The 121,896-nt window shown below is 39.4% G+C and overlaps 5 protein-coding genes and 1 long non-coding RNA gene across 22 annotated transcripts; 1 reads left to right on the top strand and 5 right to left on the bottom strand.

Annotated features, from left to right (window-relative positions):
* Positions 1-205: 205 nt before the first annotated feature.
* Positions 206-4,222, bottom strand: LOC146514619 (glutamine synthetase-like). Its single transcript, XM_085168454.1, has 4 exons — positions 4,058-4,222; positions 3,312-3,439; positions 1,897-2,096; positions 206-802 (listed from the first exon to the last, which is right to left on the bottom strand). Exons 1-4 carry the CDS (start codon positions 4,170-4,172, stop codon positions 496-498), a joined length of 750 nt encoding a protein of 249 aa, XP_085024580.1. The 5' UTR covers positions 4,173-4,222; the 3' UTR covers positions 206-495.
* Positions 4,223-12,175: 7,953 nt separating this feature from the next.
* On the bottom strand, positions 12,176-37,248 carry LOC146514618 (apical endosomal glycoprotein-like). The gene is made up of 29 exons (XM_085166206.1): positions 36,804-37,248; positions 35,679-35,771; positions 35,010-35,168; positions 34,750-34,875; positions 34,311-34,544; positions 34,059-34,184; positions 27,914-28,069; positions 27,662-27,765; positions 26,964-27,119; positions 23,078-23,168; positions 22,858-22,971; positions 22,369-22,461; positions 22,137-22,274; positions 21,907-22,046; positions 21,238-21,346; positions 21,031-21,135; positions 20,434-20,568; positions 20,189-20,316; positions 19,284-19,500; positions 19,052-19,189; positions 18,857-18,984; positions 17,216-17,306; positions 16,444-16,602; positions 16,217-16,342; positions 16,007-16,128; positions 15,788-15,893; positions 15,060-15,229; positions 14,858-14,921; positions 12,176-13,163 (listed from the first exon to the last, which is right to left on the bottom strand). Exons 1-28 carry the CDS (start codon positions 36,853-36,855, stop codon positions 14,865-14,867), a joined length of 3,573 nt encoding a protein of 1,190 aa, XP_085022332.1. The 5' UTR covers positions 36,856-37,248; the 3' UTR covers positions 12,176-13,163; positions 14,858-14,864.
* LOC146514615 (uncharacterized) lies at positions 28,311-64,124 on the top strand. Its single transcript, XR_014875074.1, has 2 exons — positions 28,311-29,387; positions 63,517-64,124. It is a non-coding gene; the product is annotated as an uncharacterized LOC146514615 (long non-coding RNA).
* Positions 39,827-44,178, bottom strand: LOC146514617 (14 kDa phosphohistidine phosphatase-like). The gene is made up of 3 exons (XM_085168280.1): positions 43,765-44,178; positions 40,313-40,440; positions 39,827-40,185 (listed from the first exon to the last, which is right to left on the bottom strand). Exons 1-3 carry the CDS (start codon positions 43,928-43,930, stop codon positions 40,093-40,095), a joined length of 387 nt encoding a protein of 128 aa, XP_085024406.1. The 5' UTR covers positions 43,931-44,178; the 3' UTR covers positions 39,827-40,092.
* entpd2b (ectonucleoside triphosphate diphosphohydrolase 2b) lies at positions 45,262-59,187 on the bottom strand. 2 transcript variants are annotated; one of them, XM_085168279.1, is made up of 9 exons: positions 58,816-59,052; positions 56,185-56,302; positions 54,513-54,663; positions 52,251-52,410; positions 51,745-51,972; positions 50,701-50,970; positions 46,901-47,020; positions 46,682-46,816; positions 45,262-46,573 (listed from the first exon to the last, which is right to left on the bottom strand). In XM_085168279.1, exons 1-9 carry the CDS (start codon positions 58,927-58,929, stop codon positions 46,355-46,357), a joined length of 1,515 nt encoding a protein of 504 aa, XP_085024405.1. In that variant the 5' UTR covers positions 58,930-59,052; the 3' UTR covers positions 45,262-46,354. The 2 variants fall into 2 exon arrangements, with proteins under 2 accessions (XP_085024405.1, XP_085024404.1); XM_085168278.1 differs by lacking the exons at positions 45,262-46,573; positions 46,682-46,816; positions 46,901-47,020 and adding an exon at positions 56,670-56,793 and having other exon boundaries at positions 50,496-50,970; positions 58,816-59,187.
* A 5,064-nt stretch (positions 64,125-69,188) lies between the features above and the next one.
* Positions 69,189-110,414, bottom strand: grin1a (glutamate receptor, ionotropic, N-methyl D-aspartate 1a). Of its 16 annotated transcripts, none has more exons than XM_085166196.1 (22): positions 109,371-110,410; positions 104,278-104,412; positions 102,994-103,170; positions 97,565-97,627; positions 96,712-96,809; positions 95,123-95,244; positions 93,937-94,111; positions 92,868-93,012; positions 88,483-88,569; positions 87,992-88,136; positions 87,537-87,667; positions 85,079-85,243; positions 83,546-83,664; positions 83,046-83,158; positions 81,566-81,714; positions 81,279-81,436; positions 80,562-80,723; positions 80,125-80,234; positions 79,612-79,757; positions 75,218-75,244; positions 74,348-74,458; positions 69,189-71,041 (listed from the first exon to the last, which is right to left on the bottom strand). In XM_085166196.1, the coding sequence occupies exons 1-22, from the start codon at positions 109,617-109,619 to the stop codon at positions 70,973-70,975; spliced, it is 2,856 nt and encodes a 951-aa protein (XP_085022322.1). In that variant the 5' UTR covers positions 109,620-110,410; the 3' UTR covers positions 69,189-70,972. The 16 variants fall into 16 exon arrangements, 15 of the variants coding, with proteins under 15 accessions (XP_085022322.1, XP_085022323.1, XP_085022316.1 ...); XM_085166197.1 differs by having other exon boundaries at positions 87,537-87,664; positions 88,001-88,136; positions 109,371-110,407; XM_085166190.1 differs by having other exon boundaries at positions 69,189-74,458; positions 109,371-110,414.
* Positions 110,415-121,896: the final 11,482 nt, after the last annotated feature.

Raw genomic sequence — 121,896 nt, 5'->3', positions numbered from 1 at the left:
AAAACAAGATAGGGCAAGCTTGGAGATCCCATATGAGCCCAAAAGTAGCAGACTGGATGATACATATGATGCCAGCTGAGGTTTAGGTACTCAGCAAGAGTGCTAACAACAAATTCACTAATATGTAAGGACATTTCTACAACAGTCATACCAATGACAAGTGAAGTATATGGAGACTTTCTGACATAAATAGATAAGAAGGCAATCATAGCACCATTATCTTTATTTCACTTCCTCAGCGGTTACAGATGGAGCAAAAGTTTAAAGTAGCAGTTAATAAGAATTTAGGGAGCATAGTGAGCAGTAATCGTTTGCAGCAGTATAGAGGCTCAGAGGAAAAACATACATCTACTTCCAGGCTTCTTCATCTTGTTGTGAATCCTTTTACTCCCGGTCAAGTTAACTCACAGACAGGTCTGTGTTGCTTTATACATTTTATATATATTATCTATGTTATACAAATTATATAATTTTAAAAAAGGCAGCACTTTTCTACTACTTGGCTCCTTTTTCTTCTTCTTCCAAAAGGCAGGTTATGGCGATGGCCTTCGTCACTGCATACGGGTCACAGTTTGCTGCGGGACGGCGGTCCTCAAAGTACCCTTTCTTCTCTTGCCCCACCTGCCGTGGGATGCGGATGCTGGCACCTCGGTTGGCCACTCCAGCAGAGAAGTCGTGGATGCTGGAGGTTTCGTGGAGACCTGTGAGACGCCTGATGTTGTCCTTGCCTTCATGAGGGTCGTACACACGAATGTGCTCAGGGTGCTTTTTCCCCAGCTTATCAATAGCCTTCTCAATGTACCTAACATCAAAGAAACATGTATTTTTACTGAGGTTTCCTCTTATTACTCTGTTTTAGAAGATAATTCATCAGGCAGTATGTTGAGCATCAGTGAACAGTTGTTTAAGCATGATTAGTAAAGATTAAGACAGCATCACTCTTTTCTTCATATTTGCTTCTAAGAAGACATTATTGTAATTTTTAAGGTTAAGGTCTTGAGCAACAGTTTTCCAGGTTTTCTGAAGGTCTTTCAAAGTTTTTCTCTGGATATTGACTGCTTTTTAAAATCATTTTGTAGTCCAGTCCTTGTATTTGATCATTTTCAGAGAATGTTTTTTTTGGTTTTTTGTTAAGCCACTGAAGACTTTTATCTATGAATCTCACTTAAGGCAGCACGGTGGCACAGTGGTTAGCACTGTTGCTGCACAGCAAGAAGGTCCTGAGTTCAATTCCACCATCAGGCTGGGGTCTTTCTGTGTGGAGTTTGCATGTTCTCCCCGTGTTTGTGTGGGTTCCCTCCGGGTACTCCGGCTTCCTCCCACCGTCCAAAGACATGCACCTTGTGGGGATAGGTTAATTGGTTAATCCAAATTGCCACTAGGTGTGAATGTGAGTGCGAATGGTTGTCTGTCCCTGTGTGTTAGCCCTGCGACAGACTGGCGACCTGTCGAGGGTGTACCCTGCCTCTCGCCCTATGACAGCTGGGATAGGCTCCAGCGCCCCCCGCGACCCTGAAATGGATAAGCGGAAGCGAATGGATGGATGGATGGATCTCACTTAAGGGAATAACTTATCTACACCACAACTTAGGAAAGAACCAATTTAAAATTGTATCTTTGGGTAATTTGTTACTAGCAGTAAGCCACTTAAAAAAACACATAATTTCTTCCCGTTTCTTGAGTCGAATTTATTGCATACATAGAGTATCCAATAAAGTATCTGGTGAGGGGATATAGTGCTGCATGTTATTTAATTTAAAGAAATACTTAAAATAAAAAATAAGAAGAAAATACAAGCTGTTTTTAAGCTTTTCAAATGTGCCACTGGTACTCCTTTTTGTAGTACAATGAAGAGCTTTTTTATGTGTATCTTTTGAAAGTCTGGAGTTTACTTACTGCAGTCCTCCTTCTTCCCTCATCTCCTTGGTGCTGACATTTGTGTGGCAACCAGTCCCGTTCCAGTTGCCCTTCATGGGTTTGGGGTCCAGCGTTGCTACAACCCCGAAATCTTCACAGACACGGTGCAAAAGGAAACGTGAGACCCACAAATGGTCCCCCATCTCGATGCCCTCACAGGGGCCCACCTGGTACTCCCACTGAAGCCAGAGAAAAAGAAAGATGCAGAGAAAAGAGGGAAATGTTTGAGGTGAAAACATTAACACTGTTAATAAATGATACGTTTAGCTAACTGCAATTTGATAGTTTTTTGACTGTTAGAAAACAAAGAAATTATAATGAGTAACATTTGCTAATGCCCTAGTATTTGCTTGGAAATCACTTGTGAATTATATTTATGTTTCATATTTATCTGTGTATTATATTTCAGTTTTTTGAGCTCATCAGTGTTTTCTCCGTTATTGAGCTCATTTTTCTCTGAAGAATTTTGTTTTGTAATATTGTTTTTTATATTTTTTAGGTAGGTTGTTTTTAATGTTTTGGCTGCTGTACCAGAGTATTTCCCCAAGTTCTGGGATAAATAGCTTGTCTCATAAATATGTCATATGTTTGTAATATATAACAATATTTAGTCATCGTATTGTATCAAATTAACATTGTCGGAATTAACTGTAAGTCATAACTAATGTTTGTATGTGGTCATTAAATACTGTTGAGTCATCCACTTTATTTGGACAGCTAATAAATTGTAAATAAAGTTGTAGCTGACTTTATAGTACTTGTTTTAAATTGCAGTTCAGTAGGGAGGTTGTGCTGTTTTGCCTTTTGTTACTTTCTCTTTTACTATCATTTTATTTTCTGTTTTAAACTAGCTGGTTAAGTTCAGGAATTGTGGTTCTATGTTGAGTTTGGGGTGAGACTGTTTTCTTTATTGTGTGGCATCACTGGATTGTAGCAGCGTGAGTATTTCATAGAAAGTCATGTTATGCGTGGTATGTTGGGGAGGTGTACCCATCTACCACACTCAATGTCACAAAACTTATCTCGTCGACGCAAAAAGAAAAATGCAATGGGAACAAAAGAAATGTGATGCAACCTTTTCTGGGTGTTATAAAAAAGAAACAAGAAACTAAAAATCCAACTGGCAGAAATCCAAAGCAGGAGAACTAGAAAGTTTTTAATTATTTCATGTTTTTCTGAATAAAACAACTCTGTGATGCCCTATAATGAAAATGCTCATTGAGTAGTAATAAAAGATTTATTACAAACCAAAACTTAAGATCGCAGAAAAGTTAATGGCATAAAGAAACACAAAATACACTGTAACCAGTGATTAATAAATATTACATACATTTTATTGGCTATGTTTATTATAAAGTGCTACTGCCATGTATTGGAATAGTACTTTCACTTACCTGAGATAGCATAACTTCAGCATTAGTACCGTAGATTTTGATCCCAGCATAGAGGCAGGCCTTGTAGTGGCACTCCACAATGTCTCTTCCATAAGCACTGTTGGCCCCCACCCCACAGTAGTAAGGACCTGATGACACATGATGACACAAATGAAAATCCACAATATCAAGATACACTGTATGAAAACTGTACGACGGCTATAAACATTTAGGTTCTGAGCCTATAAAAAGTGCATTTGTGATGCTTGTTTTCAGACAAAAATTACAAACATTTACAATATGAAGTGTCTGAGAAATGATTTGTCTACTTCTTTTCTAACTTTACAGAAATCCTTTGTATAGCACTGACCACTGTGCTAACTTGAATAAAATAATGATAACATGTGGGAAAGAGAAGTGTGGTGCTCAGAGAATCTGAATGGATTTACAAGCTCCTTAAGAATGTGAAAGCCTTTGTTAAAGTTTAGAAACGTATCAGCTGTGCTAGTCTACTTTTGGTTTTGTTCCTTTTGTCTGATTTCATACCCTGTCATTCTTGGAAAGTGTCTGTTTTGTTTCTGAGAAATTCTGTCATTACCTCTGCTTCTCTGACCTTAAATGTAAATGTGTATCATTTTGTGGGATATTGCTTCACTCCACACTCCCCGTGACCCAGATAATAGCACAAGGATTTACCACAAGCTGGCAATTGGTTTGTCACTGCAGTATTTGTATAAAAAACAGTAAAAAAATGACAGCTCGGTCACCTTGGGGTGCTGGGAATCCATTTGGAGGCCAGCAAAATGGATGTCCATCTGTTCCCAGAAGTGTGTACTCCTGTTCCATACCGAACCAAATACGGTGCTCTTTGACCTTTTCCATCACTTTGTTGCAGCTTGCTCTGTGGTTAGTTTCTAAAATAAAAGTCAGAGCAGTCTATTATTGTGATCTTAGACGATGTTAAGGGAAAAAAGCATGGACTGAAAAAAATGTACTTCAGGACCTCACAGAGAACCAGTTTATTGGGGTCAAGGTTGATTGGATCCCTGAACATGCAGACCGGGATGAGGTACATGTCACTGTTGGAGCCTTCGGCCTGGTAGGTGCTTGAGCCATCAAAGTTCCACTCAGGTATTTCTAAAAATAGAGACTTCTTATTACTCCTCTGATTAGGCGTCAGTGTTCACATTCTTTTTTAAAGTGAAACCTGATTAACTTGATAACTACGTTAATAGAGATGTCAAGTTTTAGACTAAGTGCCTCTCACCCATAAAGGTTAGAGCTTATTAAAAATGCCATTCACCTTCTATGCTTTTTGGTTCTGTGTCTAGAGTCCTCGTCTTGTTCCGAAGTGTCTCTCCAGTGCCATCAATCCAGATGTAGGTGACCTGGCATTTCTGTCCTTGAGGCAGGCTCATGTACTGCTGCCGCACAGTTTTGTTGAGATGAGAGCTGGATGACACTGATGCCATTTTCACCTTCAATTGCAAAAGTGGATAATTATAGTAACAGATGACATTTTTTGACTTTATGGTACCTTCAATTTCCATGTTGTGCTTTTTTCCTTCCCATAACAAACCTACAACTATAAGGTTTTTTCAAAGTTATTAAAACGAACCAGCGGCATTACTTCATTTATGCCTTGGGTAGCTGTCAAGTCTCACAAGATTAATTTTCCACATCTAGTTATAGTTCCACATGAGTTTGACATTCCTGATTTCTAGCAATCAGTGTCAGAATGTAAATATAGTGCTATAAGGTATTTAACAAGACACCAAGAAGATAACCAGGGCTTGAAACACATTCACAGACACCCTCTGCAAAATAAAATAAAACTTAAAGTATTTGAAAATAATATAACGTAATCAGTGATGCTCATAATCATACGGTATCTAATCCTAAATAGAAAATTGGACATTATTTCACTTATATGCTACTCATAAGTAGGTCAAACACATTTGAACTTTATCTAATGTATTACAGTTATAATTTGACTAAACTGACTTATATATATATATTTTAGGTTCTGTCTGTGCTGCATTCATCAACAGATAAAGTTGTTGATGTAGAGTGAGTAGTCTTAACAATTTCATATACAAGTAGCTGCTTTGTTTTACTTTACCTTCATTCCTTTTGTTTCCCTACATTTATTTGTATGATGTTAATTACATTTATTGATGTTTTATTACATTCTTGTCTTAAGAATGTAACTTTTAATGAAATATGTCTTAATAAAGTTTTTAGTAAGTAACTATTTGTGATAAAAAAAAAATGTTTCATTGTTATACTTTCAGATACTAACAGGGCAACTTTAAACATGAAGATTAAGAAAAATTAAGATCTATTTCTTCCCTTTTTTAGTTCTCATATCTTAATAACTGGAAAACAGTGGCATACTATTCTCAGATTTAAATGAAGCAAATTAAACAAACAAAAACAAAGAATTATTTGAACTTACTCTTTTACAGTCGGTTTCAGGTGAAGAAGTGTGTAGCTTCCGAGTCAAGTCTGAGAATGAGGTGCCTAAACCTGTTTGTGGTATTTAGCCAGAACGCAAGCTAGGCTGCTGATGACACCTGTACGTCTTCCTGACGTAATACGGCATTTAAATACTTTGTGTAGGCTTGTCCATGTAAGCAGCAAACACATACACGATAATGATTTGATCAGTCCACAACAAATCCTGCAAGGCTGTAAGCACCTTCAGTACAATCTTTGACAGTATTCCTGCTTCTCTTCTATGTAGAAACAAACCAAATGGTAAACATATTACATTTATACTGTACACACCTCATGTACAAAGCACTGACCTATAAGATCCAAATATGTGCCCCTATCCAGCCAAACGAAAACAGTGCACAGGTATAGCTCAGGGTATCACAAACTCCCATGGAAAACAGTAACAAACATCCACCTGATGAAAGGCCATCTGCTGATAGTGACTGACTGCTGTTTGCTGAGCTGAGGGTCTTGCAGCTCACTGAACACAATTAGAGACCAGAAGCTGCTGCTGGCTTCAGTTTCCGTCAGGTTGGCTGTTCTGAGATCAGGCAGGGGGGCAGAAATTCAGCAACTCTAACAGAAAAAGAATTAGTCACATGGGATCCATTGAGGATGTATTGAAGTGTGTGAGATGTAGATGCAGAAGAGGCCAAGAGCATAAATAAGAAAAGAGATTGTAGAGCTCACCAGCCACAAGCAAGCAAATTGGTCAGTTGGCATTATTGTAAGACAACGTTTACTTTACTTGATATTGGGTCTGAAAAAGTAGGACTTGTCTCTGATATTTGATGACTACAGCAACCTATTGCTCTGATAGTCTTTCTGTGAGAAAGAAAGGTTTAGTCATAAGTGATTTTTTCTCTTTGCCTGTTACTGTATCTAACAAATAATAATAATAAATAAAACAGCTTAAACAAAAATTATTTTTGATTTGCTTCCTATTTGTATTACCTTACTTTATTTATAAATATTTCTGTCATGCCAGAGATGGAGCTCTGGGGATGGCAGCATTAGTCTGTGAGTCAGTAGTGAAATACAGCATAAAATCTTAGATTAGTTACTGTTAATGTCTGTATGGTATACTCCTGGTACTCAGAGGATGAGTACTGCAGTACCTAAGTCAGTTCAAAATATCTTGACAGACGTGAAAAACATTCCCATCAGCTTTCTCTATGTGAACATCAGCATGTTTGAGATGTTGCTGCGAAGGTTGCAGCAGGTTTCGGTTTGTCTTCACCTTAAGACTCAAGTTCAGCCAGAGAGTCATGCACAAAAGGAAAGTAATAATTGCGACCTTGGTCAAATATGATAATCCCCAAAACGGGACATACAGGTTAGACATCTAGCTGTTAGATACAAAATGTGACGCCACCTTAAAATAGACATGTTTTTTGGGTGAGTAATTTAGGCGTGTGCTCAAAACTCATCAGGCTGAGTGGATGTACACTTCACTTTGTCCAGTATTTGTTGAGCCCCATTAAACATAGACAACCAAAAACATTTTTAAGGCTTAACATGAAGCAAACTGCAGCCAACATGAACCCAAACAAACCAGGTAAACTCGTCAGTCAGTGTCACAAAATGAAGATGAAGCCACCTGAACAGCCAGTCGTTTCCTTTAATGACAACACTCTACTTACAGACAGGTTGAGCTGATACTATTAAACTACACAACAGAACTTTTGGGCTCAGAGTCAAAGCACAAACTTCATGTGCAGCATTCTTTTGCATGGTTTTGTTCTTTGTTGTAGGAAAACTGCAGCTTTACAATTGGAGTACCAACCTTTCAGGAACCAGAGATGATGTGCAAAAGACAAAAACGCTACACCCTGCTTTTAAAAAGTGTCTTTCTATGGCTCAGCCACAGGTCTACAGTATATTAGCCAGATGTCATGTGTCTCGTGTTATTTCAGTGACACCTAACACTTGTCAATCCCATCTCATGAATTTTGGCCATATCTGGATCACCAAACATCTGTAAATTATCCATAAGTAGCAACAGTAACATTAGGCTCAAATGTGCCCACTTTCAGAAAGGTGTGGAGTTAGCTTTTAGTGTGACATTATGAGTAAGTCCTTATTACATAAGCTGTAGCTGGAAAATAATGACATCAATTTCAACAAAGGACACTAACTTAATGCTAAATAGCTGCCTAATAATTAAATTAACAAAAGGAAAGAATGGAGCCAGTGCTTTCAGGCTGAAATATCTCAATTAGGGTTTGAGTAAAATAAAATCTATCCTGTCTCCACAATCAAACTGACATTATAGTTTGAAAGTCAAATCTTGACTTTAAATCAACATCTCAGTTTATTCAACACTTTGCCATCTATAGTGCATTTATACTCTTTAACAAGCAGCAGCTTTGAATGCCTCTCAGGTAACACACACATTTCATTTTATTTGACACACAGTGCACACATACATGAAATGGTTTGTCTTGTTTGAATTAAAATGAAAGTACCTTGACTTCACTGGAAACACTTATTGCACAGGATATGCAAGAACTAGATTTACTGCCTCCAACAACCAATAAAGTTGTTGTCTACGTGGAGATTTTCCAGGGTAATAAGTTGTTCCCCAGATTTAAAGGAATAGCCTATAATACAAAATGACAATATTTTCCCTGTTTCTTAGGTGCTACAGCACATGGGTGCTGTATTCACTTTTTATGATATGGGTTAGAGTTAGGGGCTATAGACGAATTAATGTGTAACAGAACATAGAACGTGTAGATCTGCGCAAATGATGCAACCAGTTACATCCATTTCTTTTCTGAGTTATATCTAATTACTAAATGATTCTTTGCAAGGTTACATTTACACTTTTTACACTAAATCACTTTGTCTAAGGTAAGTTTACTTTTGTGCAGCTTTTAGTATAAAGCTCATAGCTTCTTAGCCTTGATTTGGTATTTGACAGTACTGTAGGAGACAATTCATGCTTCAGCAAACTAGGAAAAATACATATTTAAACAGTTAATCTTACACACATAAAAATACAAATATTATAACCAAAACAAACAAACAAACAAACAAACAAAAATGGTATTCAAAGCACCTTGAAAGGCATAGCTCAAATACAAATGAATGATAGAGGAAACTAATACTGGCAATACCTTAAGTTTGACCTTATAAATCTCTTAGCAGTTTGGACTTTTGCTTCTTGACTTGCATCAGAAAGACGCTGCCAGCTGCGCTTCCAAATGGTAAGACATGGTTGAAATGCCCAGTAAAATTAAAAGCGAGAAGACCCAGATCAGGCTTGCGGGCCAGGTCACGCTCAGAAGTCCCTACTCTTCAATAAGTGTCCTCATATGTCAAACTTGTCTCTTTTTTAGGCCTTTCTCACAATGCGGCCGCACTTCCTCAGGTCCCTCATTCCTCTATTTGTCCTGACCGATTGGATGCTTGCCCTCCAGGCTCCCTGACAAACACGAGCACTGAAAGGAAATACAGATAGTTTGAATGGAAACCTCATTAAACTTAGACAATCCAAGAAAAACGGGTGTTGTGGGGCATCTACAACATGCCGCACAACACTTCAATTCTGTTCAGTTAAATTTTATATATACAACAACAGTTGCTTGAAGGCACTAAATTTTAAAAGATAAATGCTCTACAATATTAAAAAGAAACAAAGAAAACCCCAATAATCACATGACACCCACATGTGCAAGCATGTGATTGATTTAAGTAACAGATTTAAAAATATCATTAAAAACAAAGGGTTTTTAATGATCTTGTATGTGTTTTTTTTTTTTATTGTGATTGATTGTCTATCTATTGCAGGTTCGAAATGGTGACAGAAATGTTCTTTCTGACCCAAAATGACTTTACATCATTCGTTACAGATATGGTCGACAGATTACAGTCAACCAAGACTGGTGGTTGTGAATGTTTCACCAGCTACTGTGTGTGTGAACATTTAACACATTATAGCTTTAGTTTGGTAAGTCATTTACAAGTTCTGCAAAGCCTTTCTTTTCTCTGATCTCCCCCCGCCCCTCAACAGCCATTTACTAAAAACTATCAGAGACTGCAGGTGGTTAACACAACTGATTGATTACCGCCATTCATACACATAAACACACTCACACACACCTGGAGCTCATCAGAGGTCGGTCAGCTCGTTTGCGAGGCTTGGCGCTCTGTCTCCGGTACTGCATCCAGCCGCAGACCAGGTCGTGCGCGATCATCACGTACAGCAGGAAGATGAGCACGGCGGGATCCATTCAGCCGCCGTATGACACGCGGCTGGCGCGAATGAAGCCGGGGTAAACGAGAAGCGGGGACTGCACGAGGCTGCGGGTGTATGATCTTGTGCAGGATGGTAACTGAGAGATGGATGACTAAGATCCAGAAGAGGGCTGGTGCCCAAGTTGCCCTGTGTCCACTTTAGGCAGTCAAATCGCAAGACACGAACGGCTACCGCAGTGGTCCCTCGGATTACATCCATGAAAGCACAACATCCTCCAAAACCACCCCGAACATCCGAGTGAAGCGGTGGTTTCTGTGCGTCTCACGGTCAACATCTGAAAGCCGCGGTGACAACTGCAAAGAGGGGACCTCGGAGGATGTTGCCGTAGAGACGCGACCGTTGCTAAGGGCATGCTGTCGTCATCCCATCTGAACGAAGCATCTGCACCCAAGAACACATTATTGCTTAGGCTGTTATTTATCCTTTGACACACGGGTCATGCAGCAATTAAGTCTTTTTTTTTAGTATATATTATTCACCTTATATAAATATTTAAGCCACACAAGTATGTGTAATTTTCTTGCTTTCACTTCAACAGTAAGCAATCTGAATATAGAAACCATAAAATATTTGCTACTTTGAAATTAAATGAATGACGAGTCTCTGAAGTGCCACATTCTGTATCTTGTGCACAAAACATATTTACCCCGTGAAAAGTTTTTATGTGGTGAGGACATGATAAGAACCCACCAGGTAATTACAGTGTACACAAAGGATTAAAAAAATTATAAAAATTGGCAACTTGACCTCAGAGTCTCAGTAATTTCTGCAATAATTTTCAGCAAATAGGTTTTTATTTCAAACACCACATAAACAGTTTCATAACCTCCCATATATACACTCACTGGCCACTTTATTAGGTACACTTTGGGAGTATCATGTTGAACTCCCTTTTGCCTAAGTTCTTCATGGCATAGTTTCAACAAGGTTATGAAAACATTTCTGAGATATTTAGGCCCATATTGACATTATGGCATCAACGGTTGTTGCAGATTTTTGGGCAGCACATAATGCAAAACCTCCCATTCTCCAACTGCTTTATTAGATTGAGATCTGATGTCTCTGGATACCATTTGAATACAGTAAACTCATTGTCATCTTCAAAAAAAACCAGTTAGAGATATTTTTAATTTTGTGACATGTTGTGTTATCCTGTGGATGCAGTCATCAAGTACACTGTGGTCATTAAGGCATGGACATGGTCAACAAGAATACGCTCAAAGCGTGGAAGAATATATCTCCGACATCATGCTGAACCATTAATACAAGGCAGGTTGGATCCATGCTTTCACATGTTTACACCAAATTCTCACCCTACCGTTCCAGTATTTCAGCAGACAGCAAGACTCATCACTCAGGCAACATTTTTCAAATCCTTTGTTTAATTTTGGTGAGCCCATGTAAACTGTAGCCTCTGTCTCCTGTCTTTAGCTGTCAGGTGTGCCACTTGGTGTGATCTCCTGCCGCCGTAGCCCATCTGCCCTAAGGTTTGATGTGTTGTGTGTTCAGAGATGCTTTACTGCATACCTTGGTTGCCTTCCTATTAGCTTGAAGCAGTATGGTTACTTTCCTCTGACCCTTGACATTAACAAAAAATTTTCACCAAGAGAATTTCTCTCTCTGTGTGTGTCTGTCTCTCTCTCACACATATTCACACATACACACACATATATATACATACTCTATTTATATATAAATATTCTATTTCAAGGAATAAATATACTGTTATCAAAAATTGTGTTTATTAAAACTTGTATTTCAACTGTTACTCTGTTCGCTAACAATTCAGGTGCTAATATTTAGCTCCACATATTTAGGTAGACATTTTTTAGATATGTTTTACTCATAATTTTAGCTAGGTTTCACAGTCTTTTTCAGTTGTTTAGCAAGCTATTTCATAAGCTTGTACATACAACCTGCCAACAACTATTTACCTACACTTTTAGAAGCTAACAATGTTGTCAGTTAGCTGTACTTTTGGCTAGCTATTCAGATGACTGATTTACTCTTTTATATTTTCTACTGCTCATTGATTAATTTATAATTAACAGGTAACTCACTACTAAAATCTTTAAAAAAATTATAGTTTTTTTTTTTTTTAAATATGATTTCAGAAAAAATCTTTAGACCTACCTCCTGCATACACCAGAAGTACTATCTGGGATCAGAAAAAAACAAAAACAAAAAACAAAAACTGGTCTTGCAGTAGTCATCATTTTTATTACCAGAGGTCAATCACAGCTTGTTTTAAAACAGAGTAAAATGAACCCTTCAATACATCTAAAACATTGCATTACTCTAACAATCTTTACAAACACTAGCGCACCTCAGCGTCCACTTAAATGCAACTTTCTCAAGGCTGTAACCTGCGTGTTTACAGTCTTTTCTCCTTTGTCCACAACTTTCCTTCTTTTTGAACAACAAATTAAGAGTTTGTCCCTAATATGAGTTGGACTCCACTTACATATTGCAACTCAAGGGTTTTGATAAACTCTCATAGTTTCAAACTCCAGTGGCCCATTTATTCTGTTATAAACATGTAGTCTCTAGGCTGAAGCTGGGAAAAAACAAAAAACAAAAACAAAACAAACTTCTTATGAACTGACAAAGTTATATTACTTTTCCATATGCTTAGTATTTATTCCCACAACTAGCAAATTATTTTGCTAGTTGTTTTTTTTAGAGTGCCCATTTTAGAAGATAAAAAGGGGGCTTAAACTACTGAAATTTTTCTGCTGCTTGCACTTAAAACTGTTCGAGGTTTCTCAGACACCTAAAAGGATCTACTTACAGCCATTTCTGTCATTCATGGGCTGTGCCCAGTCTTGATTTAGAGAAAGTTCATTTTCATCCAAAACACATTAGACCTTCTCCTTTTGTCTTCTTTCCATCCACAGCCAGAGTCACATCTGAGGCATCTTCACCAATTAGGCTTAGCTTGGTTGGTCAGTGTGTGAGCTATGCTTGCATATTGTGTGTGTGATGTATGGGTGACACAAGTAGTTCTCCTGCTGTGATATCACCTTTTTTCAACAAAACCACCTTTGGGTGGCAGAACCTTTGTACCTTGAGTCTCATTCCACCTCCATTTCTCTGGTGTTACAAGAGACCTGCAAAAACATAAAAAGGTCAGACTGTTGTGAAGTGAAAATGTCAATTTTGGATAAACTGCTACATGAAAGAACTTCTACTTTTCTGTTATTTTGACCATTAATTTCATGATTTATTAACATATTTATGAAATTTAAACATGAAATAAAGCAGCCTATAATTTTTTATGTTCATGTACAGCCTCTGAAGCCAAAACCCAGTGAATCAGCACTTTGGTAAGAAAATGTATGAATGAGAGATTCAACAGGTGGCGACAGATAGGACTTCAGCAGGTACCATGTTACTTTGTCTCTGGTGTTTAAGTGCTAGTTTATATGAAGTATTCTGGAGTTTATTTCTACCATCTGGTGGCAGAAAAGTCTATAAAGCTGCCTCTTATAGGGATTGGAAATCAAACAGCAAATGTCATATTAAATACTCAGAGACTGTCACGGCTGGGCAGCAGTCGGCTGGTGGAATGAAAGAGGACCCAAGATGCAGATGGCAGTGGAGATTTATTTAAGGTGAAAGACTGTGAAATCAGTATTTTAAATTAGGTTATCTTATACCCATAGTCAAGGTAGACGAATTATGTTAAACAGCTGTAGAACATAAATATATTCCTTAGTCTAGGATGTGTGCAAAATATGTAACTTAGTTTCCTTATATTTTTAGGTTAAAGAACATGACCCCCTTTGTAGTATATTCTTATAGTATGTTAGACCAAATGTCTCAGTATATTTTGGTAGTAGGATAGACAAAAGTTCAAGTATATCTTTGGGGATTAAAAGAATGTGACCATCCTTTGGGTTCTGTTAGACAGGTGGGCGCCACCATTTATCTGCTGTGAATGTTTTACACTGTTTTCTTGTCATGTCAGACTGCTTAAATCATTTTCTGAGAAGGTTGCGTGCGAAGGACCTTGGTCCAGTAATAGCAAAAGCAGACAACATTCTGTGCCCCCACCCTTGTAGGAGGTAGAAAGACAGGGAGCCCGAGGTCATAACTTAGGCGCCATGACAGATAAGAGAGTGTGAATGTTTAGGTTTACGACCAGGTGGGGGCCAGTGGAAAGTATAAAAAGCTGTGTAACACATCACCATTTTGAGACTTGCTGTGACCCTCTCATGCATCTCTCCCCATCCGGATGGTTGTTTATGCTCATTGTGTGAAAATTGTATGGAAATAAAGGATTGTTGATTGAGCATTTATACACCGAGTATTGTCCTTCCTTCAGCCCAAAGATTCAAAGAACTGGGAGAATTCAACAAGACCCAAGGTGAGGACAGAACTAAACATAAACCTAAACTGGTGAAACTAACAAACAGAGGACGCAAAGCGGGGAACAGAGGACGCAAAGCGGGGAACAGAGGACCATGGAGACATACCAAAATGATGCAGAGAAATGCAGACAACGAGACGAGGAGCACAGGTAGACACGCAGTATAAATACACCAGGTAATCAGGAAATGGCACACAGGAGGGGACACAGCTGGAACTAATGGGCATAACGAGACACAAACCTACAAAGTAAAACAGGAAACTCACAATACCAACTCGGGGACACGAACAGAACACAGAGGAAGGACACAGGTAGGGATGATAGAAACACTAAACACACAACTCAAACCATAAGAACAAATGCAAAACAGCAGAAACTGGAAAATAATAACAATAAACTCAAAACACTGGGTCAACGACCCAGGACCATGACAGAGACATTATTGAAACCAGCTGCCATCTGGGTTTTGGGTCTGCGGAACTGTAACATGGTCCTGCTGAAGTGAACTCTAATTAATTATTAGTGATTAATTAAGACACATTAAGGTAAAAATCAGCATTTTTGATCATATGGGCAATGCTTTTGTCCTCTTGCTTTTTGTGTTCTTAAGGGTCTGAATGTCAGATTTACTCACTGTGCGGACTGTGTCATAAGACTCATTAGTGAAACCAGCAACAAATGAGGAAGGTGATGTCTGTCGTGTTCGCAGGTAGAAAACCAGCAGGCCGACCAACGTGCCGATGAGCAGAAGGACCACAATCACAGACGCCGCGATACCTCCTGCATTGTCTCGGTTTGGGGAGGCTGCAGCACAGATGGGAAACATTTAGTATTTGTCTCATTAATGTAGTGAAGCCAAACTTTACATTGTAGTTAGAAATTCAGTCAAATGGTTGAATGGTTAAAAAAATTAAAGTGCTGAAAAGCTGAATATTATTAAAAGCATATTAGTTCTAAATTCACTTTGTCAGTTTGGAAATTTTATTTTATTTAAAAAAACCCATCTTAACAGTGACTGCTGCTCATGAAAAATAAAGTACAGCCTCTTTTAATTAAAAGGTTTTACATGTCAGGGCATTAAAACAAAAACCTGTTTTTTTTAGCAGATATTATTTATTATTATTATCTTAGGTATTTATTCATTTTATTGACCAAAAATAAGCCAAAATGCAGAAGCAATGTGCAGAAATGTCACAAAAAAACATTTACTGCTGTCTGCAGGGGTGGTGGACACTCAATGAAAACTGCCTCTTTTTAAATTTCTCAGCACTGAATCTGAGCATGCACATTGTGCAGAAACATTAAAAACCTCTAATACAGTCTGTAATAGTTTGAATAGAAATCTGGGAGTTCTGCTCATACATTTTATTGGATCTGTGACTTTGTTAGCGCAGTTGATCCCGATGGTGTATTCGATGTCATCCAGAGCTACCACACCTGCTGTACCTTTGACGCCTTCAAAAACAATCTGTTTACAGGAAAAGTAAGATGACAGCAGAGATTGCAGTAGGTCGTATATGCTTACATACAACAACAAGTCACTAAGTGTATTCAGCCATTTGTTATAAATGTGAGCCTGACCTGGTATTCCTCAGTAGATGTGATGTCAATGTCAAAACGTTTCCACAGTCCAACAAGTTCGGTCTCAGCCAGCGGGTTGAAACGACCTTCGGAGAGTCTCCATACTTTTAGCTGGCAGTCCGCTGAAGTCATTCATAAAAAAGGTTAAAAATATTTACAGGTAGATGCATTCAAAACTGACATAAATTGAATATGTTATTTCTTTCTTACACGACTGGCTTTTATAGAGCCAGAACTTCAGGCAGGTGCCTTTAGTAGGGGGCAGGTGAGGGCTCAGCAGTAGAGCGTTTTGACTCACTTCTGTCCGATTGCTGCTTGGAAAGAACAGGAAGTGACCTTGCAGAAAAGAAAAGAAGGGTGTTTTGAAAAAGAAGATAATAAGTGTGACTTTGCAGCATCTGCCAGCTGTCTAGTTGTCTGTTTCTCTCTGGTTTTACCTTTTTCTGTGCCCAAAGTGTGGTCGTCAAGTGGGATTGGGTAGTGATGTTCCATCTCTGCACTCGTCAGCTCCCAATCCAGTTTGTCTATGGTCATGTTCTGAGTGTTGCTCCAGCTGCACATGCCTCTCTCCATACCACACTTGGAACCTGGGGAATCTAACAAAATAAATATTACACTATAATTGTGCAATATTGAGTAGGATAACATATTATAGAGGAGGTAGTCATGTACTCGGAGTAGTTTTTGAAAACTAACGTAAGGCCTTTATTTTAGTGGGTTAAAGACATAAAAATACACCAGTGCAAATTGGCTTACACCTTCTCTAGGTGGTACTGTAGGTAATTGTGGTTTCACTCACCACAGGAGTGCAACACTAAATGCATGCATTATTTTCTTTGTCTTGTGGCCAGTGGTGAGTAAAAGACTTCTCTAGTCTTTAAGAGCATCATCCAGCCTCAGATAAACTTAAAAAAAAAAAACCTGTTCTAACTCAGCATAGTGTAACCACAGAGTAGTACAGACACACTGAAGCCACAATTTCAAATATACAGCACAAAATGGAAGACAAAAATATGTCTAAAGAATGTAATATTTAAAAATATTACATTCTTTCATTTATTCATTCATTTTTACTGTTATCTTAAAGTCTTAGCGGGATCCTTGATTAAAGCCCATGAGGAAAAGTATCTAGATACATAGAGCTGCGTGCTGCTTTTACTGCAGTCTTAAAATCTGTAGTGATTTCAATCTTGATGAGGCATGTCAAACCTTGATTTTCACAGGGATAATGTGCAAGAAAGATGTCATCGATTGCAATGCAAGAGTCTTTCCCTCCAGCGCCGACAACCTCAAATTCCAACTGCAGAAGAAAATTACCACAAAATAAGCTTGCTTTGAACAGCGGGCACAAAGTCCTTAGATCAAAAGCTACTGTGCAAAAGTCTTGAGGCACCACTCGTTTCTTTGTTTTTTGCTATGAAAACCTGAAGTAGTTGCATGAAGATTCACTGTACAACACAAAAACAGAATTTGTAGAATTCTAATTGAAAGCCATTATTTGATATTTTTTATTTATGTAATCTCTTTAAGTAGTTTTCAGGGATAGTTCTCCAGGCATCTTGAAGGAAATTAAAAGTTATTTCTTGGATTGGCTATCTGCCTTTGTTTTTCTCCAAATTCTCTGTCAAAATGATCCCACATTGCTTCAGAAATGCTGAGGTCCTGGTTTTAGGGAGGTTGAACCATGATTGATAGTGTTCCACTGTGTGTTTTTCTATCCAGATTGTCATTGTCACGGGTCTGTGACCCATCGTTTCTGTGTTTGGACTTTTGATTTTGGTTTATTTAATATTCTGAGGTTAAGATTCTGTTCCTTGTTTTGGTTATTATAGTTGTTAGCCTTCTGTTTAACATTTGTATTCTTAGGTCACCTTAGTTTTCTTATCTAGTCTTTACATTTCTGTTGTCAAGCCTCCCGTCTGTTCCATGCCCCATGTATAGTCATAATTCTGTAGTTATATATTTTCAATGTGTGTCTCGCTCTCTCTGTTTAGTCAGTCATTCCCGTTTGTTCCCGTCTTGCCAGTTAGATTATAATCCAGCCGTGTTCCCCAGGTGTTTCCTCTCTGCCCTGATTCCTTCATGTATATATATTGTCTGTGTCTTTTTGTGCTCCTTGTGATGATCTCCCTCTTGCTGTGTGTCCCGTTTGTTCAGTGCCTGCAGTGTATGTTTCTAGGAGAACCGGTCAGTTAAGTTACTTAGATTTAGTTATTTGTATTTTCCAGAAATAAAGCTGTTAAGTTCAGTCCTACATTTGGGTCCTAACCTGCCTGCCACACACAGCGTCATGACACAGATATGCTTTTACTGCATTGACAGTGTGTTTGGGATCATTAGCATGCTGAAAAATGAAGCTGTTGCCAATAAGATAATGATTTTTTTCCTATTAATTCATTTCATAGCTCACAGATACACCTGCTGTAGATACTTATCTGGTTTCCCTCAGATTTTTTTTAAGTGCATAGTGTACACCATGCCAAAGTTGCCAAGTTTTCAGCTAATGGCCTTATGGGAATCACTTTGTTGGTATAAAATGACTATTTTATGCCTTTCAAACTGTGTTGTGTGTTATTCAGCTAAAGAAAGTGGAACAAATGATGTGTCTAGAAATGCAAACTAAAATTGGTTCTTTGCTGATGGGATGACGGTGAGATGGCTCGAAACTTTTGCACAGTATAGAGAGAGTGGAGAGTGTGAGTGACTCAGGCAGACTACTGAAAATTGAATTCACACATGTTCATATTTTTAGATAAATGAGTTTATTAAATGAGTAGTTTATTTTATGGGAAGGATAAATTAATCACATTAAAAGTGGCTTAAAAAGTCTGTATCTGCCTTCACACTTACCTGCCAGTCCTCAAGGGAGCTCGAAATGTTGCCATAGCCATGACGCCACACATCTCCTTGATTCAGGTTGCTTGTAAATATCTTGACCCTCTCTCCCTTCACTGGCTTCATATACACTGTAAGAGAACCTATGGGACACACTCCATTAGTTTAACTTTGTGTGTGTCTGTGTTTTCCTCTGTGAAGCTGGCCCACCTGGATTCACTCCTCCCATGTGATACCAGAAATTTAGACACTCAGTACGGGTAGTTCCTTGGCGAACAGATGAAGTGAGGACTGCGGTGCTACCTGAGGGAAGGATGCTTGCTCCAGTGTTAACAACCATGTAGAAACCTGGATAGAGACCATACAGCGTATGAACACAATTCTCAATTTCTCAGTCTCCTGCATGTATATTCTAATGTTAAACAGCAGGGGTGTTTCTCACCCTGTTCAGTCTCCAGGGTGTGATCAAATTTGGGCCCATTTGATGTGGCTGTGTATCCGCTACGGTGGAGCCACTGATCTTTACTAGAGCTGGTGTACCCACACTGTTGGCCTTCAAAGGAACACATCCTTGGGTTGGTACAGGGACCCTCCAAGAATGCCACATCATCAATGGCAATGAGTCCATCATAGCCAGAGCGAACGGCTTCAAACATCAGCTGTTGATGAATTGGAAGAGAAGGAAGATGTTATTAACTATTCCTATTAAAAAGCCAAGTTAATGTGTACAGGTGATTTTAAAACAACAAATACTGGACAATGTCATTGACAGAAACTTGATATCTATGTTTCAGATGAAACATAAGCATAAATAAGCAGACAGAAGTAAATTAATAAAAACATGCACAAGCAACAAAAAATACAAACATAAGACAGAAAGCTGGCATAAGTGGGAATAGCATCATGGTAAAAATGATAAAGAAAAATTGTGGGTCGTTATACATATTTAAGATCTTTGGAGGTGAAGAGAGGTTCAGCTGTTAAAAAATTGACCAAAATAATTTCTGCACTTCACTTGTACTCAGTGATGAGTTAAAGGGAGATGTGGTCTTTATTCTTCATAAAAGCAAAAAGCGTCAGTGCTGCATTTTAAACCAGTGGCAGGCAGGATAGGTCTACCCGTGAAGGGCATCTACTTCCTTACAGCTGCAATGATGTTTTGTTTTAGCACAAGTGGGCAAAGTTTCTCCAAAAACTCAAACCATTTGTTTAAAATCACTTTCACTTTGTGTCAGCTGGGATAGGCTACAGTACCCCATGACCCTCAGTTGGATAAGTGCTGAAGAAAAAAGGATGGATTTCCTTGTTTTAGTAATTTCACTGGTGCTGTGTGCATTTATTACATACATGAAATTTTGAGATCTGGTACGGTACTGGGCATTGTGCTTCATGCCAAACATTTCCACGAGCTCCACTGTGGGTCCACAGGACCATCTCAAAACCTTTGTTATCTATTAGCTTCACATTCAGAGTACCTGGAAGAAAAATATCAGAGATTTCTAGTTAAAGGTTTGTTTTTCTTTTTTTTACTGAAGAAACAATCTTTCATTCTAAATTTACATATTACATTCTTTTAGTCAAATTATCATCACCTGCATTTGGCCCATAGACTTTGTAGAAGAAGTAAAGGCAGTAATCTTTAGGACCCGGTGACTGTGGAAAGGAAATTAAGCGTCCAAACAAACCGTGCAGGTATGGACTCCTCATGTCCATGACAAGGCTTCTGCCTGAACATCAACAGACAGACAGGTCAGCATCAGACACTGATACAGTATAATACCAATCACATAATGCTTAGCAAAATTAGTATCTTCACTTTCAAACTTGTATTATATTTATGGCAACTATTCAAAAAAAAAAAATTACATTAAATTAATACAAAGTACTTTTACTGTGCTTTCCATCATTTATCAACAGGGACTGAAAGGAGTTTATAGCAAAGAAACATCTCTCAGCTTTGTGACAAGAATAACATCCTAAATGTCAGCTGAAAAAAATCAATTAACAAGGACCAATCATTACTGACAGCAGTTAAGAGCATTACACCTGCGCCAAACCACACTGAGGGTTCTCTAATAGAGAGAGTGAGTCTGTGGAAAGGATTCAAAAGTATGTACATCTGAGATGCTCCCTGATTAAAAGCCTGTATAAAATGCTAGATTAATTTATTTGAAATCAAATGAGCTTACCAACACTGATAGTATGGTCCATCCCACTGAGCATTGTCCAGTCAAAGTTGTCGCTGCTGTCCTGATACCATCCACACAATCCTTCTTCAAAGTTACATGACAATCCTGGGCAAACACACACAAAACTGGTTGGTTTAAGCAAGTACTAGAAAAACTTTAAACTGAGCATCATAAATTATGTAAATTATAAGTAGATATTAAAGTTACCTGTTGGAGACCATGGATAATAGTCAACATGACAGTCACTAAATTGGACATTTTTCACTTTAATCTTGGAGCACTGACAAAGTTTCTTAGCGTGAGCTTCAAAAGCAAGCTGGTGAAGATAAAACAAAGCGGTCTAATGAATTAAATAATATTTTAACTGTTTCATTGTTTGATTTTGTGTTACAGAAAAACAAATAGCATAGCATTAGCTCAGTCAAGCCACAAAGTGAAACTCAACATCAATTGTGTCAGATCAGCTGATCTCAAATCCCTGAGCAGATGGTTCAGCTTATACTTCCTCTGAAGGTGCCATTGGCAGATTTCCTATAGAGTGTGTTGTTTAAACCTCCCAAAACTCTTTTCTTTTGACTATAGTTTTCAGACTGAAGTTAAAAATATAATAATATAGCTCATGTCATATGTACTGTTAGAGCGATGGACGCTCATGTTAAACAAGGTAAAGATTTTAAATAATGAGGTCATGTTTAATCTCGGGCTTTGTATGATGACCTCACTGAAAGCTGATATCATTAAAGTGGCACAGAAGGCCCACCCAGCTACCATTCAAATTTTCTGTTTATGAGAGTCAGCCAATGAGAAGAGGAGTTGTATCTCTGTAGTTGAGCAAAATGATAAATACCTGAGCAGCAAGACTAAAGTTAAGCTGACCTGGAATCGATTTTTCCTAAATCCAATGAGTATGTCAGCGTGTTGCCAATCCTCTGCCTCTGGTCCAGTCTTCCCATTAAACTCCCACAATTTAGGCCCCGTGCCCATTGAGCTGTCAATCACTCTGACGGACAGATCACCTGCAGCAGAAAGATGTAACTGGGGTTATTTACAGCGTACCAAGTTTGTGTTCTGGAAAAAATAAAAAGATTTGCAGGGCAACAACTTACCAATATAACTGGGTTTCCCAGTTAGTGCATAATCAAAGCTCATGCTACAAACGGGACCAGTGGGGCCTAGGAGGGGGGTCCGTGTTTGGGCTTCAGTCAGCTGCTGGCCTGGAGCTTTGGCTACATACAGAAACTCCTCTGACAGATGAAAATAGACCCACGGGAATAAATTGTACTATGAAATTAGCACTAAACAAATAAATAAATGAATACCAGAAAGAGCTGTCTGTACCCTGGGCTGTGGAATTTTGATATAGTACCCAACCTTGACCCCCAAGACTGGTGTCAGTCCACCCAGAGCTGCCCTGAGAGTAAGAGAAATCACCTGCAGAAGAGGTTTTTGAAGAAACAGCAGTTAACAGCAGTGATTAAAAATGCAACCATAATCAGCAATAATCTTGTATATTACATGTTCCATGCACGAGACATTACTTGTAAAGTTTAGGAGCAACCAAAGCAATAAACACAACCTACTTAATTTCTTTTTGAAAATTAGCAATGAAATTGTGTAAAATACAAGTTAATTATTTACCAGCAGATTATTTTAAGTATATTAACCTTCTTCTTGAAATAAAATAGCTATTATTAATAGAGTTGGGTTAAGTTTAGGAACACCCTGCTGGATTCGGCATCACTTCATTTCATAAAATCAAAAGTCTTTTAAAACTTTGCAGACCATTTTAAAAAAGTCAAACCGAATAAACAGGATGAATGCACTCACCACATTTAGCTTCATCCTCTGCTCCTTCACAGTCAATATGAAAATCACACAACTTATCCGGTTCAGCACATGGATTTTTAGGGTGATCAGGGAATGTTTCAACAGAACTAGTATCTATGGAAGAGAAGAACATGAGCAAGAGTCATTCAACGACAGAAGATGTTTATACTTATTCCCTGCAGATGTTTTTCCTCAAAGTTAAGACAATTAAGAAGCTTACTGGTTGATAAGCGGCATTCGGGAGACAAAACAATGCTGTCAATCGCGATACCTCCATATGTAAAGTTTCTGATTGCTGCCATAATCAGGATCTATAGGGAGAAAATAATTCAAAAGAGCAGATTAGCTATTTTATATTTCAACTAAAATTCTCACCAGTTACACTATAAAAGAGGTAAAAAACCAAAACAAAACCCAACAACAACTAAATCGTTTATTTCCAAGCTGCTGGATTTTTGAATTTTGTGAGTACAAAAATACTAAATTACATTTAGTAGTCATGTAAACTCAAATTAAAAGAGATGTTTTCTTTTCTTTTATTCTTCATTTGTCGCCTGTAAACTGTTCTTTTCTTTCTATTGAGTATTACATTCAGATCTCAAATGTTTTTTATTTTAAAGTCGGAAAATTTTGATTTTTGATTATTTATGCGCATATAGAAGCTGTACGCTAGAGCTGAGAAACTTTGGTTTAACGCGATCTATAAAATGTTGTTGTTTGCTTTTTAGGCGATGTTATATTCATTTTAAATGTTTACATTTAAATGTTATTTTTTAAATATAATATATTATGATATATTTCTTATATATATTAATATAACAATAATAAATAAATAAATAAATAAATAAATAAATCAAATTCAAAAATTCAAATTCAAATTTTATTTGTCACATACACAGTCATACACAGTACGATATGCAGTGAAATGCTTAGACAACTGCTCGTGACCTAAAGAAAAAAAAGAAAAGGCTATGAATAAGATAGGAAATAAATATGAAAATTAAAAAGGGGTCAATTTAACTAGGAAGGAATAAAATAAAATGTAAAAATTAAAGTTAAAAATGAAATAACTGTACAACACAAATTAGAATGAAGGGTAAATTTAACTGGGAAAGAATAAGATAAAATATATAAATTAAAGTTGAAAATAAAATAACTGTACAACAAAATACACAATACACAGTAATATATAAGAATGTATGAAGAAATATAAATATATATATACACAATAACAGCAGCTGTTCTAGTATTAAATGGAAATTAGGGGATATAATGTCCAGTGTTGTGCAATCCACATTATTTAGTGTCTTGTGCAGTGCAAATATGCTTAAAGTGATTTAAGTGATGAAGTGAAAACAATGTCCAGAATGTCCAGTGTGTGTAAGAACCATATGTGTGGGTCAGTACTGTGTGGTGGTGTGATTGAGAGACCGTATCGCCTGCGGGAAGAAGCTCCTCCTCAGTCTCTCTGTGTTGGTCTTCAGGGAGCGGAATCGCTTTCCTGACCTCAACAGAGAGAACAGTCTGTTGTTGGGATGGCTGAGGTCCTTCACGATCTTCCTGGCCTTGGTCCAGCACCGCCTGCTGTAGATTGAGTTCAGGTCAGGGAGCTCGGAGCGGATGGTGCGCTCAGCTGAACGCACAACCCTCTGTAGAGCTCGTCTGTCCTGCATGGTGCTGTTCCCAAACCAGGTTAAGATGTTTCCCATCAGGATGCTCTCTATGGTGCACGAGTAAAAGTTCCTGAGCACCTTGGAGGGCAGTCGGAAGTCTCTCAAGCGTCTGAGGTGGTAGAGATGCTGACGGGCCTTTTTCACCACGGTGTTGATGTGACAGGACCATGACAGGTCCTGCGTGATGTGAACTCCGAGGTATTTGAAGCTGTCCACTCTCTCCACTGGGCACTCGTTGATGACGGGGGTCTGGTAGTTCCTCTCCTGCTTAGTGCTGAAGTCCACTATCAACTCCTTTGTCTTACTGACGTTTAGAAGGAGGTTGTTCCTCTGGCACCAGTTCTCCAGATTCCTAATCTCCTTCAGGTAGGGTGTCTCATTGTTATCAGAGATCAGGCCCACCACGACGGTGTCGTCAGCAAACTTGATGATGGTGGTGGAGCTGGTAGTGGCCACACAGTCATATGTGTACAAAGAGTACAGCAGGGGGCTCAGAACACACCCCTGGGGGGCTCCAGTGCTGAGAGTGGTGGAGGCTGAGACATGTCCGCCCATCCTTACTGCCTGTGGTCTGCCAGTTAGGAAGTTGGAGATCCACTGACACATAGATGAGCTGAGTCCCAGATCCTCCAGCTTGGTGGTGAGTGTGGAGGGAATTATGGTATTAAATGCAGAGCTGTAGTCTATGAAGAGCATTTTAACATAATTCCCCCTTCTAGTGTCCAAGCGAACTGTAGTGGGTCCAGTGTGTCTGGTAGTGAAGAAATGATGAAGTCTTTGACCAGGCATTCAAAGCACTTCATCACTACTGAGGTGAGGGCTACAGGGCGATAGTCATTGAGAGAAGCAGGGTGAGGTTTCTTTGGGACAGGAACTCCTTGATGGACTCCTTGAAGCATGTGGGGATCACCGACTGATATAAAGAGATGTTGAATATCTCAGTGAACACAGGAGGTAGCTAGTATGCGCAGTATAAGTGCAATCCATATGTATATATGTATGTATGTATGTATATATATATATATGTATATATATATATATATATATATATACACATATGGATTTTTATGCATTAATTACATAGGTACATGGAGACCCAGTATTGCAGGGTCTTTATATTATGATATAAAGCGGCTTTTGGTATATTACATGGAATTGAACTGAACTGAATAATCACCATCATTTCCGTTAAAGTAAATTAAAGTATATGTGAAAAGGTAAAAAGATAATGATAATTAAAAAAAAACCCTCATATTTTAATTATTTAAGCTTAAAGTTAAAATTTAACCACTGTTGCCTTCACAACATCAACTTCCTTCTGAATTATTTCAAAATGTTCATGTATTAAGAATTTAAAGCTTTTCTGTGTGGAAAAGTGTTTGATTAAACGATGACTCCCAGCTATACTTAGTTGGCTCACCAAAACAATCTCAATATTAGCAGTAAACGAACAGCTTCAGGATGTAGGACAACCCATATGTGAGACTGGCTAATCACAGGAAAAATCAATCCATCATTGGAGCAAGTTTGTGTTGTTATGTGACGGTAGTAGTGCACACTGTTGTGTGAAATTTTCATGCATCAGAATTTGGTTTTTGAAATCGCATTTAGCTGCTTTTAATTTGCAGAATTGTACTTATTTGGTCAATTTTTGGCCGTTTTGAGATTATTATCAAACCCACACAGTTTGATGATTCAGACACTTGACAACAGCCCTCAGCTGTGCTAATATAAAAGGAAAATGGTTTGTCTAATATCTAGTCAGCCTTTTAACATAACGACCAAGCATTAGGGAACACAACGTGCCACTGGAACACTAAAAAGCAGGCCTATGTAAACATTAATCATTGGTATTTCACTAAGTTAATATAATGCAAGATTTAAAAAGATGTGCTTTGCTTTCAAAAACAGTGACTCAACTTTTCAGCATTAATGTACCTGCAGTAACATAAAGTTGTTGTATTAAAATAAAGTATTGCAAGCTCTCTTTGAACTTTGTTCCAGGTTTATTCAAAAATAATAATGGTGGCTGATATATCATACATTTTATTTTTTGAAGATGAACATATAACAGTTAGACTTGTGAGAATTGTGTCGGCTGTATACATACATTAAATCGACACATATATTTATTTTTACATTACATAGATTACTGTAGTGGCTTGGAGGAATCATCTCTTATCAAATCATCGCACCTCTGAGCTACATGAATTTCTGTGGCCCGACTTAACCGATTCTGTAAACTTTACTTACTTACAAAAACCTAATTTTACTGATCTTTACCTTATGTACTAACTTCTTTGCTATTCAGGTTTTTTTTTTTTTTTTTTAGATTTGTAGTCCTAACCCATCAATATCCCTATTTTAGAGTTGGAATGGGTGAAGCCCAGCTTCCCTATTATGGTTATTAATTCACCTGTGAGAGGCACTTACCTTGAAAGTGACGTTGGTGACAATCTCCACCTCTGCCTTTACCCAGAGATCACCTAGAGAGCCACCTCTTTCCCACACTGGGTAGATATATTTATCTGCAACCAACACCGTCAAACCCCCCGACCTCGGCCCAAACTGGTGAGTGTACATCACCATCTACAACAGGCAGGTACAGTAAACTCATGAAATTAGGTTTTAAATTCAAATTATTGTTAACAATGTTAATTTAAAGATGAGGGATAAAAAAATGATTTTCTCTCCAGCAATTTAAGAAAGAAAGAAAGTATTCTTTATTGATCCCCGTGGGGAATTTCCTCTCTGCATTCACTCATTTAACCCATTCACTCAGTGAGGCAGTGGGCAGCCATTGGGCGCCCGGGGAGCAGTGTGTAGGGACGGTACCTTGCTCAGGGGTACCTCAGGGTAGCCGTTCAGTGGATTCGAACCACTGACCTTCTGATCATGGGGCCACGACTCTACCTACTAAGCTATCCTTCCCCCTCCTCCACCCCCCCCTTTTTTTTAAAAAAGAAAGTATACTCCTAAAAAAAACAATAACCCTTATGTGATTGTTAATTCAATTTGTGAATAACATTTTCCACATTTTTACCTTTTCAAAGCATTTGAATGTTTCAGACTACTGTGAAACAGTAAAAGTAAAAGCCGCTGAAGAATGAAGGCATCAGTTTTGGACTCACCTTGCAAGAATGTGAACTGTTGGTGGGTTCAAGAGAGTGACTTTGGAAGGAGGCCCAGTCACTTTTGAGACCCTCATCAGGGACCGTAACATAGAGAAAGTGACCTGAAATAAAAACAATGACATTGTATTTTTTTAAATTTGCCTTTTATTTCTAATACAAAAGCATTTCAAATACTAGCAGTAAGGAGTAATAGCATAGCTTCAGTAGCAAAAATACAAAAGGGTCCTCTGATTTGTCTGAATATCATACCTGATGCTGAGTTACTAGAATGATCTCTGCCTGGTCCTTTCAGAGGATCCGTGTTGGAGATCTGTGTCTGATTTGTCCTTACCCATTTCAATGGTGAAAGTGACCTTAGGTCCCAAATGCACAGGTCTTCCTCAAAGTCACAGGACTTATATTGAGCTGGGGACGCAACAAACAAAGACGGAACAAATAGTCATCATTATAAAGTGTACTGTCCATAAAAGATGGACATGGTCATCATGGCAACTTTTTTTAAAGCCTTAAACCTGGTTTATAAATATTATTTAACCCTCTGGGGTCGCTGGACGCGCGGGTGCGTCAAAATCACATGACCAATTTAAGACGACACAGCTACAAGATGCAGCACGTCAGAGTCTCCATTTCAACTTGGGTCGAAAGTGCGGACTTCAAACCAGGGGCGATTTTAGCCCAGTTTTGGAGGTGCTTCAGCACCCCCAAAATGAATCAAAGCACCCCCAAAGATGTCTTACTTTTTTTGAAAATATTTGCTGTTTGTGGGACACACTACTAAAAGTATAAAAAGCATACAGTACTTAATTGAGATGGAACATTTTAACAATAAAAGTATAGATACCCCCCCCCCCCCCTTCCCAAAATGGTTTGTTCCAGCTCGGCTCTCTCCTACTCGCTCTAGCGCTGTTGCTGCCAGAGCGATGGTGGCTGAGACCACCTTTTTTTAGTATTTTATTTGTTCCTGAGTAAATCAGTTTGGCTGAGATTAAAGTTATAGTTTTTACACAGCTGAATAAACGTCAAGCAGACAGCTGATTATCAGAAGTGTGAGATGCTCGAGATATACTCCGGCGTCCCGTTATATTTTAGATAACAATGAGTTTATTAAACTTCACCGAAACAATCTGCAAATTTCATTCAAATTTAATAAACTATCATCGTGTCTTTATTTTTAGTTAGCACATACCTTAAACACTTAGAGCTGTAAGCTAATGATAGTTATATGAGAGCAGATGCATGCTGGTGCAATAAGCTGTATGCTGTACATCCAATGGATGCATGATCTGATTAGTCGACTAATTGCAAAAATAATCGGTGACTAGTCGACTATCAAAATAATTGTTTGTGGCAGCCCTAGTTGAAAACGTGTTTTCCGACGATGTTTGCTCTGTAGTAAAATTAGCGATATTTGACTGCCCTGTTGATCTCTTTGAAATGTATACAGCCTATTTAAAATCTAAAACTTAACATTGTCCGTAGCCTGCTGTTGTTACCACTGTCCTGTTTGAAATGTAATGAGAGAAACTGGCTATTTTGCCATATGTGCATGTGCCGATATTGAACCCAAGGTACTAACTAGCTAACTGACTGGATGCCCATTAACCTTATAACTCCTGTTGTGTGTGTGTGTGTGTGTGTGTGTATGTGTACAGATTGTCAGTCCAAAGAGGGAGAGAGGAAAGAGAGGAACATGAGGACAAAGTACAAGATCAGGAAGTACCAGGTAAGAAAACAGACAGGGAGTACTAACAGGCAAAACAGGAACTGTTAAACTGGCAAAGAAAAAGAAAGACAAGCAACTAATACAAACAACTCACACAATCTGGAAGTTGTGTTCTCCCTATATTAAAGCTGCTATACAGAATCTGCAAAACAAACTGGGTTGTCAGCCCTGGCACTGCATTACCATATTGAGCTTCAGTCAGAGGAAGTCACAGTTGCCAAAAACTTTTTGAAGCTCAAGAGTGAGGCTGGTGCCATTCCAGATATGTTAACATTGTACAATCTTCTGGATAATCAGATCTTCCCCAAACTGAAAACTGTTATTCAGGTTGCCCTAACAAACCCAGTTAGCAGCTGTAGCTGTGAGAGGTCTTTTAGTGTCTTGAGTCAGCTCCATACCTGGCTGAGAAGGACCATGGGTCAAAGCAGACTCCAGCACCTGGCTGTGATGTCAGTTGAGAAAGAGATGCGGGAGAGACTTGACCACCAAAATGTGATAGACAGATTTACCAACCTCAAGGTGAGGCGACATAGGTTAAAAGAAAAGAAAAAATCTGCAGAGCCATAGTAGTATCTGCAGTAAAGATATTTTCATACATTGTATACATTGTACCAAAGGCCAAGTGTCTCCATTTTCTAATAATATTTTGTATATTTCAAGGACTCTTCTATTTTTGGAGTGTATTTTTTATGTATCTGTATTGTATTATACATACACTTTAAAAGTGAATCTCTGTCCAAAAAATGCACAAAGTTTACTTTTTACTCACTATGAGCATCATTCATCATTTTTCCCCAGTAATTAAGGTTAGGATATGTATTTTTTTTTTATTTATTCCAATCCATTCTTCTTTGACAGCATTTTAATAACCTTGATCAGATTTGATGGTTTTGTTACAGACTTTTCAAAAAAGTGTTTTGCTATTCTTTCAAAAATGTGGGGATTAAATTAGTTAAAATGTACAAAACAGTGATGTCATGTTTTGTGATGAGGACCCAGGCACAGAGAGACTTGATGAATTTAAGAAACTTATGATTTAATAAAGAAATTTGCAGACTTGCACAGAGAGGGTAAAATTATGATGACTGATAATGGAGATGAAGACAACAGACGATGAGGACAGGGAGGATGCAGGGGTTTAAATGCACCAAGGAGGCAGTCAGAGAGAACTCGGGACAACTGGAGGCATTTAGGGATGCAGGGACTGACAGAGACGGGGAAGAAGTCTCATTGTGATGAGTAAAGTTTACCTTGCCTGGATGGGCAGCTCTCTGGGTGCTCAGCACCCCCAAAGCTCTGATCCTAGAATCGCCCCTGCTTCAAACTATATACCAGTTTTTGAATTGTGTCGATGGGCCACGTAAAACCAGAGTTATGATAAAAAATACATGCGATGTTTTTTTCTGAACAAAACAGTGGTGTTTACAGCGGGAAGAAGGGTAAAAACGGCGTTTTCTACAGACAGCGCTAGCAAACACTCTCCGCTTGCGAGTAGTGATGGGTCGTTCGCGAACGAAATGGCTCTTAGAGCCGACTCTTTGAAGTGAAGGACGCGATCCGGATCCTTATTGGGAGCCGTGAGGTTTTTTTTTTCTTTCTCTCACCCTCTCTCTCGCCCTTTTTTCCACTAAACTCCGCATGCGCGGCCTGTACTTTGCGCTGGGCAGAGGGGGGAGGGGCGTTAGTTACACTTGCAGTAGCACAGGAACAGAGCCAGAGAGAAAACGAGCGAGGGACAGTAATCATCCACTATTTTCAGTTGCAGATGATAAAGGATTCAGAAATCATGCAGGCCCATATGACAGAGAATGTGCATCTTCTTTTTGTTTTAATATTTTAATTTATATTTAAATGTGTTGTGGTTTGCAGTGTTTTGTGTTGTTTCACGTTAAATTTGTTTAAAAGGAAAAAGCTGAAAATTTAAATAGTTAAAAGTTTAAAATGTAAATAGTTGTTTTTTGTATTATATGATTTATTTATTACATTTTATGTGGAGTGAATAAATAAAGTATACTTATGGTGGCCCTCAGAAACAAAGCACGTACAAACTCCAAAACACGTACAAACTCCTAAGCATGTACAAACTCTAAAACACGTAAAAACTCAGAAGCACGTACAAAAGACAACAGAAGTGCTCCAGGATGCTAGGGCGCAGTGTTGAGCTTTTGTTACCTAGTGGCTACACAAGCCAGGAAGTATCAACAACCGGATTTGGTGTGTGGTAGTAACAGGTAAATGAACTTTTTTTTAAATTATTTGAATAAATATGAGTGCTTGTCTATAAATACACAAACAATACACACATGCTTTCAATTGTGTAATTTAAGTGATCTGGGTAGCTCTGTTTTGGAAGTTCAGTAAACGCTAGAAATGTGTTTTGGAGTTTGTGCGTGCTTTTTGGAGTTTGTATATGCTTTAGAGTTTGTACGTGCTTTGTCTCTAGGGGCCATATATAAACATATATAAATAAAACCACTTTTTTTTTACATTAGTAATTCCTTTTCTGTCTAATTTTATATTATTGTTAATGATTAAATAATTAAAGCAACAAAACAACCTGAAGAGCCAGTTCGGAGCCGAAAGAGCCGGCTCTTTTTAGTGAGTCGAGCCGAAAGAGCCGGATCTATAAAAAGAGCCGGAAATCCCATCACTACTTGCGAGTGAAAAAAGAAAAAGAAAAAACACCCCTTCCCTATTGGTGTTAGATTTTACCATGTCAGCCAATCAAAAAAAATGATAAGGCAACATGTGACATTTGGTTGTTTAGGGAGAAGGGGAAGTTTTTAGGAGTGACACCCGCGACGGAAAGCGGGCGAGCGAAAGACACACAGAGAGAGAGCGAGTTTTCATATGTGAGACATTAGTGACGTTTAGCGTGTTTGGAAGCTATAGTTAGTTTGTTGTGTAGTTATTGTCTTTTATTGTGTGTCAGTTATACTGCTGAATTTCACATTTGCTCTAAAAAAGCCATCAAAGGCAGATTCCAGTGTAAACGCTGTTCCCACATGGAAAACTGGACTGATGCACCTCCTCCTGTCAGACCTGCAGGGTTTAGGCCTTTGGTGTTCTCCTCTGTCTTATACTGAACACAAACTACATTTTTTGGACTGGCACAAATAATTTGTGTGCCTTCTTATTTGATGCAGCACACCTGATTGTTCTGTAAATAGATTTAAATGGTTATATAAAAAACGCCTGAGGCCTTGGCTGCATTTTTAGGTAAATAGTACCATATAACTTTGTTGTTTGCAAAACTTGTGCATAATCTTTAGAAATGTACAATTTCTGTTTGCATTTCAAGTTATGAAAATGATTCGTTAAACATGTTTGTGGGTTTTACAGTAAAAAATATAACTTTTTTCTACTCGGATTTTGATTTCTTTGTCTGAATTTAGATCAACTGTGCTAATATAGTATACCAAAATGAAAAAATAACTCAAATTTCAGATATTTGAGGTTGTGATACCAATGATAATAATGATACCAAACAAGGCAAGAAAAACATATTTTAAAGGTGAAATATAGAGTTAAAATCAAAAGTAGTCAAAAACGGCCAATTATACCCTGGACCCCAGAGGGTTAAAAATATATACCGATCTTTGCCCAATACCTGTGTTGCCTCTCGATCACAAGCAACCTCCTTCAAGCAAACTCTGTTTTACAAAGTACTGAGTACAAAATCAGGTTTTTTGTTACTGGAAAACATGGCAGCCATTCCAGCCGCAGCACTTTGTTGGAGTAATTTTGCTTAAAATATTAACATGAAGACAGTTTGGTCCTTACCAATAAAAAGCTCCTTTTGACAAAGATATTTAATGTAAGATGATTCCTTCTGATTTAAGCATTTCTTACAAAAGCTAAAAGATGATATCGATATTAGTCGCTTCTACAGGAATGTTTATTCTGAGGCAACTGAGCAAAATACACAAGAACTGCTTTTCCACTGCCTTATATAATAACACATCTTCTTTTTGCAACCCAAGGCACTCATGATTATTTTAAATCGTACTGACAGTGGATTTGGATTTGTTGTTCCTTGTCAGTTTTATTATTTTAACCAAGTTTTATTATTCCTGTTGACAAAAGTCAGTCTGTCTTCCAATCTGAACTAAACCTGCCACACACTGTTGGAGACTGAGTTTGGAGTTTTCGCTTGATAACAATAAACAAAGAAGTGCCATAGAAAAAACAAATTCATCTTAGCAATATTTTCACACATGCTTGAAATTATAATTGTAATTATGTTTTAATTTGTATTAATTGCACAGGCCCATTACTCTGTCACTTCTGCTAAAAGGGACAAAGGACCCTGTGCACAGGTGTCCCATTCAAGAGCGAAGAGCCGCGTGTCATTCACTGATGATATGATGATGACATTTTTGGTTAGGTCAGCTGATGGTTAGGACTACAAAAGTGGTTTTAGCACATTGATCAAAATACACGGTGGTGCTACACTCTTAATAAAAGACGCTTGTACACACCGGTGTGTCGACTGGGACTATAGCTGTGTCTGAACGTACTTCCAGTGACATTTGCAGACATTTTTTTTAATTTGATTGAACTTTTTGTGAACAATAAGTCTGTTTTCCCCACCAATTTTATTACTTTGTATTGTGACTAAAATATTCCTACATATTTAATATGGGATTCAGGTGAAATTAGATTTCTCACTGCAGTTGAGCTCATCAGATCCATCACCACAGTCATCGCTGCCATCACAGAGATGGCGCTCCTCCACACAGGCCTCGTTGTTACACTTCACCATCCCTGCTGAACAGTTTCCCCCGGGGACTGGTGCTGATGATCAAGAGAAAATAAAAAAACTATCACTTATGAATCAGTTTACTGGAATTAATTGATTGTAAAACACTCTGCAATGACTTGAAAAAGGCAGGGACAAATGGAATCTTTTGAGGGGCTTACAGGGAAGAGCACAGTCTAGAAACTCCAGCTGGTCTATGGCCACATCTCCTCTTTGTCCCACTGACCGCAGTGAGTGAAGACGGATTTGAAAAGTTGAGGGAATCCGGCCCAGAAAGATGAGAGCTTCCCTCCAGGCACGAACACTGGAGGCCTCAGGACGCCAAACAACAGCCTCTCCACCACCTGGGTAGAGGACAGATGCCCACAAGGGCGTAGATCCCAGACCTGTGTTACCTATAGTAAAAAGTAAACATTAAAGTATTTATTAGCACGACAGCTGCAGGGGAAATACATTTTATCTTTAAAGATTGTTAAAGAAACATTATACATTTTTAAAGGTAGGGCTTGTTATGACCAAAAACAGGAGTAACAGAGAGAGACGGAGAGGAAAAAACCTGGTTATCTAAATATATGACATGCAGTTATTTGCTGTCATTACCCGAGTCCCACAGGAAGTATCTGAGGCAAAGGCGACATGTTGTTGAAGACTGATTAATCTCTGGAGAGATTAAAACTGCAGTATGGAGCAAGTCTTCATTTACTGCACTGATTCCCATGAACCAACCTTTGTAAAAAGACATATTGATTAGAAAATTTCAAGTTATTACCATTCCAGTTTAATTCAGGATGACTTTCTAAAATACTTGCAATAATACAGCTTTGACTATAAACATGACAATAAAAAAGACTGTACAATACCTATGGCTGTGCCGGTGGTGTAATCGGTGGACGGTCCACTGTCAGGCACCGTTTCCCCTCTCTGTCTCTCCCATTTGTATTGTGCACTGGGCGACGTGTCAGCCCATCCACACATTCCTTCATCCTCAAAGTCACACACAAACCCCTTTCCATTGTAGTCTTTCACAGGGGTGACAGAATATTCAACTGTTATAATACTGTGTATTACAGGAGAGGTCTTCCACTAAGAAAACTATTTACCCTACCATAATTTGAAGTAAAATTTTCCTGCTGTGTAGGTATAAAATCTAGAAATTGTGACCAAACCTTAGAAACCGCTAAGTTTTCCCGTAGCTAGCAGATGCCACCAGATGCAAAATCAGGGTCTTTTAATTGTTATCTTAAATATGATGATTGTTTTATTTGAACATAAGTGACCAGCATCTCAAAATTAGTTAAAATTCCCCTTTCAGAATGTCAATAAAACACAGAAGCTTAATGAGACCATAATGATCATGTAACATGATCACATTGATATAGTCAAGTCAAATCTATGGGTGATGCTAATCATATTCAGCATATTCAGCACTGAAGCATTTTCCCATTTTTGAGACAAATCTGACAAGAAATGGCACCAAAAAATAAAAAATCAGATTATAGATGGGACTAAATTACATTTTTAAAACTTACCACAGCCTTGCTCATCACTCCAGTCTGGACAGTCTTGCACAAAGTTACATTTCCCCCCAGGAGCTTGACACGACTGAGCTGGAGAGCCAGCAGCTGGATAATAATATGAAACACAAAATTCATTTTTTTCCTTTTGTCCTGTGAAATTACACCTGCTGATCAAGGGTGTATGAGATGGTCAAAAATCAGACTAATGATCACTATGGACTGCAAAAAATAACTGTAGCCTTTCCTATTAAAAGACAACAGTAGAAGCCTTAACCTGTCAGAGCTGATGTAAATATGCAAATATCTTCCAGCCAAAGATTGAAAATACTGAATTTTTTTCCATCGTTGCTTCTGGGTGTGTGAATCAGGCCCAAACTCTCTCATGACTCATGACTCAAAGGTTTACAACCCATCTAACGCCAACAGGCTCAAAGACCGCAGAGAAGTAATCAGGGTGACACCATCCACTGAAGGCATCTGTCCAACCAAACGTCTCTGACTAAGACTCAAGACTTTATGATTCAGTAACCTAATAGCTAGAAAATAGACAGGACACCAGACATTTGATTTTTGAGTCTGAATATCCCAAAAGACATCACAGCATCATTTTGTTAGAAAATAAATCACACATGAAAGCTCACATTTTTAGTAAGGAGTTATTACCTGACATCAAAAACTATCTGAAGTATTGAAGTCTTCTGTGGACTCTTAGCGTTGTGAAATACTCAAAACCACATTGAGCATTTCTTTATCCTTTATATTTGTGATATTAAATATTAAGGTTAATTATATGTTCTGTCTCAACACATACCATTCTGTGGATCTTTAATTATCAGATGGAAAACAAATGCCAGGTTGCCTAAATTCCCAAAGATAGCAAAAACCTCCATAGCAGCAACAGTTATGCATCTGAGACTGAGATGAAAGAGAAAATTTTTCAACTGCTTGTGGCTTCTTTATCAAATACTAATTTTTTAGTTTTTTACTGACTGTGGCTTGATTAAAAAAATCCAAAATCTACTGACTTGTCAAGACATTATTTCAATCTATGTGTAGCAGGGCTGCACAAACTAAGTTTAGAATAGTTAGCACCATTATTGCTGCACATAATTAAAATTTAACTGAATGTTTTCTTACCCCACTGCAGAGCCCACAGCAGAATGAGCGCTGAGCTCCTCACATGAAACATTCTCTTTTTCTCCCTTCTTGCACCACATCAATCTGAAGGTTTGCCGACAACCTGCAGAGACTTTATTGTTGACTCTGACCTCTTCTCTGTGCGTGAGAGATAACAGTTGGACTTTAAAATCACCCATCATGCAACAGCAGCCAACAATTATAAAATAATTTCCTACAAATGATGGCGGATGTCCGAACATTGCTCATTTACTTGGCGGATACAGAAATGCAGAGCAAAGCAGATGCAAAGTGCAGTTTACGGAAGCAATTTTAGCTTACCTCAGTCATGCTGCATAGGTATTTAAGACAGAAACATGGGCAGCATCCTGCTTTAAGTCTCGCATGCATTACTCCAACATCATTACCTCAGTAGATTCATTTATCTTTGTCTTTATTAATAGGTGCAGTTTATAACACTGCATTTGTGTTAAAGTTGTTGTTTTTAAAGAGATATCATTACTGTGACATACCAGAGGAATCAGAATTGCTTCATTTAGGCTTCTGTTGAAGCCTAAATGGGTTGAACTGATCTACATTCATGTGAAATTAAGGTTTTAGGATTAGGATTCAACTTTATTGTCATTACACATGTATAAATACAGGGTGACGAAATACAGCTCAGTGTAATATGTTTTCATAGTTTTCATTCTGTGCAGTCCCTTGGAGAACTATTTCAATTAGGTTGAAGTCTGGATTTTGACTGGGCCATTGCAACACCCTTTTTTTCAGCCATTCTGTTGTAGATTTTCTGCTGTGATGGGATCACTGTCCTGTTGCATGAGCCAGTCTCAGCTAAGCTTTACCTGTTGGACAGATGGCTTCACATTTGACTCTAGAATCCATTGGTATTTAAAGGCACTCACGGTTGACTCAGTGACAGGAAAGGTGCCCGGATCCTGTGGCTCTGAAACAAGCCCAAATCATCACCCCCCCACCACCATGCGTGGCAGTTGGTATAAGGTATTTGCCATTAGCCATGTTTGGTTTTCTTCAAATGTGGCACCACACATTATGACCAAACATCTCTACTTTGGTTGAGTAAGGTCCTGAAGACTTGTGGTGTGTTTACATGCAATTTTGCAAATATAAGATGTGCTGCCATGTTCTTTTAAGAGACCATGGCACGCCGGGCTATCCTTCCAAAGAAACCATACACGTTCTTTTTACAGTTGTTACATTTAACATGTTAACTGAGGTCTATAAAGTCTAAGTCAGGGGTGTCGAACTCCAGGCCTTGAGGGCCGGTGTCCTGCAGGTTTTAGATGTGTCCTTCATCCAACACAGCTGATTCAAATGGCTAAATTACCTCAGCAACATGTCTTGAAGTTCTCCAGAGGCCTGGTAATAAATTTATCATTTGATTCAGGTGTGTTGACCCAGGGTGTTATCTAAAACCTGCAGGACACCAGCCCTCAAGGCCTGGAGTTCGCCACCCTTGGTCTAAGTTGCAGCTGTTGGGTTTGTTTTATATTTCTCTGAGCGAATGACTGAGGTGCCCACTCTTGGGAAGAACGTGGCGCTGTGTTAACACTTGAAAGCTCCACCCGGGAAAATGCTAAATCTTCTTGGAAGAGATGCTCACACTTAGTGATGATCAATTAATCAATTGCATCAGATTAGGAGCACCTAGCTGCTACTTACCATGGAAGCCATAAGGATACTTAGTCCTTCACAGAACTGCATTAGAGCCCTGTGAAAACTGTCTTTTTCTTTTCTTTTTTTACATGACTGTCTGTATTTTAAATTAAATATTTGAATGCATTTTTATCCACAGTTATCTTTACTGATTATTAATATGTATTTTCCAGCACGTTATACATTGTGAATTGTGTTTCAGGTACTTTTTGAACATATGTAGAGAAAAAAAATGTGTTGTCAGGTTTCTGTCCTGGCATAAATATGCTGTGGATCATATGCTGTTTAGAAAAGTTATACATAGTTTCCAAATCTGAAAATGGAAGCCAGTGTGGAACAGCAGTATTGTTTGTTATGACAGCAGGGGCAACCTTGCTTTACTTCACCTGCTTTATGAACGCAGTAAACATATTCCTGATAAGTTTATGGCCTCAGTCACAAGTTTAAGTCTTATTCAGTGTTCATTTTGTAAACAGTTTTCCCCCATAAAGCCATAAAGTATGACATGCTTAATTTAAAAAAAACAACAAAAACAAACCCTCAATTCTGTTAGGTCATGGATTTAGAGAAATTTGCAGTTGATTGAGAACCGCCAACTGCCTAAACCCCCTACTGAGTCACTGAGCTCATCTCCATTGTGTTTGTGGTGTTGGCCCATTTTGAAGCATTTTAATTGAATAATCTGACTAATAATGTGTCTTTCTGTGTGATACAACTTATCCAAGACGTTTGTTCTTCAGTTTTGTTGAGTGAAATTCTAGTATTTTATTAGTCTCTACAAGCACTAATTAGCATATATCTGATAATTAAAAAGCCAACAGATTGGCAATAGCCTTGATTGCAAACACTTCTAGACTTATGGAAGTCTATGGGAAAATTGGCTTGTTAAATCTGACCTGACCTCACTGAATATTCTCCTGATGAACTTATGATCTCAGTCACTTATTTTTAGTTATATTGCTTAAAAAAATGCAAGTCATTTTGTAAACCTGTCAGAAATCAATCCAAAATTGATCCTATATAAACCAGAATGACAAAATCCTTTCAGAATACTTCAGCACAATGGTAGTAATCAGGAACATCAAGTTCATTTACTTTTATCTAGCAACTGTGGCCATTTTAATCAACAGTTTGCAGCACGCTGGAATCTGGACCATAGCTGCTGTAAAAAGTAAGATAAGCAAAGAGATGGGGTGTTGTCATTTTTCTGCTCTGCAGGAAAGAGGCACATAATATAAGCACACATTTCACAATAAAACCTCACATCAAAACTTGTAAGGTTTGCTTTGTAACTTTAATTTCCAAAGAAATTTATGAGGGATCATGACTCTAAAACGAGTCAGTGAAGGAGAGGGCGGTAATCTACAAAGCCAGCGCAGGCAGTCATTTATTTAAAATGCTTCCACATGACAAATTACATTCATTAAATTATTAGCTACACTATGAAAAGCTGTTATGTTTTACACAAGGAAGGAAGGTGAAAACTTAAAGCTGTTGTATTAATAAAAAGAAAAATCCTAAATGTGTTTAGCCAGATAACGAACGGTTACCAAAAAAAAATACATCAGTCCAGGGTTACAGGGAATCAAGTAGAAGCTATTTAAAGTTCATTTCAGTAGCCTTCATTATCCCAGGTCACCTCATAGTCTGGATACCGAACCTTGAGTTTCTCAGTGGTCACTGCATGGTTTGCTCTTCCGAATCCCTGTGATCAAAAAAGACACATCAGTGTTTCATCAGAAAGATGAAATAACATTTGATTTAAACCACTGAAAAAAAAAAACATCATTGTATTCATACTTTCTCGGTATTTACAGATCAGAATCACCCACCATGGAGTATCCATAGACATGGATCTTCTTGGCCTGGAGGTCATGTTTGATTCTCCCTCCTCCTATACACTCACAGTCCAAGTGCCCATCCCTTTCCAGCTCCTCTGCTACCTTCTCATAGATGTCGGCTGGGAAAAGGATGGATACAACTCAGAAACAAAGTTTTTGGAATATTTTCTACATCAAAGTATGAATTATTGCCTTAGAAAATATAGCTTGGTGACTTGGAGTTTGTAACTGGAGTTTTATTTATAATTTCAAATGCCTGCTTGGTATGTGGATGTGTCCATACAGTGTTCATTGAGTTTCATGAGGTTGGTCAGCTGTTAAATAAAATTGCATGTACTGTGCTTTCAGTGTTGTCCAGCAGAGAGCAGCACAGACCTGTCATTACTAAATGCAAAGCCACCATTATTGCATTCATAAAGTCTGCAGTTATTCTGAAGGCTGCCTGTTATTATACAGTGTTTATAATATTTTGTGCCGCTCCATATTGTGTACTAATACTACATAATAAGCACCAACGGATTAGATAAACATCCCTTCATTACAAAATTCCAAAACCAAAATGAGGCAGTCGGTCAATGAGTGCACAGACATGTAAAATATACATTAGATGTAAAACAGTGTCTTTGCTTCCCCTATAGAACCAAGGAGCACAACAAGCTCGTCATGCAGCTCATAGGGAGGAGAAAAGGTCAAAACTGTGAAAAAGTGAAAAGCTGTGGAGCCTGAGGAGAAAGCGCAGGCATGGTGAGGCCTTAATGTATGGTCTGCACAGAGCTATCAACGACAGGCTGGAGGTGGTGATAATTCCTCCTCCACAATATAAAAGAGACAAAGCGGAGGAAAGGTGGAGGTTGGGTAGGGGATAGGGGCAGAAAAGTCTACAGATCTTTAGACTGGTTGGGGAAATGTGAATTCTCTAAGCCGTACTTTATCTCTGGCATGAGGGATATTTGAGCATATTGTGTCCGTGTGCTTGAGCCACACAGAAATTCTTTGTTCATTTCTTAGTAATGTTTGCTTAATGTACTTACTAATAACTGGGTAATAGGAACAAACAAAGTCTATACATTTTACTTTGTCCATTTAATATTTATATGAATTTTATTGAATAGAAAGAAATCCATGTAAATTATACATATTTATATTAGAATAGCAATTTAGAGTAGTAGTAGATAAGATATTACCCTGACAAAAAAAAGAAGTAAAAATGGTGCTGCTGGCCAACAGGCTGACCTTAGAAACTGTGCTGAAACTTTGCCTTGTGTTGGCCAAAGACAAAGGAAAAGGAAAGGGAGAAGGCATCGTAGGAGGCAGCGAGACTAAAAGAAAATTAGGAGTGTGAAGGAGAGAGCAGGGACTTTAAGTGTAGAAACTGTCTGGTAAACAGAGAGCATTTTGTGGTATGAATGGGGGAAGATTAGTAGATATATTGTGTGTGCAGAAAAACAGCTGGAACGGAAGCGAGGCCAGAAGCATTGGAGGTGGATCCAAATAGTTCTACTATGGTGTAGATATGAAGTAAAATAGAGTAGAGGTAATCTTGACAAGAGTATATAAAGAGTGTTGTGGAGGTGAAGACTGTCAGACAGGATTATGAGTTTGAAGCTGGAAAATGAAGGCGTGATTCTGAAGGAGGGGGTGAGTGGATATTAAAGTAGGCTTCAGTGGACATGCAGGAACAGAGGCGATAAGGTGTTGAGGAGAGAAATGTTGAACGATAGATGGTGGTGGATATGCAAAAAGGACTGGAATGGCTGTGGTAGACATTAAGAAGAGGGTGGAATACAGAGTGATGCTTTTTACTTTTTTTTTTACTACGTACAGCACTTTGGTCAACCTGTGTTGTTTTTAAATGTGCTTATAAATAAATTGATTAATTGACAGGATTGAGTGAAGTAGCAAAAAAAAAGAAAAACAAAACTTAAAAAAAACAACAAAAACAAAACTTTAAAAAAAGCAAAATTGAAGATGTTAAGATTTTTTTTGGCGTGATCAGGATGGGACAGGGATATAGGTGGTGTCCAAATTCATGGGCTGCATCCTCCTGAGGCCGCATTTGCGTCCTCCTTTTAGTTTTAATATTACTCTTATTACTCTTTCTGGGTCACAAAATAAACTTTTAAGATATTTTCAGGCGAGAATGTAGCTGTGTAAACTTCAAATATCTGCTCGATTTATCAAGACACCACATATTTGCAAAAGTGCTCCGACGTTTTTAGAGATGTCTGTTACACACCAGCTCGAAAGCTAGCCGGGGCGATAACAGCGAACTCCCTGCACATCGACACGCAGAGGGTTGATGGGACAGAGGAGGATGCTGGGGATAGGGTGAGATGAAGGGAGATGATTGGCTGCTTTACTTATTTACCGTACACCTATAGCTCTGGTATATGGTCCAGTTTGTCTGTTTTTTCCCTTTTAAAATATCTCGCTTGCATTTACTATACCCTGTTTTGCACTGACAAAAACTTATCTTTCCTTATGATGGATCAGAGTCATTGCTTCATTCTCTCTCTCTCTCTCTCTCTCTCTCTCACTCTCACACACACACACACACACACACACAGATTTCAAAGTGAACATAAGTTCAGGGAAGAAATCATGTGCGCACACCTGTGGACACCTAGACACATTCTAATGTTGGTTATATGCGGAGGTAGAACAGGAAACTATGGGGAGGCAGATTCAAATTATTATGAAACTCAAAATAATAAATTTTTTAATGCACCACTTGAGAAATGAGATGAAAATCTTTTACTGAAGACCAATCTCTGACCTCATCATCAATGGGCACAATTGTTAGAGTGTCTTGTGACAACAGCATAACTGTGTTTATATGAACTTATTTGGGTTCTCTCTTTTGCCAGTCCCAACTCTATGGGGTTAATTACGCTGGGTATAAGTAATATTATTATTTGCAACATGGTCCCTCCCTTTATCATCTCATTTAGCAGGAGATACACTGGTCACTGTCCTTCATGAAAGGACAGGGAATAATGCTGTCCTACAATTCAGAGCAATGCACTGTCCAATCATCATTAAAAACAAACAGTATATCTCACAAGTGATGCTGATCAAGCGTATGTTAATTAACAGCATGCTATCCATGTTGTGCAATGACCTGCGGCCATGTTTTTAATGACAGGTTGTTAAAGCCTTGGATGAATTCTGACTATAGCCACAACAAAACAGCCACTGGGAGGACAACTGTTATGTCCATCTTTTATATACAGTCTGTAGGTATGGCGAGGGTAGGAGAACCATCAAGAACAACACGGAGGTGGGAGACAGATCCTCGAGATGAGTCAGTATTAGGACAGAAGCAAAGCTGGGTCATCTGTTTGTTTGTTTGACCACGGGGGTACATCTCTGGTGCGTTCAGGTGCAGATGGAGGTGTATTTTACGCTTAAAACATAGCCCTCTGAGCGTTGTCCTTACTCACCGTGGTACTCAGCCCAGCCGTATCCTCGGACTATATCCACTTTCGAGTCATCCCCCTCCTCTCGGCTATGAACACGGATCAAGACGTACTTAAATACTCCGGAAGGGTCGATGTCTGCCTGCGGTATGTTGGCCATGAGAGCAGCCGCCTTCGTCTGTGTGCACATGTCTAAACTTCTCAAGGACCACACTAGCAAAGCAAGCAGCAAGCGAGACGCTCGGATTTTCCAAACAGGCTTCGTGTCTATGCGTAGAAACTAATACGGAAGTAACACGTTTATATCTCTATATTGTAATCTGGACGGGAATGCAAAAACTATAAATCATTGCAAAATAAAAGACATCATCTAGTTTCCTCCTAGCACCGCCATAATACAGCTAGCCGGCAAAATCAAGTTAACTTCCGGTATGACCCTTCAAAATAAATAATACTACGACTTACTATTACCACCATTAATAATAATAATAATAATAATAATAATAGTAAACATACAGATATTCCATACGTATTATGTGTAATCTTTTTATTTTTTAATTGTTGCTATTCATGGAAAAGCTATGAAAGAAACAGTGAAAATTCCTTATTAGAAATGTTTTAAAACTTAATTTTATTCTGAAGGCAGTTCAAACATACCGGAAAACAGAAATGCATTTTGGTATCTGCAGTCCAAATGAATATTTTAAAGCACAATGACTTTGTTTCTATAGTCATTGATCAGAACAAAAAACATACAAAAATGCAGAGGGTTTAAATTTGGGGTAGAAAACATATATAATGTGAAAGATAATGATAAAAGTAATTATTTCATAATTCTAGTTATAAACAAATTGTATATCAAATATCAATATATATTTGTGGTCAAATGTTTACATACACTCATGAGCATGAATGTCATGTGATTTGGTGACCTTAGAGTTCTTTACACTGCTTTTTTCCAGGGCGCAATGATTGCAAAGCTTATATCCTTAAGGACTTTAAAAAACAAGAATTGGTTTTCTTAACAGGCTGTGGCCTGGTCAAGCCAACTGGCACTGTGAAATTTACAGCAGCACTTGTTAAAAGATCTGAGCGTATGAATCTATTTGAGCCTGTATACAAGTCCTGTTATGTTTTCATCGTTGCAATCTTGCTGTTCATGTTGGTGCCAAGTAGGGCTGCCACAAACGATTATTTTTGCGATTAGTCGACTAATCAGATCATGCATCCATTGGACGTAAAACGTACAGCTTACTGCACCAGCAGCATCTGCTCTTATATAACTATCATTAGCTTACAGCTTTAAGTGTTTAAGGTATGTTCTAACTAAAAATAAAGACAAGATGATAGTTTCGGTGAAGTTTAATAAACTCCTTGCTATCTAAAATATAACAGGACACCGGAGTATATTCTCAAGCATCTCACACTTCTGATAATCAGTTGCCTGCTTGACGTTTATTCAGCTGTGTAAAAACTATAACTTTAATCTCAGCCAAAACATTTACTCAGGAGCAAATAAAATACTAAAAAAAAAAAAAAAAAAAAAAAGCCGAACAATAACATTTTTAAGTTATCTAAGTGACTTATATATCATGTTTAACCTGAGTAGCGAAAGACGGTGGTGGGTTTGAAAACGATTCGCCGGGAGTCCGGTGTTCTCACGGCTCTAGTGAGCTTTGCCCCCGGCTAGCTATCGAGCTAGTGGGTAACAGACGTCTCTGAAAACGTCAGAGCGCTTTTGAAAATATGTGGTGTCTTGATAAACTGAGCAGATATTTGAGGTTTACACAGCTACATTCTCGCCTTAAAATATGTTAAACGTTTATTTTGTGACCCAGAAAGAATAATAAGAGTAATATTAAAACTAACTAGTTGCCGCCATTGTTGGAAACTGAGCTGGGCCACGCTATGAATTCCATCTTCTGTTTCAGTCCGTTATTACACTCTTAAATCCTACTACTTATTCCTGCGGACAACTGCTGCCCAACTACAGCAGGTCATTGGATAATATCTGTGGTCAAATGCCTTTGAGTCAAATAGCAGCAGATATTCACAAAATGCATTTAATATTTTATTCCGCATGACTTGAAACTTGCATCAAAAACGGGGTTCGCTGAGATCAGAGTAAAGGAAGCCGAGGGACATTTTCCAGTAGGCTTCCAGTGTTTTTTGTTGAGTGAGTTGCCACCTGCTGGCCATTAAAAAAGATGCACTTTTAAGGCACTTCCACGCTGGCATTGTTTTTCCAAACTAAAGTCAGAGTACTCACTGTCAGCTTTAAAGTAGTTTACATTCACAGCAAGTTGATGCAATGGTTTCACTCATTTTATACATACCACTCAATTATAGGTTAAAGCAGCAAACTGTATAAACATGTTAAAGTCAAAACATTTTGTATATGTCGTGTTAAATTTTTGCAGTCAATTAACAAACCACAGTTTACATTTAGCACTAGTTAAAAATAAGTCAATTAGTGTAAAAATTATTTTTTCAAAAGCAAACTATGGTATTATATAATAGAGAATATGCTTAAATTAAAACTCAAATTTTGCTCCAAATCTTCCTTGTCGGGTCAGTGTTCAGAGCAAAATAAAAAACTGACATAATTTCTTAGCTAAATTGTGCTTTCACTGCCTCTTTTCTTATTCTGTCCATTATAAACTCTAAATAAGCAGAAGGAAAGCACTGCGGCAAGGAGCATGACAAAAAGAAAGATGAGGGATCCCCACACTCCTGGGGTCAGGGCCTTTCTCAGCTCCAGTTGCTCTGCTGGCAACAAATTGCTTAAACTCAGCATGTAGCCCAGAGCCCAACCCACCATGGTGTCAGCAACCTGCAGGGTCAGCAACATAATGATGTGAATATATTTGGATCAACTCCCATCCAATTGCAATGGAGCATTGACATGTTTTGTTTTTAACTGTAAAGAGATAATAATCACCTTCTTCTGAAAAGAAATGTGTGGGAATGTTGTGTCATTGAAGCCATATCCTCTCAACATGAGAGTATTGAGAAACACAGAGGCAGCACAGTAGTAATGCAAACGGGACTTTTGCTCTGGAGCGAGAAGCATCATCTGGAAAAATACAATAAGTATTTTCACATGCTGCCAGAAACAGATGTCCTGGATAAGTAAAGCATGAATAGAAAAGGTGATTACTTGGGTGAAACTCATGCTGCACACTTTTTTGGTCGCATCCTGTAGTTCTGAAGGAGAGCTAGCAGTTATGCCAGTGACTTGCTGAAGGAATGAGTGAACATAGAAGAAAGCAGAGAAAGCCTGAAAACAGAAAAGGGAAAAGAAAAAAAACATGTAAAAAGTGATACAGCTACAGCACAACGATCAAATAAAAGTTAGCCATGTTGAAAGGCAACTGTGTAAAGTTAATCATATTCAGCAACGTCAAGCAACTGCAGAAACGCATTAGAGGGTTACCCAGGCAACCGGAGCCTGGAATTAATACTAGTGGCCAACCATCAGGGTCATCCTGTGTGGATGGAACTTCAAGTTATGTTTTGATTTATATGCACTTACCACTTAACATCAGTACAGTTAAATGGTAGCTCACCCTGGATAGAATATAAATGCTTTCCACTCAAGATCACGTTGGTGCGATATGCCTTCTCTTGAATATAATAGAACTATGGGGTATCTAAAAGGCAAAAGCCAAACACAAATGATGCCTTTGAAAAACTCAGCAGCAATGTCTCTTTCCAAAGATCAAAACCCTTCAAAATGTGTAAGATTTGTGAGGAGGTCACATAGGAATCACTTTAGAAGACATCTCTACCATGATTGTTCACAAAATAATAAAACATTGTTTAGCAGCTCTAGGTTTGAAGCAAAAAAATAAAAAAAATAAATAAAAAATAGACCAACATAAATATAATATTTTTGTTTTGAAACAAGACATGACGGCTCACTGGTAGAAGCTGGTCTGCTGGAGATAGTCCACTATTGTTTCCTTGGTTTTTGCAGCGTTTCAGTCCAGTTGATAGCGATAACACCAGTCTGAGATTACAGACCATAAATTTGACAACACACCTCTGTGATGTGCCAGTGTTCAGGATAAGAGCAATCTCCCACCCTGATATTCTGGGATCTGTTACTCATGAAACCTACAGGCAGTATTCTTACACTGGAGTTTTCCAGATTTAGTTGTGGAGAGCTATGATGACTGCATCCTCTGTTGACATGTTTGCTTGATGTGAGAGAGGATGAGACTCAAAACATCTGGTGATGTTCGAGGTTAGAATGACTTGGCATGTAGGGCAGGTGTAATTTGATTACCAAACTACACCTGAGAAAAGGTGTCACTGTTCAGGAGGAAAGCAAATGTTAATATTCAACAACCCTTGATAAACAGACCTGTGCTTATGACAGCATGGACAGGAACAATCTTGAATGTATAGTGTGGTCTGCAATGATGTTACTTTCATAAACAGTATAGCAGTTTTAAAACATTAAAGTTTTGTGAAAAGAAATCTGGGGTTGTGGCGGCACCTTTGACATACAGGCTGAGCTTTAAGTTTAAGAAAGCATTTGCTCTGCTTCTCTTACCATGAAACCTCCGGTGACATTTGGTTGGAAGACTTTGTCAAATGAGCACTGGGAGAAGGGACAGCTGTTGAAGGAGAAGACTTCAGACACGTTACCCAGACAGTATTCATAGTGTCCGCTGCCATGTACTGTCACAGAAGCATGAGGGTCGTAGGAGCTGGGTTTGTACTTTACTGTACATGGAGAGTCGAGTATACTGCTGAGCTTCACCGTCCTGCTGTGGTCTGCAGGATAGCAGGGGTGAGTGACAGACTGAGGGTAACCCTGAGACTGAGAAAGAGAAAACATTTTGAGTACAATGATCTTATATACATTATACTGGTGGTTTTATTGGAGAGGCTGACCTTAAAAATACATCAGTATAGTTAGATATGTTCCTCTCTACATAGCTGCATGTTTCTACCTTAACTTGCAGCGGACATTTACTGAATTGAGTTCCTAGTAACTCATTTTAATGTGTGCCAGTTTTAAAGCCAGATACCTACACTTAGGTTATTCTATTATAGGAGTGAACATTTGTATATATACTATTCTATACATAGCTATAGTCTAATACTATGCATCAGTTTAGACTGAAGCCAGGGAGAACCTGAAGTGGCGATTTCAGAAAAGGAGTTTCAGAAAGCATTGGGCCTGTTCCCTTCTTCATTTCTGTGTGTATTTGGCAGTCTGTGTTCGCGTTATGACCCAAGTGTTTTTTTTTTTTTTTTTTACTGTGGTTAGAAGAATAACTAAGTGACATTCTCTAAATCTCAGCATTTTGCTGATTGGCTCCTCTGCAACATTCCTGGTGCTGCTTAGAAAGTCTGGTTCTGGTAGCAGCAACATCTCAGCTCTATTCTTTGTTCCCTGTAGTCATTCTGTGTTTGTTGTGGCAAGATCTAAGATTTGGTTAGGCCTAGTGACTGGTTAGGATTGTTTTGGATAAATGGATTAGTTCATGTATAAAAGTGATTAATGTAAAATCCTGAAAAACAGTCATTTTGTGGACAGGATTTTTCTTTTGAGCTTTTCTTGTGATTTAAGAGAGTGACGTTACACTACCTTCATTATATGAGCCAGCAGTGTCATGAGGAACTGGTCCTTCCCATAGCACAGGAAGCTGTGTGTGTACAGAGTATACTCATGACCATAAAGGCGCAGCTTCATCAGATCGTCTTTGTTCTCGATTTTTTCCTCAGTAGCAAATGTTATCTGCGTGGATGCGCCGCCCAGATCGAGAGCTCCCACTGTCGGTCTGCTGGGGCTGAACCAGTGCCCCTCAAAGCCATACTGCAAAGGAATAGTCACAAAAACCTGGCTTCATCCAATGTTTGCATCTCTGTTTTGGAAAAGTATTTACAAATTAAATTAATGCCTTACTGAATATATAAAGCCATTTTCAGAAAACTTGCAATACAAACGCTCTCATAATGTTATCAATTTGCTGGTAAAGTTTCACAGTGACAGCAATAACTGACTTCTAGTCTCCTCATAAATAATATTGCAGATTCCTACTGATTAAAACCATTTTAAAAGCTTCTGATTTTCACATTTACACACTTGGATACCTTAATAAAGTTCTCTGAGAGATAGTTAACTGTGACCCATCCATATGCCCCCTCTTCTTTGCCACTCAGTATGGCTGCTCCCCGGTAGTCGAAAGGGTAGGACTGGATTTTTTGTCCCACTTCCTTCAGAATCTGAGTGGACAGCTCTGGACTAGATAAACTGAACAAGGGAAAAAAAAACAAAACAAAACAAATATAATCAAGATTTTTAGTGATAAGACTTTCACCAAATCATTAGGAAGAATGATGGTCATGAGGATAATGATCTTTTTTTTTTTTTTACACTTCATTATATATATATATATATATATATATATATATATATATATATATATATATATAAATAAAAGTAAAGTGTTATTTTTATGCCTTCTACTGTAAGCTTCAGGCATAAGTTTTAAAACTGCAAATCAGGGGTGTCAAACATAAGGCCAGGGGAGCAGAAACGCCCACCAAAGATTTACATTTACTTAATTGCTTCATAACAGAAAAGGCAAAGAAGAAATTAAATAACAAAGTTACTATAAGTACTATAGAACGTTATGATTTTTTATTTATTTATTTTTAATCTGTTCATTACCTCTGCATGAGACAAATATGCAGACAGGAACTAAAGGACAGATTAAAGTCAAAACTAACATCCCTTGATAAACAGACCTGTGCTTATGACAGCATGGACAGGAACAATCTTGAATGTATAGTGTGGTCTGCAATGATGTTACTTTCATAAACAGTATAGCAGTTTTAAAACATTAAAGTTTTGTGAAAAGAAATCTGGGGTTGTGGCGGCACCTTTGACATACAGGCTGAGCTTTAAGTTTAAGAAAGCATTTGCTCTGCTTCTCTTACCATGAAACCTCCGGTGACATTTGGTTGGAAGACTTTGTCAAATGAGCACTGGGAGAAGGGACAGCTGTTGAAGGAGAAGACTTCAGACACGTTACCCAGACAGTATTCATAGTGTCCGCTGCCATGTACTGTCACAGAAGCATGAGGGTCGTAGGAGCTGGGTTTGTACTTTACTGTACATGGAGAGTCGAGTATACTGCTGAGCTTCACCGTCCTGCTGTGGTCTGCAGGATAGCAGGGGTGAGTGACAGACTGAGGGTAACCCTGAGACTGAGAAAGAGAAAACATTTTGAGTACAATGATCTTATATACATTATACTGGTGGTTTTATTGGAGAGGCTGACCTTAAAAATACATCAGTATAGTTAGATATGTTCCTCTCTACATAGCTGCATGTTTCTACCTTAACTTGCAGCGGACATTTACTGAATTGAGTTCCTAGTAACTCATTTTAATGTGTGCCAGTTTTAAAGCCAGATACCTACACTTAGGTTATTCTATTATAGGAGTGAACATTTGTATATATACTATTCTATACATAGCTATAGTCTAATACTATGCATCAGTTTAGACTGAAGCCAGGGAGAACCTGAAGTGGCGATTTCAGAAAAGGAGTTTCAGAAAGCATTGGGCCTGTTCCCTTCTTCATTTCTGTGTGTATTTGGCAGTCTGTGTTCGCGTTATGACCCAAGTGTTTTTTTTTTTTTTTTTTACTGTGGTTAGAAGAATAACTAAGTGACATTCTCTAAATCTCAGCATTTTGCTGATTGGCTCCTCTGCAACATTCCTGGTGCTGCTTAGAAAGTCTGGTTCTGGTAGCAGCAACATCTCAGCTCTATTCTTTGTTCCCTGTAGTCATTCTGTGTTTGTTGTGGCAAGATCTAAGATTTGGTTAGGCCTAGTGACTGGTTAGGATTGTTTTGGATAAATGGATTAGTTCATGTATAAAAGTGATTAATGTAAAATCCTGAAAAACAGTCATTTTGTGGACAGGATTTTTCTTTTGAGCTTTTCTTGTGATTTAAGAGAGTGACGTTACACTACCTTCATTATATGAGCCAGCAGTGTCATGAGGAACTGGTCCTTCCCATAGCACAGGAAGCTGTGTGTGTACAGAGTATACTCATGACCATAAAGGCGCAGCTTCATCAGATCGTCTTTGTTCTCGATTTTTTCCTCAGTAGCAAATGTTATCTGCGTGGATGCGCCGCCCAGATCGAGAGCTCCCACTGTCGGTCTGCTGGGGCTGAACCAGTGCCCCTCAAAGCCATACTGCAAAGGAATAGTCACAAAAACCTGGCTTCATCCAATGTTTGCATCTCTGTTTTGGAAAAGTATTTACAAATTAAATTAATGCCTTACTGAATATATAAAGCCATTTTCAGAAAACTTGCAATACAAACGCTCTCATAATGTTATCAATTTGCTGGTAAAGTTTCACAGTGACAGCAATAACTGACTTCTAGTCTCCTCATAAATAATATTGCAGATTCCTACTGATTAAAACCATTTTAAAAGCTTCTGATTTTCACATTTACACACTTGGATACCTTAATAAAGTTCTCTGAGAGATAGTTAACTGTGACCCATCCATATGCCCCCTCTTCTTTGCCACTCAGTATGGCTGCTCCCCGGTAGTCGAAAGGGTAGGACTGGATTTTTTGTCCCACTTCCTTCAGAATCTGAGTGGACAGCTCTGGACTAGATAAACTGAACAAGGGAAAAAAAACAAAACAAAACAAATATAATCAAGATTTTTAGTGATAAGACTTTCACCAAATCATTAGGAAGAATGATGGTCATGAGGATAATGATCTTTTTTTTTTTTTTTACACTTCATTATATATATATATATATATATATATATATATATATATATATATAAATAAAAGTAAAGTGTTATTTTTATGCCTTCTACTGTAAGCTTCAGGCATAAGTTTTAAAACTGCAAATCAGGGGTGTCAAACATAAGGCCAGGGGAGCAGAAACGCCCACCAAAGATTTACATTTACTTAATTGCTTCATAACAGAAAAGGCAAAGAAGAAATTAAATAACAAAGTTACTATAAGTACTATAGAACGTTATGATTTTTTATTTATTTATTTTTAATCTGTTCATTACCTCTGCATGAGACAAATATGCAGACAGGAACTAAAGGACAGATTAAAGTCAAAACTAACATTCCAGATATTTTCCAAGCTATAAGTCATCCTTATGAGGTCTTTAGATCTCCCAGTAAACTTAAATTAAAGGATTATTATTATTATGATTTTTAAAAATAGACTTTAGAATAAGCTGAAGTCAAGATTGTGTGTCACATTAAAGTTTAGCGTCAATGCTACATGAAAAACATTTCAGTAAACATTCATGCTGATACTCGTCAGTAAAACCCGCAAACAAAACAGCTCAAACTATAAAATGAGGTGGTGTATTTGTGTATGGAAATGCATTTGTGACAAAACAGCTTTTAAAACACATTTGCAAGAATCAAATGATTTACGCACGCATGCAAGTTAGACTGAGTGACTGTCCAGCTGTTTTCCGCTGCATATTTGATTGAGTTATGGTACACATACAAGGAAAGGATGCCTTCTTCCAGACAAGATGTTTAAATCCATACTTGATAGCTGCCTAAACCCAATCAGGCAGTTTTGCTGGCTAAACTGAAAATAAAAAGATGGTTTCCTGTCTGCAGGCAACATTAAGCCACTAAACCAAATATTTGAATACATTTAAACTCTTCTCGATAATGCTTTGCATTTTCAACACTCATGCCTTCAATCTTATCTACATGTCTGAATGCCCCGTCACCATCCCCAATCAATGCTTTTAACTTTATAGACTTTGGTTTGACCCCATTGCTGCATGCCCTCCACCAGGCAAAGTAGAACTGGTACAAATATAAAACATATCCTGCTCAGCATACTAGAGATAAACACATAAAACAACTTTGCACCGTCCAGTCAATTCTCTGTAAACTTCAGTGTGTGGATATTGAGGGGATCTACAGGTTTTGAGAGACCCTCAGATGTGTTTGTCTTTCCAATAGGAAATGCAGAGGGAGGAGAGGCTCAGGTGCTTGCAGGTGGCTACAAACACTTTGAAGGTAATTTCCTTATTCTAAAATAACATAATACAGCCAAATTATCCTGAAACATGTGACTTCAGCCCTATGAAATTTGCAATCACTGCTTATTCCTTGTGTTTATATTTTTTCATCCTCAGACCATTCAATGCAACAAGGGTTGCCGCTAAAATAATCTGGCTAAAATGGTCTTAAATGAAGGATTACATTTAAGCAGCTCTTTTACAGAAAACACGTTATGATGGTAGGAAATTTGCAAGAGAGAAACTGAATCTAGGGGAGACCATTTTGTGTGGATACCTCTCATTTTCTGAAGCAGAAGGACCTCAGTCTATTATCCAGGAGTCAAACAGGGCTATTCACTGCATGCCAACACAACTGACAACAATTACACATTGTAGGTGGCAATATCATGAAGCTGGTTAAGTTTGTCCAGTGGAGTCATTACAACAAACAGTGCAACAGCTACTCTGAAAACTCTTAAACAACATTTAGCTTTTTTCACTTTTCTCTGATTTCTTCTGCACTGTAGAAACTTGCTATATTTGGCACAGAAATAATTATATTCCCAACACATCATTCATCTTGTTTAATGAATGTGTAAGCCGGTTAAAAAGGCCAGTATGGATTGCCATTTTAGCATTATTACAAGATTTACTTGGAACAGGATCAAAATTAAGGTGATACATAACTAAAACACATGGAAACAAAACAGACACGACTTACTGCAGAAGCCTCATGCCGGCTGTGGCTCCCAGGTACACAGGTGTGAGCTGGTGCTTGTCTTTTGGGATGCTCTTCACTGCGTGATCCAGACATGCTTCTAAGCTTTGCCCTGCTGCTCCCGTTTGACCTGCATAACTTGCAATTCCTTCACCTGAGCGAATGATGAACATGTCGAACAAACAAAATCTATTTGATAACGTAATCAACTTGGTGTAATATTCACAAAAATCAATGTTAGCAATTGTGACCCATATCCTTGTGGTGTTGCAATACAAAAGAATCCAACTACTATCCCAGCTTCCCAGCCAGCTGTATGAAAATCTACTGAATTGTGTGTAAAATTTTAAAATATTAACGTTATCTAAAGTCACAGAATAAGTAAAGCAAGTTATCTGCATTAACTCAGAAAAAAAAATGATTTGGGAAAAACACTTTATATTTAAATAAGAACGCATATTTCCTCCTCGAGACATCTTAGGATCATTTTATTCTGAAACATGTCAGCATAAACACCGTGCTCATGAATGACAAGGGGAAAAAAGTTGTTTGGTTAACACAGGAATAAAAGCTTTCTACAGGGCAGGAGTGGCAAACCACAAAGCTCAACTCTGACTCATGACTGTTGCTAGGCAAACATTTGCTTTGACATCAGTGCAGTGATGCAATAAAATAACTCATTCAGAAAAAACTCCATGCTGACTTTCCCACAACCAACTCATCATTAAGATTTCCACTATTTCTCAATTATCAACCAAGTATATAAATTACTATGTGGTGTAATGAGTTTTACAGAGTACTCTTCCATTAGATGAAAGGTGTACTGCATGTATATTGTTATGAAATAATGTGATTAACTACACCTAATAGGTTTAACATAAGAGTAGTTCATTTATAATGAATGAATAAAGTTATGTTGAAACTGGTTAGTCTTCTTTGTTAGCACAATAAAGGCTACTTCTCATTAGATCACTCAATCTTTTATCCTCCATAGCTGGGTTGTCAAGATTTAGGAGGACTACTGTTAACTGACACAGCGCACACAGGAAGATCCTGAAACAAACTTACAAGACTGGCTGAGAAATGTGATAAAAACTAATGAGAATGGATGGAAGAGGAATATGATATAGGAGCTAAGATAGCTAAAGATTTAAAACGACTAGCAGACACACTACTTAGCCGAAATTCAGCCTACAAATACTGGATACATGGCCTTCTGAAAAGTCCCTCAGCTTCCACACCTTTCCAATACCGTGAATGAATCTTAAGCAGACCATTTCCTGCTGTGTGGTAAAAAACAGCTGCGGACAAACAAAACAAAACAATATCCTGACCTCTTTCTCCCAAAGTTTGTGTGTAAAAATTGCAATTAAAAAAAAGAAAGAAAGAGGGGAACCCTCCCCCCCCCAAAAAAACGCCTTCAATTTCATTGATGTTTCAATTACCATTCAAACTTTGAGCATCTATTGTCCATATGCTATACAACTTTTGCATATACTTAAATATGACAAGTTTTTCATTTGTCTAAATGAACTGCACCAGCTTCAAATTAACGTATGTGTCAAACAAGTCTGCACGATTTCCTGCAAATAATTGTTGCTTTAAGCACCCTTTGTTTTTCAAGCAAAACTCTACCAATGTTTTTGGTGTGGGAAGTGCTACTTATGATACCTACCCTCAGCGTGACATTTGCTATGCTGGGTGACCACGGCTGTGCCATTTTGCTTATTTGCTGGCCACTTGTATATGTATAAAGATGTGTGCGAGGATCCAGCATCCAGGACAATCCCATACTACAGAAAAGGGAAATTGAGGAGAAAAAGTAGTGAAAATACATTTTTTCCACCCTTTACAAAGATTTTTGTGGCAACCGCTTTGAAGCAGACCTCAACTTAATATAGCAGAGTAGCAAAAATGACTTTAAGGATCGTGGTAATGTAACCTTCACCATCTGGCTAGAAATGAGGACAACTGGCAATCATCAAAAGAGCCTTATGGATTTTATATTGTACAAGGTCACATGTTTGATTTGAAAACAGTGATTCAATTGAAGTTCTACTATAATCCAGCAGTATAAAATCTTTATAAAATGTCCTAAAATGTTTTCGTCTTCTTTTAGCTGCTTCCTTTAGGGGGTTGCCACATCTGCCTCCATCTCACCCCATCTGTAGCACCCTCCCTGGTCACACTAACTCTCTGCATGTCCTTCATCCATGAACTGCCTCCGATTTCTGCGTCTGTTTTCCTACCTGGCAGCTCGTTTATGTATCCTCTCTCTCTCCTCCTGCACATGTATAAAATATCTCAGTATCCATAATACATTTTTATTTTAAATCAATTTGTGTTTGTCTATGGAGTCCTCTTAATGGAGTTGTGCAATGCAAATACTACATCAATCCATATTGCTTAAATAATACAAAGTTTTGGCTCTATGAGAAAAAATGAACAAATTCAAGGCTAATGAAAATCATTATTTTGAATGAGTCATTTCATCTAAAAATCAACATGGACCATCTGCTTGACCCTCTCCGACCAACAAACCAAAGTTTGGACACAGAATAATTTCTGTGAAAGCCCCACTTTCAGGTTGTTTTATTTCACACTGAAATCTGTTTTGTTGCCTTCAAAATGAATCAGGATCTACAATTTGAGATACATACTTCAACACAAAAACAAGAGTAAAAAACAAACAAACAACAACAGGCCTTCACATAGAAAAAACGAGATGAGGTAAAATTCTTACTTTTTTTTTTTTTTTTTAAATACTTTTTTCCAGCCAGTTTTTATCCTGGATTTGTATTTTTAGGTAAATCAGAGATGATCAGAAAAAGTTTTAAAAATTAGCAGATTTCAAATGGAATGACCTGAGTGTAAAATCCATAAATTGAGGAGTAAGACTTTAATAGCATAAAGCATTATAGTCAACTAAAATACATTTTAACCATTTTTCCTTACTTTTAGTTAAATGCACTTCATACACTCCAGTTGTGCTGCCTGCCATATAAACTGCTGTGTTACAATTGGCTTGCACAAACAAGTAGAGTAAGAACTCTGGCTAAAAAAAACAAAAACAATTAGTATCTGCAGAAACAGAACTTCAGACATCATCTTATATGCCTGCATGTCACAAGACCAAGACCCATCATGGGTTATGTTTCACAACTGCATACGTGGTATGACATTTCAGTATATGGTTAGAGTGATTTGAAGACAAGCAAACAGCATCCCAGCTTTTTGGAAACGGAGTAATAAGAGGCTTAAGTATGAAATTCTGGGAAAAAACCAAACCAAAACAAGTAGCATGCCTATAATTTGTAATTCTAAGAAGCCAAAACAATGGAGTCAAATTATATTTGGAAATTTCTTTACAGTGTGGGTGCCACAAGTTATCCTGAACTTGTAATATTAACACAGATTCAGCTGTGCTTCATCATAATTTTATGATCATGCTTTATGCTACAGTATATGCTCACAGCTGTTTGTAAAATGCTTTGTAGTATAGACATTTAAAGGAAACGTTTATGCAGCCAGACAGATTTCAATTCTGAGCTCAGTTGCAGGTCTGCGTTGTGCTGCTGTGGATCAGTAAATATCAAATCATTACAGCTTCAATGCCTTCTGAAAATAAAGGAACCTGGAGAGTGTGCTGAAATCTGGCCACGCGGGAACCCATGTGACCGACAATGCAAAGGGAAGGGACCACACGCGTCTCATATCAGTGCTGCAGGTGAACGGCAACAATATACAGACATGTTCCTAATCACCCCTAATAATAATTCTTCATTGCTGTGCACTCGGCTGTGAGGAATCCCAACACTTGGCAAACAAAACACGAGACGCTCTAATTGTCTGTTCAGTCCTTTCAACACACTGTTGCATTTGTCTCCTCGGAAAAAAAAACAGAAGAAAACCTTTGTGCTTGCTTTCTCAGACTGGATTCCCACGTTATTGCTGGGTGGAAGGGGAGCTACATTATAAAAGGGAACCATGGGATATTAAGCTGGTGACACAAAAATGAGGGATCAGCAGTAACAGAATTTGGTGTTGAATGGCTCTGCAGCAAGCCACTTGCAACTGACACGGCCCTATTAGGCTATAAAAATTAAGCATAATATAAAATGTAAATTCAAAATATGGGGCCATATTTACATCCAGGTATCAAGGCTAATGTCCTCGAATCCCCTGGTCCCACATTTATTTTTCTTTTTAATTTTATTTAATTTTTTTTATTTTTTTATTTTTTTTTATGTACCACCTGTTTCACACCCTTCACACAACACACTGACACGCACCGATCCGACCTTACCCTGAGCTCAGGTTCCTCCTGAACATCCTCGGTGGAAATAGTAAGGAGCAGGATTCCGGCAAGTCCAAACACCAGCAGCGCGACGGGGACAAGGTGAGCAGACCGCTGAGCCATGAAGCGAAAGCGTGAAGCGCAACTCCTCTCTGCGCCTGCAGGACACTCAAGCGCCTACCTACTGTAATAGCGGCCAACTGGGAGAAATGGCTGGCTGCCAGATAACCGGAGGAGTAGTTAAAAACACTGCAGAAGTGAGACATCCAGGAGAAAAGGAGTCTTTAGCTACCCAATCCGAACAGTGCATGCTGGATTAGTTTCCAGATCAGGCGGTGTGCCCATGTGTAAATCATTCCAATGATTTACTGATGATTAATTGAGAACACGCAATCCCGTATACGTCACACCAAGAGAGCAACAGCTACAAGTGCAAGCTTATAAGGAAGTATATTACGTAATATGTGAAAAGGTTAGTTATTGAAAAAAGTTATTTATGAGTTGTTGTTTTTTTCAATAAGGCATTTTATTCTTATCATAATAATAAAGCTGCAGTGTCAAACCTATGAAGTTTCCAAATGTATGTAAATTTGAAAAATGTTGCTTTTGTCTTAAGTTGCAGTCTGTTTTTAGTTTTGCCTCTCTGTGATTTATCAACATAAATTTGTAATATGAATATGTTTTGGTAATAGTTTTGGTAATAGTGCTTTGTACCACCACCAACAAAAGAACAAAAAAAGGAATACTGTGTGGAAGAATATTGGATCAAGAGACTGGGAGCTCGTTACCAAAGGAACGCAAAGTAAAGACATCTTAGTTTTCCCTTTGTCACCTGTATTTAGATCAGTGAATGCAAAACACCTGAGGTATCATGTCAGTGATGTGGATATTTGTCATAATGCAAAATGCAAAGTGTATGAGCCACCAATAAATCGGTAGCAACTGTGTGATACTCTAATGTCAAATGGTCCCAAATCTCTGAGGAATGTTTCCAACAACTTGATGAATCTATGCATGTGAGTCTCGCTGCTGCAGCTCAGCCAAAGGTCCACCTTACCAAAGCCAGATGTCAACACCTGCGCCTGCTGTAGCTCATATCAAACGTGGCTCAAGACACATATTTACCAGTTCCACAACTGCCATAAATGCCAAAATGAGCCCAGATTAGATGCAAATAAGTCCACTATATTCTTCATCTGCTACATTGCCTTGTGTCCTGTATTGTATTTTACTTGAGAAAGCAAAGTCAGACCTGAATTTAAATGCCAGCCAAGTCCTTTTCAATGTGCCTCTACTGAATGGGAATGGCTCCAAGGCTACTCGAACCATGGAAGGAAAAATGTTTTGCCATGGCCAGAGCTGCAGAGAATGGAGTGGCCTGCTGTTCATTTATATTCAGCAGTTAGCTTGGGTGGAGCTACTGACTAATTGCTGCTCAGGCACTTTATTGTTAATTCAACAGAGAAAGGAAAACATATGATTCATAATTATTCAATAATGAATGGAAATGGGTGGTTTAAACTGACAGAAATCCTAGTTTCTGGACTGAAGAGCTGCAGAGCTGGTTGTTTTCAACCAGTATTTGCATTTGAATAGGTGCAGCCTTAAACCCGACTTGCAAATTGTTCTCTTTTGAATGATGTCTTTTCACCAGAGGCCTATACTTTGTTTGCACAAGTGCTTTTTTAAAGTCTATTTTTGCTGAAATCCTTTTTTTTTTGACAAGCTCTAAATTTAGCGGAATACATAATGAGTTATTTTGAAAGAGTTTCTGAATATCATCTCTTCACATTATCACTCCATCCATCCATCCATCCATCTTCATCCGCTTTATCCGAGGCCTGGTCGCGGGGGCAGCAGCCTAAGCAAAGAGGCCCAGATCTCCCTCTCCCCAGCCACCTCCTCCAGCTTATCCGGGGGAACACCAAGGCGTTCCCAGGCCAGCCGAGAGATATAATCTCTCCAGCGTGTCCTGGGTCTGCCCCGGGGCCTCCTATCATTATCACATTATCACTCATAGCACAAATTGTTATTGCTGCATCATTCACTGTCAATATTCCATATGAGTTTATCTGTCTTCAGGAAGACGTGAGATGTCTTCCATGGCACATGGCACGTGGAATAAATGCAGCACTTTAATGCATATAATGTATCACATTATCATTCCCTCCCTTCTAGTGACTTCACATCAATAGACATGACACATTTATTGCCATTGTGACAAATAATAAAATACCATTATCTTTCCATTCCTTGCTTTCCCAACGCATTCACAAATAGAGTGATTAAGCCGCTGGTAATAAATGTATGCCTGCCTAACTTCGATAATGAGCCAAGACCATAGAGGCCTAAATGACAGATATGAGTAAATGAACAGATATTGTTTTTCTTCCCTCAAAGGGTATGTAATCAGTTCTGTCCATTTGTCTCTCTGTCTGTTTGTTAGCAGTCTGGGACTCTGTTACGTCTAATTGTTGAATGTTGTCATTATGTTCTTAAATTTGTACAGTCTTGGTTCAAGCAGTAGGATCAAGACATTCCTTTGATCCTGAGCACCTCTCCAGCCACTCTGTGCTGGGGGAGGTTTTATTGCAGAAACATCCTATCTGAAAGATCTGTTTCTTGTGATGTTGCTTCCTGCTTTTATGACCTTTTTGGTCAGCAGGAGGTCACACACACACACACACACACACACACACACACACACACACACACACACACACACACACACACACACACACACATTCTTACATAACACACACACGTTCTTGCACATGCACATACACACACATAGTGCCTTGTCTTTGTAACCAAGAGGGGTCTTACGAGGGGAGGTGCTTTTGCTGTGATGTGTATTGTAACAGTTTCTTAATAAATAGCTACGGGGACAGCTGCTCTTTTGAAGGACTTTGGGCTGGAGACAGGTTAGGAGCGTGAGCTCCAAGAGCTGGTTCTTGACCAAAGACTTCCCTTGCTAGCAAGTAAAAGATGTTTGTCTTGTTTTTGTCGTTAACGAGAATAAGTTTCTAAACTAGCGGGGCTTGTGGAAACACAGACCCAACAGACTCACAGTTTGTAAAATATTGTTTTCAAATTTTGTGTGTTGGTAGATACCAGTAACATCTCAAGCTGATTTAATTTTGGTAGAAATCACGTCAAGGTGAAGGTCACACCAAATGTGCAACTCAGGAAAAATTTCATATTATTATTAATATTTTTATGGAATGTCTTCAAACTTCACAGCAATATACTAAACCTCGGGGGAAGTGGGTACCTAGGTTGTCTAAGCGTTTGACCTTGACCTTCTTTGTAACCAGCAAAGGTTAGGAGACACTGGGAGAGGTCAGACTAGAGAAGGTAAAAAGAAAACAAAAACAGACAAAGAGACTCACATCCCTTCCTTATTTCACAACTCCAGGTTGTGGCAAAGGTTGTACGACAAAACTTTATTAACCTCTGGGCCTAAGCCTAAATAATCCAGATGGCGTGACTTTCCAGACATCTCCTTCTGGAGCCAGTTCTTTTCACACACATGACAGCAGGCCACAGCGTGTTTTGTGCATATAAGTAATTTCTTTCCAATTTTCTGAAAACTTAGGCTTGTTTTTGCATGCTCTGTTGTCTGTTTGCTTGAATCCTGTTACATACCTTAAGAGTTTTTGTCTCCCATAAACTAAAAGGTTATTGCTGTTCATCTAAACCTTGTGTCACAGCAGGGGTGATTTTAGCCCAGTTTTGGAGGTGCTTCAGCACCCCCAAAATGAATCAAAGCACCCCCAAAGATGTCTTACTTTTTTTGAAAATATTTGCTGTTTGTAGGACACACTACTAAAAGTATAAAAAGCATACAGTACTTAATTGAGATGGAACATTTTAACAACAAAAGTATAGATAACCCCCCCCCTCCCAAAATGGTTTGTTCCAGCTCTGCTCTCTCCTACTCGCTCTAGCGCTGTTGCTGCCAGAGCGATGGTGGCTGAGACCACCTTTTTTTAGTATTTTATTTGTTCCTGAGTAAATCGGTTAGGCTGAGATTAAAGTTATAGTTTTTACACAGCTGAATAAACGTCAAGCAGACAGCTGATTATCAGAAGTGTGAGATGCTCGAGATATACTCCGGTGTCCCGTTATATTTTAGATAACAATGAGTTTATTAAACTTCACCGAAACAATCTGCAAATTTCATTCAAATTTAATAAACTATCATCTTGTCTTTATTTTTAGTTAGCACATACCTTAAACACTTAGAGCTGTAAGCTAATGATAGTTATATGAGAGCAGATGCATGCTGGTGCAATAAGCTGTACCTGTACATCCAATGGATGCATGATCTGATTAGTCTACTAATTGCAAAAATAATCGGTGACTAGTCGACTATCAAAATAATTGTTTGTGGCAGCCCTAGTTGAAAACGTGTTTTCCGACGATGCTCTGTAGTAAAATTAGCGATATTTGACTGCCCTGTTGATCTCATTGAAATGTATACAGCCTATTTAAAATCTAAAACTTAACATTGTCCGTAGCCTGCTGTTGTTACCACTGTCCTGTTTGAAATGTAATGAGAGAAACTGGTTATTTTGCCATATGTGCATGTGCCGATATTGAACCCAAGGTACTAACTAGCTAACTGACTGGATGCCCATTAACCTTATAACTCCTGTTGTGTGTGTGTGTGTGTGTGTGTGTGTGTGTGTGTGTGTGTGTGTACAGATTGTCAGTCCAAAGAGGGAGAGAGGAAAGAGAGGAACATGAGGACAAAGTACAAGATCAGGAAGTACCAGGTAAGAAAACAGACAGGGAGTACTAACAGGCAAAACAGGAACTGTTAAACTGGCAAAGAAAAAGAAAGACAAACAACTAATACAAACAACTCATACAATCTGGAAGTTGTGTTCTCCCTATATTAAAGCTGCTATACAGAATCTGCAAAACAAACTGGGTTGTCAGCCCTGGCACTGACAACCCAGTGCCAGGGCTGACACCATATTGAGCTTCAGTCAGAGGAAGTCACGGTTGCCAAAGACTTTATAAAGCTCAAGAGTGAGGCTGGTGCCATTCCAGATATGTTAACATTGTACAATCTTCTGGATAATCAGATCTTCCCCAAACTGAAAACTGTTATTCAGGTTGCCCTAACAAACCCAGTTAGCAGCTGTAGCTGTGAGAGGTCTTTTAGTGTCTTGAGTCAGCTCCATACCTGGCTGAGAAGGACCATGGGTCAAAGCAGACTCCAGCACCTGGCTGTGATGTCAGTTGAGAAAGAGATGCGTGAGAGACTTGACCACCAAAATGTGATAGACAGATTTACCAACCTCAAGGTGAGGCGACATAGGTTAAAAGAAAAGAAAAAATCTGCAGAGCCATAGTAGTATCTGCAGTAAAGATATTTTCATACATTGTATACATTGTACCAAAGGCCAAGTGTCTCCATTTTCTAATAATATTTTGTATATTTCAAGGACTCTTCTATTTTTGGAGTGTATTTTTTATGTATCTGTATTGTAATGGGAGGGAGAGCCTTCAGTTTTCAGGCCCCTCTTCTGTGGAACCAGCTTCCAGTTTGGATTCGGGAGACAGACACTATCTCTACTTTTAAGATTAGGCTTAAAACTTTCCTTTTTGCTAAAGCATATAGTTAGGGCTGGACCAGATGACCCTGAATCCTCCCTTAGTTATGCTGCAATAGATGTAGGCTGCCGGGGGATTCCCATGATGCATTGAGTTTTTCCTTTCCAGTCACCTTTCTCACTCACTATGTATTAACAGACCTCTCTGTATTGAATCGTATCTGTTATTAATCTCTGTCTCTCTTCCACAGCATGTCTTTATCCTGTCTTCCTTCTCTCACCCCAACCGGTCGCAGCAGATGGCCGCCCCTCCCTGAGCCTGGTTCTGCCGGAGGTTTCTTCCTGTTAAAAGGGAGTTTTTCCTTCCCACTGTCGCCAAAGTGCTTGCTCATAGGGGGTCATATGATTGTTGGGCTTTTCTCTGTATCTATGAAGCGCCTTGAGGCGACATTTGTTGTGATTTGGCGCTATATAAATAAAATTGAATTGAATTGAATTGAATTGTATTATACATACACTTTAGAAGTGAATCTCTGTCCAAAAAATGCACACAGTTTACTTTTTACTCACTATGAGCATCATTCATCATTTTTCCCCAGTAATTAAGGTTAGGATATGTATTTTTTTTTTTTTTATTCCAATCCATTCTTCTTTGACAGCATTTTAATAACCTTGATCAGATTTGATGGTTTTGTTACAGACTTTTCAAAAAAGTGTTTTGCTTTTCTTTCAAAAATGTGGGGATTAAATTAGTTAAAATGTACAAAACAGTGATGTCATGTTTTGTGACAAGGACCCAGGCACAGAGAGACTTGATGAATTTAAGAAACTTATGATTTAATAAAGAAATTTGCAGACTTGCACAGAGAGGGTAAAATTATGATGACTGATAATGGAGATGAAGACAACAGACAATGAGGACAGGGAGGATGCAGGGGTTTAAATGCACCAAGGAGGCAGTCAGAGAGAACTCGGGACAACTGGAGGCATTTAGGGATGCAGGGACTGACAGAGACGGGGAAGAAGTCTCATTGTGATGAGTAAAGTTTACCTTGCCTGGATGGGCAGCTCTCTGGGTGCTCAGCACCCCCAAAGCTCTGATCCTAGAATCGCCCCTGTGTCACAGGCCTTTTTCACAGCAGTCAGTATAATTTGCTGCAGTCGAAAAAGCACTAGTGTCGCCAATAATGACAACAATGGATCTGTTCTATTCAGATGTCTCAGTAAAGCAGGGCAGTGTGACAGTGAGCCAGCACAAACAGCATCTGGAAGTCAGCTATCATTATTATTATGTATAACAAAATAACTACTACTTTAAGTACACTGAACAAAAATATAAACACAACACTTTTGTTTTTGCTCCCATTTTTCATGAGCTGAACTTAACGATCTGAAACATTTTCTACAAACACAAAGGACCCATTACTATCAAATATTGTTCACAAATCTGTCTAAATCTGTGTTAGTGAGAACTTCAGGTTTGCCGAGATAATCTGTCCCACCTCACAGGTGTGGCATGTCGAGGTGCTGATTAGACAGCATGAACATTGCACAGGTGTGCCTTAGACTGCCCACAATAAAAGGCCACTCTGAAATATGCAGTTTGATCACACAGCACAATGCTACAGATGTCGCAGCTTTTGAGGGAGCATGCAATTTGCATGCTGACTGCAGGAATGTCTACCAGAACAGTTGCCTGTGAAATGAATGTTCATTTCTCTGCCATAAGCCATCTTCAAAGGCGTTTAAGAGAATTTGGCTGTACATCCAACCAGCCTCACAATTGCAGACCACATGTAACCACACCAGCCCAGGACCTCCACATCCAGCATGTTCACCTCCAGGATGGTCGACCAGGTGGAGACCAGCCACCCAGACAGCTGCAGCAACAATCGGTTTGCATTAAAGAATTTCTGCAAAAACTGTCAGAAACCGTGTCAGGGAAGCTCATCTGCATGCTCGTGGTCCTCATCGGGGTCTAGACCTGACTGCAGTTCATCACTTTAAACATTTTAACAATTTTAACTTGAGTGGACAAATGCTCACATCCCAGTTCTTGCATGGCCAGCATACTCACCAGACATGTCACCCATTGAGCATGTTTGGGACGCTCGGCTCGGCATATATGACAGCGTGTTCCAATTCCTGCCAATATTCAGCAACTTTGCACAAGTATTGAAGAGGAGTGGACAAACATTCCACTGCCCACAATCAACAACCTGATCAACTCTATGCCCATTGCACACCATTTGCCTCACAAGGTGCAACACATCTCCTTAGATGTGTTGCACTGTGTGAGGCAAATGGTGGCCACACCAGATACTGACTGGTTTTGCGGCATCTGTAGCATTGTGCTGTGTGATCAAACTGCATATTTCAGAGTGGCCTTTTATTGTGGGCAGTCTAAGGCACACCTGTGCAATGTTCATGCTGTCTAATCAGCACCTCGACATGCCACACCTGTGAGGTGGGATGTATTATCTCGGCAAACCTGAAGTTCTCACTAACACAGATTTAGACAGATTTGTGAACAATATTTGATAGTAATGGGTCCTTTGTGTTTGTAGAAAATGTTTCAGATCTTTAAGTTCAGCTCATGAAAAATGGGAGCAAAAACAAAATTGTTGCGTTTATATTTTTGTTCAGTGTAGATATATTCATTCCTCCTTCCATTCATCCAAAGACTTAGTTTTAGGGCTATGCATGCTCTTTTAGATGGTTTTTTTTTTTTGGTAAAGTCTAATCTGCTTTCCTGTTCTTTAATGTAACTGTTGGGTTTCACCTTATTATAAATGCTTTGTATTCACATGAGGCATCTTTTGCTTGTAGCCCTTGACAAAAAAAACCCCTCCTACCTCCTTGAGTGTGTTCTTGACTTGGTTAGATGTTTTGATGGTGTTTTTCTTAACCATTGGAAAAAATCGGTCATCATGCACTTAGGTTGTCTTCTGTGGTCGTTCAGGCCCCTCAGTGTTGCTGACCTGGCCAGTGTAATTATTGACTTACATACCTTTATAAAACTGCATGCCTGCACTGCATATTAAAAGCAAACCTGCAAATGTCCTGAGCAGAAATCCCAAAACATATTGTGTACACACAGTGGTCTCATCTCAGGACTTGAAATCTGCTTGTTGGTTGATGGCTGAGCATTATAACGACTCTGACAGACTGTCTGCTGTGATCAGGACAGAAAGTCAGTGCACCAAGACAAATATCTCACCTCCTGCTTCTGCAACATTTGCATTAATTAATAGTGACAGCTGAGATATGACCAAAGATGACGCTCATAATTAAATTTCAGATTACACTTAATGTGATTTTGATGTTAGCGCTATGCTTTATCCAAGAAAACAGTGGTATAATTACAGCTGCTGAAATGTCAAATTATTAACCCATACATTAGGAAAGCTGCTGTGAAATACAAGTTTAAATCAGCTATTTTATATGAGTAACTCTACTTAGAGTTTTAGAGGAAAAACTAAAAGCTGGTTTCATAACCCTTGTGGATATTTAACAAATTTAACAAATTTCCCACGTGTGGGACAAATAAAGGTTATCTTATCTTATTAACCAAAATAACTAAATATGTCAACTAACAAATGCAACTAAAACAAGTTGGCTAGCAGACTCCTTCTGAACTAATCCATAATGTTACTAATCATGCTAATATACTCACAGCAATACTGCTGTCATGTTGACCTGCGAATGAGATCCATGTTGCCATGCAGAAATGTACTATGGTTAATATCTACAAAGATGTTATGGCTGTTTTTTGAGATATTTCAGTCGGGACCAAACTGAGAAGCAGCTGAGGAGAACATGTAAAAAGTACTTCAGACACACCTTTGCTTTGCATTATACTTTTATAACAATGAGTAAAAGCAGCAGACAACTATACAGTCTAAATGTAGACAACAGAAACAAAGCTATGGGGATTCCCAAACTTTAACCTATATCACTAGACTTGGCTAGTTGGACAGATGGCCTCAGGTTTGACTCTAGATCACTTTGGTATACAGAGGAGTTATTAGCTTCTTGCAGTCATGTGCAAGAAGCTCAGATGGGTGTGTATGAAAAAGAAGCCCAAATCATCACCCCTCCACCACCGTGCTTGGTAGTTAGTATGAGGTGTGTGTGCTGATATGCTGTGTTTTGTTTACTGCAAATGTGGTTCTGTGCATTATGGCAAAACATTTCTACTGTAGTCTCATCTGTCTGAAGTAGTTCCAGGAATCTTGTGGATAGTTCAGATGGAACTGTGTGAACCTGGGATATGCTACCATTTTCTTAAATTTGTTTAGTCTTTTTTCTACCTTTGCACTTGTGAATGTTAACATTTATCATACTAAATGAGACCTGTAGAGTCTGAGATGTAGCTCTTGGATGTTTTGCTGTTTCTCTGAGCATCGCACGGTCAGACCTTGAAGTGAATTTGTTGGGAGGCCCACTCCTGAGAAGACTGTAGTATTGTGTTTACACACCTGGATGCTTAAGACCAGCAAACTGCCAAACCATCTGCGTTTATAGAACTGCCAAAATTTTCTGACAATCAGTTAATCAAGTGAATTTGATTAGCAGCATATGTCTCCTACTTTCACTCTTAATTTCTATGTATGCAGTAATGATACACTAAGTTTTTCACAGACCTGCATAGAGTGGCTGTAGCCCTATTTGTACTTTTTTTGCTTGCCTTGATTATATGACATTGTATAGATGTCATCAATTAACTGAAAGAATTACTTGACATTGACGAGAGAAATAGTTGTTAGTTGGAGCCCTATATTTGGCATATTAAAGCAAAGGATTCATTAGACATGACAATGTAAGTGTATTTTATTTACAGGTGTATAAACAACATGATTCAATGCAAGATCGTCACTGGAAAAGGTAAGAAAAACAAGTGAATCTTCCCTTAATGTTTGTGTGTGTGTGTGTGTGCGTATATGCATGTGTATATGTGTGTGTTGATGCATGCCTGTGTATCACACCTGTTTTGTGTTTGTGTAACTATAGTATAAGACATTCCCAGCTGCAGTCATTGTATGAGCTCATGAACCTCATCTACACAGAGCCAGACTCTATTTACATTTCATTCGACTTTAAGTGCTCCTCACAGCTCAGCTAACTGTACATGGCAACAGCACGCATCCAAACTAAAGCACTAATAATAACACATAAGCATGCACAGGCCTGAATGAGATCAGAAGCAACCTCTTTGCTCAAATTAAAATCCTATAAAGACTTTGTAGATCCTGCTCTGTTTTTTCTCAATAAAGCAAATTATAAAGGAAACCGGTAAGATACTTTACAGTATGACTGTCGTTCTGTTTTGGGAATCGGTGTTTTGTTTAAATACAGTTTGGGGAGACTCCTCATCATAAAGTGCTATACAGTGCCATACACCAGAAAGAATGTTACAGTTTTCTTCAGAGCAGTGGTTTCTCATCTCCAGAAATTGGGAAACGGCCTGTTTTTGCATCTAACCAAACCTGCACATGTGCTTGCAAGCTGAGTGAAGCTTTCAAATTCACTCGGCTTCCTTCGTGTAAAAGTTCTCCGGCGCTGCACAGGGGAGGAGGTTTTGCATGAAAGACCGAGTGCTGGTTGGGTGAAAAACCTGGCCCTTTGATGCAACCCCTTGGAGACTGGAAATGAGAAAGACTGCAGCGGCTGCGGCAGGAGAGAGGAAGAGAGAGGGCGTCCCAAAACAGCAGCATGGCTCACAGCCAACTGTCTCAAATATGGCTGAATGTGAAAGACACCACTAGTATTTAACTAATTAAGTAGGATGTGATTTCTTATATCACCTGCATATGTCGTGCTATAAATAGTAGTAAAGCTAAATACTTCAAACTTGAATTGTTGGTAAAAATAGAAACACATGCACATTTTGAGGTTAGTGCAAAATAAAAGTGGGGAAAAGTTCAATTTGTTCATCTCCAGAAGCTGATGTATACCCTTGCCCAAGCACACCCATGCCTTCATCATCTTCTCTGGTTGACATGGTTAGCCAACTGCCTTCTGTAGTGCCATTATTAGTGTGGATAAAAACACAGGTATATCCTATTAAAAAATACTTGACCTCCATTGGAGCTTACAGACCATCTTGTATTGCAGTATATGTTGTTAAGAAATATTAAATATTGTGACTTCTAGGCCCTAAGTGGAAGTGAAATGTCCAGTACAATACTCGCAGCCAAACTGGTTCATCCATAAACTTAGCCAAACTAACCTGGCTTGCTAAAAGCTATAGAGCTGCTTGGGAAATTGGAAAACATCAAACATTAAGTAAATGTGTGCAATTAAAGGGACAAAACAACGTTAAATAAGTTAGGTAATAATATACAGAAGGAAAAGATTGTATATGTCGGATGGGTTCTTCTGTGCATGCTCAGGGACCCTACAAACATTAAAGTCATTTCGTCTTTAAAAAAAAAAAGATAAAAGAAAAAGAAAGGTGCAAGTTGAGTGTTTTCAGCCAGTTCCTCAGCAAGCAGTTTCCTCAAAAGCTCCGCTGGCAGGCGGTGAAATAAAAGCTTCGGTTTTGGCTTCCTCTCCTCCTCTCCTTGGGGAGTGAACCTCATTGTCGCCCTCTCCGTTTACACCACTGTGCTGACAGACGGGTCAGACAAGTTGAGTTGGCCCGTGACGTCAGTGGGTGGGTACTGCTGCAGAGGTGAAGAAAAACAAGGCGGAGGAAGAGAGACACATAACAGGGTGTCATTTCTTGACAAAATTTAGTGTCCCTTTTGTTGCCGATGTTGTTGTTGTCCTAGCATTGTCTAAATATTAATTTTAATTTAGGGAACAACTGTGTTCTGCAGAAGCAGGATGTTGCTCTAACCCCTCTCAGGCAGACTTTAATTTTGTGTCATTTTCTTTAAAGTCTGAATTTTTGTAGAACAGTTTGTGCCTGAGGTGGGCTAGTTTTGGAGCTGACGTAAGATCCCGAGAGTCTTGACAACAGCAGTCATTTATTTTTTTATTTTATTTTTTGCCTCAGCAACATGACTGGGTGATAACTTCCTGCCATGGATAAAATGGGCAGCTCATTTATCACCCCCACAGTCATCTGTGTGCATGCAGACAGGCAGCTTCTCTATATTTAGCTCAAGAGGAGAACATGAATTTTGGGCTGATTGCACAAGTGCTGCTGTGTCGGACTCTTACGTCCAATCCCTGCATCACTGTGTTTCTTTAAGAGCAGCATATGTTAAATTATAGGGTTCTACAATGCTGAGAGGGGAGGCAAGATCCCATATCCATGCATGTGCTTCGTTTGAGTGGTTTTTTTTAGTGCTTTTGGCAGCAGTAAGCCATTTTTTAAAATGTTATCTTTTACATAGAAACACAGAAATCCTACATTACAGAATCCGCTTTATACATCATAAATCGAGTTTGCAGAACATGTTGTTTTTGTAGAATTGCTTCATGTTTTGAAACACAGTGAGATTGGGTGGAGTAACTGCATTATGTCCTTTATAATTCAGCTTATTTCCAACATGCCAATCAAAATTCTGACTCACAGTGCTGTGTTGCAAAGCATGCAGGAAAGCATCTTTTCTTTTTACATTAAGCACATTACTACTGCACATTAATGACGTTCAGAACCAAAACAGGGAAGGTGTACCCGTCTCATTTGTCACTTTTTTTAATTTAAGCACCTCTCGTTTTAAGCCGATAGAGCCGATACATTCAAGCATGTGAGTTTCAGAAGTTGGTATGATGCAACTAACATGCTGACAGATGTGGGGGCATCCAGACTGAATGGGAAAATTGTTGCTTTTTATTTTAAGGTAATAAATAGGAGTCAGAGTGGATGTCCCTCATCTCCTTGACCCGCAAGTTGCATCATCACATAGCTTACAGCCCCCATTTGGGTCTCCACATGTCTTGTACCTTGAGGGCCTGCTAACAGCGCACCCTACTGGGGTCAAGTGGACCAGCAAAAGAGAGACACTTCACTGACATCACAACCACAGTTAAAAGCTACTTATTCAGCACAACTATGATGATGTTTTTTGTTGGGTTTTTTTGTCATATATGGAACAGCTACAAAGAGTATTACTACTTCTACGGTTACTACATCTATGACAGTTAAAGTAATTAGCATGCTTGTAGAGGGAGAGAGGAGCAGTGTGGCATGTGGGTGAGGGACACTGACACTCAAGTCCATTGATATCCATTAATAGAAAAGAAGAACATTTATATAAAATCAAAAATAATGGTCAAAGACTGAAGATGGCAGGTCTTTCAGTTGGAACATCTTTTGTAGTTACACTAAATCCTGTTTCATTTTACACTTTGAGACATTTTTCCCCCCCAATAGGGCTCCCAAACCAGCATCCGAAACCTCATACAGACAAAGTGGCAGTGGCGATCCCGCTCTTCTTCTCATAAAATGAAAGAAATTCTATTGGAAAAACGCCGGGGAAGAGTAAAGGTGCTTGGCTTCATTGCTGAAACATCCGTTAAACAAAACAAAACAAAACAAAAACAACAACAACAGATATTTAACAGAAGAGAAAGAAAGGAGAAACAGAAAATCAAATCATAACTTTTTTTTAAATGTTGCAAGCTGTTATCTTTGCTGCCATAGGCTACATTTCTCCAGAGAAACACATTCAAAGCATAGTGTTAGTGCAAAAGGCTATGAAGGCTATCTCCACAAATTATTGCCATTCTTTTATAAAGCCCAGATTTGGTTAGCAACCAGCTATGCCTGGCAGATCAGCTGGGCACAAATGACCGTGGGTCACCGGTTTGTCAGCGCGATCCAAGCTTGTGTAGTGCAATCTCCAAACCGCAATGAGCAGGGCCTTTCAACCGAACTGTGAAGGAATGCAGAAAACCTGACACTCTCATTGTGCTGCAGCAAAGGAGTAATATAAAAAGAAGGGGGGGGGGGGGGGGCAGTAGCTTGCATTTATTCTTGCATCGTAACACAGTGAGAGTCTAAGGCTTCACAGAGTTTTTAGCACAATAAAAACAATATGTAAAACTTAAAGTCGACTGTCTTCACGACCTGAAAATATACCCTGCAAAAGGCATGCACAGTTCGGACCACAAGGACACTGGAAATAAAACAAGAATTATGACAAACAAAATATGATAATATGATAATATGATAAGTAAATTGATTAATAGAAATCCATGAGTGGAATCCTGAAATAGACACACCGAAAAATATGACAACACATTAGTTTTCTTCTCGGGAGGGCTGGACGTCACCTTAAATTTAAAAAAAGAGTTTTGGGAATAAAAAAATGACAGAACACCAGCGCATGCTTTTCAAACCATAAGCAAACCAACAGCGGCTGAAACCCAAACAGAGGAAGTGCAGGATTGGTGCAAAGAAACAATGGATATACGAAGGATCAGGCAGTCAAAACGACAGGACATGAACAGAAATGTATAAACAGACACGCTCGCATACGGTACACTCACGCACACACGTACCACAGTGCCACCACCACTATCACCACCACCAAATACGGACAGAATCCACGTCCAAACCAGAGGCAGGGAGGAAGAGCAGCCCAAGACAAAACACCACTGGCAGACTGCTTGCTTTTGTCGCGCCCCTTCCTCCAGAAGACACTAATCCCATTAAATCCTTCCCCCCTTTTCCCCCAAATCCTGGACACTTGGGACGCTCCCTTTCCAAATTCAGAGCCCAGCTCCTGGCCTGGCCTGACCTGAGATCCTGCACTGATGCCCTCTATGCTGTAGAGGAACCATAAGAGCTAAATGGTAATGGTTGATCGATGGTGAAGGGACAGACACGTGGCAGAGGCCAGCGGAGCCGTGTGGAAATGAGTGAGTGGAACATGGGACTCTTTTGAGGTCAGATATGGGGATGGGGGCAGAGAGGACAGCGAAAGACAAAGAGATGGAAGCAGAGACAGAGGAGGAGAAGAGGAAAGAGAGGAAAGAATAAACAAGGGAAGGTGTCGCTTCTTCCGTCTCCTTACCGTGTCTTTGGAGGACCTACGTCTCTTGATGCTGGAGGCCAGGGTGGTACTGATGGACCTAAAAGAGGCTTTCTTTTTGGGGTCGGGCTCTGCTCTACCACTTTTCCTATCCTAAAATAAATATATGTAGAAACATTATTCATGTCCTATGGCTGGGGTGATAACCGTGGTTTCAGTCTCACCCGTTTTCTCTCTACCCACCACCACCAAAACCACTGCCACCCCAATAGATTACCTTATGTTTTTAATAGACTAATTACTGGGAGGGTCCTTGTGAAAAACACTACACCATTTGGAAATGTAAAAGAGGGAGAAAGAAGGGGATAAAGCTTGTTAGATGTGAGAGTGAACAAAGTCTGTTCAGTCTGATATGAGGGCATTTGTCTACATTTTATGCAACATAATCACACTTGGACTGCACAAGATGGCACAGTAGTCCTCTAGAAACACACTCAGTTGGCCCTAGAAATGCACTGGAATGAGTGATGACTAGTAAAGATGTCAGTGGGTGTGATACCTAGGTTTTAAACCATCTAAAATAGTCTACCCGTACACTCGCTATTGTGTGAGTGCACACACACTTTAAAGCTGCCACTTCTTTATCTCAGCACATGCTTAATCTTCAATCTACTCTTACTCAGTAACACACAGGTAACATCTTCAAATGCGTACCTGTCAAAATAAAATAAAAACATAAAGAAAAAGAAGCACTTTTAACCATATTCTTACAACATGGTGAGCCAATTTGGTGCCCTCCCTCCCTCATACCATCAGAGTGCCCCGCAGCTATTCTCAGCACAATTACTGGATGTCTGTGTGCAACAATAAAAAAAGAACTCATATTAAGAACTCATATTAAGGTATTCTTACATCCTGAGTCTCTACAGAGGAAGAGGGCTGCATAGGGGGAGAAAAGAAAAATAAAATAAATGTCCATCCTCTTGGATTGTTATTACTTTAAAGAATATCCTTAAGCAAAAGCCAAGGGAACCAAAAATGGCAGATAAAAAATCCCAAAACTAGCAAAGCAAACATTCACATCCAAAGCCAGGCAGGTATAAAAAGTTAAAAAAATAAAAATAATAAAAAAGCTACAGTATTGGATGCATAGAAGGAAAACAACAGCGACATAAGTCAGTAATTAAAGCCCATTTAACGTCATTATACCTTTAAGGGGTATAATGGAAATTCACCCCACACACCAGGGAATGGGATGAGATGGAGAGCATAAAGATAAAAATAAGAAGGAATGGTTGTCTACTAGAGCAACAAAAAAGCCTGTTTTCTACTGAAATTAAAGTGCAAAAACAAAAGTCAGTGTTTAAATGATAAATTCATAATTAACTGAGCAAATGAAAGCTAAAAGATGCTACTTCTAATAAAAAAAAAGCACTCTAAGATGGATGTTAGTAAAGTATAAGTGGAGGATGACAGATTAGTAGCAGCAAGGGAAGCCCTTGGGGTGGGCGGGGCAGTGTGGTGTGAATTTCAACATGCCAAATTGTTTTATGGATGGAGGGAAGGAATAAAAGGGGGAACATAGATTAAGTAACACAAAACAAATAGCACGACAAATCAATCCTGGCCAGCACTGGCCCCGCAGTTCATCCTTTTTCATCAGGTCACATGACTAGGCTCTTTCAGGGCACATTTGTTCCACCATCACCCCGCCAACCAGCACTCTCTCAACCCCCTGATGACATAATATCAGGTGGCGAGCAGGTATTATCTCATGTGCAGGATAGATGAAAGCTGGCAGAGGAGTGATTGGTGCACGGCACCGTTCGATTTTAGTGCAAAAAATATCTTTTTCCTGTTGGAAGATGACATCTCGTGTTAGTAAATGGTTAAAGTCAGCGTGCGTATTGGTCTTGGTTCAGGAAAATCAATGCCCAAGTGACGTCAGGTGTTCGTTTAATCTTTACTTTCCCCTTTTCTTACACATGTTAGACTGCAGGAGTGAAGCCCAGCCATCCAGAGCCCTGATGAGGCGCTGCGTGTGCACAGTCCCGGCCATGCAGGGCATGCTGGACCATCAGATGAAGAGCGGCATGGGACTTGCACCGTGTACATCGGCTGCGTGTTTCCCGTTGGAAACAGATGTGAGCTGTCATAGTCCAGCATCATTATACAACATCACTGTTATCGTCACGCAGCAGACCTTCTGACGCTTTGTTTTCATCCCAAACTATCTTCAGGTTCAATCTGGTTCAGACAGTGCACTTCTAAGTAACATCTGTTTGAAAAGACAGATGTAGAAGCCACATGTGTAGTCTCTTAGTAATGGAACACAATGTAACTTTTTTATAATATAAATGTTCACATTGTAGCTACATTGTCCACCTCTGAAAAAGAGAACAGAGAGAGTGGATCAGCAGCAGCCTTTCACTAACCCTAACCCTGCCCCAGTCCTAATGTAACTGACAGCTTTTATTAAAGATGAAGATGAGTTATTACTTACACACCCTACATAAATTATAGCAATCGTTACACTCGAGTGGTCGCACCCTTAGGCGATTTATTCACAGTCAGCTATGGTAAAGTGACAGATAGATGACTGTGTAACACTTATACTTATTAATTGTGTTTGCTATTTAGGTTATTTCTTTATCGGTTTGGCTTAATTCTTTTCCCCTCCAACCAACATACTTTGAAAGGCACAACTACTTTTACTTTAAAGTCATACTGGTTCTGTTTATACTAAGATTTGCTTTCTATAAATTAGATAATGGAATAAGCGGACACTTCGGCCCATTACTATATATCATGCCTTTATTTAAAAGGGACAGTTAAGCCTTAATATCATTTAGGCACCATCGGCAACCAAATAACAAGCTCTCACACACAAAAATGCATGTGCATTAGCTAAATTAGGTAAATGTAGGAAATGCCCAGTAAACTAGCATTTCTCATTATAGAACTCGAAAAACTACAAATAAATTCTACTCCAAAGACCCTTTACTCACTCATCATGTCTGTTGCTACAGCTTTTAAAGTTTTACAATCCTAGGCAACCTACACACGTGCACTTTTATTTCTTAGTAAAAGTCCGCCAAACCAATGCCATGTTGGCGTGACACCTAATGAACTTCTTGTTTGAGAGCTTTTAGCTTTTAAGAATAGACATAATGCAAAGGTGGCAACTAGTGAGGATTTTACTTTGTGAACAGATTTACTCAGAAGTGCACTTTCTCTGAAGTTAAACCTCTGTTTGAAGGTATGTGGGTGCACAGTCCTGCACATTGCTTTGCATAATACAACCTGAGGCATTTAAAAGCACATAATAACAAAAAACACACATGGAAGCAGTTGAAACGATGCCAGTAATGGGTATTGAGGTTTTAGTGATTGCTGTACTAGAGAAGGAAGAGGCCACATAAACTGTGATCTTAGATTGAGTTTGTACCCTAGAAAACCAAGCTGTCATTTTTAATTTCAGAAATTTAGATCACTGTGAGTAATCAAATCAGCGTACATAAACAGTGTGAATAAGATCCTGAATAATTTTCATGCAAAGCAGATTTGATTAGCCTTACTTCTGAGCTGAGCCGTCCTCTGAGCGCTTCTTGCGTAAGGCGCCATTGTAATAGCTATAGTTAGAGCAATGTGTGTCTAGCAATTTTAGCTTTTGGGCCCAGAGTGATGGTGAATGAGCAAGATGAGCAAGCATGAGCCATCTTTGTTTAGTGATGCAGAGAAATTGGCATGATCATCACTGACATGGATATAAATTACGTTAGTCTGCGGGCAGTTTAGTGTGTCCCTCTCCTTTCTCAGTGACGCCCCCCTGCATGCATTCATCTGCTGTATGCGCCTACATCTATATGTACATCTATATGAGGACACATACGACAGTTACATACAGCTATCAGTTTGATGGTAGACACTTTTAGAAGGACATTGATTTGCTGACAGGCACTTGTGATAATTATACTGTACCTTCCTCCAGCCCTGCTGTCTCATTTCACTTGGTTCAAGAGAGACACAGCAGACAGACTGCCACAGCCACATCACAGACTCAGGCTGTGATTGGCCATCAAATGTGGAAACCCTGTACCTTCAAAGCTGCACTGATTGCATCGGAGTGCAGGGGAAATCATGTTCTTCACTGGCTGAGCAAAGGAACTTATCGCTTGATTATAGCTCAGATGGTCAGTTCATTCAAAAAAAACAAAAAACAAAAATGTTCATAGTGGTATCTGGCCATGAAAATGACTTTAAACTGCAAATAAGTTCCATTTATTGTTTTTTTTAAATTACGTGAATGTTTCTGAAAACCCCTGAAAATGAATCTAAGTTAGCTGCATAGTCAGATACCACTAGAGCAAGTATAAAAATAAGGACTTATAAAATTATATTTGAGTGAACTGAGCCTTTAGATTGATGCCTGTTCAGGCAATGTTGCACGAAGCCTTTGCCATGCGAGATTTTAAGTTCTTGCTCGGTGTCTGCATCATGAACACTGCGGTGGATAAGGAGACACACTGCGCTGCAGCATTGCACATTTCACTTATGCTGACAATTGTGGAACGGTCACTGCCGTATGATTGTGCCAGGGCATTGATTTTACTCTTTATGCTCTATTTGTCTTATCAGTTTTTGGCTGCTGTTAGTTTTGCTGCCAGAGAGAGGGAAATCAATGGGGTCACGAGCAAAGTGCATCAACCTTAGAGTATTCATTGTCAATAATGTTTTTTCAATGTTTCTGGCAGGGAATTTGTTTTTTCTGCTGGCTTTCCATGTACAAATCATATGACCTTATGAAGAATATAGCGCCACAGCAGCAGCTTAGAACTACTGGTTCATGCCATGGACGTGGGTAGTGGAGATTTTTAATTTGGAGATTTATTGTGTGAGAGAATCTCTAATTATCTTATTGTTACGCCAAGAGCGAGAGGTGACATGACGGTGGAAATGGCTCTACTACATACTAAAGAGGGAGTTCCAGCCACCGCTTGACTTCCAGAAGTCTCCTTACTATCCTGCAGGCACACACACAAGAGACACGGGTGCATTTGGCCTCAGGGAACTGTTTAAACCCACAAGGTGGCCACTCAGCATGCCTTACATTATATGTAGGCATCAGAGATCACTGTTTCTTGTATGGTGATCTGCCGGTTTGATCACTACCTAAAAAAACCCCCAAAGTTCTCAGATGGGTTGAGAAACAGAAATCAACCCTCATTCGAGGGAGGTTTTTCTGGCTCTCTTCCACCCCAGTTTTGACCCTTCCACCTTCAGTGGAGGCAGGGTATCAATCCTACCTGCAAGTTCTTCCTCCAGACATTGACGGCCGCAAAGGCCAGCTGCATCTGCTTCCTGCGGGCGTCTTTATGGCGCTTATAGGCAATTTCAATGAAGATGAGGAAGATCCCTGCTGCTATGCCTCCAGCCACCAGCATGAATACCCCTGTGAAAGAGGGACACATGAACAGAAACAGAGCAGACACAGGGATACGTGAGTTTCCTGTCTACATCTCCCCCGCTCCCACTAAGCATGAACACATGGTCTGACTGTCATGCTCAGTGGTCGCCCTCCTTTCTCAACCAGCTCCTACTGACGACGACTGCTGCAAACTACACAATATTAATAGAGAACCACAACCGCACGAAATCACAGGACAAGATACTGTACGGCACACTACCCACAGAGCACCACGCTGACACTAAAACAACGATTTTGTAAAGGTATTGGACAAAAAAGGGCTACAGTACCTTACCACTGCAGTTTTTGTCCAATCACTTTTAACGCTTTCTCTACGCCATAAGGACCATACCTGCCATGTTTTCAAAGGTGAGTGTGGCTGGGGCATTGCTCCTTGAGTCACACTCCTGGTATCTCACCCAGGTTTTATCTAGGTCTTCCATGAAGCCGTTCTCATGAGAACTGCAGGGGGTTGGGGGTAGTGGGGAGAGAGGTAACAGAGTTAATGAATGCCGCAAATGACCGAATGTTTGAGCCGCTTACTCCCAGCTAGCAACACAGATGAAGCACAGACAGCTGTACAGACACGTGTACTGACAAACAGTGATACACTTGACAAGAGACAACCAGACAAACAGGGCAGGAAAGGGGAGATACAAAGATGTGACATAAGGCAATGTATTGGATGGCTATAAATGGTCAATATGTGACCATGAAATCATATTGATAAGAAAAAACAAACAAAAAAAAAAAGGTCATACGAGTAATGCAGCTTCGGCTGGGACAGACCTGAGAATGGCCAGGGACACATTCTGTTTCCAGGGGCTGTCCTTGCGCATGCCTATGCCAAAGCCCGAACGGAAAAACAGCTCTCCCGTGGTCACCAGGTCGCACTTCTGCGAGGCTTCAAACTCCAGCACCGCAGAGTCCCAGATGAAAGCATGCAGCTTGCTGTGGGGGCAGGGGGAGGGAGGAGGAGGAGGAGGAAGTGGGGAGGAAGGGGAAGGAGGGGAAGGAGGGGGTTACGGTGCAACAGTACAATGATTTACATACACATTTACGGCTCCCACCCTTCTCTCTCTTTCACACCACATCGTGTGTGTCAGTCAGCGTTTACCAGCAATCTCTACCGCTGCTTATGTCCCAAATGAAATCCAATGCCAGATGGGTGAGGGCGCGTCCCCCATTGGATTCCCCCAATCTCAAAGATGTTCGTCTGGGTACAACCTGAAAAAGGGGGCTCTTCGACTCAATGTTAGCTCAACCTCACACTGTTGTCAGTGCTGTTGACACGTCCACTCCTGCTGCTGTCCCTGGAAACCTGCCTTGGCTGGGCGATGGGCCTGAATCAGGGGGAATGTCGCAGTAAAGCCTACCACTTCCACCTGATCCGGAGGTCCATGTCCCTCCCCTAGAGTTAACTGGAATAGCCCTGGTCTACGTGCTTGATAGGTCGAACAGCCGGCCGACGCGTACTCTGGTCGGCCCGGCCTGGCCGAGACTCACTTGTCACGCACGGCCTGGATAGCCTCGGCGGCACTCTCATAGTTGTGCTTCTCCATGTGGCGGTACATGGTGCTAAGCTCCACCTGCCGCCGGAAGTAGATATCCACTGAGCTTTGTTTCACTGTGGCGTAGATGAACTTGTCTGATGGGTTTCTCAGCTGCATAAAGAGACGAGGAAAAGCACAATGTGATGAACAATAAGTAAGAATAAAATCAATTAGTGTATATATTTGTTAATATGATTGAAAAAAGGTAATGTGTAGTAATAAGCTCCTTGTTTCACATACCCGTGGGTCATTGATACCGGTGATGCGCTCCTCAGGCCGGTCCAACACCAGGAAGGCAGCCAGATTGGCAGTATAGGAAGCCACAATGATCATGGCAAAACCAGCCCACACCATGCCCAGGATTCTCGCTGAGAAGCTACGTGGTGCACCTGTGTGGTGAGTACAAGTTTTGAGTTTTCATCTCAGTAATTGTCAATTTCAGCTTATTTTGTTCTGTCATATATACTGGATGCTCATATAGAATATGAAAAAAAAATTAAATAACTTTTTTACACTATTAGTTCCAGATAGATTTTGTCTGATTTTGGATCTGTGTGACGGCAATGAAGTGGATATTCCTAATATCAGCCAGAGCACTCCGCATTTTCCCATAATGATCTCACCAGGCGGGTGTGTCTTTGCTACTGTTTTCTGCTACATTTTTGTACACGATATAAACAGATTTTAATAATATCCACACTCACCAATAAATCAGGAATTAAAAAAAGGATATGTGTCAATTAAATATTTTGCAGTAGTTTTACAATTTTAGCTCACAATCATCTCAAAAACTCTGGCTGTCATTCTTCTGGAGTGAGTGCTGTCAAATGCTGTAAGAAGCGCCCATGTTGACGTGGATGTAAAACTTTGTGAAAGGATTCTCATATAAGTCGATGAGTCTGTGAACATAATTTCTGACTCATGACAGCGATACTGTGTCGAGTGGTTGAAGATATCCTGAACTTTTCAGTCAGTAAGAGCTTCTGATGTTGTTGCTGTTAGCCACTATTAGCCTCTGTTAGCTTTTGTTAGCTAGTGTAACTAAAACTTTCTTTGGAGGGGCTCTAACATTGCTGGACTCAAACACTTAGCGGATAAACTTAAATAACATGTGAGAATTTAATCAAACTGTTTCTTAGAGGGGAAGTGTGATTTTTCAAACACTTGAGCCAAACATAAGATGGCATAATATTAGCCAATAAGCAACAACTATTGTTTAGCTAGCTAAACAATAGTTGGGAGACAACAGGGTTGTGTGTCTAACCTGCTGACAATAAGCAATTAGAACAACAGGACAGTATTTATATCCACTGTATTCAAGATGGTGCGGCAACATGGTTTCCACAAACTGGCACCCAGTCCTATAGATTTTAAATGGTTTCATTTTAAGTTTATGAGGATAGATCAGTTTGTTTGCATATTTATGAGTACAAATTCTTAAAGAGAGGGCTCTCTTAAAGGGAGCATTGCAAAAGTAGCTTTTTTATATATAAAACTCATAAAATATCATGAAAAGGAAACACTTGACAGAAAATCAAATAAGATAACAAAACTTTTTTGTTGTTTTCAAAGAAAAATGTGACAGTGGCAGCTGGATACCTGGAGCCACACAGACACTTGATATCAATCCTTTTACAAATGCAAAACTGTTCAAAGACTAGAAGACATCATCCAGGAGCTCTGTGGGAAAGATAAAATTCAACAACTGGGTATGACTCACCTTCTCCTATACCAGAGTTCAACAATACTCCCCAGGAGAACCACATGGCAGATGATAAGGTGAGGGCATCTTCTTCTTCTTCTTCACTATTTACTTTAAATCTCCCAAACGGGCTATGGGAAGAAATTGGGAGGGTTGCAGAAGATATAAAATGAGAAATGTCCGACAACTTGCTGAATGTGAAAAACCCAGTGATTCCCCAAAAAAGGGAGGAAAACTGAACATGAGTGGGCAAAGCAAGACAAAGTCCTCAGAAAGAAAACAGGGTGAAGACGGTGGCACAGGCACAGAGCTGTGGGATGACTGGAACCAATCTTCACCTCAGTCTGCCTTGCTGTCCACATGGAGGGAAGATCTGCAGTGCTCAGGAGTCCATGTACACACACACACACACACACACACACGCACACACACACACACACACACACGCATGTACTTCACACACACAGTCGTTCATACACATATGGATACATGTATACACATACAGGCCCCCCTTGTACCTGAACCGGTCTAGTAGGTAAAGCATCACCGCCACCACATGCACCGAAAGACCCACCAGCAGCCACAGCGTGCTTTGGAACGGCTGCATAAACGAGTCCAGTGTACTGCGAGGAATTTCCTGAAAACAAATACAGGCAGTTGATTATCGATTGATAATGAATTCTTTTTGAATTTTATAGAACCATTGGTCTGGCTCATTGTCAGGTTTTACAGTCGTTTTACTGACAAAGACCCATGACCTTCCATATTGCACTGAAGTAGGATTCTAACAAGAAACAACTTATACGCTCATATGTTCTGTAAATGTGTGGTCTGTTAAATGTAATTTTTTTCAAAATGTACTATGGGTAAAAAAAAATTGAGGTCTTTTTATGAGTAATGCGCAAAAGTCCTGAGCCATCCCTCATTTCTTTAATTCAGCTAGGAAAATGGGAAATGTATGCAGTGAAACATGCACAGATAAAAACAGAAGCAAAATCAGAAACTGTACAAATATTATAAACTTCAAGTCAATATTTGCATGACTGCTTTGATAACTTTCTTGTACTTTCTTTAAGTAGTCTTCAGGAATAGTTCTTCAGGGTTCTTGAAGGACATTCAAAGCTTTTCTTTGGATGTTGGCTGCCTTTTGTTCTATTCTCTGTCAAATCCTACACTGCTTAAGTGGATATGCTTTTGATTCATTGGCAGTGTGTTTGGGAAAATGAAGCCACACTTTTGACATGCTAATGCATGATGAGTCAAAACCTGATGGTATTTTTCTGCATTCATAATTCGATTCCATCTTTGGCAAAATCCCCAACACCTCTGACTAAAATGCGGAATGCAAAATGCAAGATCAAAAATAAAGGGTGTCTTTTGCACAACAGTGCAGGATATTATGCACTCACATACATCAAATAGGTTTAAACCTGGCAAATGAGATAAAATAAGTTTGACTGTTTCCATGCCTTTAACATTTTAACCAGTGTTATTTATATCTGAACACAGTTGTGTCTTTTTTTACTGTTTCAGGCTCATTTCTGTGTCTGCGAAAATCTGCAAGGACAGAAAATGAGAACACATTATCTTAACACTTGTTTGAGATGTGTAATCCATGGCTAATCCTTCCCAGATGGCATTCATTTCTTTCAAAGAAAGATGGTAGAGGCAACGGCTAACTGATACTGCATCACCTCATATTCCCTCTATTTTCATAACCTATGGAAATTAAAGTTAATGGATCTAATCAATATTTTTCCAAACTGTCAGGGGTGATTTGATCCCCATCCACCACTTTAAATTGCAGCTACATAGTTCTTTGTCGTGTTGTCATTAACCTGGTATACAAATAATATAGATGGTATCTTGAAACCACCTCTACTACCTTTTTCTGCCACAGCTGAGCAAATTGTATTAAAATGTATCTCTCTTGAAGCCATACAATCTCTGTCTCTGCTTCATTATATCTTTACATAAATGAACAGATGCACAAGTAAGCAATAGATGCATCTCCCCTAGTCATAGGTCTAAGTACCAAATATCCTGCTTACCTTTTTAACGAGGATAGTGAGGCCTTGATATTTAAAGGGTTTGGAGAACTCGATGTACTGGGCTCGCTCATTGTTTATAGTCAGCGGGGCTACAATCATGTCAGCCAGGCCTCCCAGGAGCTCGCCCATCATGCCGTTCCACTCCTTCTTGTTACTGTTGTTGACCTGGAGTCCCAAAATGGAAGGAGTTGAGAAAGTTGAGAATCTGAATCAGCTTTAGCCCTGCTGTTGTCTAGACCGCAGATTTGCTTCAGGATTTAAGGATTTGGGTTAAACCAAGTAAACGTCAAAAATATAGAACAGCGTGATCTTGCTTTGCCTAAAGAACAGAGTTTCAGGTTTCAGAAGGTTGCAGGTTTTCAGTTCAGCGTATCCAGTTTCTTCTCTTTTTGCTTTCTTGCAGTTCTTACGGCTTCTGCGACATGTTACAGCCTCACACTCCCGTTTTGGGAAGAACTCAATTTCCCAAAACTCAAAGAGATCATCCTTGTTTAATATGTGACAAATAAGAAATAATGCTCTAAAAATAAACATGCAATGGTACATGAAATCAGCACTGAACATACTATAATGGTAATAGGAGGTGATTAAATCTGTTTTATGTCCTTTCTAATTCAGGTCACCTATATACAGCGGATTGTGCTCTTGAGATTTTGGGGCTAAAGACCCATTAGAAAGGTGAACATTTTCACAGGGACCCCTGAAAATCTTAGCACCAATTTCTTTTGTCACAAAAATAATATGGACAGGCATGAAGGACATAATATGACTTTTGTGTTGGTATAAAATATGTTGGCCATTTTTAGACTACTTAATATTAGAGCATAATTTTACAATTCATAGCAATGCATTTCACTACAGTTATTAAAAGCTTAGGAATATATTGTATGCTGGACTATTACCGTTAAAAACAATGTGCATTACAGTACATACTTAATGAACAAACATATGCTCAGATAGATGCCTGAAAAAGGCAAGAAACTACTGTTTTACCAAGTGCTATGCACTGTAGTATACATTTATAATTGTTGTGATTCTCAAATGGTTTATTCATTATATATTTTGAGGCTCTGTTCTTCCAAATGATGCATGATTTGACTCAAAATGATGTGATTCCATTTAAAATGTCCTCAGGCTATAAAGTGTTATTAGCACACTAATTTATTTCCTTGTTGAACCGGAAAAAAAAAAAAGATTCCTAGATGGAAGTAAAATTGAGCGTCATTTACAAGCATTTAACAAAAGAAGATGCCCTTGGGTTATAAAAATGTAATGATTACATTTTCTATTGCACATCAGAATTAATAGACACATAAGTCGCACCTCATGTAGGCCTGTAGTAGCTTCATCTTAAATAAACCAGTGCAGTTTAATAGTAACATTGTCACTATTATTAAATAAGATAGCTTACATTTTTTTATATTATACAATAATATTTTCTGATAGCTCATTGTTAACATATTTCTATAGTATTGTAGTTGATGATTAGCAGATTCCCGGAAAAGTAATGCAATCTGTTGAGAATGTAAACAGAGAAACCAAAGACTGTACTGGTTACAAAGATAAGTCACAGTCTAGTTTCTGTGCACTCATGAAGGTGTGCTGCTTGAGCAATACAAGGTTAGGTTATATATAGCTGATCCTAGCAGGGCATGTGTCCTATTTTATCTGCACAAAACCCAACTCTTTCCCAGGAGGGGTTCATAAAAAATGAACAAACCTTGCCAAAACAACAACAACAAAAACAAAACTTCAGCACACAAGTGGTGGTATGTACAGTTTGTATGTGTTCCATTTTCATGGATCACAGAACAGATATGGCAGCGGTGCAGTAAAAACACAATCTGGCAACAAGACAGCTACGGCTCATATATAAGTGATCTGATGCAAAGATGGCAATCAATAAGAAAAAAAAGCAGCTGGAAAGCTGAAGGATGTGCAGCAGAAGGCTGGATCGCAGTAGAACAGCTGGACTCGAGTCAAAAATAAACATGATTAAATTTAAATGGCACTCTACTCCCTTTGTCTTCTGAATTATTTAGAACAAAGGACAGACAATGTGAGTCAAGTTCTCTGAGCCTGTTAAGTAAGTGCGACTCATAAAAAACGATTAACAAAAGCATTAAATGCCTTCAAAAAAAGACAAATACTCTAAACCATATTGAACCTGGTGACCTTGGAAGTGCTTGGTGGCCTGCAAGCCACCAAGCGGCTTGCAGGCCACTCTGCAACTGGTAGGCAACTACTCATCGGTAGTTGACAACTGGAAATTTGTATAATTTTGCTGCCTTGAGCTAATGTTCTCCTTTTTACATCTGAGTGATTTTTAAAGACATTCACGTGGAACTACAGGAAAGTCCCAAAATAAAGCCATGCCACCAGATTTAAATTATTGCAGATGGAAAATTCTTCTTGTGTGCCAAAATACACCAACCATGGATCTTAATGTGAAACTCACCCGCTCCTGAGTTCCAAATTTTCCATCAGCCACCAGATGCACCTCATAGGTGAAGTTCATGGTCATAGCCAGCTTTATCAGGAGGTCAATACAAAATCCATAACAACACTGGGGTACGATTGGGCGTCCTGTAACGAAAACAGCAACATTTGGAAGTTATGCACACCCTGGTGGAAACTGGTTCATTTGTTGTTGGTTTCTTTTTGTTTTTGCTTTTTTGAATCCAAAGGCGGCGCATGTAGACTGCACAGAATGCATGACACACTGATACACTGCAGACAACCTCACACAGCCTCATTGCACACAGACCAGGTGTGTGCCAGCATCCCAACAATCACTCAGTCTGAATGGCTACATGCATACATATATAGATACCTGCTGCATATATATGTATGCATCTCCAGTGGATGTTTGGCGGGTGCGCTAGAAGCACAGTGATAATGTAAACGTCCCTGATGTGTTACCTGGGATGGTCTCATTGGGCCCAGTGCAGATAACCTTTTTAATTAAGACTCCATTTAATGTCATTTCCTCCTTGCAAGTACCGTCAGGCAGAGTGGGTTTCACATACACAAATGGCTCCTGGTGTATTGTCACTATCTACAACAGACGGGACAGAAAGCTGTTTATCACGGAGTTGGAGATGCATCTGCTTTAGGAGAAAAACATACATTACACATCACCAAAACATATAGATGTGCAAGGATGGACAGGTGAAAGTAAAAATAACAAACAAGGATACAGATGAGCTTCTCTCGAGGCCTAAGACAGAAGTGAAGAGATAAAAGTCACAGCAAATATGTCAGTTCTGCTTTAAGAACACAGATTAGCTTCCCTGCAAGAGAGAGATGTTAGCACACTGTCCAACACGAGTGTTTCGGCTCAGGTCCGCAGTCTATCCGTGTAGACATGAGTGCCACATTGCAGCAAAGTGAAGGTGTCTTACTTTTAGTCGAGTGGACATCTGGAAGCCCTGTGGTTTCTCAGTCTCTCCTCCGGGCCAGATAATCTTCCGCTGATTGTTCATTACCACCTGTAGCGATGCCACACACACATATACAGTATTATAGGTGAGTGCTGACAGAAGGCCTGCTGCTGATGAGGCTTCAGCACTGTGGGTGAGCATCACTAATGAGTCAGCTTTACATAACCACAGCTCAGCAGTTTATTTATTGCATCAACCTCTGACTTTTGTATGATACAGGGTTTCATGAAATTATTACTTTTCCACCTGTCGCCAAATAACTGAAGAGCTTAGAAGAGCTGATCCTTGCAGCCTTTATCGGCTGTCTGGCTGAGTTGAATATCCACCATTAGCTAAAATAGAGTGGGATGGAAACAAGGCTTATAAAAGAGCTTCCATTTTACAGAAGGGTTGGATTAGCGGTAATGGGAAGTAAGTCACATGCTACACCTTAGTCTACTTGCTACAAACTGCAGGGATTTTCAAAGAAAAAGCAGTAAACGTAGAAACAGAAACTGAATTTGTTACATTTAGTACACTCTGATTGTGCTTGAATTTGATTAAAACTGATTAAAATTTGATTAAAACTGTACGACAGCTCCATTCTGGTGATATTAGTGAGGCCGGCACTCTCGCAGATGGATACATAGTAAGTGGACCAGAGCAGGATGGTGGTTTGGTGGTTAGCACCATTGACTCACAGCAAGAAGGTCCTGAGCTTGAATCTGCCGCCTAGTGCCTTTCTAATTGGAGATTGTTCTCTATGGGTACTTGGCTTCTTCCTATAGTCCAGAGACATCCATGTTCGGTTAATTGACAACTCTAATTTTGCCAAAAATGTGAATGGTTGCCTGTCTCTCTGTGTTAGCCCTGCAATAGACTGGTAACCTGCCTGTTGCCCTGTGACAGCTGGGGTAGGCTCCTGCTCACCCGTGAACCTGAACTGGATCAGTGGAAGATTGATGAGGCCATTTAGTCCATTTAGATCCAAAACAAGGGCTGTGTTTGATTTCGTTTCCTCACACTAATAAAATGTACCAAAACCTTTGTTTTCATGGTGAGTAAATGAGCAGCCAGCACTAAAAAATGTACTTGGAAGTTTATTGTGTGCTTTGCAAAATGGTAAATGAGTGAAATATTTCCTCTTTATCGGTTTCTGTTGTATACTTGGGGTTCATGATTGGTTGTATTTCCCATTTCATGCAATGCAAGCAGGATTGCAAAAAAGAAAGACTGATTTCATAATCTTGGCACTTTCTCTTCTTGCCCTCATTGCATCCAGGAGTTTTGAATGACATATGTGCTACATTTACCAATATTGTCATCATATGATGAGTAAAAGAATCTGAAATATCCCTCTAATACAAGGGCTTAGATTTGGCATGGACTGAAGGGACGTGTCCTCACCAATATCCAGCGATTATTGAATTGTCCCCACCAATAATTTAATCTCTTCGAGTAAAGAAAAACAAAACCGATAGTAAGAAAAAACTATCTGTCAGTGTCTCATTCACCCAGCGGTGCAGAAAGAGTTAAATTACGTTCTCTACTGGAGTCCTACCTCATGTGACAAATATGGCCAATGTGATTGGCTGTGCCTTTCAGGGAGCTCTGTTTAGTTTTAGCAGCGGCAAGCCTGCGCTGCCAGGAGGAGGATGGCAGCAAAAAGGAAGAACCTGGATATAAGAAAGTATTTTTCAAAGAAACCTGTAAGTCACTTAAAGCCAAGTTCACTCATAAAATGTGTCCGTCATAATAATGTTACAGGCTATGCTAGGCTTTGGCCCACATCAGTCTAAAATTGTATGTACCCATTAATAACGTGTTTTGGAAACGAACTGCACAACATGCAGCACTATTAGTTATCTAAGTCTCAGAACAGCATTTCTAATTTTGATTGAAACTGTCAGAGAAAACGGCAGCCTCGAGTAAGCCCGGATATTAGTTTACAGAGGCTATTAAAATTATATGTCTAACGTTAAATGTTGGTGACACAATAATTTCATCCTAATGGTACTGACATATTCATAGGGTTAATTTTTGAGACAAAATATCATGAGGTAGTCATGATTTTGCAAATATTTCAACCAACAATGGTGATACAAGATCACAGGTGAAATTGGATGTTGACTTGTTGGTTCATTACTGTATTTGAAACATGTGCGTGACTGCATGTATGTGGAATGTCTCACTGTTATTTATCAGGTGACAGAGGCAGCTCTGCCATGTTGTAGCTCAGACAGAGGTAAAGATGCGAGGTCACAGGTGACTGACTGATGATTTGGTGCTGTACATTAAATAGTATTTATTATCATGACAACTGTTAGGCTGCTGATGTAAATTGATTCATTAGTGTATATTTGACAAAGAATCTGAATTGACATGTCTCACTTTTTATATGGCACGAATCAATGTGTTATTTTATTAGGTAGCAATATGTCCTAGTGCAGTCAGAGGGGAAGAGCCAGGGCCAAAGGTGAGGCACATCAAGCACAGAATAATAATTGTAATCTGAGGATAAAACGCAGGTACTGAGGCTAAAAGAAGCTTCAGTGCTCTCAGAAGACTAAAAAGATGGGTAAGGTTAACAGTGACTTGAATTAGATTAAACAATGCTGCTGTATGTCCACCAGGAGAGACTGGACAGTATAGATGTAAAACAAATATGCCAGCAGTTTATCTCAGTTAACGAGAGGAGAAGGCATGTGTTTGGCTCCTTCACATAGTGGACATTGAGTTGTTGTGTGGGGCACCAGTAGTCCATGTCTGTTGCTGTAACAGTAGTTCATGTTTAGAATTAAAAAATCCCAGCTCACTGATTTGATCGGGGCAACAGTGTGCGTAAACTGTTGCATAATTTTGCTGAGAGATCTTTTACTTTGTGGAAGGGGTGGGCGATATAAACGATATACGATAGAAACAATATAAATTTGGCCAACAATAGAAATTTTGACTATATCGCTCTATCGCGTTGATGATGTCATCAAGCTGCACCTGTTTTGGTCGACAGCATCGCAGCGGCTACAACCATTATCATGTGCAAATTATGGCGGGCGACAATCATAGCAAAGAGATGAAACACTTTTGAAATATGGGAAAAGCCAAAAACTGCGCTTCCTCCACTTCCGTAACATTGATTCATTAATGTTGAATTCTCTCGCAGCTGCTCTGTTCCCATGTTGTTGCAGTATATTAATAACTAACCTTGTATTGTGGATGAATAATCTCAGTTGTTCTCCTGACTGAAGTTTGGGCCGTGTATAGCATCCTTCTATGCGATTGCATTTGTCCCTGACCACCAGAATCCCTCACATTAACTTTTATCGAGTGGAAAAAAAGTTGGCGTTCATCCTCCAGCTTCACTGTGCTAATGTTATGCTAACATAGACGAAGCTCCTCACTACGGCAGCCGTAATGCTCTGACAATCCATCAAGCAGTGCAGCTTACCAAAGTTGTACTAAAACATTTTTTAACAGATTTCTGCACGCCCAAATCGGTTCGAGGTCAGTAAGCACAACCAGAATTCATACATAAGGCACACTCTCCATTTTTGAGAAAATTAAAGGATTTTAAGTGTGGAAAATACGTTATACAGAAGAAAATAATATATCGTGATATATATCGTTACCGCACATGCTTCAAATTATATCGTGATATGAATTTTAGGCCATATCGCCCAGCCCTACTTTGTGGTAATCTTAGATGAGTAGTTTTATGGACAAAACCCACCAGGTCATTCAGTGTTCCCTTAGTGCCAAAATATAACAGATGTTGGTGTACTATAACTGAAGTAATGTTGTTAAGTCCTTAAAGTCATATTCTTTTATTGTCATGACTGTATTTGAAGCTATTTTTATGTTTGCATGATACCTGATTTATATGCCATAAAAAATATGGCTAAAGTAAACTAAAATACTTAGTCAGTCATTTGTTTAATAGTAATTTAACATTATATAATTCAAATGTAAAACTATGAATTGTAATTTTAAATGGTTTAAAAGCATGTAGAATAGCATATGTAGGCAAGTATATTTCTCCTTTTTTTATCAAGAAGCAAAGACAAAAAGGGGAAAAAAAGAAACAGGGCAGGGTTCGGTGGTTGAATCATCCGTCCCCACCAATGCCAAAACCAAATCTACGCCCTTGCTCTAATAGAAAAGAGCATTTGTTGAACTGCCTTTTTTATGCAAAGGCTCACAGATATGCGGAGTAGATGTACATTACCTGGTATGTGGCATAGATAGAAAACTGACTCCCACCCACAATAAATAAAAAACAGATGATTCTGTATGTGGGCTAGACAAAATCCACACATGGTTTGTGAGTATAAAACAGGGAATGGACATCTGAAGGTGCCTTTGTGTACCTGCGTCCCATTGTATATGCCAACTTGGATGAGTCTGGACTTCTGATAGTTCAGTATACTGTAGTGGGCGTATTTCCTATCGCCGTCATCATTGAACTCCACACGCCCTGTGAGACCCTCGGGATATTTAGAGGACATCAGCACCCTGTGGCAAGCACATGAAAACTGTTATCTGTGTGAATCAGTGCAAATGTGCCCATGTAAGGCCATTGTGCGTCATCTCATGGTAGTGTAACAGTGTGTTTTTATTGTAAATTGCTCAGTGTAGGGCTCTTAATTCAGTGCATGAAGCAAATAAATAAATAAAAATTGATTCACCACATCTCTTGTTAACAAAAGGCAGAGCTGTGGTTGCTGAGTGCTGACAATACTTGCTGTTGCATTTGTTTGGAAGCAGCGCTTTATATTTCGTTATGCTGCCTCGAAGCTGCTCTAAGTGGGTCAGCTGAAACTCACTGGCTTCATTTGGAAATAACAAATACAAGGTTTATGGTACATTCAGGAAAACCTGATAAATCTGATGAATCTGTTAAAACTGTCAACAATGGGGGGAAAATGACTGCAATGCAGCATAAAACTTATTTATATTGCAGGCCTGTTTCAGTAATTAAACCTGAGCATGTCTAATATGTTTTTTGCCCTTTATCACAATAATGGAAATTCTAACATTTCTTAATTTTCCAATTATTTTTTAATTGAGACATTTTTTATATGACATTTTCTGTCATGTCTAAACTGTTGTAATAATAGCTGCTCATATTAAAGATTTCTAATGAAGAAGCCACAGTATTTATGATTAAAACCTCTGAGAGAAAAGCTCAGGCTTCAGACTACTCTAAATAATCAACATCAGACAGTTTTTTTAAACTAAATAGGTTTGTATGGTATCCTAAAGGCCCCACCACCTGCTGTTCAAACCTTTTGTTTACAAAGGGAAAGCCAATCAGTTGTAATTTGCTTTAAATGGAAGTGGTAAAGGAGCCGAAACATCTGGCCCATATATTGTATAAGATTTAAAAAGGATTATTTTAAAACCATGAAACATGCTAAGCTTCTGTGCCAAGCTTACCGTTTAAAAAGGGGTCCTGTTTTCCAAATGTTAGTGTTGCCCACACATCCCCTTGGAGGCTCTGTGATATTCTCCTTCTCAAATAGCTCCTGTATGGACTGAGCTACCACAGCCACTGCGTCATTGATGTGGGCAGACTCATTCTTCCCGTTGATGAGCTGGAGGCCGATTAGACCTGAGAGCATTCCAACAACATAAAGATAATCACCTTCCTGAGCAAGGCACACTCTCTCAGGAGCCTTTTGCAATGCGCAAAGTGGAAAAAAACTTATAGGGCCTCCAGTTTAAACATCCTGAAAAAAGGTCAGACATCAGCTGCTTGATCCAGCTCTGATCCACTGGGAGGGGTAAGTTCAATAAGAGTGTCTCATAAAATGACATCTATGATCAAGACAGCAGAAATAAGTGGATCATTTTTCTGATGTTGTCACCGATGACCTTTTCGCAGCATGTGCAAGGAGTCCCTTGAAGTTGGATTTATATTTTTCAGCCCTTCTGGCAAAAGTTTGAGGACTCAGCACAGGCACACATATTATTTGTGTTCTCGCTAAACAAAAATACCACCAGGCCTACTTTTAAACCAAGCAACAATCCAACTTCAGCTAAGTTTTCTGATTGCAACCAGGTCCATCAGTCTTGCAGGCTCCTAAAAGAAGCTGCAGTGCAGGTGGAAGAGACTGGACATGGACAAGACAACAAACGCTCTGCGGGAATTGCTTGTGTTTGAGTGCCTGGGGGAGAAACGGTCGACATTTGTGACCAGAAAGTGATAAAATACCATGACCTGTGAGACATGTGCAAAAATATCCACGAATACATACAAAAAGACTGTTGTGGCTTACCATTCTATCAGTTATCTGTTGCAAAACTCTCCCTTTATAATTCATTAGAGACCAGGATGTTAATATGGTAGATTAGCACAGTGAATTTAGCCTTGGATGAGCCAGGATACACACACATTTAAAGTAAAAACTGAGTGTAAATACACACCACATTTAAACCTTTAAACAAAGAATGCTTAAACGTTTAAATGCTCAACACGAAACAAGCAGTAATACAAATAATCATATAATAAACCCATCGATAAATGGTTAATCTTTCTAATCCTGTGTGTGTTATGCTCAGCCTCTTAGTAAAGCCGAGGTAAACTGGTGCATTCCCAGTGATCTAAGCTGGATGAACGTACCGTCTGGTGCCTCACTCAGGGCTTTACCCGACATCTCACGCTCGCCCACCAGCCACACGTAGCCGGAGCCCGTCATGTTGAGGAAACGGGCAGCCCTGTACACTGCGGCAGCGTCCTCCTCACTGGAATTTGTTAAAATTAAATCAATAAAAGACAATTGATTGTTTTAACCAGCTGATCTGATATGCGAGTCTGCCAAGGCTTTCAAGTAACCAAAACAGGAGCAGTGACATGAATCACAAAAAATACTAAACAAAATCCAACCTGACGGCTTTTCCGAGCATTAGAAACAAAGTCAGCCATGATGATATAAAAGATTAATAATTTAAAGTTTTGACACTCATGGATTTTTAATTAAAAACTTTTCATTAAAAATAGATCATCATGAGTCATTATAGGACAAAACAAGAAACAAGAAAATTTAATTGTTGCTTTTAAATTTTAAGGGTTTAGACAAAGTTTCTAATTCTGGTTTGTAATAAACATCTTTAGGCCATTTCCCCCCTACGATACAGTTAGCTGTAGTCCTGCAACAGACTGGCAACCTGTCAAGGGTGAACCCCACTTCATGCTCCATGACAGCTGCAATAGTCTCCAGTTCCCTCACAACCCTGAATTGAATAAGTGGAAGAAAATGGATGGATGGACATTTATGCAATGGACATTTTTCCTTGAAAACAGCATGAAGCTCTCTAGTCTGCACAGCATTTTATGATTTAGTTTGAAGAAATGGCTTTCTATTGATGTTAAAGGTTTATCATTTCAGTTTTTTGTCATTTTCGGGGGGACATTTACATCTTTATTTGATAGAATAGTGAAGAGTTAGAGAGGAAAATGGTGAAAGACACTCAGCAAAAGACCTGGAGTCACACTTGAAACCATGGTCACCTGTTCAACCATGTGAGCTAAACTGGCATCCCAGATTTTTTTCAGAAGTCTATCCCATATCATCCCGGGCAGCCAGTTATGAAAGCTAAAAAAAGGCCCCAAAACACACAACTCTGTGCTGCAGACAATCCTCTGCTTTATATTCTTAAAATCCCCAAAACATAATTTCATATAAGGGAGACACGTTTATCATAAAGTTGCTAAACACACAAGATCTTTACATATTTGTAACTTGATGACAAAAAACCCTAAGGCTGACTTTACCCACATTTTAATTTAAAAGAAAAAAAAAACACTCATATTTTATATATTGCATCCACTTTTACAATATTTACTCCAAGCTATATTATTATTATACTGAGTGAAATGACAAAAACTAATGACAGGCTTTGGACACATTGATGCCCTGTGTCAGAATCCATCACTATCAATCATGTATGATTACTTACATCAAAAAGAAATCTAAGTGTATATTCTGTAGCAACACATAGACACATTTCTATGAAAATACAATACATTTGAATTCTTTTCCTCTGAAATGCAGAAATGTAAGTACAAGTAAATACAAAGCTCAATATAGAGCTGCAGGACTTCTACAACTTTCCATATTAGTGCAGCTGAAACCTTTGAAGCACTCTCCAGAAGGTCTATAAATATATCTATGTTATTTATTTAATAAATAAATAAATAAAAAACCTCACCTGGCGGACAGGATGATGACTCGGGCCTCCAGCTCTTTCGCCTCCAGCAGCAGAGCAGTTAAGTTAGTCTCCTGGCTGAACTGGAGGACTTTCTCTGCCTGTGATTGGGGCATAAGGAAGGTCAAGCCAGCTACTTTCCCCTACCTCAGACACCATGCTGCCTCTTTACCTTCTTGGTTTGAGCTTGGCCGATTTTGTTTGAAAACGAGAGACAGAGATATAAAAAGGAAAGCGATCCAGGGGAACCGGCTGAACTAAAAAAATAAAAAAAGCTTGAAGGGAAAAAAACTTTTGCATTTGTTTGCATGCAAACTGAGGGTTATCAAGGCTCCAAAGAAGGACGTGCATGTGTTAGGTAGGGGGAAAGAAGAAGGTCAATGCAACCAGTAACTAAAAACAGGTGAAGGGGGGTGAGAGGGACGTTTTCCCCCAACAAAAAAACTGCTGAAAACTAGGGAAGTGCTACAGAACAGGAGGAAGTAGCATCTGGGAAACGGTTTTGTCCCACACTACCGGTTCTCCACAAAGGAATGGAGTTGCAAACTTTTTTGTGTGTGTGTGAGTGTGTGTGTTCTGAGTACATGCATTCCTTTACTGAAGGAAAAAATGAAAAATGATAAAAGCGAGGCGCTGGCTACTGATTTTTTTTATGTTAAAAAATTATAGATTTTTTTTCACAACAAAATCATTCTTCATTTAAATCATAGGGAAATGTCTCAAAGTAAAAATTAAAGAAAACACGTGCTACCAAGAGAGGGACATTTCTGGGTCGGCTGGTGACTGGTTTGGTCTGGTTTCTAGTTGCTACGTTTGGAAAGTTGGTGGGCGGCGTGCATTGACCATGCAAATATACCTTAGGTCCTCGCTTGTTGTCATAGGACAGTTGGTCGAGGTTTTCATAGTTCCTTTTTTTATTCTGATGAGTAATGTGCACAGAGAAAATATGCAGACACAGAAAAATATTATAAACAGTTGAAAATGGAGGGCAGTAAAGCATTCCAACAAATCTCCACTTTTCTGCTTCAAATTGGGATCTTTAACAGTGGGGCTTGCAAAAACATCAGAGATGACCACTTGAAATCATGCTGAGATTATGTCCTCTTATTAAAAACAGATATTAAGTATATACAGCATTTACATGTACTGTGCATGTGATGCATTAATTATTAGTGATAATCCAGCCGCATAGGCAAACATAAGTGTCAAGGAGAGTGATCAGATTTCCAGCACGCCTTAAAATCAGCTCTATGTGATCACTTTTTTGGCCTCTTAACAAAAACACAAAGAGCTCATTAAATTTTTCACAGTATGGCGCAGTTGCAAAAGAAACTGCTACTCCACAAAACCATCTGCTCATTCAACATCATCTTCAGAAGCTCGTTCTATACTTAGCATCCTCAGACACAATCATTAAAAGCTTGGCTGCAGTTTGCAAACAGTAACAGCAGTAATTCAACATCAACTGCTAACACGCAGTCATTTTTTACCCCGTAAAAATCCAGCAAATCCGGAAAACTTCTGTCCCACCTCGGCACTATACAGACTAATTCTCAGCAGTCTTTGAGGGTGACTGTCAAAACTGGGAATGTTAGAAAAATAAAAATATAGCACTCAATAAAAGTGTCTGACTTTGTAGCAAGCTCTTGTTTTCAAAATGTATTGCACAAAGGAAACAAAGGTTTCCCACAGAGCTGGATCAGAGTTAATAAAGTGTGAGTGCTGTAGGGCAGGTCCAGAAAGCTCTTGCTCTACAAATTAAGTAATAAATCTTCACAAAAAACAGTCACATTCCCTCTGTAGCATTTTGATTTTGTGGCATTTTCAGCTTGATTGACACCTAAAGCATGTAGCACAGTACTAACAAAAATAATGTGTTGTGAAAGCGAGACACAGAGCAATCCGATAGGGGATTCCTATGCACGTTTAATTACATTCAGGCTATCTAACACTTGAGGTGTCACCATTTCAGACTCTGGTCCTGTTCTGTATCCTGCGAGAGGAGCCACTTGGGAGTCCAGGCTGAGTTTAGAAGCCATTTTGCAGTAAAATAGCAAACTGCATGTTTCTGCATCACAGGGTTTCTTTCACAGCTGCCTGGATTCAGAGCTCACACCTCAGTGCACTCTGGTCCGCACTCGCCCGTTTGCAAAGTTCAGGCTGACTGTGCATCAATGCACTATTCAGCAAACTGACAACAGATGCTGCCTAGTAAATCTTTTATTCACATAAACAAACAAACAAACAAATGTTAAACACCTCTGTGTGCATGCTGTTGTGTTCCAAAAGAATAAAAAGCCCATAAAAAAATTATCATATATGATATAGATATGAGAACTGTTGGATGCTAATGGGAGAATAAGAACAAAAAACAAAGGAAAAGAACATTTCTATTTTATAAAAAAAACCACATAGATGTTTCTCCAGCCACTTCATTGCATAGACCTGTTCAACAGCAAATATTTACCCAGCCAGTCATCAAATAACTCCATTTAGGCATCTAAACATGGTCAAGATGACCCACTGAAGTTCAAACTGAGCATCAGAACGAGGAAGAAATGAGTGTTTCAGAAACTGCTGACCCACTGAGATTTTACCACCCAACCATTTCTAACAAAGAGCAAATATCCAGTGAGCAGCAGTTTTCTGGGGGATTATGCCTTTTTAATGCCTGAGGTCAGAGAGGAATGGCCAGACTGCTTCAAGCTAATAAGAAGGAAACAGTAACTCAAACAATCACTTATTACAACCAAGCTATACAGACGAGCATCAAGAATGCGAATCAAATGTGTTGCCTGCTCTGGAGTCTCGATTTCTGCTGCTACATTCAGGTGGTAGGGTCTGAATTTGGCATAAAGAACATGGAAGCATGCATCCATCCTGCCTTGTGTCAAAGGCTCAGACTGACAGTGGTGGTATAATGATTTGGGCATATTTCCAACACCTTGTTGAATCTATGTCATGAAGAATTTAGGCAGTTCTGAAGAACAAAAGGGGGTTCAAACCATTACTAGTAAGTTGTACCTTATAAAAAACTCAAAGGAGCTGCCTGCAACAATCAGCATCAAGGTGAATTGTGGTATTCACTGGCCACTTTGTTAGGTTCTATGTGATAAAGTGGCCAGTGAGTGTAAATAAATTGTATTTTTGCAGAAAGATCTTCTACATAATATTTGGAATATCTGGAATTATCATCAGTGGTGACAGATCACTAAATTTATTTCAAAGTAATGTTACAAAAGTGTCCCAGAAACCTTACGGTAATGGTGTTTGATCTTCAGCTCCTGGCAATGGCATTTCTCTCTGTATCCTATCAACTCTAAAGGCAAAAATCGGGTTAGAAATTTATCAGAAACTGAGAATTTTTTGCATCTAATTCAAGTAGAAACCCTCTCTGAAGCCTTCCAGAAAAAAAGGACTTTGTCTTTATCCCCTGAGTTTTTCTGAGCACTCTATTTTTGTATCTGCAGCCAGGCATTAATATTTCACTTTGTGTTGGCCACATTTGCTCTCTGGCTAAGTCCACTATGTCCAGCGCCTTTTCACTGGTGGTGACAGCCCCCCTGTGACTGTGTGACCTCGCTAAAGACTTACCACGGAGCTAAAAATACTCCAACTTGCCTGTCACTGAGTTTATGCAGCACAAGAAGGTGATTAGCAAGAGCAACATTTCTCAGTTTTAATTAGAGCGTGGTCTACCTGAGACAGAGTGAAATCCTTCAGCATCACCTAAAGCATTTGGAGATATGACATCCAGACAAATCTATAAAGAAAAAGCTGGTTTGGTAATGAAAAAGATTTTTTTATCATGATTATTTTGTTAATTCGGTGACACACGGGATGTCAGAGCCGAGGGGAAAGTGAGCTGAGCAGCTGCTCTCTGACATTTCTTTTCTCGTCATTTAAGAGTATGAAGGTTACACTCCCTGATTTTGTCACACTGCCAAGCGTAAAACCCCAACTGTCCTCTCAGCTGGGGACCAAGTTTTGATTCTTCTTTTGTGACATTTTATGAAAATCATGTTGCATGTTAAGATATTAAGGCTTCTTTTGTTTAATATTTTCTCAGCATAGCCAGAACTACATCAGCGTGCCTTTTAAAGCTTTCCAACTCCTCCACATGCATGTGGCTCTAAGCCTTTTGCATATTTCTTCCTATTTAATGCTTCATTTAAGAAAGAAAAGCTGCAGTAATTTAGTGGAAGAGCTGGAATCTGTAGTGTTGAGAAAATGTTAGTCCAGATTAACCATTTGTTCACGGCTATTTTCAGCTACGGATTAACAGGCATTACCCAGTAGTGTATAGATGAGTGTATGTTGGACTGACTCAAAACAAACTATAGAGGATTTGCTCGTGGTAATGAAGGAGGATGCCAGTGTGACAGCAGGATTCGTTAATTTTTTATGGTTTATCGACAGCAGCTGAGCTCTACGGCACAGCTGAAAGACATACATCAGCCTTTGGATATGGCGAAAACAGTCATTAGCAGTATACAGGACTCGTCTTATGCTGCTCTGCACTGGTTTCAGTGTAATTATCTCTGCATGTTTTTGGAAAGATTCTCAAACAAATCCTTCTCGGGGCCCAGAAACTCTCAAGCTGGCACTGCAGTGAAGACTAAATATATTCATAATTACCGTAATTCCCGGACTACAGAGCGCACCTGATTAGAAGCCGCATGCTCTAATTTTAGAAAGACAATCAATTTTGTACTTGTACAGGCCGCACCGGATTTTAAGCCGTATGCGTTTCACTCGTAATATGAGATATTTACACAGAAATATTACACGTGAGGATTTTTAACGTTTAATTTAATCCGTAAGGAAACATAAACGTTATGGTAACATACAAAAATACATACTGCAAATGCTTTTTTTCCTCGAACAGCGCCTGTAACACGGCTACCTTTACGTACGTATCGGTAACACACAAATTACGTTGCTCATGGTTTTTTTACGGAACAGTGCACAAACAACATTACAACGTCTCTTAACAACCGGTAAAAATATATACCGTATATATACTACTTATCAATTTTATTGGTCTACTGTTACCAGGCAAAATGTTTTTGGCCGCATGAAAAAAATGCATTAGCCGCACGTCAGTATAAGCCGCAGTGTTCACAGTGTGGGAAAAAAGTAGCTGCTTATGACCCGAAAACCACGGTAGAGGCTCTCATCAGCAGAGAGAGTCGCTGCCACTTCGCTCAGCTTTATGGGACTGAATGAGCTGAATGCACAGATGGGTTCATTCTGAGATCCAAACGAAGACTTTGCATTTGCACAGGCTTTTAATATACAAATTTATCTTTTCCAGTGCAGGATGTGAGTCACATCTCCACCATCTGACTGTCATTGGTTATGGTTCAAAGTGCGCAGCTGCAGTTTCACAATCGAGAGTGTTTTCCGATTGGTGTCTGACGCCGATCCCGGTCGCTTCATTTAAGCAGCTTTGCTTTAACTGTAGCTGCCTTCTGCAAAATTGCCTCGGGTGTGTGTCATACCCAGTGTCTCTTCAGTTTCTGATTTAATTAAGTCTCCGAATCAGGACTCATTTCACTCTGCCACACAATTACAGCAAAAGAGCCCCAGAGAGGGACAAGCAACGCAGAGTACAAAGAGATTCATCTTATTAAATGGATGAAATAGATGCAGTTGTTTTGTTTTTTTCTTCATCTTTCTAGCCATCTAACTCTCTTTGGCCCCAAAGGGCACACATCATCACAGTCTCAAGTCTGTTTTGGCTCAAAGATCAGCATTTCACTGACCCATATACACAGCCCAGAGCAATACTTAAAATGGAAGCATCAGCGCTAAAAAGAAAAAAATAAATCCTCTTATCTTCCAAACATGAAGTAGCAGGTTGCAATAAAGGAAAGCCCTCTGTGTGCAGTAACAAAGCCTGCAAAGAAACACCTGACTCCAGTGAAACAGTTAAATCTGTGATGGTTTGCAAAGCCCCATGTTAAATTCCACTATTTGGCTCCCAATGTGGAAAGACACTGGATAATTTGGACTATGGAGAAAAGCAAAGTGAAGATGAGCAAATAAACATACAAACTTTTGTAAGATTAGACCACACTAAACGCTGGTAATGTCTCTAGGAATGTTAGCCAATGTTTACACAATGGTGAGAAAGAGATGTGGCCACACAACAGAAAGGAAAACAGTCACATACATAGAAGACCTTTGAGGTTTAAAAGCCTTAAACACTCGCACGCTCATGCTCATACACTCAAGGGGACGGGGGAGGAGGCTAGGAGGCCGGGAGCCAGAGCATCTCACCTTTGTTTCTCTTTCCTCCAAGAGGGTCTCGAGCCTCTTTTGAGCAGCCCGGCCCTCGTGGTCGTCGCTCACTATCAGGATGATGTGGTTCCAGTTGAACTCGCGCATTAGGTCGAACCACACGTGCGCCTGGTGAGAGTAGGGAGGGACTGTCCGCAGAAAGGACAGGTGGATACTCTGAGGAGCATTGAGCAGAAAAAAAGGTGATCAACAAAGATGCATGATTAGTTTTTTAAAATCTGTTTGTTATCAAGTGGAAATAATATTAAGTCATATTCTGACAACATGATAATTATCCCGTGTGCACAAGATAAAAAAAATGTATCATGTAGAACTAGATAACAGCTAAATTTCCAATGGTCTCATTGATTGCAACATAAGACTGTAAGTATACACAGTGTACCCAAAAGTAATCCAGTATGCAGTGGACATGCTCCGCATCCCTCTTTTGAAGAATATCAATAAAGGAAGTAATTAGCCACTTGGGAAAAAGAGGATCTCTGAGACTGAGTGGAGTCTGAAGTTACTACTATGTTCTGGCTGAGAGTCCATAGTCTGCACCAGGAGTTTTAAACAAATAAATACTTCTTTTTTTTAAAGTAGGGGCACAAATAAAAGAGTAGAGCCTTAGCCATCAAAATAAAGACTTGAATGCAAAAACTGGATTATTTGAAGATGCTGCAAGTCTCTAAATCTGGATAGCTTTAATTGAGTGTCCACATACTTTTGGTGATCTGGGATATGGTTTTGTATGCTGTTTATTTTAGCTGCTCAATCTGTTCTAGACAAATCACGCACCACATATTTAAGATGTTTTGTGGCAGTGAACAAAACCAAACACAATGGATAAATATCATGTACAACAATATGGAATCCCTTTCCTTGATCCCTTCCTCACATCTCCCCCAGGCCTATCTAAATCGCTGAATTGAATGCCTCTCATTTCCCTTATTTTGGGAGATTATGGACTGTGTCACTTTAAACACTCAATTCATGTCTTTGGCATTTATGTGATTGCTTTAGTTTCATTTTGGTTGCTTGTGCTTCTTAAAAACACAAGTCAGGTCGGAGGCATTATTAATGATGCTCTTTCAAATTTCAGCTGGAAACCCATTTAATCACAGCTCCCCTAATGGACACTGATGGGACGTTTAATCTAGGAAGCCTCTGAAGATGCCCCAGGGGAGCTTCTTATTCCTCCACTCTGTGTTCACGCTCTTCCTGTTTTTCCTGTTTCCCTCTTTCTCTCTGTCTCCTTTTACATCTCTCACATCCATCACTTACCTTGTCTGAGTAGATGGACATGCGGGTGGTGAGCCCCACCACAGGGATGCGGTAGAAGCCTGCCGTGTAAGAGACAGGCGTCGGGGTTAGGTGGTCATTGGACTGGGGAGGGTGACTCACCAGGATAGCATAGACCTGCAGAGATACAGAAGAAGGACCCTTTGTCATTTTGACACTGCCATTAAGACAAAATGTTAAGACCACTCATCCTACTCTGATAGATGTTGGGGGCAGCAGTTTCTATCTTTCTTTCTTTAGAAGCTGTATATAAAAGATGGAAGTAGCTTTCAGGTCCAAAAAGTGAAGACACACCAGGTGTCTTAAATTTCAAATCTTTTAATGGCCAGGAGGGAGTGATGCTTCCTGTTGTACAAAGAAGCCAAGCTAAATATATCTCTATGAAAAGATTATTTAAAACATGGTTCCAGGTAACCCTTTATGGCTGGTCGGAGTGGACAGCCTCCGTTTTGCGCAGCTATTTTTAAGGCCGGGTAGAATTACAACCTCATAAGCCATAAGCTAGCACAATAATCTTTTTGCATATAAAACCTTAGGAGTTGTACTTATATCTTATACACTCATCTTGTCCTAGGTCACGGTTTCCTTCCACATAGGGCTTTACAAAAATTGCATAAAAAGCACTTGCAGCAATAAAAACATTATATTCCAGAAACACGCTTTGCCGATACAATCAGCTGTTCATAGCACTTCCTATGTTGGAATAGAGGTCAGAGCTGTCACAGAACTATCGCATGTCTGCCCGAAACTGGAAGTGATGTAATTTTTGTGGAAAATGTAGTTTTTGTCTTATATGTCATTTACAAAGATATGCTGGTGTTTTTAAAATTCATGTTTGAGGCTACGTCCACACGTACCCGGGTATTTTTGAAAACGCAGATTTTTCTATGCGTTTGCACCTTTCGTCCACACGTAAACAGCGTTTTCGGTCACTGAAAACGGAGATTTTAAAAACTCCGGCCAGGGTGGATATTTTTGAAAACTCAGTTTTTGCATTTACGTGTGGACGAGAAAAACGGAGAAAACGCAGCGTCAAAGGTGTGCGCATTTTTTGACGTCACACTGTGCGCGTGTTTCGGTGAAATGAATTTCTACAATACTGTTACTGTTAATTGTACTCTCTGCAGTGTTTAAATGCTTACATATACACACACAGTTACTGTCCCTCCACACATACGACTCGGTTCTGCTTCTATGCCCCAGCTTTGTTTACTTTTTCCCACCGAGGCTTCTAGACTTCTGATTGGCCAACATTTCTGCACGGTTAGGAATATATCACCACCTGTTGCTTTGGCATGTTCCTAGCAGCATTTTCCTTCATTTCTGCCTTTACGTGTGGATGGGATTATTTTTTAAAACGAAAACGGAAAATCTCAGTTTTTAAAAATACCTGTGTACGTGTGGACGTAGCCTGAGTTTATGCCTTTTTTTTTATAGTTTCTGGAATGCTTAGAACTCAAATTACACTGTTGGAAATAGCATATTTTGATGCACATGATGGTTTTTTTTGCTTATTTACATTATAATATTTATTTTCATTTTTCCTGCAGTATATATAAATTGGTGTATCTCAAAAATAAAACTATGAAGACACTCAAAATAAATTTCCTGTGGTTGAAAACTATTTTGTGCAACTTTTTTGCGTTTACAGGTTTGAGGGATATCGCTCTGAAATTTCTCTAACTAGAAATATGTGTTAAAAAAACATTTTCAATTTTTCTTTTGTAGTTTATTGCATTTTTTTTTTTGCTTTTTTGTGTCGTTGCTATGGACTTAATGCATACATATTATTAACATTTGGGATATAATGGTTGTATTGATGTATAGCAACTTGAAATACTCCCAAAAATGGCACTAAAGCATGTAAAAATATAAAGATAAGCTCTGGCGGACTTGGTTCCATGTTAGGTCTTAAAGGGTTTAAAAAACAAGGATAACGTATGATACGTTTTATCATGTGATTGGTAAGTGTCTTTCCTTTTTGCGTGCAGTATCCATCAGCTTCATGATGAATTTCATCTTGTCACTAACAAATGCTAGAAGTCACAATGGTTTTATTCACCTTTTTATACAGTAAAAGTGAGTCAGTGCATCTGGGAGAAAAGACTATTTTACAATTTGTTATATAAAATATTTTGGTCTTTGCCTTTAGAGATACCAAAATCTTTAGGATAGGGGGTTGAGTCGCAATATTTAATAAGGCACCTGTTCAAATTACATTAAGGCTTAAAGTTACATACTTGTGGCACAAAATACCAATACTTAGGCTTGAAAAAAAATCAATAGTTGATGTCCAGGTGGCGTCATCCATCTTTGATATACAGTCTATTTTTACAGACCCTTAAAGACACAGTGCCCTCCAAAATCAAACACACATATCTTCTCCCAGGTCTTGTTTAGATGTGAGTTGCCCAGCCTCTGGGTCTGGGTCTGCCTTCTCTTGAGCATAATGGCACCGACCACCTAAAGAAAGCGGGTGGAAGCCACTGATGACATCAAAAGTGCGCGCCTTTCAGCATGAAGAGATGCAGTCCTTCTTTTGCATAGTAATGCAGTTGACAGTGTAGTTCAGTGGAAAGAAAAAAGCTCCAACATTCAAACTTTTTTTGAGTAACTGGGTCATAGTTTTAGAAAGAGGCCAGTTTTCAAATTTAGTTTTTGTCACTTTAAGCAGCTCCACACAAGTGTTTTCAGTTTGTGGTTTTATTTTGTGTGTGTGTGTGTGTGTGTGTGTGTGTGTGTGTGTTACTAAATAGGAAAAAGTGTTTGTCTCCAACTTTGTGCAATTTGACGTGCAGTTTCCCTTTAAGACTAGATTAAAATGCGGGAATTGTGTTAAAGTCTTTTCATTTCAGTTTTTATTTGGAATTAATCACTGATCACAAACTGATTGCTTCACAGAATCTAGGACATTGGAGGCCAGTGAGCATATATAGCCCTGGGGAAGCTGTCCACTAGACAGAGCCAGTAATTAAGCCTTGGCGGCAACATCAGGGTTTTTTTTTTATTTATTTATTCTTTAGCTTGAATGAAACTTCTGTGTGCCTAACATACAATATACTCATTATTCATTCAGTGAACCTTGAATCTAGACATAAATTGTAGCCAGGGGCAACCACATCTATAACAAAAAAATAGAGAAGCAAAAAAACAAAAAAGAAACTTCTCCTTGAGATGATGCTCACTGTGTGGGCTGGCAGACTAATATTAATTTGTGCTGTCTTATTCCTGCATTAAGTGAGCCCAAGCTGACCAACTACTCAAGTAAAAGGATGAATTTATGTGAGAATCGATTTGAGAAATGCCCCGGAGATGGATGAAGGGGAATAAAGTTGGCATGGCTGTGCGGGAATGGATTATTGGATATGAGGAGTCCGTATGGTTGGGTCAAAAATTAGGTCTATCTTCCAAGGACTGCTCCCAGGCATCTACTCTTCCATCTGCCACAGTCTTCTCTCCTCTGTGACTGCTAGCACCTACTAGCTGATCTCATCAGATTACACCTTCGATAGACTTTCTGTCCAATTCAAGTGTGATTTAGTCTCATCCACAAGAGGTGTGTGTGTGTGTGTGTGTGTGTGTGTGTGTGTGTGTGTGAGAGAGAGAGAGAGAGAGAGAGAGAGAGAGAGAGAGAGAGAGAGAGAGAGACTATTGCTCTTCATACACAATCACATTGTGAGGATGTGTATGGTGAACAAGTGTGAACCTGAAATTTTTAACATAATGCGGTCTTTTAAGGTCAGGTCAGGGTTAGGCAGGCAGTTAATCTCCCAATAAATCACTGTAAATCAGTTTAATGTCCCTTAAATTCACGGGGGACACAGAGAACATTGTTGGTGTTGTCTTTAGAATCTCATGTGGGTGGATTGTACACTCTTACTTTGCATGACAGAAACAGAATATGATGGTTTTATTCCTACAAGCCTGTGTGTCTTAGACTCATTATATTAAGCAGAGGAACAGGGACATGAAAGCAACACTGAAGCTGTGGGTGTTTTTTTTTTTTTCTTTTTTTTATAAAGCTTAATTATGTGTGTGGGAGAAAGAAGAGTGAGAGCAAGAGGGACTTCACGCCTCAACATGCTGTGACATAATGTTGGCGCTTTTTAAAAGCTGTGTTGAGCATCACCACGAGAGGATGGTCGGTGCATTTGTCAGCCTGCTTCAACTCTCAAAGGTGCACGCTCTCTAATCATGTATTACTTATGACATATGTTTTGCTGGCTACATCTGCAGCACAAATGGCGTGAATCTCAGAGATAATTCACATTTCAGGTCATTTTTAACATGCGCCTCCTCCTAGTATACCTTACAAAGACAGTTTCTCATGCCACCCATGCTTCGGATCACTATCAGAGGAACTAAGGTCATTATCCACCAAACATACTAAACTGTTACCTCAAACCATTCCTGCCTCCTTTTGCCAAAATGTTCACTCATCATGCACCACGCACGGTCAGAGCCAAGCCATTAATCACAAACTACATATTGCACATTTTCACTCCTGACTGGTTCCTTTGCAGTTGAGTTGTTCCGCAGCTGGGTGTCCTATAAAGTACAATTGCCCTCTCATCCGAGTTATGCCCCAAACCACAGCCTATTTTTGGATTTCTGGAAAACAGATGGAGCTGTAAAGGGATCAGTGTATTATACAAAGTGAACTAAAATGTGAGTTAAAGTGTGGAATAGTGCCAAATGGAACAACAGAAGGCCAGCATAATATGTAGTCTAACTTCCCGCCCCTACATTAACATGTTCCTGCTTGATATATATAATCTGCAGCTGAAGATCGAATAAAATAGTCTGTCTAGGTTTAATTCAGAATTTGAGACTAATAAACTAGTTATGACAACCAATCCCTTCAACGGTGCAAAGGTGAAAAAACAAAGATGCTTCTGAAATGTAAGAAATTTCACTGAGAGCACAAACTTTCTCTGTTAAGAAGCAGTCCCTCAAAGACACCCGGATGCAACTATCTTTAGGTAGGTGGACTTTGCATTTAGCTCGTGGCAAATAGGCTATACTAAAATCAGAGATGAATAAGGCAACTAGAGCCCATTGACAGTAAACTGTACCTGACTGGAGATGAGGTCCTCGCAGACGGAGAGAGCCATCTGGATCGCGTTGGATTTATGCGTTACGGAGATGGCGGTCAGCTTGAATTTGTCCCTGCCGTAGACTTGGTTGGCCTGGGTCACGGCATCTTTGAAGACCTGCTCGTATCTCTTCTGGCTCAGGACGGCCCCGATGTTCACGATCTTCGGCTCGCAGCCGGCCCGCGCGCAGGAGCACGAGAAGAGCACCGCCAGCAAAAACAGACGCATCGTGTGGACCACCAAACAACACAGCGCAGCCCGGTCGCTTTTCTCCCCGGTGGCGGGTCGGCTCGACCAGCTTCTGGACAGCTCAGCCAGTTGAATGCGCGACTGCAGGCACAATCCAGGTGGGCGGTGATAGAGAGGGAGGGAGGCCAAAAAAGGAAGAGGAAGACTTTGTCCAAAAAAAAGGTGGTTTGGTTATGTGCAATGCGGAGGAATGTGCATGATCATGTTAGAGACAGGCTGTCAACCGGGGACATCTAACCCGCATTGTCCACCTTCTTTGCTCTCCTTTGAGGAGCTGCAAAACCTTCTAGTGGCAGCCACAAAGACTTAAACCATAGCCCACGCTTCTACGGCTTCCTCTCCGGGGCGAGTATCGCTCTCTCCAGCCTCTGTTCCCATGCGCTTTCTTTTTTCTTTCCGAACTCAGCACCGATGCGTTGCGCGCTGGTTGCTCTGGGCTGAGCGGCTGCTGCTGCTGCTGTCCTTGGTCCTGACAGCTGTGCATGCGCGCCTGTGGTGCGCGCTCCCGCTGTATCGGTTCCCTGCTCCGGGGTTTTGCGCGTTGGCGTGCTGTGCTGCTGCTGCTGCTTCAGCTACTAATGATGCCGGCGAAGAAGCTAATCCTATGAAAAATACATGTAATCACTTGTTAAAAACACACTCGATCATCATGTTTGTCATAACAGGACACGAAAGGCAGGAGCAGTATGAATGGGCTGCAAAAAAATTATATCAGCGTTGTGGGCTTTGCTGGTGCATAAAATTTGAAATGGTCAGAAGGGAGGAGGGAAGGCGTTTGTCTTTTTAGTATAACAGTAGTCATGCCCCCCCGGAACTTGAACTGGAAAGAGAGCCTGATTTCTCATACTGCTCTCTCTCGTAAACTGGACCGACCTCCGTGAGCAGCTCATTAATCACACAGGATGTCAGCATCATCAGTCATAGCCCGTCACTCTTCTGCAGAAGACGACTCGCCTGTCTTGTTTGTCTAATTTTTGTATGTGTGTGTGTGTGAGAGAGAAGTGTGTTTGTAAAGGATAGAGTGCGTGCTTGTGTGTGTGTGTGTGTGTGTGTGTGTGCAGAGACGAAGTAAAAGAAACACACTGTAGATATTGTGGATGTTGCATTATATCTGACCCCTCTGTTGATGAAACTGTTTGCTTCCCTGCAGCTGAAGACACGAGCAGAATCAACCTCCTGGTTACCTAGGAAACTGGCTTTTACAACACACACGCACACGCGCTTGCACACAGCGGAGAGCTTCACACGGAGGAAATGTTCTCTCAATTTTTTTTTAATGGAAAACAGTGAGACAATGAGTTTATTCATCACTGCAGGAAACGTCAAAATATCTTTCTGTAACAAAACGGTCATTAACACCAAAATGAAAAGAAAAAGATTAAAAAGAAGATATTTAATCGGAAGGATTCAAATGGTCAAACATCAGTTTATCGTTTTATTTTTAATATCACAATAAGCTGGATACTATTTCAATATTTCCCCTGAGAGTACATGCGTTTATTCCCGGTATTAACAATTCCTACGTAGGAAAAAAAAGGTGTTTTGAAATGAGGCCAGTGTTTGAACAGTGCTCTGAATTCTAAATCACTGAAACACTGTGGTGTCTCTCTGCTCGCAGTGAGCTGATAAATTAATCACAAGGCTGAAAGAAATCAACATTCATCAGCTGCAGGCTGTTCTCCTTCCAAAGTGAGCTCCTCTCAAGTATGATCTGACTGTTTTCTTTATAACTTTAACAATGTGCACTGACAAAGGGGATATTAGGCATGACGGTTCAATTTTGCAGGAAACCTGAGACATATTTACCAGTAGTTCTAATAAAAAACGAATGGGGAAAGGTGTTGCATGAATTTAACTTTGTGTAGGTTGTATTACAAACCTACACAAAGTTAATTTAAAAAGAGATTGTGTGTCTCACTACTGCGTTTGTGTGTTGTTCTGTTGGTGTACTTTTAGTCTAACAGTGGGTCTTGTAGGACTCTGTTTTCTAAATCTAGATAATTAATTTAGCATTTCTTTTTCAATCGTTGTTTTTAAATCAGGCAATTAGGTTCTGCGTACTGATCTGGACAGAATCAGGCATTTAACTCAGTTTTATTTTTGTTGTGTCACCGAACTGGACCAAAGGCTCTCCACCCTCTACCAAGAAGGTGACTCTATCGTAACTGGAGCACACTGGATGCCAAAACCAAAGTAGACCGAGTGAGCTGTACTGCCTAGCAAGTGAAGCCTGCGACCACAATCTGAAAGAGCAAGTACTGGAGAAAGTGTCCAGATTCCATCCCGCGCTCCCAGGACAGCCAGCTAGTCAACAAATTTAGCATCCAGTTGACTGGGACTTTGTTGCACTAATGAGAAGCCTCTGTCGCCATTGAAGAACACTGGAGGCAATTTAACTAGGCCAGGCTCCTCAATGAAACCTGCCACCCCACTGGCTGTCACCCCGGCTCCACAAGAGATGCCACGGTCTTGGTTTCTCCATGGTCTTGTGCACCATCTCACAGTCCATCCACAGCCAGGTCCTTCCATGACACCACAGCTGATCCTCACCTCGATTCTTGCTCCATCCTGCTTCACGGCCGTGATTATATGAGACCCTGTTGCCTGGAATATCGGGATGAAGATACCTGAGTTCTGGAATTAGACAGCGAAATTCCGGGGACTACATGGGACCACGCTAAGTTGAAGTATGTTGTAGTCCATGTCGGATCAAATGGAGTCTCTGAACTACCGCATTTTCATCTCAGATACAATTCCTACTCTCTACTGCAGGGTGGGTCATTTCAGTTGCTTGCTGAGCTTAGTCAGTCTGTTGCAACTACAAGATGACTTTTATAGCCAACTTTAACTTGTTCTGAGAGCTTGGAGGGCTTATCGGAGTGATGGTCTGCACCCTAATAGAGCAGGTTATTGTATGTTGTCAGCATATATATGCTGCACCTTTCTCTGGGTGCTCACATGTACCGCTCAACCGTAACAATCTCTGATCAAGCTTCTCTCACTCGGGATACCGACCTATTCACAGAACACGCTTATGAAACTAGCAACACAAAGCTCCCTATTTAAATTTGGGAGACAGGCGTCCTCTTTACTTTTCGAATTAGACTTAAAACGTTTCTTTTCTATAAGATTTATAGTAAGGGCTGGATCAGGCAACCCTGAATCCTCCTTTAGTTATGCAGCAGTGGACCTTTGAGTGTTGGGGTTTTCTCCAGAACACCATATGCTATTTGCCTTACTGTAGAAAAGAGCTTAAGGCAACTGTTGTTGTGATTTAGCGCTACATAAATAAATCTGAATTGAATTGAAAACACCCATATACACCAAGAATGTGACCATGCACCATTACATTAAAGCCATTATTAGAGATTTCCCATCATCCTACCTGAACATCCCTGAGACACGGAGACATATTCATTGGTCCTCTAGGAGTCTGATAATCAATTGTGGGGTAAAAGCCAAGCTGCCAGCCGCTGTCTGTCTCTAGAGTGTGCAGGTGTCCCTGTTTACATGGATTTGTCCTGCATATTTGTCCCTTGCCCATCCCCCATCCCACAAACTGAGGCAGTGTCCCACATTTTGATTGGTTCAAGTTTGGAAAACTTGCATCTGCTGTAAAGACACTTTACTTTTATCCAATGGCTGCCAAGAAAGCAGAGAAGACTGTCAACATCACTCACATTTAGGTTAGAGTAGAGTATGACCAACAGGGGACATTGTGAGTCACCACAAAGTCAAAGGCTTTGCGCATTTGACAGGAAAATGTTGAAGACTACTACAAAGAAAGGGAAATGCAGCTACAATAAAGAGAGGGAAATACTCCATTCAAGGTAAGGCAGTGGAAGGCAGTTCCTAGAGTTTTTGTCTTTATTATCATCATTTTTGCTGTTGCATGGGGAAGAATATTAGACAAGTTCTTTGCATTTACATATCCTAGATTTAGTTTGTTGGGATCTGATTGCCCATCCTCGCTTCCAAGCTGCACACAGTGAATGCTAATGTAGATTTTTACCACAAAATTAGACCCAGCACTTGCAATACCACACACTGTGTTGCAGAGTTGAAACAGCTGTGTGCTGTAGCTGCAGGCTTCATGCTGCTAGTGCCATAAGAGAGAATGATTTAGTCTGCTTTAATTAGGGAGGATAAGTGGACAGATATCAGCTGAACAACAGAAGGCAAATGGCAATAAGTCACAACATCATCTGCTCTAATTTTCTTTAACTTCTTTAATTCTACTGATGGTTTCAGGTTGTTAAAAAAACGAGTTTAATGGTTACAGTAGTCGGCTTACATACACTGGCTTACATAAACATATGACACAAAATTCCCCACGGTTCTGGCCCAGCAAGGGGTCACTCATGCCATGGTATTGATTGCAGAGGATTCATAACTCCACTGGGCCCTAGAGAGAGTGGTTTACCCTTCAAATGTAATTTGTTTTGTGGACTATGGAGCATGTTGGACTCAAAGTGGGTGACTCAGGTTTATTTACAGCAAGATGAACAGAAACAAAAGGCAAACATGAGGGTTTCCAGTTAGTGAAGATTCAAGTCCTTCACTAACTCTTTACACAACAGATTGTCTCTCTGAAATGCTTTCTCAGGAACATACCAGGATTTTCTGCACAGAGGAAGAAAACAGGCAAGTGTAAGTCACCGTCAAAAACAGAGCAAACATACGGACATGGGGAACTAACATCACTAACGGTCTTAATCGGCGATCAGGCGACAACTGAATGTCTTCTCTCAGCTTAAGTATCAGCAGCACAATGAGACGATGACAAATGGATGTTCTCATCATCTCCAGGTGAACAGGACCGAAGGATGGAAGAAAGCCAAGAGGAATCCCACCCCTGAAACACAAAAGCGTTGTTAGCTGCTCACTCACTTAAAGGGGGGGGGGGGGGGGGGGGGCGCGGCATGAAAAGGGAAAAAAAACAACAACGCTTGGACACTGCTAGCACAGGGCACCTACACAAAGGCAAAGCAGGAGATGAAGCATAGCTGAATATGTTTCCAAATCCCCACATTTGTGAAAGAAAAGCAAAACACTTTTTTGAAAAGTTTGTAACAAAACCATCAAATCTGATAAAGTTTATTTAAATGCTGCAAAAGAAGAATGGATTGGAATAGAAAAAGTACATATCCTAACCTTAATTACTGGGGGAGAATAATGAATGATGCTCATAGTGAGTAAAAAGTAAACTGAGTGCATTTTTTGGACAGAGATTCACTTTTAATGTGTATGTATAATATAATACAGATACATAAAAACACTCCCAAAACAGAATAAATTATTACAAATAAATTATTACAAAAATATTAATAAAACTATAAAAATAGAGGCAACTTTGCCTGTGGTAGAATGTATACAATGTATGAAAAAAATCTTTATTGCAGATAGTAATTTTACTAATTTAATAATAATAATTTTGTGTTGTAAGATTTATAACTTTCATAACTTTTTTATAAACAGAGCATCTGCTTCTCTTTACAGCTCCTCATGTACTGTGGCAGTCATACAGACAACTGGACGGTCCAAAAGTTGGCCTACCTATTACTGGCTGAGGTTTTAGTAGAGTTGTGGCTGAACCTCATAAAAATATATCATTAATTTTAATCTCCCCAATCAATTATAATGTTATGTTGGAATGTTGTTAAAGAGGGTCAAAAATGTTTCAACCCAGTTTGTTTTGCAGATTCTGTATAGCAGCTTTAATATAGGGAGGACACAACTTCCAGATTGTGTGAGTAAAATTAGTTGTTTTCTTTTTGTCAGTTTAACAGTTTCTGTTGTGCCTGTCACTGTTCCCTGTCTGTTTTCTTACCTGGTTCTTCCTGATCTTGTACTTTCTCCTCACGTTCCCTCTTTCCTCTCTCCCTCTTTGGACTGACAATCATGCACAAATAGATTGTATTCAATTAGATGAAAAATTACATTAATATGAAAAAAAAAAAGATCGCTCACAAAAAGTCCTCTCTCAGTGTACTTTCAACCAAAAGGCAAATAACCAAACCACATTTACATCTAATAAAAGATATAAACATTGAAACACTGATCCAACATTATTCTTGATTGACGGATCATTTGATTTTACACTTTTACCTGAATGTGGCTCCTTTTTTTGAAAAAACTTCCTTATATCCATTATGAACCTGGCTGTCTCTCTGCACACAAACACACACACACACAACAGGAGTTATAAGGTTAATGGGCATTCAGTCAGTTAGCTACTTACTATCTATTTCAAACAGGACAGTTGTAACCAACAGTAGGTTGCGGACAATTTAAAGTTTTAGATTTTAAATAGACTATATACATTTCAATGGGAGCAACAGGACGGTCAAATGTCGCTGAATTTACTACAATGTAGGACGGATCGTAGGGTAGCAAACATTGTCGGAAAACATGTTTTCAACACTGCAGGTTACCTGGTGTAATGCTTTTCAGCTAAAAAGAAACATGGTCTGACTCCTACCTAACTATATAAAGAGTAACTGAATGTTAAATGCAGCTAATATGTTCTGTTTTAAGCCAGACACTTATACCTCCGCTCTGCTGCGTCTCAGCCACCACCTGGCAGCAAGAGCTAGAGCCAGAGCAGGGGAGAGGCGAGCTGGAACAAACCATTTTGGGAGGGGGGAGGGGTTATCTATACTTTTGTTGTTAAAATGTTACGTCTCAAACAAGTACAGTACTGTATGATTTTTATAGTTTTAGTAGTGTGTCACACAAACAGCAAATATTGTCAAAAAAAGTAAGAACTCTTTGGGGGTGCTTTGATTAATTTTGGCTGAAGCACCCCCAAAAATGGGCTAAAATCGCCCGTGGACGAAACAGCTGCGTTTTCAAAAATACCTGTGTAGGTGCAGACATAGTGTAAAAGAGTTGGTTTATTTTCTTACTACCTGCAGATTACTTGTATTTGCTTAATTGTTTACTAAATGTTTGAGGTGAGAAATAAACCGCAATTGAGCAAAAATATGGGCGTGGGTGGTTGGGGGATGTGTTATTGCGTGCATGTGTGTGCGTGCATGGGCGCGCGAACATTTTTCTTGTAAAACAAAGGGGGGCCCAGCGAAAAAAGTTTGGGAACCACTGGTCTAACCCTTGGGAGGCGTTTTTTGTTTGTTTGTTTGTTTTTTGATTAGCTAACCAGTGCCAGCGTCCCATGATGTTAAACATCGGCGGCAGGAGGACGGGACCCTTTATAGACTGAGATGGTGCAAGTCAACATTTTGGTATCTTTGCATTTCTCGAGCCCAGTTTGACTTTAAAATCCTTCTCCTGCGCAAAGTCTTGAATGATGAGACCTCATCATGTCTTAGAGTCATCATAGCAAATAGCAGGCAGAGCCTTCAGGTATCATGTCTCCCTCTTTGGAACCAGCATCCAGTTTGGGTTCAGGAGAAAGACCCTCTCTGCTTTTAAGATTAGACTTGAGCTTGTTTGTGCTGCTACAGGCTCGGGCTGCTGGGTGACTTTCCATGATACACCAAGCATTTCTCCCTACTCCCACATTTCAGTGCATATGCATTTATCTGCCACTATTGCATGTCATTCAATTCTATCTGCTCTCTCCTGCAGTTTGCATTTTACCCAGTCTGTTGCTCGTGGTCAGCCTGTGTGCTGTCCCTTTTTTTCCTTTTCCCCTCACCCACCAACCACAGCAGATGGCTGCCCCTCCCAGAGCCAGAGGTCTGTGCCTGTGCTTGCTTGTAGCGAATTGACTGATCCTTGGGGTTTTCTCTCTAATATTGTTTGTTGGTTTTTAAAATAAGTTTTAAATAAGTTAAAATAAGGGCGCTATGTATCAAGGTCCATATGAATACCATGACCCAAGGATTCACAGTAGCCTTTTTAATGACATGATTAGTGTTACAATCTTTACCTGTCAGTGGTTTTAATGTTGTGGATGATAGGTGTATGTACACCCACATAAGTCTTTACACTGCTGTACACACAAAGCAGTACTACAAATTTGAAACATGTTTCTTCATCACACTATTCCCAGTTGCTATTCAGTGCATGCAACTTTCATAACAACATTAATCTTTAAAGAACAGGAGCTCAATGTATATATGTTTTATAAAATATAGGATGTTTTTCAAATTAAAATCCTTTGGGTTTCCCAAAATCCAAAAATCGTTAGTTATTACTGAACAGTGACACATTTTTAACAAAAATAGTGGCAAAAAAAAAAAATAACCACAAAAAAAATGACTGGAGGCAGAGGAAGGAAACATCCCCATAGGTAACAAATCAATACCTTAGCTCCAAAGGGAGAAATCTTTTTGTGGTCATAAACCTTTCAAGAAAAGAGAATTACTATGAATTATTGACAGACTAGTGTGTTAGAGTCCAGGATTTTTGGTACATAGTGTCCCTCTGGAGCTCAGCCTGGACAGATCCATTTTCAGACATCGTTTTCCTTGTTGAGGCGAGTAAACAAAAAGCCTCACCGCACACTGCTTTCAGTGTGTCTGCCACATATTTAAGAGCAAATGATCAAAGCACTGATAATTGAAAGAAATAATAAGGTTGAGCAAAACATCTAATGATTATTCTTCCAGTCTTGGTGTTGCTGCCACAGCCAGTTACTGTTAATCTCACCACTTATTGTACGGCCCTGATGGCATGAAGGCCTCTTATTAGATGAACCCTCCTGTGTCTCTTTTCCAGCCCACTCATCCACAATGCTAACACATCAATAAAGCCGGACAAGTCTGCTCTGCAGCAATTATATAACAAGTTGTTTGGTGTGTTGCTGGAGCAGCTCAACACACAGTTTCATAAAGACTCCCCAGCTCAGCGAGGCCATTGCAAGAAGTGCATGCAGCTGAGCACACAAAGGCGTTTAAACATAGTATGAAGCTTTCCTCACATATGTGAAAATCCACGTGGAAGTGTACGCACATGTACACACTCCCCGAGTTCACACTTTAAGCCACCCACCCACACAGATGTAACACAGACTCATACGCCACCCACACTGTCCTCTGCACTGTGAGGAAAGGATATTTTGTGCCTATATGGGTGTGTGTGTCTGTTTTAAAGCCAGAATGAAACAAAAATGCTTATCATTAAAATCACACAAATACACGAAAGGAGTTACGGCTGACCACTACTGCTAAATAAATAAATAAATATTTGATTAGATGCAACAAATATAACAGTAAAATGAATTAGGCATCAATTAAAATAAAATGTGACATATGTTGATATACCTTATTCATTTTTATTTTTCATTAAATGTTCTACTTATTTACCTTCCCACTTCATTTTCATTTATGTATGGGAGTAAAATACAAAGTGAATATGCAAAGTAAAATACTCTGCAAAGGTCTTGAGTCACCTCTTATTTCTGTATATTTTGCAAGTAAAATGGGAAATAGGTGCAGTAGCTTATTGAAATATGTGCAAATGTACATGGAAATACAGTTTACAAGGGAAAAACACAGGTTGTAAAATTCTAACAAGTTCGAAAATACATTGAAGGACATTCAAAGCTCTTCTCCGGATATTGGCTGCCTTCTCTGTCGGGACACTGCTTCAAAAATGTCGAGCTCCAGCCACTGGGGAGGCCAATCCATGACCAATTCAGTGATCCGAATTTGGGATCATTGTCATGTTGAAAAATGAAGCTGTTGCCAATCTGACACTTTCTAGATGGTATTTCATGGTGTTGCATTCATATAGTAACTGCATCAATTTGACAAGCTCACCAGCACCACAGGCTAAACTGCTGCCCCAAAGTGTGACATAGCCTCTTCTATTTTTTATTTTTTACAGATTGCTGCAGATAAAACTATCAGAATAAGAGACAAACAGAAATAGAGGAAGGAACTGAGGGAAATAAAATTTAATTTAGGGAGCTGAAGCTAAATAAAAGTCAAGAAATTGAAAACTAACACTAGGACAGTAAACAGTCTAAACAAGAATCTACAACTCCATTGAATCAGAACCCTCATTGTACTCAGATAAGAATGAAAACATGAGCCAAAATGCAAGACTACAAAACAAAATCTGGAAAACCATGACATGAAAGGAGAAATGAAAGACTTAACAGCATCACAAGAACTCAATATTTCTACAAAGATAGCAAAATTTGAACCCACAATTCAACCAAGCAAATATATGAATCAACACTTAAAATAACAGAAAACCCAGTCAAAATCTCAAACTCAACAATACAACAAAGAACTAAAAATGACACCAAATCCAGCACCATGACCATCTTCAGCCACGTACAGCCGCGCTTATGAGAATAAAACCTTTCTTGCTATAGTGTCATCTATACTCGCGTTATATCTTCAAAGTGCTTTTAAATGACAAATCTCTCATTTATGAAACCCATGAAGAGGAAATGAAGCGGAAGACAGAAACAGATGTCGCACTTGAACTCTTACATGCTTTAGCGCATGACTCCATGTGGCAGTGCTTTACGAGAGCATTTTTCAGAACACATTTGCTCTGACTTGAACATGTCGAAGCTGAATGCTGCGAAGAACCATAAATGAGAAGTGATGGAGCAGCATTTTGCAGAACACAATTGTCCGTAGAAGTTGGACGCTTTTAATATGGCGCCCACATTATCTGATTGAAGCGAGACGTGAAATAGGTCCTGCTCTGATGTTGCTTTGATATAAACAGAGCCAGTGAGGCCTTTGAAATGGGTCGCCTAAATGAGTCATCTGCAGATGGATGCTTGCCTATCTGATGCGTTTCTTATGTAGTGTGAAGTCCTTGCATAAATTATAGATGTGTGAGCCCACTCGGTGCTCGCTCGCTTGTCCTGATGCCGAGCTGAAGCATTGATGCTGCAGAGAACACGGAGACTCTTACGAATTTTAGATTCCAGCTCCACTCCTAACATGCTGCAAAGCCCTGTGTGAGGGCTCAGAGTTGGATCAATATGGATCAATGTTTTTGTTACACATTAGAGAGGCCTGCTTTCTCCAAATTTGTGATTCTAAAACGGAGACAGTCCACCAAGTTAGGAGAGAATCGGGATAAGGAAAACAAGCATTCATGTTATTACAGACTCAAGAGAAGAAAGAGATATGCTATTTCATGTAAATTATAAGGAAAAACACATCAATCAAGGGAAAACTTTATTACATGATAATACATTTTGAAGCAGGTGACACTATCTGTCAAGCTATCCATTGTGGTAAAGCCCTTATGATTAAAAGGAGTAGCCAAAAGTAGCTTTTTATAAAATTTGACATCATTTGAGAACTGTATTTTGGCTGACACCCAAAGAGGATAGCAATTTGTAATCATGGCCATATCTTATTGATGTGCCACCCACCTAGAAATTACTGCATAACAAGTATCTTCCCACATGACAAGGACTCCCTTCGACCTCCTCTAGCTCAGCCAAAGGCTGCATGCACAAATCTGAAATAGCCAGTGGTTACTGGTTTGTGAGTCCTGCTTTGAAACCTTGACCTGAGCATTTAAGCTCTTATAATCTTGTTTTTTCTGTTTTGTAAGAGGAGGATCTGACTGAAAAACAGAGCACAATTGCATGCTTTATCACATTGTAGCTCCAAAACATAACCTACATTTCATTTACTTTATACGGTACCATAATTTTGAAAATGAAATTTGTGTTGTATTAATTAAGACTTGAAGCTATAAACTGAATTCATAACCTAAAATGAAAATTTTTCAATAAAATCACACATTTATTCAGCAGAGGGGACAATTTTCCATAAACATCTATAAACTGCTTTCCTTTTTTGCAACCAAAGGAATCACTCTGCCATTGCCTTTATGATTTAGAGGGAACATCAAGCTTTTATACACAGTTTATGAGCCAATCACACTGTAAAAACGTCATTAAAATGTCTAGCAACATTTTGAGGAATATGACAGAGTGGTGACAAAGATCCTAAAGCACTGGTCCTGCTTCAAATCTGGGGCAGAACATCTTTTTCTTCAACTGGTCCCATGTGGGAACTCACAGGACTCAAAAATTGTCCAGCTTCTACACATTTCATTACATCAGTGGCTCTAAAATTTCCCATGAATATGAGGCAGACAAAGTGCCTAAAGTGTATAGAATAAAGCACTTTATGAATCTATGATCGAATTAGGCTTGTAGTCTAAATCACTTCGCTAAATCGCTCCATTTAACTGCCAGTCCTGTCCGTTACAGCACACCCCAGATGCCCTCTGTCCATGTTTCAGTGGGTCAAAGCCATTTCAGGAGGCAGCCTGACATTTTCCACTGTTTGAAATGTTA

The sequence above is a fragment of the Neolamprologus multifasciatus genome, chromosome 7 (assembly GCF_963576455.1).
Source record: "Neolamprologus multifasciatus chromosome 7, fNeoMul1.2, whole genome shotgun sequence".
Taxonomy (NCBI): domain Eukaryota; kingdom Metazoa; phylum Chordata; class Actinopteri; order Cichliformes; family Cichlidae; genus Neolamprologus; species Neolamprologus multifasciatus.
The sequence above is the reverse complement of the archived record's forward strand: the minus strand, read 5'-3'. Positions and strand labels throughout refer to the sequence as shown.

Coding starts and splice junctions, on each gene's coding strand:
- entpd2b (XM_085168279.1), bottom strand. CDS start 58,929: ATGGCTCAGCGGTCTGCTCACCTTGTCCCCGTCGCGCTGCTGGTGTTT. Junction 51,973..52,250: donor TCTCAGAGAACTTTATTAAG/GTATCCAAGTGT, acceptor ATTCCTTTGCAG/TATGGCTTTGAGGGGCACTG. Junction 47,021..50,700: donor ATGTCACCGGAGGTTTCATG/GTAAGAGAAGCA, acceptor TTCTGTTTTCAG/GCTTTCTCTGCTTTCTTCTA.
- grin1a (XM_085166190.1), bottom strand. CDS start 109,619: ATGCGTCTGTTTTTGCTGGCGGTGCTCTTCTCGTGCTCCTGCGCGCGG. Junction 95,245..96,711: donor GTCATCATCCTGTCCGCCAG/GTGAGGTTTTTT, acceptor AACAAATTCCAG/TGAGGAGGACGCTGCCGCAG. Junction 80,235..80,561: donor GTGTCCCTGGCCATTCTCAG/GTCTGTCCCAGC, acceptor AACCCCCTGCAG/TTCTCATGAGAACGGCTTCA.
- LOC146514617 (XM_085168280.1), bottom strand. CDS start 43,930: ATGTGCACACAGACGAAGGCGGCTGCTCTCATGGCCAACATACCGCAG. Junction 40,441..43,764: donor CGGCTGGGCTGAGTACCACG/GTGAGTAAGGAC, acceptor TCCTTTTCCCAG/CCGACATCTATGAGAAGGTA. Junction 40,186..40,312: donor ATGTCTATGGATACTCCATG/GTGGGTGATTCT, acceptor TTTTGATCACAG/GGATTCGGAAGAGCAAACCA.
- LOC146514618 (XM_085166206.1), bottom strand. CDS start 36,855: ATGTTTCATGTGAGGAGCTCAGCGCTCATTCTGCTGTGGGCTCTGCAG. Junction 34,876..35,009: donor CACCACCGGCACAGCCATAG/GTATTGTACAGT, acceptor CTTTTTACAAAG/GTTGGTTCATGGGAATCAGT. Junction 34,545..34,749: donor ATACTTCCTGTGGGACTCGG/GTAATGACAGCA, acceptor TTTTTACTATAG/GTAACACAGGTCTGGGATCT.
- LOC146514619 (XM_085168454.1), bottom strand. CDS start 4,172: ATGGAAAAGGTCAAAGAGCACCGTATTTGGTTCGGTATGGAACAGGAG. Junction 3,440..4,057: donor TGGATTCCCAGCACCCCAAG/GTGACCGAGCTG, acceptor ATGTGTCATCAG/GTCCTTACTACTGTGGGGTG. Junction 803..1,896: donor AGGGAAGAAGGAGGACTGCA/GTAAGTAAACTC, acceptor CTTTGATGTTAG/GTACATTGAGAAGGCTATTG.